Source organism: Lampris incognitus, chromosome 8 (assembly GCF_029633865.1).
Source record: "Lampris incognitus isolate fLamInc1 chromosome 8, fLamInc1.hap2, whole genome shotgun sequence".
NCBI classification, from domain to species: Eukaryota; Metazoa; Chordata; class Actinopteri; order Lampriformes; family Lampridae; genus Lampris; species Lampris incognitus.
Window position 1 is genome coordinate 42,810,691 of NC_079218.1, and position 142,940 is coordinate 42,953,630.

At 43.5% G+C, this 142,940-nt stretch overlaps 7 protein-coding genes, 1 non-coding gene and 1 pseudogene across 11 annotated transcripts in view; 3 read left to right on the forward strand and 6 right to left on the reverse strand.

Moving 5' to 3' along the window:
* Positions 1-7,449: 7,449 nt before the first annotated feature.
* On the reverse strand, positions 7,450-20,999 carry LOC130116401 (serine protease FAM111A-like). Its single transcript, XM_056284315.1, has 4 exons — positions 20,622-20,999; positions 16,651-16,757; positions 10,774-10,851; positions 7,450-10,470 (listed from the first exon to the last, which is right to left on the reverse strand). The coding sequence occupies exons 2-4, from the start codon at positions 16,696-16,698 to the stop codon at positions 8,605-8,607; spliced, it is 1,992 nt and encodes a 663-aa protein (XP_056140290.1). The 5' UTR covers positions 16,699-16,757; positions 20,622-20,999; the 3' UTR covers positions 7,450-8,604.
* Positions 21,000-23,576: 2,577 nt separating this feature from the next.
* On the reverse strand, positions 23,577-37,097 carry LOC130117013 (serine protease FAM111A-like). Of its 2 annotated transcripts, XM_056285148.1 has the most exons (5): positions 36,728-37,097; positions 36,349-36,407; positions 32,759-32,865; positions 26,900-26,977; positions 23,577-26,595 (listed from the first exon to the last, which is right to left on the reverse strand). In XM_056285148.1, the coding sequence occupies exons 3-5, from the start codon at positions 32,804-32,806 to the stop codon at positions 24,730-24,732; spliced, it is 1,992 nt and encodes a 663-aa protein (XP_056141123.1). In that variant the 5' UTR covers positions 32,807-32,865; positions 36,349-36,407; positions 36,728-37,097; the 3' UTR covers positions 23,577-24,729. The 2 variants fall into 2 exon arrangements, with proteins under 2 accessions (XP_056141123.1, XP_056141121.1); XM_056285146.1 differs by lacking the exon at positions 36,349-36,407.
* A 12,580-nt stretch (positions 37,098-49,677) lies between these two features.
* crcp (calcitonin gene-related peptide-receptor component protein) lies at positions 49,678-52,425 on the reverse strand. The gene is made up of 6 exons (XM_056285077.1): positions 52,389-52,425; positions 52,132-52,168; positions 51,620-51,718; positions 51,414-51,508; positions 51,255-51,312; positions 49,678-50,426 (listed from the first exon to the last, which is right to left on the reverse strand). Exons 1-6 carry the CDS (start codon positions 52,394-52,396, stop codon positions 50,280-50,282), a joined length of 444 nt encoding a protein of 147 aa, XP_056141052.1. The 5' UTR covers positions 52,397-52,425; the 3' UTR covers positions 49,678-50,279.
* Positions 52,426-52,485: 60 nt separating this feature from the next.
* Positions 52,486-69,391, forward strand: asl (argininosuccinate lyase). 2 transcript variants are annotated; one of them, XM_056284951.1, is made up of 16 exons: positions 52,486-52,632; positions 52,866-53,060; positions 53,789-53,872; positions 54,008-54,064; positions 54,198-54,295; positions 54,384-54,461; positions 57,418-57,495; positions 57,864-57,916; positions 58,107-58,169; positions 58,325-58,439; positions 58,742-58,826; positions 64,427-64,486; positions 64,621-64,704; positions 65,582-65,662; positions 68,751-68,857; positions 69,095-69,391. In XM_056284951.1, the coding sequence occupies exons 1-16, from the start codon at positions 52,618-52,620 to the stop codon at positions 69,234-69,236; spliced, it is 1,395 nt and encodes a 464-aa protein (XP_056140926.1). In that variant the 5' UTR covers positions 52,486-52,617; the 3' UTR covers positions 69,237-69,391. The 2 variants fall into 2 exon arrangements, with proteins under 2 accessions (XP_056140926.1, XP_056140927.1); XM_056284952.1 differs by lacking the exon at positions 64,427-64,486.
* A 1,121-nt stretch (positions 69,392-70,512) lies between these two features.
* Positions 70,513-76,153, reverse strand: ca4c (carbonic anhydrase IV c). Its single transcript, XM_056284316.1, has 8 exons — positions 76,099-76,153; positions 74,110-74,157; positions 72,886-73,050; positions 71,887-72,032; positions 71,580-71,672; positions 71,404-71,470; positions 71,041-71,204; positions 70,513-70,692 (listed from the first exon to the last, which is right to left on the reverse strand). Exons 1-8 carry the CDS (start codon positions 76,151-76,153, stop codon positions 70,513-70,515), a joined length of 918 nt encoding a protein of 305 aa, XP_056140291.1.
* A 3,075-nt stretch (positions 76,154-79,228) lies between these two features.
* Positions 79,229-81,074, forward strand: LOC130116403 (piggyBac transposable element-derived protein 4-like; annotated as a pseudogene).
* A 5,771-nt stretch (positions 81,075-86,845) lies between these two features.
* On the reverse strand, positions 86,846-110,073 carry aldh3a2b (aldehyde dehydrogenase 3 family, member A2b). Its single transcript, XM_056284688.1, has 11 exons — positions 109,956-110,073; positions 109,233-109,395; positions 108,872-109,103; positions 101,698-101,783; positions 94,004-94,212; positions 92,949-93,066; positions 90,772-90,913; positions 89,782-89,948; positions 89,593-89,692; positions 87,690-87,928; positions 86,846-87,468 (listed from the first exon to the last, which is right to left on the reverse strand). The coding sequence occupies exons 2-11, from the start codon at positions 109,392-109,394 to the stop codon at positions 87,454-87,456; spliced, it is 1,470 nt and encodes a 489-aa protein (XP_056140663.1). The 5' UTR covers position 109,395; positions 109,956-110,073; the 3' UTR covers positions 86,846-87,453.
* Positions 110,074-123,391: 13,318 nt separating this feature from the next.
* Positions 123,392-123,465, forward strand: trnat-agu (transfer RNA threonine (anticodon AGU)). Its single transcript has one exon. It is a non-coding gene; the product is annotated as a tRNA-Thr (tRNA).
* Positions 123,466-135,656: 12,191 nt separating this feature from the next.
* The window catches only part of vtnb (vitronectin b), a 7,944-nt gene continuing 660 nt past the window's right edge, over positions 135,657-142,940 (reverse strand). Inside the window, exons 2-8 of one of the 2 annotated variants that reach the window (XM_056284883.1) lie at positions 142,597-142,713; positions 142,066-142,314; positions 140,703-140,842; positions 138,818-138,974; positions 137,955-138,113; positions 137,476-137,808; positions 135,657-136,066 (exon numbers count right to left, since the gene is read on the reverse strand). In XM_056284883.1, the coding sequence (XP_056140858.1) occupies positions 135,930-136,066; positions 137,476-137,808; positions 137,955-138,113; positions 138,818-138,974; positions 140,703-140,842; positions 142,066-142,314; positions 142,597-142,713 (1,292 nt within the window). In that variant the 3' untranslated portion in view covers positions 135,657-135,929. The remainder of the gene's footprint in view (positions 136,067-137,475; positions 137,809-137,954; positions 138,114-138,817; positions 138,975-140,702; positions 140,843-142,065; positions 142,315-142,596; positions 142,714-142,940) is intronic. The other variant, XM_056284884.1, reaches the window with a different exon arrangement.

Genomic DNA, 142,940 nt, shown 5'->3' on the forward strand with positions numbered 1-142,940 from the left:
AATATCATATCCATACCAGCAAAATGTCTGCCCGTAAACCCAACTTCTTTATCTTCAAAGCCATTTTTGACCAATGTTTAGATACTCTCAAATTTAGTAAACACAATAAAGCCATCAAAACTAGAAACATCTGTGAAACTATTTTGTCTCCCTGAAAATACTGTAGCGAATTCGGGGGACAATGCAACCACAGGAACTGCCGCGGCCGGGACGCGAACCCGTATTACCCGCACCGATCGCTAACCGCTCGACTAAAGGGTCAGACCCGCGAGCCAGCGGCCAGCGTGTCTTCTTATCCATGCACGTTACAATACTGTACAGAGCCCCCCTGTTAATACTATTTCATTTTACACAACCTTTTGCTTTTTGTTTTCTTTTTCCTTTTGGAGTATGCTTTGTTTTCTTTGTATCCTGCTGTTCATTGTATTATTGTACATCTGTTCATCGTGCATTGTATTAATTGAATCGTACTTATTTTGATTGATAAAAAGTGGAAAAAAACCAAAACACTACAGATGCCTCACCTTGGCAGACTCTTCCCCCGCTTCACGTCTCACTTTAATGTCGTCCATCTTCAGGGTGACGCTCACGGCTGGTGTTCAGTTGTGCTAAAGCAGCCGACGTATCTTGTCTATGGTGAAAACAAGAGGGGAGAAAATGCTCGTGTTTTTTTTCCTAATTTATATCAAATACCAGGTTACACTGTGATTATGTATTTGTAAAGACTGCGAATAAAAAGTCATTGTCAAGGAGAGCACCGGAGTGCCTTATTCTTGGCGGACACATAATTAGTAAAACACATGAAGACCCTCGAACAAGGTTGAATCAGTTCATCCGGATACAACGTTTACTGACAGATACGAGTTTCATCACTCACAGACAGCCCACACATGTCAACAAACGCAGTATCCAGATGAAGCGATTCAACCTTTATGGATTTTCTTACCTGGATTATCGAGCACGCACCAGAATACACGAAGAAACTACTTCTGAATCTTAAATCTGAACATTTCGGGGCGCGTGCTCAAATTCCCGTCATTTCTCAGAGCAGCTGAACAGCTTTCCAGTAAAGGGGAAACCTTGACTATAAAGAAACAGGCACGTAGCCAGGTAGGTGGTTTTCGTGTCTGAACCCCCCCCCCCGAAACCCCACGGCCAGTCTGAAATGGTACCAATAATTATTTAGTTATCGTTTTGATTATTTGTCACCGCCCCTCTAGCCTACTCATACGCTGCATCTATCGTGACTGACAGGCGTTAAACCTGTCAGTTAATTTGTTTCCAAACATGATGTATCTTATTGGTCTGTTTCGTAAAACAAATAAAATCACAGGCTTTTGATTGGCTCAGGGGTCTGACGAGTCAGCTAAGCAACCTGCCACTGGTTATGCTAGCTAAATGGTCGATCTATAGTTTGCTTTTCAAAAGCAATGGAGCCGCCGAAAGCTACCTGTAAATCAGGCAAGAGCAGTAAAGTTAATATTCGTAAAATCAGTGATTTTTTTTGTTTCAATGTGTCCCGACTCAAAAAAGAAAAACAAGAACATTCCAGATGATCTGGTCACTAACGTTACCGATTTCCCGGAGCAAGTGTTAGCAGACCCACTGCCCTCCTCCTCGGAAACGGAGCCAGAGTTAGCAGACCCGGCCCGCCGTCCTCTTCCTCGGAAACGTTTTCACACGACTTTGTGGATTATATTGGTGGGAAAATATCAGACGAACAGAGAAGAGAAATATACTCACTGGACTGGACGGCCAATATCGGACAAACATTCCCTACAAAACTAGGAGGTAAACTACGTTTCCAACGTCATTGGATTGACCAGTTTAGCTGGCTAGGATACTCAACAAGGTCCGGCGGTTGTTTTTGTAAACACTGTGTTGCATTTGCAGTCGAGCATGTGGGCAAGGGAGGGCACAGAAAAGCTGGCAAGCTAATTAATGTCCACTTCTCAGACTGGAAACATGCTTTAGAGACGTTCAAAGACCACGCACAAAAGGCATATCACAAGGATGCATGTTTGAAAGCGGACAATTTCCAAATGGTTCTCAACAATAAAATGGATGCAATTTCACTGAGGCTCGATTCTGAGAGAAAAAAGCGAGTCCAAGAAAACAGAGAAAAACTCAAAAGCATCATTGCAACGTTGATTTTTTGCGGTCGCCAAGAACTCGCCCTGAGAGGTGATATTGATTCAGGACCAGTGACATGAGCCAACTCACAATGACGGAAATTTCAGGGCTTTACTCAGGTTTAGGGCTACATCTGGCGACACAGTACTGTTACAACACTTGAGTAAATGTGCAGCAAACGCTAGCTACTGCAGTCCTGATGTACAAAATGAAATAATCAGCATAATTGGAGATGTGATAACAAACAAACTGGTGCAGAAAGCAAACTCGGCGCAGTGTTTCGCTGTGTTGGCAGATGAAATGAAAGATGTTTCAGGGCGGGAGCAGCTTTCTGTCTGTGTCAGATACGTGAACCAGCATGACAGCCAATATAGCATCAGAGAGGATTTTTTGTCCTTTGTTGATATCGAGAAGTTAACCGGAGAGGCAATCGCCAATTCAATCGAAAGTCAGTTGACAAATGCAGGCGTTGATTTACAGTTTTTACGTGGCCAGGGATACGACGGCGCATCTGCCATGAGTGTCCGTTTAAATGGTGCCCAAGCTAAAATCAAAGAGAAGCACAAGCAAGCAGTTTATGTGCACTGTGCCAGCCACAGTTTGAATTTGGTCCTAAACAAGTGCTGCACTGTACAAATGGTGCGACATTGCTGTGGAATTGTCTCGGAAATCTGCACTTTTTTCCATGATTGGGCTTTGCGGTCTGCATGCAGTCTGCGACACGAGACGGAGCGTCTTTTACCCGACTGCAAGAAAACGCGACTGACGAAGTTGTGTGAAACGAGATGGGTCGAACGCCACGACGCAATATTTGCATTCAACGAGCTTTTAGACCCTGTGCGATCCTGCCTGCAGAAAATCAGTGAAACCTTCACAGGAGACACATCTGTCAAAGCCACTCAGCTCTTTAATTCAATTGACAGTGCAGAATTCATGCTGTCCATGAATGTGAGTGAGAAGATGCTTGCAAAAACCTACCACCTGTCCACCTTCCTTCAGAAGGAAAACTGTGACTTGGTGAGTTGCGTTTCAGCTGCTGATGCTGTTATTAAGCAGGTAGATGAGATGAGGGCTAACTCTGAGATGGAGTTCAGGCAGATTTTCCAAAAGACCTCTTCCCAAGCAGCCAAGTATGGGGTTGAATTTCGACCACGAAGAGGCATGGACTGCGATGAGGATCCATTGAAGGCCTGTGAAAATCACTACCGGCAAAAGCTTTTCATAGTCATGCTTGACTTTTATTCATCACAGATGAAGGAACGCTTCAGCAAACACAGAAATGTGATCTCCAACCTCTGCTCCTTACTGCCATCTAAGGTCAGCATGCTGAACGACAGCTCAGCTCAAGCGCTCTCCAACCTGTATCCTGATGAAGTGTCACCGCATCTGGAAGTTGTAAAGTCAGAAATTGACACCTGGCGGGATAAATGGAAAGATGCAACTTATGTTCCACAAAATGCCATTGAGGCATTAAATGCCTGTAACAGTGAGTTGTTTCCAAGCATCTTCAAGCTTCTCCGCGTTTTGACCACGCTTCCTGTCACCAGTGCCCATGTCGAGAGAAGTTTTTCCCGTCTGGGAAGATCAAGGACAAAATGCGCAGTACAATGACGGAAAGACGGCTTAATGGACTGACATTGCTCTCGGAGCAGAGACATTGTGGTGACGCCGGAAGAGGTACTGGACATCTTTTGCAGACAAAAAAGACGATTGGACCTGCTTTTATAAGGTAAGACCCACTTTTATTTATTAATGCATTGATGATTATCTATGGGCCATTAATACGTTGACATTTACCGTACGGTTGGATAGTATACAGTGTGGGAATTTTATTAACCGGTAGCTTTCGGCAGTGTTGCCCAACCCCCCCCCCCAAATATGTTTCTGGCTACGGGCCTGTAAAGAAACATTCAGTTATGAATGAATCCAACTATATCCAGGTACGTTACTTAATCAGTGGGATTTAAGGTACGCTTACCCTCAAAGGACTTCACGGTCGAAGGCGGAAAAGGGCGAAGACTCTGTCCACCTTAACCGCTGCGTTTCGTTTTCGGTCAAATAAGAAGAGACAGAAACGAAACTTAACATCACCGACACGTTGCGGGGGATTACAAACAGGTTTGTAAGTCGATACTGAATCCAGTTAAGCGTGATTTTAATTAAACGTGATGACTTGACGTGGATAAAATGTGCATTAAATTTAGAGATAAGTTGGTATCTGCAAATTATTATTATTAGAAATCAAGCTCAACAGATCTAACATGCTGCATAGTGAGGTATTATCGCCTTCCACGTTTCAAGAAGGACGAAGGCTGTCAACCAAAATAACTGAATTAATAAATAAAAAAGTCACTCACCTTCACCGGTGAAACTCAGGCGCCGATGTGCTGCACAGACTGAAGCCTGGTCGCCTTGGAGTCCTGGGCGCGAGTGAGCAAGCAGGAAATGACCCATCAGTTTGTATGCTTTACTTTGCCACATTGGTGTCACAAGTGGGATGGTGAGACCGAGATGTCATCGGAAGCGCGTTCAGCCAGAGGCGTGAAGGAGCTGATATGCTGAAGCGCGGGGACGCGCTTCCCGAAAGCGGGGGGGGGGGGGGGGTAGTGTAACATATGTACGTTACGTTGGCTAACGGGTCGGACCCTTTAGTTGGCTGGTTAACGTTGTCGCCCGCGGTGCGGGAGGTACGAGTTCCCGTCCCGGCTGTGGTAGTTCCCGGGCTTTCCCCCTAATTCGCTATGATAGTTTTCACGTGACGTCACATTCATATTCGAACGCCCACCTGGCGGGAAAAACACTTTCCAAAATTGTCCCATCCGGAACGAAAATACACATAACTGTCTGTACTTTTGTAAGCTTTCATCCAGGCGGCAGTGTAAGGAGAGGGATTCTCCACAAGATGTGTAAACATCGCCAAATTGGAGCTCTGGCAGGGACTTCTGTTGTGTAGTCGGTTCATGCATTTGCAATACCACCACGCCACCAGAGGGCGCAGTAAGCCTAATGATTGTTGCTGAGTGTAGTACGGTGCTGAGGGTGATGAAGAAGTGAGATAAAAAAGAAAGGAGTTGAAAACGTACGGTGCTCGTCTCTTGCCTCGTTGTTATTTTACAGCTATACTAATGTGATAAAGTCAAGTATAGGACAACTTCGCTGTTTTCAGAGACTGGAATACTGCTGCGGGAGCTGTATATGGCTTGCAAGTGCCCAAAACTTGTAGTTTGTTAATATATCTTTGTTTTTCTTCTTTCGCAAGGCGATCCATAGTCGTTGCTTGGAACAGCTGGAAAATTGACAGGTCTGTGCTGCTGCTCCACGGAGTCTCCACTGTTGGCCGCCATGCTGGAAGTTTGTTTTGCCGCCAGGGCTCCGCGTCAGTCACGTGACGGAAAACTAGAATTATCCTTTACTTACGCGCTCTCTATTCTCTATTGTAGTTCATTTCTGTCTTGATAGCACATGTGTTCTCCTTTGCTAATTGTCAAAAAGTGACCACAAAACAAAACATGGAAAAAAAAGATTGTATAAACTTTCCATGGCGTGAAAGCAGAACAAAGTAAACAAAGGCCGGAAATTGTAATAAAGAAGACGCCCCATTTGAGTGGAGCTGTACCCCAGTTCCATACTAAATATACAGTATCATATCTGCAGCTTAGAATTAGCAGAATGAGGGCTATTATCAGTACTAATTTCAGAAACATTACGTATTCTCTGTTTTATATCCGTTATCTTTTGCGGTTGTCTTGGTTTTGGCTTTGTTCTGCAGGAGTTAATTTGTGAAATATCATAGTAGTTGGCAGTGTGCTTTGTTCGCCTTATCATGTGGGCATGGGGCAGCCTCATTACAGTTAGACTCTTCTTTATTAAAGGGTTGGGGTGGGATGCACACAACTGAAGTTCTGCACCCTGGACGATTCAATGTCTTCATTGGCACCTGGCAAACCTGCCATCACTTTCTGGACCATCGTCCACTGAGATGACATCTGACAGCTTTTCACCTTCTGAGAGACTCACCATCTCCCCTGCCTCAACTCTCCACCCAGTCAACTGATCCAGGCCTGCTTTGTAAAACCATCTGCTCAGGGAACTGACATCGGTCTGAGGAGCGAGCGGTTGAAGTTGCCTCGGTGCACCAACGGGCCCCAACGGCAAGCGCTTGGTTTATAATATCGACAGTACTTTGTGGTTTTGCTGAAGGGAGTTGTTTGTTTTCTTTTGGTTTATTTTATATCACTTTAAGATAGAGAGAGCCACTTTGCCACCTGGGTTTGAACGTTGGTTTCACCCTCCGCCATGTGATATATGTCGGTGTATATGTATAAGCCCACACAGAGTAGACATAAATCTGGATGGAAACATGCAACTAAGCAAGAACACAAACACGCATATATGCTTTTTCTATCTACTGTAATCCTCCTTTTCTTTTACTGTTCACTGTGACTGCAGCATCAAACAGCAAAATGCCTTGAGAAAATAGTGAGGGGAGAATATGTCCAGAAGAGGGACATGTATGACCCTGTTTCATGCTCTTTCATTCTTTGGTATAAAGTGAATGGGAGCTGGGCTCAGACTGCTGTGATGCAGGAGAGCTTTACCCCTTTGATGATGTGCTGTTTTGCCACCTTGAGGCTATTTGTTGCAATAAAAGATTATTATTTTTGACTTTTCTTTTTGTTCATTTTCTTGTTTGTCTATTCCATCTTTTTCTTTCTCTTCTTTCTGTTTTAGTTCTTTTTTGTGTATGAAGGGTGTGATGTGAGTCTCCCTTATATGCACGTGCAGTCTGTCCTCCTCCCAGGTGTCCACGGTGATGGTGGTCGCCATCATGACACTGCTTGGCATCACCCTCATCACATTTTCTTTTTGTATATCTTATGAATCCATATTATTTTGTTATCCTGTTTTAATGGTATATCCTTCTCTCACTAAGATGTGTGATTTTTTTTTTTAGATGGTGATGGTGGTCGTGTGGCTCAGGTCCTGGGCTGTTCTGGTGGCATCTGGACACTGCTTGGCATCCTCCTCATCATATTCTTCATATATTTTATAATCCCATTATAATTCTGTTATCGCCTTTCAATGTCTAAGGACGGGATGTTGTGCTGCTGTAAAGCCCCTTGAGGCAAATTTGTAATTTGTGATACTGGGCTACACAAATAAAATTGACCTGACTTTTGTTTACCTAGACGTCCCTATTAAGCAGATTCCTTTTTATTCTCTGACGACATTTATTTTATTTATTTATATTCATTTCATCCATTCGTGTTATTGATGTTTGACTTAACCACTCCACAGAAAACCCAAAACAAGCACCCAGCAGGACTTTGGTGGCAAAACTAACTGAAAAAAAAATCAACAAAAGACAATTGAAAGTGATTCTTCAAATATACACGAGGGAGCTAAGGGATTTAGGGTGCTCGACTCGATTCATAATTACATTACCTGTTATTAGTGGCAATAAAACTCGATGCACCACTGGAGCAGGTTGTTATGTCAACACAGAAGACATACAGGTAAAGAGAGAAGTTCAATGCCCAGGCCAAAATGTGTTTGGTATTGACAGTTTATTACAGTAATCAAAATACAAAATACAAAATCTTGATTACCATCTCTCGCTGCTGATAAAAAAAAAAGCAAAAACAAAAAGAAGCTCATATTCCTTTGCTAGCTGGACATTGAATACAGTTGCACTCCTAAATTCCTGTTCCCCCAGTGTGAAAATAAGCAATAACAATTCAAAATGTAAAAGATGGAAAAAGAAAGGAAATTAATCAAGACACTCAAAGTACACAAACTGGCTTAGAGATGGCAGACTCCGATATACAGAAAGCTTTTATCACCATTCCAACTTTGCTATCAACCCATGCCAACCACCGTTCAACTTGTTGCTAATTCAAGAGCACAACTAAATAACACAAAGCTAAAATTACATAAGTAACCCACACATACCTGTATGTAAAACTGTTTCCTGCCTTTCTTGTCTCTCTCTGCTGTCACTGGTAAAACAAAAGCAGAAAATGCCACAAAAAAAATCCTGCCCCCTGCATCACTAGTGGTTTGGGCAGTTTCATACAGGGTGTAAAAATAGTCGACTTTCATAGTGAACTATTAAAACCTTTAAACATGTCAAGGTTACCACCACTACAAAACTGTTCATGCTAAAACATTATGAATAAAAATATATAGACATATATGTCTATATATATATAGAGAGAGAGAGAGAGAGAGAGAGAGAGTAGAGTGCACATTTTAATTCTCTGCATCATAATTTGGTCCACAGCCATTTGGGAGTTGCCTGGATATGAAAAACTGACTGTAATCAGTCACACAGTAATTAAAGCAACAATTTTTCCACCACAACTTTCTCTCTCTTTCTCCAACCCACTATGCGACAGCTCTTCATCAGCAACATATCTTTATCTGTTGCAGCTCACTGTCATGATAAACTGAGACTCTCAGTGGGCACATCTACTCGATATCCATGGGTGTAGCTTCCTCTGGTTGACAGATGAATTGAAAGAAACGCTGCAAAATCTCATCCTCTCTGATCATTGGATTATCAACAACTTTTAAGATTGTGAGATTCCGGCCCTGCAGCATTTTCCTCAAATTCTTTCCCATTCTCTCCAATTGTGGAGAATTTTGAGGAAAGCAACAGAGGAATTTCTTCAACACACCATCATTATCTCTTTCCAGTAATTGGAAAATAATTTCTTCAATGATCAGAGACAAAGGATGGGCAAATTGAACGAGCCTTGTGTTTTTGCTTTTGCCATTTAAGTGCCCACCTCCTGAATGCATTGCAACGACATTGCCGTCCTTGTCAAAAACAGGTGAGCCCGATGCCCCGTCATAAAAACATGTTTCATAAGTCAAAAACCTCTTGTCCTTTGACTGGCTAAGATCCTCAAAGAATTTGTCAGTTAAAATTGACCCGTATTCCTCCCGAGCATTGTTCTTTACAACATCATCTTGGAGACCACGTTGAACAACATAGCATGGGTCCATCTTTTTTACTCCTTCCCCGGGGTACCCAATGATACAGATACCCCCTGATGGAGGAACATAATCAAAGTTTTCTAACAATCCCAAATGCTCTGGCTGGTCACGGTAAAGCTCCAGCAAAGCCCAATCACAGCCTGAAACATCAGCATTTTTTTGAAAGGCAACAACCTTTCTCACTGGCTCTGCCTTGCAGTTCTTGGCCAGACTTTCAAAAGAGAAGGTGACGGTAATCTCTTTACGCAGCTCCAAGCTACTTTGGTCGCAATACTCGGCAATGACGTGGCCATTTGTTAGAATGTACCTGTCAAACAGGAGAAAACCACTCCCAATTGGACGGTCATTTACTCTCAACTGACAAACAGAGTCACCTCGCTTCGACAGTTTCTTGACTGTTTTCATGTAAAGGCAAGTCTCCACATTCTTTCCAAAGTCTTTACGGAGTGTTTGGATAACTGAAGACCCAGTGATCCCTCGGCTTTTCATGTGTTCAACCAAATCATTATACTGTGCACGCAGTAAATTTAGCAAGTTTTCAGAACCTGGTATTTCGAGATAAGACAGCCGAGCCTGAGAGGTACTAGCATCTGCTTTTGCTTTCTCCTCTGGCCTGTCTGTATTTCGCATCTCACTTGATGTGAACGCTTTTGGAGAATCTTTGTTACCATCAGAGGGAGATCCAGGAGGCTCACATGGTGTGGTCTCTTCCTCCAGACTAGACTGACTGTCTGCAACGGCAAATTTCCCACGTAATACGACCCTGAAATTCCTACCATCAAGGACATCAACAAGTGTGGACATTTCGATTTTCTCTGAAGTGTCTAGGTCTGACAGGATGCAGTCTTTTTTCAAAGTGCTACTTTTAAAACGGCCATCAATTTTCAGAACATTTTTAATCGTATGCCCTTTGTATCCATACATGCAAACTTCTTCAACTTTGTTTTTTAGATTCAAGTTATTCATGACCTCTTTTATTATACCTTTATCTCCTTTTGTTGTTACATTGAATGTTACTGTTTCATCAGGTGGTGTTTTCCTCCATTTCCGTTTGGCTTTACCAACTGGATCCTCTCCCTGCACTGCAGCATTGATGTACTCAAACTTCAGGAGATCTTCCTCCCCAATAAGATGGCATGGGAAGTGTGTGCTGATGGCTCTCCTGCCTCTTATAATAACGAGCTCTTTCTTTTGGTTCTTTTTAGCCATCTCTGCAAATATCTTGTTTGTCTCTAGTGCGCTCAGGACAGTCTGTGCTTTATTGCAGGTAACCAGGTAGTCAGCCGCACCATTTACTTTCAATGTAAAGGAATGTGTTTTATGTGGCTTCTGTTCCTGAGTATGGGAAAGAATAAAGTACAAATAATTAACTAACTGTATAGTACACCACATGTTATTACATCTCCTTAATAGAAAAACTGTACTAGAACCTATACCATTTCCATCCACTTGAGAAAAACCAAGGCAAAATTCAAATTAAAACAAACATTGGCAGACATTCGAAAGACAGTGAAAAGCAGTAACAATGATTGGGCTCTTCTAAAAGGAACAACTGATTAAATAACATTGACAAAAAATGACAAACAACAATCCAGTAGTTATAGAAAAAGTACTAAAATATCTGAAAGGACAACAAACCTTCATGCCAGATTTTGAATGCAGAGCTTGACTGGACTCGGCTTGTGGGTCGTCGGTCTTGTTGTTTTGAGAAGAAATCTGTAATAGAAAATAAATGATGTCTGACAAAGTATTTAATTTTCACCTCTCAATAGCTTTTTTAACCAGTAAGGTGCACACCTTACTGAATCAAACGTATGCGGCTTTATTTATTTTGAGTTTCCACTGTGGTGGATTAAATGGTCCAGTAGAGGGCTCATATATGTCTGATCAATGTTAAATTGGCAGACTGGATATTTACTGAAGGTAACTAAAATACTATACTGCAGTAACTATGTATCAGAACATTGTATGCTTTACAATATTAAAGACATTATTTACATTTTAACCATTTTGTAAACTAATAAAGTCAAAGTGATTGAAGAAATCTCTTTCAAAAGTATTGCCCTTTAATTTATCTAAAATTATATTTTTTCAATAATGTGCCAGTCAAACAAGCACAATTGTAGACCAAATTACTAGGCTGGTGTAGAAATAGTATTTTACAGGTAAACGTCTGAAAGGCATTAGCATATTCTGTTTGCCAAACATGTTGTCAACTTTAGATATGACTTGTTGACTGCTGTTTCACACATTTAAGCTTCGTCGTATCGCAGAATGCAGCAGTACAAGTCAAGTCAGTCCATTCAGTAGGCCTATGTAAGTTTTACTGTTTCACTATATTTTATTACTAGAAGAACCCCTCTGCAATGTAGCGGTTTGGTTATCCACCCATCTAAATCTCCTTCCTCTTCATCCTGCCAGCTAACCGCCTTCCCCCTGCCCCTAAATCCACTCCAACTCCCTCCCCCCAAATGCTCAGAATCATCTGAAATGCCGAGAAAAGTGGTTTTTAGCCATTTTTAGAAAAATGCATATTTTGCATAATTATGCATAATTATGCATAATTATTTAAATTTTCTGCTATTTTTCTGGTCCTCTCTGGAACAATACCTACCACCTCCCAAAAAAAAGGATAAGTGCATTTTTGCAAAAATGCATGTGTTTTGCATAATTCCAAAACATTTGTCCCAGAAAAAAAATCTTATATAGGTGAAAAAAACCAGATGCTCAGAATCATCTGAAATGCCGAGAAAAGTGGTTTTTAGCCATTTTTAGAAAAATGCATATTTTGCATATTTATGCATAATTATGCATACTTTTAATTTTCTGGGATTTTTCTCTTCCTCTCTGAGACAATACCTACCACCTCCAAAAAGAATTAGGATCATAAGTGCTTTAGTTTTCGGTCCTGCTATCTACACTAACTAACACACACACACTAACGCCACACACACACACACACATTACGAAAATATATGAGTAGACTAGAAGAACCCCGCTACAAGGTAGCGGTTTGGTTATCCACCCATCTAAATCTCCCTCCTCTTCATCCTGCCAGCTAACCGCCTTCCCCCTGCCCCGAAACCCCCCCCCCACTCCAACTCCCTCCCCCCAAATAATCAGAATCATCTGAAATGCCGAGAAAAGTGGTTTACCCCCCCACTCCAACTCCCTCCCCCCAAATGCTCAGAATCATCTGAAATGCCGAGAAAAGTGGTTTTTAGCCATTTTTAGAAAATGCATAATTATGCACAATTATTATAATTATTTTAATTTTCTGCTATTTTTCTGGTCCTCTCTGGAACAATACCTACCACCTCCAAAAAAAATTAGGATCATAAGTGCATTTTTGCAAAAATGCATGTATTTTGCATAATGCCAAAACATTTCTAAGTCCCAGAAATTTTTTTTTATATACAGTGCATCCGGAAAGTATTCACACCCCTTCACTTTCCCCACATGTTGTTATGTTACAGCCTAATCTACACACAATACCCCATAATGACAAAGCGAAAAAGGTTTCGTAGAAATTTTTGCAAATTTATTAAAAATAAAAAACTGAAATATTGCATGTACATAAGTATTCACACCCTTTACTCAGTACTTGGTTGAGGCACCCTTGGCAGTGATTACAGCCTCAAGTCTTCTTGGGTATGAAGCTACAAGCTTGGCACACCTATATTTGGGGTATTTCTCCCATTCTTCTCTGCAGATCCTCTCGAGCTCTGTAAGTTTAGATGGGGAGCGTCGCTGCACAGCTATTTTCAGCTCTTTCCAGAGATGTTCAACGGGGTTCAAGTCTGGGCTCTGGCTGGGCCACTCAAGGACATTCACAGACTTGTCCCGAAGTCACTCCTTCGTTGTCTTGGCTGTATGCTTAGGGTCATTGTCGTGTTGAAAGGTAAACCTTCACCCCAGTCTGAGGTCCTGAGCGCTCTGGAGCAGGTTTTCATCAAGGATCTCTCTGTACTTTGCTCCATTCATCTTTACCTCGATCTTGACTAGTCTCCCAGTTCCTGCCGCTGAAAAACATCCCCACAGCATGATGCTGCCACCACCATGCTTCACTGTAGGGATGGTATTAGCAAGGTGATGAGAGGTGCCTGGTTTCCTCCAGACGTGACGTTTGGCATTCAGGCCAAAGAGTTCAATCTTGGTTTCATCACACCAGAGAATTTTGTTTCTCATGGTTTGAGAGTCCTTTTGGTGCTTTCTGGCAAAATTCAAGCGGGCTGTCATGTGCCTTTTACTGAGCAGAGGCTTCCGTCTGGCCACTCTACCATAAAGGCCTGATTGGTGGAGTGCTGCAGAGATGGTTGTCCTTCTGGAAGGTTCTCCCATCTCCACAGAGGAATGCTGGAGCTCTGTCAGAGTGACCACCGGGTTCTTGGTCACCTCCCTGACCAAGGCCCTTCTCCCCCGATTGTTCAGTTTGGCTGGGCGGCCAGGTCTAGGAAGAGTCCTGGTAGATCCAAACTTCTTCCATTTACGAATGATGGAGACCACTGTGCTCTTCGGGACCTTCATAGCTGTAGAAAATGTTTTGTACCCTTCCCCAGATCTGTGCCTCGATACAATCCTGTCTCGGAGGTCCACAGACAATTCCTTTGACTTCATGGCTTGGTTTGTGCTCTGACATGCACTGTCAACAGTGGGACCTTATATAGACAGGTGTGTGCCTTTCCAAATCATGTCCAATCAATTGAATTTACTACAGGTGGACTCCAATCAAGATGTAGAAGCATCTCAAGGATGGTCAGTGGAAACAGGATGAACCTGAGCTCAATTTTGAGTGTCATAGCATAGGGTGTGAATACTTATGTACATGCAATATTTCAGTTTTTTATTTTTAATAAATTTGCAAAAATTTCTACAAAACCTTTTTCACTTTGTCATTATGGGGTATTGTGTTTAGATTGATGAGGAAAACAAGGAATTTAATCCATTTTGGAATAAGGCTGTAACATAACAAAATGTGGGGAAAGTGAAGGGGTGTGAATACTTTCTGGATGCACTGTAGGTGAAAAAATCAAAGATGCTCAGAATCAGCTGAAATGCCGAGAAAAGTGGTTTTTAGCCATTTTTAGAAAAATGCATATTTTGCATATTTATGCATAATTATGCATAATTTTAATTTTCTGGGATTTTCCCCTTACTCTCTGAGACAATACCTACCACCTACAAAAAGAATTAGGATCATAAATGCTTTAGTTTTCGGTCCCGCTATCTACACTAACACACACACACACACACACACTAACACCACACACACACACACATTACGAAAATATATGAGTAGATCATTCAGTATGCACCCCTTGAGGCCCAATTTATACTGAAGTGGAAAATGATTGGCTCAAACATGATTGGTTCATTCATTTTGCCCAGCACCAACAAATAGCATCTCACATGAAACAAAAATGGATTAGGCTAAACTTTGTGCAAAACTGTTCTTTCAATGTGATAACACCCCATCAGTCCACGTAACATGTTGGGAGACTGAAGGGACATAGAAGCAGAGCTCATGTTTAATGTTTAACATCGCAAACTGCAACAGATTAGTTAGTATATGGACAAAGGTGAGTGAGATAACAGCTGCAACAGTTAAGAAAACACACTACAGATGCTAGTATATTTTCAAATGTGATTAGAACCCTCTATAAGAATAGCAATTGTTCCATTTAATTATCACATGGCACTTCTAAAAGATTTAGCATTAATAGAGGTCTTCATCAGGGTTGTCCGGTTTCACCATATCTCTTTTTACTTGCTATGCAAATTCTCTCGATTCACATTAAAAACAGTGGTGTCACGGGTATAGCCATTGCTGATAAATCTATCCTCATTAGCCAATTAGCTGATGACACAACATTATTCTTAAAAAATAAGGTCCAAATTAAAAAATCTATTGATGCAATTAACGTCTTCTCCAAAGTTTATGGTCTCTTGTTAAACATAACAAAATGTGAACTACGACATGTGATGATGAAAGAATACAAAACATACCGGTGAAAAACACAGTCAAATATCTAGGTTTAATCATAAAGAGAGACCAGAACCTCAGAGCACTAGAAAATTTTAATCCTTTGATCAAAACAATAGAGCAGAGATTCAATTTCTGGCTTCAGAGGGATTTATCAATATCTGGAAGGTCTTTGCTAACAAAGGTAGAGGGTTTATCTAGACTTATTTATAATGCCCAAGCAATGGATGTACCCAAGGATTACTGTAGTAAAATAGACAAACTTTTATTTAATTTTATTTGGAAGAAGAAACCTCACCTAATAAAAAAAGAGTGTGTTGTTGAATAAACCATGCTCTGGTGGTATCAATGCATTAGCTTTCTCTACTTTAAATGTGACCTTTAACATAAACTGGATCAAAGCCCATCTCAAGAATCCAACCTCAATCTGGAATTTCCACCCTCAACCTGGAGCCAAAATGTTATTATCATCTGCGCCCAAAGGAGATGTTTGTGTGATTCCTTCCTTAGACCCTGTTAACATTTATATTGATGCTGAATGTCCTTTACTAGGTGTCAAAGCTACTAACCAGCGCACAAGGAATATTATTCTTAGGGGAAACAGTTACTACTCCCTCTGCTGTTTTCTTTTGGAATAACATATTTGACAACATTCAGTGGAAATGTCCATGGCTTCTCTAAAAAAAAAAAAAAACTTGTTAACTAACAAAGTTAAGGAAGTGTCATTCAAAATAATGCACCGTTGCTACCCTGTTAAGACCTACCTTTCTAGATATAGGAATGATATTGATGTTAGCTGTAGCTTTTGTAGAAATGAGGATGAATCCTTAACTCATCTTTTCTGGGAATGTACATATAGCGGTGTCTTCTGGACTGATGTTAATAACTTTATACATGGGAAAATCACTAACTTCAATGTGAAAATGGAGCATGTCTTATTCGGAGTAACTAAAAATGACCTTGATAATGTCCAATTTTTACATATGATTAATCTTCTTCTGTTTGGTAAATATCATATCCATACCAGCAAAATGTCTGCCCGTAAACCCAACTTCTTTATCTTCAAAGCCATTTTTGACCAATGTTTAGATACTCTCAAATTTAGTAAACACAATAAAGCCATCAAAACTAGAAACATCTGTGAAACTATTTTGTCTCCCTGAAAATACTGTAGCGAATTCGGGGGACAATGCAACCACAGGAACTGCCGCGGCCGGGACGCGAACCCGTATTACCCGCACCGATCGCTAACCGCTCGACTAAAGGGTCAGACCCGCGAGCCAGCGGCCAGCGTGTCTTCTTATCCATGCACGTTACAATACTGTACAGAGCCCCCCTGTTAATACTATTTCATTTTACACAACCTTTTGCTTTTTGTTTTCTTTTTCCTTTTGGAGTATGCTTTGTTTTCTTTGTATCCTGCTGTTCATTGTATTATTGTACATCTGTTCATCGTGCATTGTATTAATTGAATCGTACTTATTTTGATTGATAAAAAGTGGAAAAAAACCAAAACACTACAGATGCCTCACCTTGGCAGACTCTTCCCCCGCTTCACGTCTCACTTTAATGTCGTCCATCTTCAGGGTGACGCTCACGGCTGGTGTTCAGTTGTGCTAAAGCAGCCGACGTATCTCGTCTATGGTGAAAACAAGAGGGGAGAAAATGCTCGTGTTTTTTTTCCTAATTTATATCAAATACCAGGTTACACTGTGATTATGTATTTGTAAAGACTGCGAATAAAAAGTCATTGTCAAGGAGAGCACCGGAGTGCCTTATTCTTGGCGGACACATAATTAGTAAAACACATGAAGACCCTCGAACAAGGTTGAATCAGTTCATCCGGATACAACGTTTACTGACAGATACGAGTTTCATCACTCACAGACAGCCCACACATGTCAACAAACGCAGTATCCAGATGAAGCGATTCAACCTTTATGGATTTTCTTACCTGGATTATCGAGCACGCACCAGAATACACGAAGAAACTACTTCTGAATCTTAAATCTGAACATTTCGGGGCGCGTGCTCAAATTCCCGTCATTTCTCAGAGCAGCTGAACAGCTTTCCAGTAAAGGGGAAACCTTGACTATAAAGAAACAGGCACGTAGCCAGGTAGGTGGTTTTCGTGTCTGAACCCCCCCCCCCCGAAACCCCACGGCCAGTCTGAAATGGTACCAATAATTATTTAGTTATCGTTTTGATTATTTGTCACCGCCCCTCTAGCCTACTCATACGCTGCATCTATCGTGACTGACAGGCGTTAAACCTGTCAGTTAATTTTTTTCCAAACATGATGTATCTTATTGGTCTGTTTCGTAAAACAAATAAAATCACAGGCTTTTGATTGGCTCAGGGGTCTGACGAGTCAGCTAAGCAACCTGCCACTGGTTATGCTAGCTAAATGGTCGATCTATAGTTTGCTTTTCAAAAGCAATGGAGCCGCCGAAAGCTACCTGTAAATCAGGCAAGAGCAGTAAAGTTAATATTCGTAAAATCAGTGATTTTTTTTGTTTCAATGTGTCCCGACTCAAAAAAGAAAAACAAGAACATTCCAGATGATCTGGTCACTAACGTTACCGATTTCCCGGAGCAAGTGTTAGCAGACCCACTGCCCTCCTCCTCGGAAACGGAGCCAGAGTTAGCAGACCCGGCCCGCCGTCCTCTTCCTCGGAAACGTTTTCACACGACTTTGTGGATTATATTGGTGGGAAAATATCAGACGAACAGAGAAGAGAAATATACTCACTGGACTGGACGGCCAATATCGGACAAACATTCCCTACAAAACTAGGAGGTAAACTACGTTTCCAACGTCATTGGATAGACCAGTTTAGCTGGCTAGGATACTCAACAAGGTCCGGCGGTTGTTTTTGTAAACACTGTGTTGCATTTGCAGTCGAGCATGTGGGCAAGGGAGGGCACAGAAAAGCTGGCAAGCTAATTAATGTCCACTTCTCAGACTGGAAACATGCTTTAGAGACGTTCAAAGACCACGCACAAAAGGCATATCACAAGGATGCATGTTTGAAAGCGGACAATTTCCAAATGGTTCTCAACAATAAAATGGATGCAATTTCACTGAGGCTCGATTCTGAGAGAAAAAAGCGAGTCCAAGAAAACAGAGAAAAACTCAAAAGCATCATTGCAACGTTGATTTTTTGCGGTCGCCAAGAACTCGCCCTGAGAGGTGATATTGATTCAGGACCAGTGACATGAGCCAACTCACAATGACGGAAATTTCAGGGCTTTACTCAGGTTTAGGGCTACATCTGGCGACACAGTACTGTTACAACACTTGAGTAAATGTGCAGCAAACGCTAGCTACTGCAGTCCTGATGTACAAAATGAAATAATCAGCATAATTGGAGATGTGATAACAAACAAACTGGTGCAGAAAGCAAACTCGGCGCAGTGTTTCGCTGTGTTGGCAGATGAAATGAAAGATGTTTCAGGGCGGGAGCAGCTTTCTGTCTGTGTCAGATACGTGAACCAGCATGACAGCCAATATAGCATCAGAGAGGATTTTTTGTCCTTTGTTGATATCGAGAAGTTAACCGGAGAGGCAATCGCCAATTCAATCGAAAGTCAGTTGACAAATGCAGGCGTTGATTTACAGTTTTTACGTGGCCAGGGATACGACGGCGCATCTGCCATGAGTGTCCGTTTAAATGGTGCCCAAGCTAAAATCAAAGAGAAGCACAAGCAAGCAGTTTATGTGCACTGTGCCAGCCACAGTTTGAATTTGGTCCTAAACAAGTGCTGCACTGTACAAATGGTGCGACATTGCTGTGGAATTGTCTCGGAAATCTGCACTTTTTTCCATGATTGGGCTTTGCGGTCTGCATGCAATCTGCGACACGAGACGGAGCGTCTTTTACCCGACTGCAAGAAAACGCGACTGACGAAGTTGTGTGAAACGAGATGGGTCGAACGCCACGACGCAATATTTGCATTCAACGAGCTTTTAGACCCTGTGCGATCCTGCCTGCAGAAAATCAGTGAAACCTTCACAGGAGACACATCTGTCAAAGCCACTCAGCTCTTTAATTCAATTGACAGTGCAGAATTCATGCTGTCCATGAATGTGAGTGAGAAGATGCTTGCAAAAACCCACCACCTGTCCACCTTCCTTCAGAAGGAAAACTGTGACTTGGTGAGTTGCGTTTCAGCTGCTGATGCTGTTATTAAGCCGGTAGATGAGATGAGGGCTAACTCTGAGATGGAGTTCAGGCAGATTTTCCAAAAGACCTCTTCCCAAGCAGCCAAGTATGGGGTTGAATTTCGACCACGAAGAGGCATGGACTGCGATGAGGATCCATTGAAGGCCTGTGAAAATCACTACCGGCAAAAGCTTTTCATAGTCATGCTTGACTTTTATTCATCACAGATGAAGGAACGCTTCAGCAAACACAGAAATGTGATCTCCAACCTCTGCTCCTTACTGCCATCTAAGGTCAGCATGCTGAACGACAGCTCAGCTCAAGCGCTCTCCAACCTGTATCCTGATGAAGTGTCACCGCATCTGGAAGTTGTAAAGTCAGAAATTGACACCTGGCGGGATAAATGGAAAGATGCAACATATGTTCCACAAAATGCCATTGAGGCATTAAATGCCTGTAACAGTGAGTTGTTTCCAAGCATCTTCAAGCTTCTCCGCGTTTTGACCACGCTTCCTGTCACCAGTGCCCATGTCGAGAGAAGTTTTTCCCGTCTGGGAAGATCAAGGACAAAATGCGCAGTACAATGACGGAAAGACGGCTTAATGGACTGACATTGCTCTCGGAGCAGAGACATTGTGGTGACGCCGGAAGAGGTACTGGACATCTTTTGCAGACAAAAAAGACGATTGGACCTGCTTTTATAAGGTAAGACCCACTTTTATTTATTAATGCATTGATGATTATCTATGGGCCATTAATACGTTGACATTTACCGTACGGTTGGATAGTATACAGTGTGGGAATTTTATTAACCGGTAGCTTTCGGCAGTGTTGCCCAACCCCCCCCCCCCCCCAAATATGTTTCTGGCTACGGGCCTGTAAAGAAACATTCAGTTATGAATGAATCCAACTATATCCAGGTACGTTACTTAATCAGTGGGATTTAAGGTACGCTTACCCTCAAAGGACTTCACGGTCGAAGGCGGAAAAGGGCGAAGACTCTGTCCACCTTAACCGCTGCGTTTCGTTTTCGGTCAAATAAGAAGAGACAGAAACGAAACTTAACATCACCGACACGTTGCGGGGGATTACAAACAGGTTTGTAAGTCGATACTGAATCCAGTTAAGCGTGATTTTAATTAAACGTGATGACTTGACGTGGATAAAATGTGCATTAAATTTAGAGATAAGTTGGTATCTGCAAATTATTATTATTAGAAATCAAGCTCAACAGATCTAACATGCTGCATAGTGAGGTATTATCGCCTTCCACGTTTCAAGAAGGACGAAGGCTGTCAACCAAAATAACTGAATTAATAAATAAAAAAGTCACTCACCTTCACCGGTGAAACTCAGGCGCCGATGTGCTGCACAGACTGAAGCCTGGTCGCCTTGGAGTCCTGGGCGCGAGTGAGCAAGCAGGAAATGACCCATCAGTTTGTATGCTTTACTTTGCCACATTGGTGTCACAAGTGGGATGGTGAGACCGAGATGTCATCGGAAGCGCGTTCAGCCAGAGGCGTGAAGGAGCTGATATGCTGAAGCGCGGGGACGCGCTTCCCGAAAGCGGGGGGGGGGGGTAGTGTAACATATGTACGTTACGTTGGCTAACGGGTCGGACCCTTTAGTTGGCTGGTTAACGTTGTCGCCCGCGGTGCGGGAGGTACGAGTTCCCGTCCCGGCTGTGGTAGTTCCCGGGCTTTCCCCCTAATTCGCTATGATAGTTTTCACGTGACGTCACATTCATATTCGAACGCCCACCTGGCGGGAAAAACACTTTCCAAAATTGTCCCATCCGGAACGAAAATACACATAACTGTCTGTACTTTTGTAAGCTTTCATCCAGGCGGCAGTGTAAGGAGAGGGATTCTCCACAAGATGTGTAAACATCGCCAAATTGGAGCTCTGGCAGGGACTTCTGTTGTGTAGTCGGTTCATGCATTTGCAATACCACCACGCCACCAGAGGGCGCAGTAAGCCTAATGATTGTTGCTGAGTGTAGTACGGTGCTGAGGGTGATGAAGAAGTGAGATAAAAAAGAAAGGAGTTGAAAACGTACGGTGCTCGTCTCTTGCCTCGTTGTTATTTTACAGCTATACTAATGTGATAAAGTCAAGTATAGGACAACTTCGCTGTTTTCAGAGACTGGAATACTGCTGCGGGAGCTGTATATGGCTTGCAAGTGCCCAAAACTTGTAGTTTGTTAATATATCTTTGTTTTTCTTCTTTCGCAAGGCGATCCATAGTCGTTGCTTGGAACAGCTGGAAAATTGACAGGTCTGTGCTGCTGCTCCACGGAGTCTCCACTGTTGGCCGCCATGCTGGAAGTTTGTTTTGCCGCCAGGGCTCCGCGTCAGTCACGTGACGGAAAACTAGAATTATCCTTTACTTACGCGCTCTCTATTCTCTATTGTAGTTCATTTCTGTCTTGATAGCACATGTGTTCTCCTTTGCTAATTGTCAAAAAGTGACCACAAAACAAAACATGGAAAAAAAAGATTGTATAAACTTTCCATGGCGTGAAAGCAGAACAAAGTAAACAAAGGCCGGAAATTGTAATAAAGAAGACGCCCCATTTGAGTGGAGCTGTACCCCAGTTCCATACTAAATATACAGTATCATATCTGCAGCTTAGAATTAGCAGAATGAGGGCTATTATCAGTACTAATTTCAGAAACATTACGTATTCTCTGTTTTATATCCGTTATCTTTTGCGGTTGTCTTGGTTTTGGCTTTGTTCTGCAGGAGTTAATTTGTGAAATATCATAGTAGTTGGCAGTGTGCTTTGTTCGCCTTATCATGTGGGCATGGGGCAGCCTCATTACAGTTAGACTCTTCTTTATTAAAGGGTTGGGGTGGGATGCACACAACTGAAGTTCTGCACCCTGGACGATTCAATGTCTTCATTGGCACCTGGCAAACCTGCCATCACTTTCTGGACCATCGTCCACTGAGATGACATCTGACAGCTTTTCACCTTCTGAGAGACTCACCATCTCCCCTGCCTCAACTCTCCACCCAGTCAACTGATCCAGGCCTGCTTTGTAAAACCATCTGCTCAGGGAACTGACATCGGTCTGAGGAGCGAGCGGTTGAAGTTGCCTCGGTGCACCAACGGGCCCCAACGGCAAGCGCTTGGTTTATAATATCGACAGTACTTTGTGGTTTTGCTGAAGGGAGTTGTTTGTTTTCTTTTGGTTTATTTTATATCACTTTAAGATAGAGAGAGCCACTTTGCCACCTGGGTTTGAACGTTGGTTTCACCCTCCGCCATGTGATATATGTCGGTGTATATGTATAAGCCCACACAGAGTAGACATAAATCTGGATGGAAACATGCAACTAAGCAAGAACACAAACACGCATATATGCTTTTTCTATCTACTGTAATCCTCCTTTTCTTTTACTGTTCACTGTGACTGCAGCATCAAACAGCAAAATGCCTTGAGAAAATAGTGAGGGGAGAATATGTCCAGAAGAGGGACATGTATGACCCTGTTTCATGCTCTTTCATTCTTTGGTATAAAGTGAATGGGAGCTGGGCTCAGACTGCTGTGATGCAGGAGAGCTTTACCCCTTTGATGATGTGCTGTTTTGCCACCTTGAGGCTATTTGTTGCAATAAAAGATTATTATTTTTGACTTTTCTTTTTGTTCATTTTCTTGTTTGTCTATTCCATCTTTTTCTTTCTCTTCTTTCTGTTTTAGTTCTTTTTTGTGTATGAAGGGTGTGATGTGAGTCTCCCTTATATGCACGTGCAGTCTGTCCTCCTCCCAGGTGTCCACGGTGATGGTGGTCGCCATCATGACACTGCTTGGCATCACCCTCATCACATTTTCTTTTTGTATATCTTATGAATCCATATTATTTTGTTATCCTGTTTTAATGGTATATCCTTCTCTCACTAAGATGTGTGATTTTTTTTTTTAGATGGTGATGGTGGTCGTGTGGCTCAGGTCCTGGGCTGTTCTGGTGGCATCTGGACACTGCTTGGCATCCTCCTCATCATATTCTTCATATATTTTATAATCCCATTATAATTCTGTTATCGCCTTTCAATGTCTAAGGACGGGATGTTGTGCTGCTGTAAAGCCCCTTGAGGCAAATTTGTAATTTGTGATACTGGGCTACACAAATAAAATTGACCTGACTTTTGTTTACCTAGACGTCCCTATTAAGCAGATTCCTTTTTATTCTCTGACGACATTTATTTTATTTATTTATATTCATTTCATCCATTCGTGTTATTGATGTTTGACTTAACCACTCCACAGAAAACCCAAAACAAGCACCCAGCAGGACTTTGGTGGCAAAACTAACTGAAAAAAAAATCAACAAAAGACAATTGAAAGTGATTCTTCAAATATACACGAGGGAGCTAAGGGATTTAGGGTGCTCGACTCGATTCATAATTACATTACCTGTTATTAGTGGCAATAAAACTCGATGCACCACTGGAGCAGGTTGTTATGTCAACACAGAAGACATACAGGTAAAGAGAGAAGTTCAATGCCCAGGCCAAAATGTGTTTGGTATTGACAGTTTATTACAGTAATCAAAATACAAAATACAAAATCTTGATTACCATCTCTCGCTGCTGATAAAAAAAAAGCAAAAACAAAAAGAAGCTCATATTCCTTTGCTAGCTGGACATTGAATACAGTTGCACTCCTAAATTCCTGTTCCCCCAGTGTGAAAATAAGCAATAACAATTCAAAATGTAAAAGATGGAAAAAGAAAGGAAATTAATCAAGACACTCAAAGTACACAAACTGGCTTAGAGATGGCAGACTCCGATATACAGAAAGCTTTTATCACCATTCCAACTTTGCTATCAACCCATGCCAACCACCGTTCAACTTGTTGCTAATTCAAGAGCACAACTAAATAACACAAAGCTAAAATTACATAAGTAACCCACACATACCTGTATGTAAAACTGTTTTCCTGCCTTTCTTGTCTCTCTCTGCTGTCACTGGTAAAACAAAAGCAGAAAATGCCACAAAAAAAATCCTGCCCCCTGCATCACTAGTGGTTTGGGCAGTTTCATACAGGGTGTAAAAATAGTCGACTTTCATAGTGAACTATTAAAACCTTTAAACATGTCAAGGTTACCACCACTACAAAACTGTTCATGCTAAAACATTATGAATAAAAATATATAGACATATATGTCTATATATATATATATAGAGAGAGAGAGAGAGAGAGAGTAGAGTGCACATTTTAATTCTCTGCATCATAATTTGGTCCACAGCCATTTGGGAGTTGCCTGGATATGAAAAACTGACTGTAATCAGTCACACAGTAATTAAAGCAACAATTTTTCCACCACAACTTTCTCTCTCTTTCTCCAACCCACTATGCGACAGCTCTTCATCAGCAACATATCTTTATCTGTTGCAGCTCACTGTCATGATAAACTGAGACTCTCAGTGGGCACATCTACTCGATATCCATGGGTGTAGCTTCCTCTGGTTGACAGATGAATTGAAAGAAACGCTGCAAAATCTCATCCTCTCTGATCATTGGATTATCAACAACTTTTAAGATTGTGAGATTCCGGCCCTGCAGCATTTTCCTCAAATTCTTTCCCATTCTCTCCAATTGTGGAGAATTTTGAGGAAAGCAACAGAGGAATTTCTTCAACACACCATCATTATCTCTTTCCAGTAATTGGAAAATAATTTCTTCAATGATCAGAGACAAAGGATGGGCAAATTGAACGAGCCTTGTGTTTTTGCTTTTGCCATTTAAGTGCCCACCTCCTGAATGCATTGCAACGACATTGCCGTCCTTGTCAAAAACAGGTGAGCCCGATGCCCCGTCATAAAAACATGTTTCATAAGTCAAAAACCTCTTGTCCTTTGACTGGCTAAGATCCTCAAAGAATTTGTCAGTTAAAATTGACCCGTATTCCTCCCGAGCATTGTTCTTTACAACATCATCTTGGAGACCACGTTGAACAACATAGCATGGGTCCATCTTTTTTACTCCTTCCCCGGGGTACCCAATGATACAGATACCCCCTGATGGAGGAACATAATCAAAGTTTTCTAACAATCCCAAATGCTCTGGCTGGTCACGGTAAAGCTCCAGCAAAGCCCAATCACAGCCTGAAACATCAGCATTTTTTTGAAAGGCAACAACCTTTCTCACTGGCTCTGCCTTGCAGTTCTTGGCCAGACTTTCAAAAGAGAAGGTGACGGTAATCTCTTTACGCAGCTCCAAGCTACTTTGGTCGCAATACTCGGCAATGACGTGGCCATTTGTTAGAATGTACCTGTCAAACAGGAGAAAACCACTCCCAATTGGACGGTCATTTACTCTCAACTGACAAACAGAGTCACCTCGCTTCGACAGTTTCTTGACTGTTTTCATGTAAAGGCAAGTCTCCACATTCTTTCCAAAGTCTTTACGGAGTGTTTGGATAACTGAAGACCCAGTGATCCCTCGGCTTTTCATGTGTTCAACCAAATCATTATACTGTGCACGCAGTAAATTTAGCAAGTTTTCAGAACCTGGTATTTCGAGATAAGACAGCCGAGCCTGAGAGGTACTAGCATCTGCTTTTGCTTTCTCCTCTGGCCTGTCTGTATTTCGCATCTCACTTGATGTGAACGCTTTTGGAGAATCTTTGTTACCATCAGAGGGAGATCCAGGAGGCTCACATGGTGTGGTCTCTTCCTCCAGACTAGACTGACTGTCTGCAACGGCAAATTTCCCACGTAATACGACCCTGAAATTCCTACCATCAAGGACATCAACAAGTGTGGACATTTCGATGTTCTCTGAAGTGTCTAGGTCTGACAGGATGCAGTCTTTTTTCAAAGTGCTACTTTTAAAACGGCCATCAATTTTCAGAACATTTTTAATCGTATGGCCTTTGTATCCATACATGCAAACTTCTTCAACTTTGTTTTTTAGATTCAAGTTATTCATGACCTCTTTTATTATACCTTTATCTCCTTTTGTTGTTACACTGAATGTTACTGTTTCATCAGGTGGTGTTTTCCTCCATTTCCGTTTGGCTTTACCAACTGGATCCTCTCCCTGCACTGCAGCATTGATGTACTCAAACTTCAGGAGATCTTCCTCCCCAATAAGATGGCATGGGAAGTGTGTGCTGATGGCTCTCCTGCCTCTTATAATAACGAGCTCCTTCTTTTGGTTCTTTTTAGCCATCTCTGCAAATATCTTGTTTGTCTCTAGTGCGCTCAGGACAGTCTGTGCTTTATTGCAGGTAACCAGGTAGTCAGCCGCACCATTTACTTTCAATTTAAAGGAATGTGTTTTATGTGGCTTCTGTTCCTGAGTATGGGAAAGAATAAAGTACAAATAATTAACTAACTGTATAGTACACCACATGTTATTACATCTCCTTAATAGAAAAACTGTACTAGAACCTATACCATTTCCATCCACTTGAGAAAAACCAAGGCAAAATTCAAATGAAAACAAACATTGGCAGACATGTGAAAGACAGTGAAAAGCAGTAACAATGATTGGGCTCTTCTAAAAGGAACAACTGATTAAATAACATTGATTAAAAAATGACAAACAACAATCCAGTAGTTATAGAAAAAGTACTAAAATATCTGAAAGGACAACAAACCTTCATGCCAGATTTTGAATGCAGAGCTTGACTGGACTCGGCTTGTGGGTCGTCGGTCTTGTTGTTTTGAGAAGAAATCTGTAATAGAAAATAAATGATGTCTGACAAAGTATTTAATTTTCACCTCTCAATAGCTTTTTTAACCAGTAAGGTGCACACCTTACTGAATCAAACGTATGCGGCTTTATTTATTTTGAGTTTCCACTGTGGTGGATTAAATGGTCCAGTAGAGGGCTCATATATGTCTGATCAATGTTAAATTGGCAGACTGGATATTTACTGAAGGTAACTAAAATACTATACTGCAGTAACTATGTATCAGAACATTGTATGCTTTACAATATTAAAGACATTATTTACATTTTAACCATTTTGTAAACTAATAAAGTCAAAGTGATTGAAGAAATCTCTTTCAAAAGTATTGCCCTTTAATTTATCTAAAATTATATTTTTTCAATAATGTGCCAGTCAAACAAGCACAATTGTAGACCAAATTACTAGGCTGGTGTAGAAATAGTATTTTACAGGTAAACGTCTGAAAGGCATTAGCATATTCTGTTTGCCAAACATGTTGTCAACTTTAGATATGACTTGTTGACTGCTGTTTCACACATTTAAGCTTCGTCATATCGCAGAATGCAGCAGTACAAGTCAAGTCAGTCCATTCAGTAGGCCTATGTAAGTTTTACTGTTTCACTATATTTTATTACTAGAAGAACCCCTCTGCAATGTAGCGGTTTGGTTATCCACCCATCTAAATCTCCTTCCTCTTCATCCTGCCAGCTAACCGCCTTCCCCCTGCCCCTAAAACCACTCCAACTCCCTCCCCCCAAATGCTCAGAATCATCTGAAATGCCGAGAAAAGTGGTTTTTAGCCATTTTTAGAAAAATGCATATTTTGCATAATTATGCATAATTATTTAAATTTTCTGCTATTTTTCTGGTCCTCTCTGGAACAATACCTACCACCTCCCAAAAAAAAGGATAAGTGCATTTTTGCAAAAATGCATGTGTTTTGCATAATTCCAAAACATTTGTCCCAGAAAAAAAATCTTATATAGGTGAAAAAAACCAGATGCTCAGAATCATCTGAAATGCCGAGAAAAGTGGTTTTTAGCCATTTTTAGAAAAATGCATATTTTGCATATTTATGCATAATTATGCATACTTTTAATTTTCTGGGATTTTTCTCTTCCTCTCTGAGACAATACCTACCACCTCCAAAAAGAATTAGGATCATAAGTGCTTTAGTTTTCGGTCCTGCTATCTACACTAACTAACACACACACACTAACGCCACACACACACACACACATTACGAAAATATATGAGTAGACTAGAAGAACCCCGCTACAAGGTAGCGGTTTGGTTATCCACCCATCTAAATCTCCCTCCTCTTCATCCTGCCAGCTAACCGCCTTCCCCCTGCCCCGAAACCCCCCCCCCCACTCCAACTCCCTCCCCCCAAATAATCAGAATCATCTGAAATGCCGAGAAAAGTGGTTTACCCCCCCACTCCAACTCCCTCCCCCCAAATGCTCAGAATCATCTGAAATGCCGAGAAAAGTGGTTTTTAGCCATTTTTAGAAAATGCATAATTATGCACAATTATTATAATTATTTTAATTTTCTGCTATTTTTCTGGTCCTCTCTGGAACAATACCTACCACCTCCAAAAAAAATTAGGATCATAAGTGCATTTTTGCAAAAATGCATGTATTTTGCATAATGCCAAAACATTTCTAAGTCCCAGAAATTTTTTTTTATATACAGTGCATCCGGAAAGTATTCACACCCCTTCACTTTCCCCACATGTTGTTATGTTACAGCCTAATCTACACACAATACCCCATAATGACAAAGCGAAAAAGGTTTCGTAGAAATTTTTGCAAATTTATTAAAAATAAAAAACTGAAATATTGCATGTACATAGGTATTCACACCCTTTACTCAGTACTTGGTTGAGGCACCCTTGGCAGTGATTACAGCCTCAAGTCTTCTTGGGTATGAAGCTACAAGCTTGGCACACCTATATTTGGGGTATTTCTCCCATTCTTCTCTGCAGATCCTTTCGAGCTCTGTAAGGTTAGATGGGGAGCGTCGCTGCACAGCTATTTTCAGCTCTTTCCAGAGATGTTCAACGGGGTTCAAGTCTGGGCTCTGGCTGGGCCACTCAAGGACATTCACAGACTTGTCCCGAAGTCACTCCTTCGTTGTCTTGGCTGTATGCTTAGGGTCATTGTCGTGTTGAAAGGTAAACCTTGGCCCCAGTCTGAGGTCCTGAGCGCTCTGGAGCAGGTTTTCATCAAGGATCTCTCTGTACTTTGCTCCATTCATCTTTACCTCGATCTTGACTAGTCTCCCAGTTCCTGCCGCTGAAAAACATCCCCACAGCATGATGCTGCCACCACCATGCTTCACTGTAGGGATGGTATTAGCAAGGTGATGAGAGGTGCCTGGTTTCCTCCAGACGTGACGTTTGGCATTCAGGCCAAAGAGTTCAATCTTGGTTTCATCACACCAGAGAATTTTGTTTCTCATGGTTTGAGAGTCCTTTTGGTGCTTTCTGGCAAAATTCAAGCGGGCTGTCATGTGCCTTTTACTGAGCAGAGGCTTCCGTCTGGCCACTCTACCATAAAGGCCTGATTGGTGGAGTGCTGCAGAGATGGTTGTCCTTCTGGAAGGTTCTCCCATCTCCACAGAGGAATGCTGGAGCTCTGTCAGAGTGACCACCGGGTTCTTGGTCACCTCCCTGACCAAGGCCCTTCTCCCCCGATTGTTCAGTTTGGCTGGGCGGCCAGGTCTAGGAAGAGTCCTGGTAGATCCAAACTTCTTCCATTTACGAATGATGGACACCACTGTGCTCTTCGGGACCTTCATAGCTGTAGAAAATGTTTTGTACCCTTCCCCAGATCTGTGCCTCGATACAATCCTGTCTCGGAGGTCCACAGACAATTCCTTTGACTTCATGGCTTGGTTTGTGCTCTGACATGCACTGTCAACAGTGGGACCTTATATAGACAGGTGTGTGCCTTTCCAAATCATGTCCAATCAATTGAATTTACTACAGGTGGACTCCAATCAAGATGTAGAAGCATCTCAAGGATGGTCAGTGGAAACAGGATGAACCTGAGCTCAATTTTGAGTGTCATAGCATAGGGTGTGAATACTTATGTACATGCAATATTTCAGTTTTTTATTTTTAATAAATTTGCAAAAATTTCTACAAAACCTTTTTCACTTTGTCATTATGGGGTATTGTGTTTAGATTGATGAGGAAAACAAGGAATTTAATCCATTTTGGAATAAGGCTGTAACATAACAAAATGTGGGGAAAGTGAAGGGGTGTGAATACTTTCTGGATGCACTGTAGGTGAAAAAATCAAAGATGCTCAGAATCAGCTGAAATGCCGAGAAAAGTGGTTTTTAGCCATTTTTAGAAAAATGCATATTTTGCATATTTATGCATAATTATGCATAATTTTAATTTTCTGGGATTTTCCCCTTACTCTCTGAGACAATACCTACCACCTACAAAAAGAATTAGGATCATAAATGCTTTAGTTTTCGGTCCCGCTATCTACACTAACACACACACACACACACACACTAACACCACACACACACACATTACGAAAATATATGAGTAGATCATTCAGTATGCACCCCTTGAGGCCCAATTTATACTGAAGTGGAAAATGATTGGCTCAAACATGATTGGTTCATTCATTTTGCCCAGCACCAACAAATAGCATCTCACATGAAACAAAAATGGATTAGGCTAAACTTTGTGCAAAACTGCTCTTTCAATGTGATAACACCCCATCAGTCCACGTAACATGTTGGGAGACTGAAGGGACATAGAAGCAGAGCTCATGTTTAATGTTTAACATCGCAAACTGCAACAGATTAGTTAGTATATGGACAAAGGTGAGTGAGATAACAGCTGCAACAGTTAAGAAAACACACTACAGATGCTAGTATATTTTCAAATGTGATTAGAACCCTCTATAAGAATAGCAATTGTTCCATTTAATTATCACATGGCACTTCTAAAAGATTTAGCATTAATAGAGGTCTTCATCAGGGTTGTCCGGTTTCACCATATCTCTTTTTACTTGCTATGCAAATTCTCTCGATTCACATTAAAAACAGTGGTGTCACGGGTATAGCCATTGCTGATAAATCTATCCTCATTAGCCAATTAGCTGATGACACAACATTATTCTTAAAAAATAAGGTCCAAATTAAAAAATCTATATATGCAATTAACGTCTTCTCCAAAGTTTATGGTCTCTTTTTAAACATAACAAAATGTGAACTACGACATGTGATGATGAAAGAATACAAAACATACCGGTGAAAAACACAGTCAAATATCTAGGTTTAATCATAAAGAGAGACCAGAACCTCAGAGCACTAGAAAATTTTAATCCTTTGATCAAAACAATAGAGCAGAGATTCAATTTCTGGCTTCAGAGGGATTTATCAATATCTGGAAGGTCTTTGCTAACAAAGGTAGAGGGTTTATCTAGACTTATTTATAATGCCCAAGCAATGGATGTACCCAAGGATTACTGTAGTAAAATAGACAAACTTTTATTTAATTTTATTTGGAAGAAGAAACCTCACCTAATAAAAAAAAGAGTGTGTTGTTGAATAAACCATGCTCTGGTGGTATCAATGCATTAGCTTTCTCTACTTTAAATGTGACCTTTAACATAAACTGGATCAAAGCCCATCTCAAGAATCCAACCTCAATCTGGAATTTCCACCCTCAATCTGGACCCAAAATGTTATTATCATCTGCGCCCAAAGGAGATGTTTGTGTGATTCCTTCCTTAGACCCTGTTAACATTTATATTGATGCTGAATGTCCTTTACTAGGTGTCAAAGCTACTAACCAGCGCATAAGGAATATTATTCTTAGGGGAAACAGTTACTACTCCCTCTGCTGTTTTCTTTTGGAATAACATATTTGACAACATTCAGTGGAAATGTCCATGGCTTCTCTAAAAAAAAAAAAAAAAAACTTGTTAACTAACAAAGTTAAGGAAGTGTCATTCAAAATAATGCACCGTTGCTACCCTGTTAAGACCTACTTTTCTAGATATAGGAATGATATTGATGTTAGCTGTAGCTTTTGTAGAAATGAGGATGAATCCTTAACTCATCTTTTCTGGGAATGTACATATAGCGGTGTCTTCTGGACTGATGTTAATAACTTTATACATGGGAAAATCACTAACTTCAATGTGAAAATGGAGCATGTCTTATTCGGAGTAACTAAAGATGACCTTGATAATGTCCAATTTTTACATATGATTAATCTTCTTCTGTTTGGTAAATATCATATCCATACCAGCAAAATGTCTGCCCGTAAACCCAACTTCTTTATCTTCAAAGCCATTTTTGACCAATGTTTAGATACTCTCAAATTTAGTAAACACAATAAAGCCATCAAAACTAGAAACATCTGTGAAACTATTTTGTCTCCCTGAAAATACTGTAGCGAATTCGGGGGACAATGCAACCACAGGAACTGCCGCGGCCGGGACGCGAACCCGTATTACCCGCACCGATCGACTAAAGGGTCAGACCCGCGAGCCAGCGGCCAGCGTGTCTTCTTATCCATGCACGTTACAATACTGTACAGAGCCCCCCTGTTAATACTATTTCATTTTACACAACCTTTTGCTTTTTGTTTTCTTTTTCCTTTTGGAGTATGCTTTGTTTTCTTTGTATCCTGCTGTTCATTGTATTATTGTACATCTGTTCATCGTGCATTGTATTAATTGAATCGTACTTATTTTGATTGATAAAAAGTGGAAAAAAACCAAAACACTACAGATGCCTCACCTTGGCAGACTCTTCCCCCGCTTCACGTCTCACTTTAATGTCGTCCATCTTCAGGGTGACGCTCACGGCGGGTGTTCAGTTGTGCTAAAGCAGCCGACGTATCTCGTCTATGGTGAAAACAAGAGGGGAGAAAATGCTCGTGTTTTTTTTCCTAATTTATATCAAATACCAGGTTACACTGTGATTATGTATTTGTAAAGACTGCGAATAAAAAGTCATTGTCAAGGAGAGCACCGGAGTGCCTTATTCTTGGCGGACACATAATTAGTAAAACACATGAAGACCCTCGAACAAGGTTGAATCAGTTCATCCGGATACAACGTTTACTGACAGATACGAGTTTCATCACTCACAGACAGCCCACACATGTCAACAAACGCAGTATCCAGATGAAGCGATTCAACCTTTATGGATTTTCTTACCTGGATTATCGAGCACGCACCAGAATACACGAAGAAACTACTTCTGAATCTTAAATCTGAACATTTCGGGGCGCGTGCTCAAATTCCCGTCATTTCTCAGGGCAGCTGAACAGCTTTCCAGTAAAGGGGAAACCTTGACTATAAAGAAACAGGCACGTAGCCAGGTAGGTGGTTTTCGTGTCTGAACCCCCCCCCCCCCCCCGAAACCCCACGGCCAGTCTGAAATGGTACCAATAATTATTTAGTTATCGTTTTGATTATTTGTCACCGCCCCTCTAGCCTACTCATACGCTGCATCTATCGTGACTGACAGGCGTTAAACCTGTCAGTTAATTTGTTTCCAAACATGATGTATCTTATTGGTCTGTTTCGTAAAACAAATAAAATCACAGGCTTTTGATTGGCTCAGGGGTCTGACGAGTCAGCTAAGCAACCTGCCACTGGTTATGCTAGCTAAATGGTCGATCTATAGTTTGCTTTTCAAAAGCAATGGAGCCGCCGAAAGCTACCTGTAAATCAGGCAAGAGCAGTAAAGTTAATATTCGTAAAATCAGTGATTTTTTTTGTTTCAATGTGTCCCGACTCAAAAAAGAAAAACAAGAACATTCCAGATGATCTGGTCACTAACGTTACCGATTTCCCGGAGCAAGTGTTAGCAGACCCACTGCCCTCCTCCTCGGAAACGGAGCCAGAGTTAGCAGACCCGGCCCGCCGTCCTCTTCCTCGGAAACGTTTTCACACGACTTTGTGGATTATATTGGTGGGAAAATATCAGACGAACAGAGAAGAGAAATATACTCACTGGACTGGACGGCCAATATCGGACAAACATTCCCTACAAAACTAGGAGGTAAACTACGTTTCCAACGTCATTGGATAGACCAGTTTAGCTGGCTAGGATACTCAACAAGGTCCGGCGGTTGTTTTTGTAAACACTGTGTTGCATTTGCAGTCGAGCATGTGGGCAAGGGAGGGCACAGAAAAGCTGGCAAGCTAATTAATGTCCACTTCTCAGACTGGAAACATGCTTTAGAGACGTTCAAAGACCATGCACAAAAGGCATATCACAAGGATGCATGTTTGAAAGCGGACAATTTCCAAATGGTTCTCAACAATAAAATGGATGCAATTTCACTGAGGCTCGATTCTGAGAGAAAAAAGCGAGTCCAAGAAAACAGAGAAAAACTCAAAAGCATAATTGCAACGTTGATTTTTTGCGGTCGCCAAGAACTCGCCCTGAGAGGTGATATTGATTCAGGACCAGTGACATGAGCCAACTCACAATGACGGAAATTTCAGGGCTTTACTCAGGTTTAGGGCTACATCTGGCGACACAGTACTGTTACAACACTTGAGTAAATGTGCAGCAAACGCTAGCTACTGCAGTCCTGATGTACAAAATGAAATAATCAGCATAATTGGAGATGTGATAACAAACAAACTGGTGCAGAAAGCAAACTCGGCGCAGTGTTTCGCTGTGTTGGCAGATGAAATGAAAGATGTTTCAGGGCGGGAGCAGCTTTCTGTCTGTGTCAGATACGTGAACCAGCATGACAGCCAATATAGCATCAGAGAGGATTTTTTGTCCTTTGTTGATATCGAGAAGTTAACCGGGGAGGCAATCGCCAATTCAATCGAAAGTCAGTTGACAAATGCAGGCGTTGATTTACAGTTTTTACGTGGCCAGGGATACGACGGCGCATCTGCCATGAGTGTCCGTTTAAATGGTGCCCAAGCTAAAATCAAAGAGAAGCACAAGCAAGCAGTTTATGTGCACTGTGCCAGCCACAGTTTGAATTTGGTCCTAAACAAGTGCTGCACTGTACAAATGGTGCGACATTGCTGTGGAATTGTCTCGGAAATCTGCACTTTTTTCCATGATTGGGCTTTGCGGTCTGCCAGTCTGCGACACGAGACGGAGCGTCTTTTACCCGACTGCAAGAAAACGCGACTGACGAAGTTGTGTGAAACGAGATGGGTCGAACGCCACGACGCAATATTTACATTCAACGAGCTTTTAGACCCTGTGCGATCCAGCCTGCAGAAAATCATTGAAACCTTCACAGGAGACACATCTGTCAAAGCCACTCAGCTCTTTAATTCAATTGACAATGCAGAATTCATGCTGTCCATGAATGTGAGTGAGAAGATGCTTGCAAAAACCCACCACCTGTCCACCTTCCTTCAGAAGGAAAACTGTGACTTGGTGAGTTGCGTTTCAGCTGCTGATGCTGTTATTAAGCAGGTAGATGAGATGAGGGCTAACTCTGAGATGGAGTTCAGGCAGATTTTCCAAAAGACCTCTTCCCAAGCAGCCAAGTATGGGGTTGAATTTCGACCACGAAGAGGCATGGACTGCGATGAGGATCCATTGAAGGCCTGTGAAAATCACTACCGGCAAAAGCTTTTCATAGTCATGCTTGACTTTTATTCATCACAGATGAAGGAACGCTTCAGCAAACACAGAAATGTGATCTCCAACCTCTGCTCCTTACTGCCATCTAAGGTCAGCATGCTGAACGACAGCTCAGCTCAAGCGCTCTCCAACCTGTATCCTGATGAAGTGTCACCGCATCTGGAAGTTGTAAAGTCAGAAATTGACACCTGGCGGGATAAATGGAAAGATGCAACTTATGTTCCACAAAATGCCATTGAGGCATTAAATGCCTGTAACAGTGAGTTGTTTCCAAGCATCTTCAAGCTTCTCCGCGTTTTGACCACGCTTCCTGTCACCAGTGCCCATGTCGAGAGAAGTTTTTCCCGTCTGGGAAGGATCAAGGACAAAATGCGCAGTACAATGACGGAAAGACGGCTTAATGGACTGACATTGCTCTCGGAGCAGAGACATTGTGGTGACGCCGGAAGAGGTACTGGACATCTTTTGCAGACAAAAAAGACGATTGGACCTGCTTTTATAAGGTAAGACCCACTTTTATTTATTAATGCATTGATGATTATCTATGGGCCATTAATACGTTGACATTTACCGTACGGTTGGATAGTATACAGTGTGGGAATTTTATTAACCGGTAGCTTTCGGCAGTGTTGCCCAACCCCCCCCCCCAAATATGTTTCTGGCTACGGGCCTGTAAAGAAACATTCAGTTATGAATGAATCCAACTATATCCAGGTACGTTACTTAATCAGTGGGATTTAAGGTACGCTTACCCTCAAAGGACTTCACGGTCGAAGGCGGAAAAGGGCGAAGACTCTGTCCACCTTAACCGCTGCGTTTCGTTTTCGGTCAAATAAGAAGAGACAGAAACGAAACTTAACATCACCGACACGTTGCGGGGGATTACAAACAGGTTTGTAAGTCGATACTGAATTCAGTTAAGCGTGATGTTAATTAAACGTGATGACTTGACGTGGATAAAATGTGCATTAAATTTAGAGATAAGTTGGTATCTGCAAATTATTATTATTAGAAATCAAGCTCAACAGATCTAACATGCTGCATAGTGAGGTATTATCGCCTTCCACGTTTCAAGAAGGACGAAGGCTGTCAACCAAAATAACTGAATTAATAAATAAAAAAGTCACTCACCGTCACCGGTGAAACTCAGGCGCCGATGTGCTGCACAGACTGAAGCCTGGTCGCCTTGGAGTCCTGGGCGCGAGTGAGCAAGCAGGAAATGACCCATCAGTTTGTATGCTTTACTTTGCCACATTGGTGTCACAAGTGGGATGGTGAGACCGAGATGTCATCGGAAGCGCGTTCAGCCAGAGGCGTGAAGGAGCTGATATGCTGAAGCGCGGGGACGCGCTTCCCGAAAGCGGGGGGGGGGGGTAGTGTAACATATGTACGTTACGTTGGCTAACGGGTCGGACCCTTTAGTTGGCTGGTTAACGTTGTCGCCCGCGGTGCGGGAGGTACGAGTTCCCGTCCCGGCTGTGGTAGTTCCCGGGCTTTCCCCCTAATTCGCTATGATAGTTTTCACGTGACGTCACATTCATATTCGAACGCCCACCTGGCGGGAAAAACACTTTCCAAAATTGTCCCATCCGGAACGAAAATACACATAACTGTCTGTACTTTTGTAAGCTTTCATCCAGGCGGCAGTGTAAGGAGAGGGATTCTCCACAAGATGTGTAAACATCGCCAAATTGGAGCTCTGGCAGGGACTTCTGTTGTGTAGTCGGTTCATGCATTTGCAATACCACCACGCCACCAGAGGGCGCAGTAAGCCTAATGATTGTTGCTGAGTGTAGTACGGTGCTGAGGGTGATGAAGAAGTGAGATAAAAAAGAAAGGAGTTGAAAACGTACGGTGCTCTTCTCTTGCCTCGTTGTTATTTTACAGCTATACTAATGTGATAAAGTCAAGTATAGGACAACTTCGCTGTTTTCAGAGACTGGAATACTGCTGCGGGAGCTGTATATGGCTCGCAAGTGCCCAAAACTTGTAGTTTGTTAATATATCTTTGTTTTTCTTCTTTCGCAAGGCGATCCATAGTCGTTGCTTGGAACAGCTGGAAAATTGACAGGTCTGTGCTGCTGCTCCACGGAGTCTCCACTGTTGGCCGCCATGCTGGAAGTTTGTTTTGCCGCCAGTTCTCCGCGTCAGTCACGTGACGGAAAACTAGAATTATCCTTTACTTACGCGCTCTCTATTCTCTATTGTAGTTCATTTCTGTCTTGGTAGCACATGTGTTCTCCTTTGCTTATTGTCAAAAAGTGACCACACAACAAAACATGGAAAAAAAAGATTGTATAAACTTTCCATGGCGTGAAAGCAGAACAAAGTAAACAAAGGCCGGAAATTGTAATAAAGAAGACGCCCCATTTGAGTGGAGCTGTACCCCAGTTCCATACTAAATATACAGTATCATATCTGCTGCTTAGAATTAGCAGAATGAGGGCTATTATCAGTACTAATTTCAGAAACATTACGTATTCTCTGTTTTATATCCGTTATCTTTTGCGGTTGTCTTGGTTTTGGCTTTGTTCTGCAGGAGTTAATTTGTGAAATATCATAGTAGTTGGCAGTGTGCTTTGTTCGCCTTATCATGTGGGCATGGGGCAGCCTCATTGCAGTTAGACTCTTCTTTATTAAAGGGTTGGGGTGGGATGCACACAACTGACACCACTGAAGTTCTGCACCCTGGACGATTCAATGTCTTCATTGGCACCTGGCAAACCTGCCATCACTTTCTGGACCATCGTCCACTGAGATGACATCTGACAGCTTTTCACCTTCTGAGAGACTCACCATCTCCCCTGCCTCAACTCTCCACCCAGTCAACTGATCCAGGCCTGCTTTGTAAAACCATCTACTCAGGGAACTGACATCGGTCTGAGGAGCGAGCGGTTGAAGTTGCCTCGGTGCACCAACGGGCCCCAACGGCAAGCGCTTGGTTTATAATATCGACAGTACTTTGTGGTTTTGCTGAAGGGAGTTGTTTGTTTTCTTTTGGTTTATTTTATATCACTTTAAGATAGAGAGAGCCACTTTGCAACCTGGGTTTGAACGTTGGTTTCACCCTCCGCCATGTGATATATGTCGGTGTATATGTATAAGCCCACACAGAGTAGACATAAATCTAGATGGAAACATGCAACTAAGCAAGAACACAAACACGCATATATGCTTTTTCTATCTACTGTAATCCTCCTTTTCTTTTACTGTTCACTGTGACTGCAGCATCAAACAGCAAAATGCCTTGAGAAAATAGTGAGGGGAGAATATGTCCAGAAGAGGGACATGTATGACCCTGTTTCATGCTCTTTCATTCTTTGGTATAAAGTGAATGGGAGCTGGGCTACGACTGCTGTGATGCAGGAGAGCTTTACCCCTCTGATGATGTGCTGTTTCGCCACCTTGAGGCTATTTGTTGCAATAAAAGATTATTATTTTTGACTTTTCTTTTTGTTCATTTTCTTGTTTGTCTATTCCCTCTTTTTCTTTCTCTTCTTTCTGTTTTAGTTCTTTTTTGTGTATGAAGGGTGTGATGTGAGTCTCCCTTATGTGCACGTGCAGTCTGTCCTCCTCCCAGGTGTCCACGGTGATGGTGGTCGCTATCATGACACTGCTTGGCATCACCCTCATCACATTTTCTTTTTGTATATCTTATGAATCCATATTATTTTGTTATCCTGTTTTAATGGTATATCCTTCTCTCACTAAGATGTGTGATTTTTTTTTTTTAGATGGTGATGGTGGTCGTGTGGCTCAGGTCCTGGGCTGTTCTGGTGGCATCTGGACACTGCTTGGCATCCTCCTCATCATATTCTTCATATATTTTATAATCCCATTATAATTCTGTTATCGCCTTTCAATGTCTAAGGACGGGATGTTGTGCTGCTGTAAAGCCCCTTGAGGCAAATTTGTAATTTGTGATACTGGGCTACACAAATAAAATTGACCTGACTTTTGTTTGCCTAGATGTCCCTATTAAGCAGATTCCTTTTTATTCTCTCACGACATTTATTTTATTTATTTATATTCATTTCATCCATTCGTGTTATTGATGTTTGAGTTAACCACTCCACAGAAAACCCAAAACAAGCACCCAGCAGGACTTTGGTGGCAAAACTAACTGAAAAAAAAATCAACAAAAGACAATTGAAAGCGATTCTTCAAATATACACGAGGGAGCTAAGGGATTTAGGGTGCTCGACTCGATTCATAAATGAGTTTTACATTATCTGTTATTAGTGGCAATAAAACTCGATGCACCACTGGAGCAGGTTGTTATGTCAACGCAGAAGATATACAGGCAAAGAGAGAAGTTCAATGCCCAGGCCAAAATGTGTTTGGTATTGACAGTTTATTACAGTAATCAAAATACAAAATACAAAATCTTGATTACCATCTCTCGCTGCTGATAAAAAAAGCAAAAACAAAAAGAAGCTCATATTCCTTTGCTAGCTGGACATTGAATACAGTTGCACTCCTAAATTCCTGTTCCCCCAGTGTGAAAATAAGCAATAACAATTCAAAATGTAAAAGATGGAAAAAGAAAGGAAATTAATCAAGACACTCAAAGTACACAAATTGGCTTAGAGATGGCAGACTCCGATATACAGAAAGCTTTTATCACCATTCCAACTTTGCTATCAACCCATGTCAACCACCGTTCAACTTGTTGCTAATTCAAGAGCACAACTAAATAACACAAAGCTAAAATTATATAAGTAACCCACACATACCTGTCTGTAAAACTGTTTTCCTGCCTTTCTTGTCTCTCTCTGCTGTCACTGGTAAAACAAAAGCAGAAAATGCCAAAAAAAGAAAAATCCTGCCCCCTGCATCCCTAGTGGTTTGGGTAGTTTCATAGGGGGTGTAAAAATAGTCGACTTTCATAGTGAATTATTAAAACCTTTAAACATGTCAAGATCACCAGCACTACAAAACCGTTCATGCTAAAACATTATGAATAAAAATATATAGACATATACACTACCGTTCAAAAGTTTGGGATCACCCAAACAATTTCGTGTTTTCCATGAAAAGTCACACTTATTCACCACCATATGTTGTGAAATGAATAGAAAATAGAGTCAAGACATTGACAAGGTTAGAAATAATGATTTGTATTTGAAATAAGATTTTTTTTACATCAAACTTTGCTTTCGTCAAAGAATCCTCCATTTGCAGCAATTACAGCATTGCAGACCTTTGGCATTCTAGCTGTTAATTTGTTGAGGTAATCTGGAGAAATTGCACCCCACGCTTCCAGAAGCAGCTCCCACAAGTTGGATTGGTTGGATGGGCACTTCTTTGAGCAGATTGAGTTTCTGGAGCATCACATTTGTGGGGTCAATTAAACGCTCAAAATGGCCAGAAAAAGAGAACTTTCATCTGAAACTCGACAGTCTATTCTTGTTCTTAGAAATGAAGGCTATTCCATGCGAGAAATTGCTAAGAAATTGAAGATTTCCTACACCGGTGTGTACTACTCCCTTCAGAGGACAGCACAAACAGGCTCTAACAGGTACTATTTAATGAAGATGCCAGTTGGGGACCTGTGAGGCGTCTGTTTCTCAAACTAGAGACTCTAATGTACTTATCTTCTTGCTCAGTTGTGCAACGCGGCCTCCCACTTCTTTTTCTACTCTGGTTAGAGCCTGTTTGTGCTGTCCTCTGAAGGGAGTAGTACACACCGGTGTAAGAAATCTTCAATTTCTTAGCAATTTCTCGCATGGAATAGCCTTCATTTCTAAGAACAAGAATAGACTGTCGAGTTTCAGATGAAAGTTCTCTTTTTCTGGCCATTTTGAGCGTTTAATTGACCCCACAAATGTGATGCTCCAGAAACTCAATCTGCTCAAAGAAGTGCCCATCCAACCAATCCAACTTGTGGGAGCTGCTTCTGGAAGCGTGGGGTGCAATTTCTCCAGATTACCTCAACAAATTAACAGCTAGAATGCCAAAGGTCTGCAATGCTGTAATTGCTGCAAATGGAGGATTCTTTGACGAAAGCAAAGTTTGATGTAAAAAAAATCTTATTTCAAATACAAATCATTATTTCTAACCTTGTCAATGTCTTGACTCTATTTTCTATTCATTTCACAACATATGGTGGTGAATAAGTGTGACTTTTCATGGAAAACACAAAATTGTTTGGGTGATCCCAAACTTTTGAACGGTAGTGTATGTCTACATATATAGAGAGAGTAGAGTGCACATTTTAATTCTCTGCATCATAATTTGGTCCACAGTCGTTTGGGAGTTGTCTGGATATGATAACTGATGTAATCAGTCACACAGTAATTAAAGCGGTAATTTTTCCATCACATCTTTCTCTCTCTTTCTCCAACCCACTATGCGACAGCTCTTCATCAGCAACATATCTTTATCTGTTGCAGCTCACTGTCATGGTAAACTGAGACTCTCAGTGGGCACATCTACTCGATATCCATGGATGTAGCTTCCTCTGGTTGACAGATGAATTGAACGAACTGCTGCAAAATCTTATCCTCTCTGATCATTGGATTATCAACATCCTTTAAATTTGTGAGATTCCTGCCCTGCACCATGTGCCTCAAATTATTTCCCATTCTCTCCGATTGTGGAGAATCTTGAGGAAAGCAACAGAGGAATTTCTTCAGCACATCATAATTACGTCTTTCCAGTAATTGGAAAATGATTTGTTCAATGATCAGAGACAAAGGATGGGCATATTCAAGGATCTTATTTTGTGTTTTGCTTTTGCCATGTCTTAAATAACCTCCTGAATGCATTGCAACGACATTGCCGTCCTTGTCAAAAACAGGTGAGCCCGATGCCCCCTCATAAAAACATGTGTCATAAGTCAAAACCTGCTTGTTGTCCTTCAGTTTTCTAAGTACCTCGTTGCTTTCAAAGAATCTTTCAGTTAAAATTGCCTCGTATTCCTCCTGACACTTATTCTTTATAACATCAGCTCGGAGATCACATGGAACAACATAGCATGGGTCCATCTTTTTTACTCCTTCCCCGGGGTACCCAATGATACAGATACCCCCTGATGGAGGAACATAATCAAAGTGTTCTAACAATCCCAAACGCTCTTTCTGTTCATGGTCAAGCTCCAACAAAGCCCAATCACAGCGGTAGCCTGAAACATCAGTAAGTTCTTGAAAGGCAACAACCTTTCCCACTGGCTCTGCCTCGTAGTTCTCGGCCAGACTTTCAAAAGAGAAGGTGACGGTAATCTCTTTACGCAGCTCCAAGCTACTTTGGTCGCAATACTCGGCAATGACGTGGCCATTTGTTAGAATGTACCTGTCAAACAGGAGAAAACCACTCCCAATTGGACGGTCATTTACTCTCAACTGACAAACAGAGTCACCTCGCTTCGACAGTTTCTTGACTGTTTTCATGTAAAGGCAAGTCTCCACATTCTTTCCAAAGTCTTTACGGAGTGTTTGGATAACTGAAGACTCAGTGATCCCTCGACTTTTCATGTGTTCAACCAAATCATTATACTGTGCACGCAGTAAATTTAGCAAGTTTTCAGAACCTGGTACTTTGAGATAAGACAGCCGAGCCTGAGAGGTACTAGCATCTGCTTTTGCTTTCTCCTCTGGCCTGTCTGTATTTCGCATCTCACTTGAGGTGGATGCTTTTGGAGAATCTTTGTTACCATCAGAGGGAGATCCAGGAGGCTCACATGGTGTGGTCTCTTCCTCCAGACTAGACTGACTGTCTGCAACGGCAAATTCCCCACGTAATACGACCTTGAAATTCCTACCATCAAGGACATCAACAAGTGTGGACATTTCGATGTTCTCTGAAGTGTCTAGGTCTGACAGGATGCAGTCTTTTTTCAAAGTGCTACTTTTAAAACGGCCATCAATTTTCAGAACATTTTTAATCGTATGGCCTTTGTATCCATACACGCAAACTTCGTCAACTTTGTTTTTTAGATTCAAGTTATTCATGACCTTGTGTATTATACCTTTATCTCCTTTTGTTGTTACATTGAATGTTACTGTTTCATCAGGTGGTGTTTTCCTCCATTTCCGTTTGGCTTTACCAACTGGATCCTCTCCCTGCACCTCAGCATTGATGTACTCAAACTTCAGGAGATCTTCCTCCCCAATAAGATGGCATGGGAAGTGTGTGCTGATGGCTCTCCTGCCTCTTATAATAACGAGCTCCTTCTTTTGGTTCCTTTTAGCCATCTTTGCAAATATCTGGTTTGTCTCTAGTGCGCTCAGGACATTCTGTGCTTTATTGCAGGTAACCAGGTAGTCAGCCGCACCATTTACTTTCAATTTAAAGGAATGTGTTTTATGTGGCTTCTGTTCCTGAGTATGGGAAAGAATAAAGTACAAATAATTAACTAACTGTATAGTACACCACATGTTATTACATCTCCTTAATAGAAAAACTGTACTAGAACCTATACCATTTCCATCCACTTGAGAAAAACCAAGGCAAAATTCAAATGAAAACAAACATTGGCAGACATGTGAAAGACAGTGAAAAGCAGTAACAATGATTGGGCTCTTCTAAAAGGAACAACTGATTAAATAACATTGACAAAAAATGACAAACAACAATCCAGTAGTTATAGAAAAAGTACTAAAATATCTGAAAGGACAACAAACCTTCATGCCAGATTTTGAATGCAGAGCTTGACTGGACTCGGCTTGTGGGTCGTCGGTCTTGTTGTTTTGAGAAGAAATCTGTAATAGAAAATAAATGATGCCTGACAAAGTATTTAATTTTCACCTCTCAATAGCTTTTTTAACCAGTAAGGTGCACACCTTACTGAATCAAACGTATGCGGCTTTATTTATTTTGAGTTTCCACTGTGGTGGATTAAATGGTCCAGTAGAGGGCTCATATATGTCTGATCAATGTTAAATTGGCAGACTGGATATTTACTGAAGGTTACTAAAATACTATACTGCAGTAACTATGTATCAGAACACTGTATGCTTTACAATATTAAAGACATTTACATTTTAACCATTTTGTAAACTAATAAAGTCAAAGTGATTGAAGAAATCGCTTTCAAAAGTATTGCCGTTTAATTTATCAAAGATTATATTTTTTCAATAATGTGCCAGTCAAACAAGCACAATTGTAGACCAAATTACTAGGCTGGTGTAGAAATAGTATTTTACAGGTAAAAGTCTGAAAGGCATTAGCATATTCTGTTTGCCAAACATGTTGTCAACTTTAGATATGACTTGTTGACTGCTGTTTCATACGGTCAAGCTTTGTCGTATCGCAGAATGCGGCAGTACAAGTCAAGTCAGTCCATTCAGTAGGCCTATGTAAGTTTTACTGTTTCACTATATTTTACTATCATTCAGTATGCACCCCTTGAGGCCCAATTTATACTGAAGTGGAAAATGATTGGCTCAAACATGATTGGTTCATTCATTTTGCCCAGCACCAACAAATAGCATCTCACATGAAACAAACAATGGATTAGGCTAAACTTTGTGCAAAACTGCTCTTTCAATGTGATAACACCCCATCAGTCCACGTAACATGTTGGGAGACTGAAGGGACATAGAAGCAGAGCTCATGATTAATGTTTAACATCGCAAACTGCAACAGATTAGTTATTATATGGACAAAGGTGAGTGAGGTAACAGCTGCAACAGTTAAGAAAACACACTACAGATGCTAGTATATTTTCAAATGTGATTAGAACCCTCTATAAGAATAGCAATTGTTCCATTTAATTATCACATGGCACTTCTAAAAGATTTAGCATTAATAGAGGTCTTCATCAGGGTTGTCCGGTTTCACCATATCTCTTTTTACTTGCTATGCAAATTCTCTCGATTCACATTAAAAACAGTGGTGTCACGGGTATAGCCATTGCTGATAAATCTATCCTCATTAGCCAATTAGCTGATGACACAACATTATTCTTAAAAAATAAGGTCCAAATTAAAAAATCTATTGATGCAATTAATGTCTTCTCCAAAGTTTATGGTCTCTTTTTAAACATAACAAAATGTGAACTACTTCCCATTGAGACATGTGATGATGAAAGAATACAAAACATACCGGTGAAAAACACAGTCAAATATCTAGGTGTAATCATAAAGAGAGACCAGAACCTCAGAGCACTAGAAAATTTTAATCCTTTGATCAAAACAATAGAGCAGAGATTCAATCTCTGGCTTCAGAGGGATTTATCAATTTCTGGAAGATCTTTGCTAACAAAGGTAGAGGTTTTATCTAGACTTATTTATAATGCCCAAGCAATGGATGTACCCAAGGATTACTGTAGTAAAATAGACAAACTTTTATTTAATTTTATTTGGAAGAAGAAACCTCACCTAATAAAAAAAGAGTGTGTTGTTCAATAAACCATGCTCTGGTGGTATCAATGCATTAGATTTCTCTACTTTAAATGTGACCTTTAAGATAAACTGGATCAAAGCCCATCTCAAGAATCCACCCTCAATCTGGAATTTCCACCCTCATTCTGGAGCCAAAATGTTATTATCATCTGCGCCCAAAGGAGATGTTTGTGTGATTCCTTCCTTAGACCCTGTTAACATTTATATTGATGCTGAATGTCCTTTACTAGGTGTCAAAGGTACTAACCAGCGCATAAGGAATATTATTCTTAGGGGAAACAGTTACTACTCCCTCATTGCATTGTTGCTACCCTGTTAAGACCTACTTTTCTAGATATAGGAATGATATTGATGTTAGCTGTAGCTTTTGTAGAAATGAGGATGAATCCTTAACTCATCTTTTCTGGGAATGTACATATAGCGGTGTCTTCTGGACTGATGTTAATAACTTTATACATGGGAAAATCACTAACTTCAATGTGAAAATGGAGCATGTCTTATTCGGAGTAACTAAAAATGATCTTGATAATGTCCAATTTTTACATATGATTAATCTTCTTCTGTTTGGTAAATATCATATCCATACCAGCAAAATTTCTGCCCGTAAACCCAACTTCTTTATCTTCAAAGCCATTTTGACCAATGTTTAGATACTCTCAAATTTAGTAAACACAATAAAGCCATCAAAACTGGAAACATCTGTGAAACTATTTTGTTTCCCCGAAAATACTGTAGTGAATTCGGAGGACAACGCCATCACAGGAACTGCCGCGGCCGGGAAGCGAACCAGTGTCGCCCGCACCGCAGGAGTCATCGCTAACCGCTCGACTAAGGGTCAGATCCGCGAGCCAGCGGCCAGCGTGTCTTCTTATCCATGCACGTTACAATACTGTACAGAGCCCCCCTGTTAATACTATTTCATTTTACACAACCTTTGCTTTTTGTTTTCTTTTTCCTTTTGGAGTATGCTTTGTTTTCTTTGTATCCTGTTGTTAATTGTATTATTGTACATCTGTTCATCGTGCATTGTATTAATTGAATCGTACTTATTTTGATTGATAAAAAGTGGAAAAAAACCCAAAACACTACAGATGCCTCACCTTGGCACACTCTTCCCCCGCTTCACGTTTCACTTTAATGTCGTCCATCTTCAGGGTGACGCTCACGGCGGGTGTTCAGTTGTGCTAAAGCAGCCGACGTATCTCGTCTATGGTGAAAACAAGAGGAGAGAAAATGCTCGTGTTTTTTTCCTAATTTATATTGTAGCGAATTCGGGGGACAACGCAACCACAGGAACTGCCGCGGCCGGGAAGCGCACCCGTCTCGCCCGCATCGCAGGAGGCGTCGCTAACCGCTCGACTAAAGGGTCAGACCCGTCAACCAGCGGCCAGCGTGTCTACTTATCCATGCACGATACAAAATCAAACACCAGGTTACACTGCGATTATTTGTAAAGACTGCGAATAAAAAGTCATTGTCAAGGAGAGCACCGGAGTGCCTTATTCTTGGCGGACACATAATTAGTAAAACACATGAAGACCCTCAAATAAGGTTGAATCAGTTCATCCGGATACAACGTTTACTGACAGATACGAGTTTCATCACTCATAGACAGACCACATAGTATGTCAATAAACGCAGTATCCAGATGAAGCGATTCAACCTTTTTGGATTTTCTTACCTGGATTATTGAGCACGCACCAGAATACACGAAGAAACTACTTCTGAATCTTAAATCTGAACATTTCGGGGCGCGTGCTCAAATTCCCGTCATTTCTCAGAGCAGCTGAACTGCTTTCCAATAAAGGGGAAACCTTGACTATAAAGAAACATTCAGTTATGAATGAATCCAACTATATCCAGGTACGTTACTTAAGCAGTGGGATTTAAGGTACACTTACCCTCAAAGGACTTCACGGTCGAAGGCGGAAAAGGGCGAAGACCCTGTCCACCTTAACCACTGCGTTTCGTTTTCGGTCAAATAAGAAGAGACAGAAACGAAACTTAACATCACCGACACGTCGCGGGGGATTACAAACAGGTTTGCAAGTCGATACTGAATTCAGTTAAGCGTGTTGTTAATTAAACGTGATGACTTGACGTGGATAAAATGTGCATTAAATTTAGAGATAAGTTGGTATCTGCAAATTATTATTATTAGAAATCAAGCTCAACAGATCGAACATGCTGCATAGTGAGGTATTATCGCCTTCCACGTTTCAAGAAGGACGAAGGCTGTCAACCAAAATAACTGAATTAATAAATAAAAAAGTCACTCACCGTCACCGGTGAGACTCAGGCGCCGATGTGCTGCACAGACTGAAGCCTGGTCGCCTTGGAGTCCTGGGCGCGAGTGAGTAAGCAGGAAATGACCCATCAGTTTGTATGCTTTACTTTGCCACATTGACGTCACAAGTGGGATGGTGAGACCGTGATGTCATCGGAAGCGCGTTCAGCCAGAGGCGTGAAGGAGCTGATATGCTGAAGCGCGGGGACGCGCTTCCCGAAAACGGGGGGGGGGGGTAGTGTAACATATGTACGTTACGTTGGCTAACGGGTCGGACCCTTTAGTCGGCTGGTTAACGTTGTCGCCCGCGGTGCGGAAGGTACGAGTTGCCGTCCCGGCTGTGGTAGTTCCCGGGCTTCCCCCCTAATTCGCTATGATAGTTTTCACGTGACGTCACATTCATATTCGAACGCCCACCTGGCGGGAAAAACAATTTCCAAAATTGTCCCATCCGGAACGAAAATACACATAACTGTCTGTACTTTTGTAAGCTTTCATCCCGGCGGCAGTGTAAGGAGAGGGATTCTCCACAAGATGTGTAAACATCGCCAAATTGGAGCTCTGGCAGGGACTTCTGTTGTGTAGTCGGTTCATGCATTTGAAATACCACCAAGCCACCAGAGGGCGCAGTAAGCCTAATGATTGTTGCTGAGTGTAGTACGGTGCTGAGGGTGATGAAGAAGTGAGATAAAAAGAAAGGAGTTGAAAACGTACGGTGCTCGTCTCTTGCCTCGTTATTTTACAGCTATACTAATGTGATAAAGTCTAGTATAGGACAACTTCGCTGTTTTCAGAGACTAGAATACTGCTGCGGGAGCTGTATATGGATCGCAAGTGCCCAAAACTTGTAGTTTGTTAATATATCTTTGTTTTTCTTCTTTCGCAAGGCGATCCATAGTCGTTGCTTGGAACAGCTGGAAAATTGACAGGTCTGTGCTGCTGCTCCATGGAGTCTCCACTGTTGGCCGCCATGGCAAACGGAACACTTTTAAGTGAATAATGAAACGGCGCCAAAAAAAATTAAAAAAATCACATGACTTATGGTGCATTTCCATTAAATCCGTTTAAAAACCCGGGCTTAGGCCTATGTGTACTACATCATACATCAGGACTTTTGACACCCACAACGATTGACCAGTAAAGATCAAGAAACAGCTAATCACGTGATTTAATTCTATTTGTATTTGCGATTAATTTTTTTATTTGGCAAATGTGATTCATTGCAATTCATCAAATTTAGTTTTAGTGAATAAAAAGTTTATCCACCTCACCATTTATCCGAATTTTGAGGATTTTATTCGACATTTGCCATGCTCATCAAGCCTTTCTTATTGGAAATGACAAAATTCAGATAAAAACACTTGGATGGAAATGCAGTTGGTCTATTAATATGTTTGCAATTAGATCTATTCATATTTGTCTAAAATTTCTGCTTGTGTATGGACATGTCAGATACTCTCCTTTTAATAAAGACGATAACAAAATCGATCAGGGTAACAAGTGTGGAAAAATAGAAAACCAAACATTACAATAAGGACTGTCAATCAGTCAAATTCTTAACTGAATCATCCTTTTTTCCCCCACAAGACATAATCCTTTGGGTTAACAACTACTACTGATGCTACTACTACTACTTTTGGCTGCTCCCGTTACGGGTCGCCACAGCGGGTCATCCGTTTCCCTCTTCCTGTCCTCTGCATCTTCCCCTGTCACACCAGCTACCTGCATGTCCTCCCACACCACATCCATAAACCTCATCTTTGGCCTTCCTCCCTTTGGTTAACAACTACTATAAATACTAAATATTACATAAACGAAAAAGGAGTGATAGGTCAAGAAATGCCTGAGTTAACAATTCAAGGAGATCCTCCGTTTATCACAATGTCGTAGCTCTCATCTGCTGTTATTAACAGGTATCCTTTGTGCATCCCACCTCAGAAGAATTTTGCTTTATTTTAAATGGGCTTTTGTGAAAGAGGAAACCCATCGTCTCCCAAATCATCTATAAGTTTTTGGGTCAAGACACTGCTGGTCTTGGTCCATTGTTGAGTCATGATTGGTCATTGCCCTCATCCATCTCTGCATCTCCTGGGGCTGCATTGTCTTGTTCTGGGTCACCAGGAAGGATGTCCGTAACTGTCTGGATGAGCTCCTCAATTTGTTCCTCAGATAACCGTTCCTCGCTCTCTTCTACCATCTGGGCAATAGATAGAGACGGTTAGTGTTTTATGTGCTGGACCACCAGTGCCTGATAATCGAAAATGTTTAACCCAAAACCTCTAGTTAACTTTGTTGACAGAAATTTGCACATTGTTTAACAATCAAAATCAAACAATTCCTTTAGAGAATTAATTTGAAGCACATAGCTAAAATTTAAGATACAGCTTGTTGATCAAATACTTGTTTTACAGATGTAACGTTGAAGCCAAAATTTCAGCACATATCCAAATGAGCCTACACCAATGTGGTGACGCTTCACATTTTCCAGGTGTACAAACACTGCTCTGCAGTCTGTTTGAGATCTCATTGATGCCTATAACATCTTTGTTCCTTTGGTGCTGTATTACTGATGCACTAGAAACAACTTCATGTGGCATGTTCTTCATTATCTTAAGAACACTGGCCACATAAATTCAGAAGCTTGAAGACATTAAATATGTTAGTATCTTATGACCAGCGTTTATCATTATTACCAACTTCACTACTACCACTCTTGAGTGTTAGGATGTTTAACCAGTATCTGGTATCATGGAATCAATAGAATATTGAACTGTCTTCATTGTGATATGCTACAAGGAAAAAAAAAAAACGCAAACAAAACTCCACAGCCACAGGCTGTACAGATTTCTCTGAGGTGTTGCTCTACAAGTTTTAGAGGTGAAATGGTTGATTACATTAATTTGGTCAAAATACAACTTACAGGAAAGCAGCATGCAACAACATATACACACAAAAAGACAAGCACAATAAAGAGAAGAGGAATAAGACATGAGTGTAGGTATGGATGGGAGAAATATGCACTCACCAACTGGATCTCCACTGCAGTTTGTGGCCTGTAATTCAGCAGCTGCAGCTTCTCTGCCCTGTGCATTAATTTGAGAAGGAAATGTAGGTGTGTGATTGCTGTATTCCATATAAATTGAATGAAATTTAAAAATATCTCTTTTAGAGCCACCTAATTTACTTTGTTAGTTTGTGGGGCATCATGGTGGACAGGAATTCTTTGACAATTTCAGGACTCTGTCTGCTGCAAGGAGTCTTCGACAAATACTTCAACGTCTGTAAGAAAGTCAACAAGGTAGAGGATGTACGAGGGTACCTATTTTAAGTGTTAATCTAACACAACAGGTTTTCACAAGTTTGTTACCAACGAGCAGAGCGAGTCCTGACCTCATACATGATGGTGTTTAAGTTCTGCTGTCCAGTGTTGTGTTTGTTCTTCCCACTGTCTTTTCTCTGTTCCTTCAGATCTGTGAGGAGTTTAAACACCTGACAGACACAAGCAGAATGAACAATAGCAAGTGAGGCAATATTATTTCATCCATCCATGATTCAAAGCGCTTATCCTGCTCTCAGGGTTGTTGGAGCCTATCCCAACAGCCATTGGGCGGCAGCCGGGGGACATCCTGGCCAGGCCGTCACAGGGCTCTCTCTCTCTCTCTCACACACACACACACACACACACACACACACCTAGGGATAATTTAGTACGGCTGATTCACCTGACCTATACATGTCTTTGAGCTGTGGGAGGAAACCCACGCAGACACGGAGAGACGATATGCAAACTCCACACAGTGGACGACGAAAAATTTTTTCACCATTTGATTAAACAAAACAAAAAGCGCAATCCAAAATAATCAGATAAAAATGTCAGAATATATAAAACTTTGGGATTTTACCTCGTAGTTACTCAGCATGGCAGCATTGCCATCCTTCCTGCAAAGTACAAAACGACACGTTTTCTTACGTTGATAGTGATTAGTGCCAACAGCATAAAACAGTTTTAACACCGAGGTTTGGGTTTAAGATAGCAAATAACTGTTAGCCAGCTAATACACCGACTGACCAAGAAATACAACGTCAGCAGGTTTAATAAATACCACAACACCAATAAAAGCTTGATGAACTATAACGCAAACTAGATGAAGACGCTTACACTTCCATTTTTTTCCGGTCCTGAATTTGGTCCTTGACGAAACGCGTCCGTGTAGAAACTCGTACCGGAGCCTTTTTATTCCGCCTCCTGCTGAGCGCCAGTTGCGTTTGACGAGCTCCCTGTTGGAGTCCAAAAACGGACCGCCTATGACAACACCAGTCAAAAAGAACAAGTGTTGTCTAATTTTCTTCTTCTTCTCTAACAGACTTCACCACGACAACAAGGACATATGTCGAATTCAGAGGTATGAGTTTTGTTATAAGGTTTGCTTAGAAATGTGTACGCCGCGGTTTGTTGTTCTTGCAGCCAGCTGGCTGCTGGCTGACAAGGCAAGCTGTCAAAGGATAGCGATGTAATCCTCTAAATACCATATCTAGCAAAATCCGTTTTAGCTAGTCGACTGAAAGTAGCACGTTTTCGCTAATGATCTGAAGTATCTGCTTACTTTGTATTCCGTCTGTTTCCGTTGCATATCAGGGAAACAAACTTTGGGGTGGTCGGTTTGTTGGGGACACCGACGTTATCATGGAGAAGTTCAATGCATCTATCGCCTATGACCAGAGGATATGGGACGCTGACATCAGAGGGAGTAAGGCTTATGTAAAAGCTCTAGAAAAGGCCCAGCTGGTCACCACTGAGGAGATGAACGGGATTTTGCAAGGAATGGATCAGGTGATCTCACACAAACCAGGGCTTACAAGCAAGTGGTGCGAAAAGTACTCTGGCCAAGTCAAGTCAGTTTTATTATTTTAGAAATCTCCAGACTTAAAACTTACTTCAAGTTCAGACGACCCTGGTGTTAGGCATTCATATTCACGCTTTAATCTAACAAACAGCACTGGAAAAAACCCACCCTTTACCATTAAACCCGATCAGTACTGATCACACCAGACAACTTCAGGTTATAATTACATAAACGTGAGCTCTTCCCACATGTTATGGTGCAGGTGAAGCTGCCACCATATACATACTCCCTATAGCTCTAGATTAATGGATGACAGCTGAAATGTGCCCCGATGCAGAATTCCTCTCTGTGCTCTGCTGAGTACGTGGTTGAACAATTGTACCATCATGAGAAATATGCCAACTGGCAAATAGCTTACCCTTTCACTCACACACTGAGGTCAGGTTTCAGGGTGCCTTGATGTTTTGCCTCATGAAACACCACAAAGCCTGACAATAGGCTGCGCACACACACACACACACACACACACACACACACACACACACACACAAAAACAAAACACACAAAAACAAAACACATGACTGTTTTCAGCCACATCATTAAGCAACAAGCATGACTCTTGCCGTCTGTGTAAGAGATGGCTCTGAAATGAAACTATTCAGAGTTGCTCATGTGTTAATGTGTTTTCTTAGGTACTGTGATGCATTTTTTCCAGATCTCTGAAGAGTGGTCCAAAGGGATGTTTGTGATCAAACCTGGGGATGAGGACATTCACACAGCCAATGAACGCAGGTTAAAGGTAAGTTGCTGTTTGGTCGTATCAACTCTGCAGAAGTCAGTGTGTCAAGCACTGATTCGTGACTTTGACTGGCGGTGTTTGGGCATTTCCATGTATGTGGATGGACATTGTAATGTCATTGTCTTGGTTTTTCAGGAGCTGATTGGTGAGCCTGCGGGGAAGTTACATACTGGCAGGAGTAGAAATGACCAGGTTTGTCTTTACAAGAATATGTACAGAGATTGTTTACGGTGGCCAGTTATTATTTGTTGTTACATATTATATTCTGTTTGATTAAGGGTTAGCACTACTTCCTAGCAATGTTCTGCTTGTTTGACCTGACTAGGTTGTAACAGATATGAGGTTGTGGTTGCGGGATGCCATCTCAACGGTGAAGGATGATGCATTACAGCTGATATCCACCATGGTTGAACGGGCAGCAGCGTAAGAAAATAAGCGCACACACTTAGCTTGATTCTCAGTATATTAAAGTATCCCACTATATCTTATGTTACGTGCTTTTGAATTTTAGAGAAATTGATGTCCTGTTTCCTGGTTACACACACATGCAAAGAGCACAACCGATCAGGTGGAGCCACTGGATTCTGAGGTAACCTTCCTGCACCATTAGCCCACTCACTTAAAGCTACAGTACTGAAGATAGCTGATTCTGTTTAATTTTCTGAAACCTGTGGTGATACCGGTAACTGCAGTGATGGTATGACCGCACTAAATCCATTTGAAATGAAACGGAGTCACCAGTGCTTTTGTGTGAGCACCTTCTCCAGTGCCATCAAAAAATATCGCTAAACCTGATTTTTAGCTGCTGATGTTGTAGTATGTGATCGTAAAGATCTTCTACATTTGACTGCCTGCTGTGGGGCCATAAAAGGCTAATCAATAGCATAATTTCTCCCGATAAGAGGCCTACACACTGCGGTTATGATTTAAATGAGCAGCTGCAAAACTAAAGATGGGTACTGAAACCTGGTATGAAACAGGCACTGGTGCTAAATTATTAAAGACTGTAGTATTGATAAGCCCCGACTTTAACAGTTCTGCTATTGGTATTGGAGAAATTAAGAAAATAAATTTCCTATTTATTTAGGCTACAAAAACATTATCTTGCACCTTTTATCTCACCAATTCTCTTTCTTTTTCTTTTCTTTTTTTGACTCCCCCCAGTTTTTCTCCCAATTGTACTTGGCCAATTACCCCACTCTTCCAAGCCGTCCCGGTCGCTGCTCCACCCCCTCTGCCAATCCAGGGAGGGCTGCAGACTACCACATGTCTCCTCCGATACATGTGGAGTCGCCAGCCGCTTCTTTTCACCTGACAGTGAGGAGTTTCACCGGGGGGACGTAGTGTGTGGGAGGATCACGCTATTACCCCCAGTTCCCCCTACCCCCCGAACAGGTGCTCTGACCGACCAGAGGAGTCGCTAGTGCAGCGACCAGGACACATACCCACATCCGGCTTCCCACCCGCAGAAATGACCAATTGGGTCTGTAGGGACGTCCGACCAAGCCGGAGGGAACACGGGGATTCGAACTGGAGATCCCCGTGTTGGTCGGCAACGAAATATACCTCTACGCTACCCAGACGCCCACCAACTCCATTTTTAATTTGCAATAAGATTAAGACATTTGTCTATGATTCCTTTTTACTATTCCCAATCCAGAAGAGAGCTCTTTGTCTCGGAGCCTGTCATATGTGCGAGCTGAGAGGCCCGGCCAACTCTCTCTGCCGGTGTCTAAAACACATACATGCACACACGCACCCACACACACACTCACACACACACAGCCTGCTCCTAGTAACAATGGCGGAGAGAGAACTAAATGGTCAAAAGTCTGGTTATACGTCACGAGAGTCGATGCTGACAATGCTTGTTGTCACAAGTGCAACAAGTATTTTGCATGTATGGGTGGAAACGTAAGTAATCTTTCGAAACGTGGCAAAAGTGCATCTAATACAGGTGGAAAAATGCAGTTTTCGACTGCCTAGTTTTCATCTCTCATTGGTCCATCCAACTCAGGTATGTTGTGTTTGTTTGCATGCAGAGCTTGTCGTTGGTTTCGGTCATTATGCAGCTGTATTGTTTGTAAGGGGTGGGGATGCCCGCAGTCAGTCGAGACCGAAGACTGAGTCAGCTTTCTGGGATTTCCTTGCCTGGATTTTTGAGCATGCATAAAAGCCACCGTTAAATGCCTTTTCTCTCTTTAGGGAATGAATTTTAGAGCAATATTGGATATATCTAATGTAATAATACAAGTGGAAATAAAAGCTATCGAGGAGCAGATACTGACTGACAGCTGTGTGTGTGATACCTGGCAGTATTTATGCCACAGCCTTCAGTCCCATGTCATAGTGTGTATGTGTGTTTACATCTGAGCCGTCAGAGCTGGCAACTCTGGAGATAGATGTGGAATCATATTTATACCCTTTTAAATATATATCTTTATTTCTATGATGTCTGCAGTGTGTATTTACCACCAGTTGATAGTCTTTCTCTTACTTACCGTCTTCCTGTCCGTCGTGTCTGGCCACCTCCTGGTTTGTCTCTCGCTCACCTATTTTATTCGTTTGCGTTTGTTTTTGTTTGTTCTTTGACACGGTGGCCCGGTGGTGTGCACTGTTGCCTCACAGCAAGAAGGTCCTGGGTTCGAACCCCAGGCCGTCCCAGGTCCTTTCTGTGTGGAGGTTGCCTGTTCTCCCCGTGTCTGCGTGGGTTTCCTCCGGGTGCTCCGGTTTCCTCCCACCACCAAAAAAAACATGCATGTTTTTTCTTAATACTCCTCCTGCCTGTGCCCCTGAGCAAGGCAATGGAAAGAAGAACTGGAGATGGTCTCTGGGCGCTGCAGCTGCCCACCGCTCCTATACAATACGATGGGTTAAAAGCAGAGAACTAATGTCATCGTAAGAATACAGTTCGTTGCAAGAATACAATGACAAATAAAGTGGCTTTCTTCTTTTATGTACGCTAGCAGCCTGCTAGCGCTAACATGGCGCTAACTAAATCATGCAGACATGGGTCAATGATTAAACGTAACGTTCTGTCCAGACAGGGGAAAACAACATAATGTTAATTCTGTTCTTCATTGTTTTATTTTCTTAAAAAAACAAAAACAAGAAGAACCAATAAGAATACCGTTAAAGTACCGGGTGGGGAAGCAGTATCAGTAGGAGTAGTAGTACCATTAAATTGTAACGATACCCATCCCTATGCAAAATCTGCCATGATTTGGGTATCTGTAGATGAGCTATTTTTCTTTCATATATCGGCGACATAAAATGGCCTGTGATGGCCTGGTGGCCTGTCCAGGGTGTCTCCCTGCCTGCCGCCCAATGACTGCTGGGATAGGCTCCGGCATCCCCGCGACCCTGACCGCAGGATAAGCGGTTAAGATAATGGATATCGGCGACATAAAAAACTGAAAAATGTACTTGTTTATTTGCGTGCATGTCTCGCTTGAGGGGTATGTCAGATACTGAGACCGTGTGGGATTTAATGCGAGTCCTCCTCTTCCTCTGATCCCTAATACGCCGTCTGAACTGCTCCCCAGTCATGCGGTGGCTCTCAGCAGAGATGTGGACCAGCTTCAGGAGGTCAGGAGACGAGTCAACGTATTGCCGCTTGGCAGGTACGCAGTGCAGACAACTTCACTGTCTCTTATAGTACTGACACCTCCTCATCATATTCTTCATATATTTTTCAATTCCATTATAATTTTGTTATTCTCTTTCAATATTGTGTACACACAACATCCGCTGCACGTTGTCCGTCTTGGGAGAGAGATTCCCTCCTCTGTTGCTAGGGAGTTGTTCCTTATCCGATGCGAGGGTCTAAGGACAGGATGTTGTGTTGCTGTAAAGCCCCCTGAGGCAAATTTGTAATTTGTGATGGGCTGTGCAAATAAAATTGACTTGACTCGACACACCCACCTCTCTCCCAAATCATTCACTCACACACTTTTACAAAGTCATGCTGAAAGAATCTTGTCTTTTTCAGTGGTGCCATTGCTGGAACGCCATTTAATATAGACAGGGAACTGCTGCGTAAAGGTGCGGCCATTTCTCTACCCCCCCCCCCCCCGTTGTTGAAATCACAAGTTATCTTTGCCTTGTTTGGAAAAAAAATTGCCTTGGTATCATTCTCTTTGCCATTTTTTTTAAACTTGCTTCATGTTTGTTTATTGAATCCTTTTTTTACCCTCTCTGTCCACATTGGTTTTGAATTCTGCATGGGCTGTAGAGCTGGCGTTTGATGACATCAGCATAAACAGCATGGATGCCACAGGCCAAAGAGACTTTGTTGGTATAGTAACCTCACCGTTCAGTCTCACTGATACAGAACATGTCTACCACATGTACAAAATCACATTTAAAAAGAACCTGTTTTTTTCCACATTTCTGCAAATGAGGTATTATGACTTTTGACTTTGTGTGTGTATATGTGTGTACTTCCTATAGTCGAGTTCATGTTCTGGACTTCTTTGTGCGTGACTCACCTCAGTAAAATGGCAGAGGACCTGATGCTCTACAGCACCAAGGAGTTCTCCTTCCTCACACTCTCTGATGCCTACAGGTCTGTGTGTCTGTGTGAGAGCTTATATTTTTTCTGTGTGTGTGTGTGTGTGTGTGTGTGTGTGTGTGTGTGTGTGTGTGTGTGTGTGTGTGTTGTTTGTCTGCAGTTGTGGAAGTGTGTAGCTATTTGTTTTCATGCAAACTTAACATACAGTTTGAAAACAAAACTGGCAAATGATGCTACTTCTCTGTTGATGTATGTCTATATTGTGCTTCCTCTTGTGTGTGTGTGTGTGTGTGTGTGTGTGTGTGTGTGTGTGTGTGTGTGTGTGTGTGTGTGTGTGTGTGTGTGTGTGTGTGTAGCACTGGCAGCAGTCTGATGCCTCAGAAAAAGAATGCTGACAGTCTGGAGCTGATCAGGAGTAAAGCGGGGCGTGTGTTCGGCAGAGTAAGTTCCCCATTCTTGTCACTTGGTAGACATTTTAAGAGACGGCTTTCTGTCCACAGCAGAAACGTTCTGTCAGCAGTGGCACACACGCACATGCCATCTCAGTATACGTACTTGTTTTCACCCGTGTGTCTTTCTTGTGCTACTGGTCAACCAGTCTGAGCTTCATTATTGCAATTTGTAGTCTGTTCTATCCTTCTACTGTGTAAAGGCAGACTTGCACCATCAAGTTTACACTACGTAGTGTGGGTTATAACACTTGCTCTCAGATCAGCCGCTGTAAGGTGTGGCAGAATGACGTTTTCCGAAATGCCCCTCCTCACCTTTTCTCCCCAGTTGTAGCCGTCCAATTACCCCACTCTTCCGAGCCGTCCCGGTCACTGCTCCACCCCCTCTGCTGATCCGGGGCGGGCTGCAGACTACCACATGCCTCCTCTGATACATGTGGAGTCGCCAGCCGCTTCTTTTGAACCTGACCGTGAGGAGTTTCACCAGGGGGACATAGCGCGTGGGAGGATCATGCTATTCTTCCCAGTCCCCCCCCCCCCCAAACAGGCGCCCTGACCGATCAGAGGAGGCACTAGTGCAGCGACCAGGACACATACCCACATCCGGTTTCCCACCGACAGACACGGCCAATTGTGTCTGTCGGGACGCCCGACCATGCCGGAGGTAATACTGGGATTTGAACTGGCGTTCCCTGTGCTGGCAGGCAACAGAATAGACCGCTACGTTACCTGGACACCCCCAAAATGCCTCTTTATGGCCCTTTAATACCAGTTGATATAGGCATATGAGGAGGAGTCGGCTGGGAAAATGAGTGAGAAAGAGAGAGACGTGAAAGAAGTGAGAGTGGGTTTTTTTTTTTCAAATAAGGAAATCACGAGTCAGAAATATTCACGCATCATAAGTTCTGTTAAAGTTTTAGTAATTCCTACATTCAACTTCACATGGTCTTGCAAATCCGTCAGTTCTATGGACCTGCCAATTCAGGATTCTGGAATTTGGAGAAAGGAACAAGGTGAAGGAAGCATCCAAGGAAGACGCTGAATATTGGAGTGGGTTTGAAACTCCATTATTTCACACTTATGTCACTCTTTTAAACTTTATATTCCGTCAAGATAAATACCCAATTGAAATATTAATGCATTGCACATGTTAGTATGTCTGTTTGGAAAATGGCTGACACCAAAATTAACATTTTCACAACTCTAATACTATTTTTAAACAATTTAAACTTCAGAGAGACATGGTCAAACTTGAATAGCAAAATTGAAAAAGTGAAAATATTACTTGAAAAACAAAACGGAAAACACATATTGCTAATCTAACAAACATAACCGGGCCATTAAAACGTGAAATGTTAAAAAAAGAACTGAAAATAAACACTGAACAGTCCCAAACAACGACCGGAACCAAAAACTACTAGAACGAACGTGGGCGGTCATTTTGACCGCCACGGTTTTTAAACTCTATATTCTGTCAAGATAAATACCCAATTGAGATATTAATGCATTACATATATTAGTATGTCTGTTAAGAAACTAACTGACACTAAAATCAAAATTTTTAACAAGTTTTAATACTATTTTTCAAACAATTTAAAATGGCTGCCGTCTAACGTCTGTAAATACTGTAACGTGTCGGTAGTAGTCATGGTGCGTCTCAAATGGCGTCTGTAACCAGACATGTTGGCAATAATCAAAAATGAAATTTAGACTATTACTCTCCACTGGAGGATGCTAGTGTGTTTCTAGGACAGAGCAGTGAACTTCGCGAAGGAAATGATGCGACCAACACACGTCACGAATAGTGACATGACGCACACGATAACGCGCGAATTATGAGCGGTCATTTTGACCAGTCATGGTCGTTTTAGGTAGATCTTATCATAGCTTTTTTTTTTTGTGTGCAATTGGTCTAAAACTCGTTTTAATGAAAATATATGCAATTTTATGAGAATTCAGGGAGCGGCAGGTCCTATCTTTTTTTCCCCCCACAAAGTTATTAAACTTTGAAAATCCAAAACAGTCATCGATGCCCATACTAAATACTCAAAGTTTCCTACCGGTTTTTCCATCCTCTCCCAGCTTCTGTTGGTCCCCTAAGCTCTCAGCTTCTGAACCCAGTCAATCGCTCCATTCACAAACACCTTCAAATACACACATGCATTCTCCAGACACCTGAACAGTTTCTTTTGTTTGTTTGTTTCTTTGATATTTAAAACAAAGTAGGACTACTATATTTACGCAGTTGTGTTGAGTTTTGTATATTATTGATTCTCGGTTAAAAATTGTCTGGATAAGGAACATTCAAGTGAACTGTTTTCCATTGGATAAAAAAAGATAATTGGATTGATTATATTCACAGGCTATTGTTTGCCAAAAAGGACTGATTTATAAGGACTAAATTGAATTATATTTTATGTTGGTGATTCGTTGTTTTAAGTTATCATTGTCCTTTTATACGCATGCAGAGAATTGTTATCTCATCTCATCTCATCATCAGCTGCTTCTCTGGGTTCAGGTCGCAGTGGCAGCAAGCTAAGTAGGGCACTCCAGACTTCTCTCCCCCCAGCAACACCCTCCAGTTCCTCCTGGGAGGTCCCAAGATGTTCCCAGGCAGATTGGACATGTAGTCCCTCCAGTGAGTCCTGGGTCTCCTCCCAGTTGGATATGCCTGGAAAACCTCCAAAGGAAGGTGCCTAGGGGGCACCCTGATCAGATTCCCGAACCACCTCAACTGGCTCCTTTTGACGCAAAGGAGCAGCGGCTCTACCCCAAGCTTCCTCCGGATGTCCGAGCCCCTCATCCTATCTCTAAAGCTGAGCCCAGACACCCTACGGAGGAAACTCATTTCAGCTGCTTGTATCTGTGATCTCACCCTTTCAGGCACTACCCAAAGCTCATGCCCACATCATTCTCAATTTCCCCTTGGGGATAAATAAAGTATTCTGATTCTGATTCTGATTCAATAGGTGAGGGTCGGAATGAAGATTGACTGGTAAATTGAGAGCTTTGCCTTCCGGCTCAGCTCCCTCTTCACCACAACGGTCCACTACAACGTCCACATTACTGCTGATGCTGCATCAATCTGCCTGTCAATCTCCCGCTCCATCCTACCCTCACTCTTGAAAAAGACCTCGAGATAATTGAACTCCTCCACTTGAGGCAACAACTCATCCCCAACCCGGAGCGAGCAATCCACCATTTTTCAGTAGAGAACCACGCACGCCCTCAGACTTGGAGGTGCTGACTGTCATCCCAGCCATTTCACACTCAGCTGCAGTCTGCCCCAGTACGCGCTGCAGGTTGCATTCTGATGAAGCCAACAAAAGCACACCATCTGCAAAGAGCAGCAATGCAATTCTGAGGTTCCCAAAACGGACACACTCCTCACTTTGGCTGCGCCTTGAGATCCTGTTCATGAATATCACAAACAGAATCAGAGACAAGGAACAACTTTGGCAGAGTCCAACATCCACCAAAAATGTGTTTGACTTTGTGCTGAGAATGCGGACACAGCTCTCACTTTGGTTATACAAGGACCTGATGTCTTGTAGCAACTGCCCCGGTACCCTATACTCCTGCAGTACCCCCCAGACAGTGCCCCGGGGTACACGGTCGTAAGCCTTCTCCAAGTCCACAAAACACATGTAGACTGGCTGGTCAAACACCCATACCTCCCTCAGCACTTCCACAAGGGTAAAGAGTTGGTCTGGTGTTCCATGGCCAGGACGGAATCCGCATTGTTCCTCCTGTATCCGAGTTTCGACAATTGGTTGGAGCCTCCTTTCCAGCACCCTAGAGTAGACTTTCCCAGGGAGGCTGAGCAGTGAGATGCCCTGGTAATTGGAGCACACTCTCCGTCCGGTCCCCTTTTTTAAATAAAGGAACCACCATCCCAGTCTGCCACTCCACAGGTACTGTCCCCGACCTCCACGTGACACTGAAGAGGCATGTCAGCCAAGACAGCTCAAAAATGTCCAGAGCCTTCAGCATCTCAGGGTGAATCTCATCCACACCTGGCGCCTTGCCACCGAGCAGCTTCTTAACTACCTCAGAGACCTCTGCCAGGGATATAGATAGGGCTTCCCCCGAGTCTTCAGACTCTACCTCCTCCACTTAGGACCTGTTAGCCGGGTTCAGGAGCTCCTCAAAGTGTTCTTTCCACCGCCCGACAACATCCCCAGTCCAGGTCAGTAGTTCCCTTCTCCGGCTGAACACAGCCTAAGTGAAGCCCTGCTTCCCCTTCCTGAGTTGCCGGATGGATTGCCAGAACTTCCTTGAGGCCAACCGCAAGTCCTCCTCCATAGCCTCGCCAAACTCCTCCCACACCCGAGTTTTTGCTTCTGCTACCACTGAACCCACAGCCCTTCTGGCCCCCTGGTACCTGTCTTCTGCTTCAGGAGACCCCTGGGCCAACAAAGCCTGAAAGACCTCCTTCTTCAGCATGACGGCTTCCCTCACCACCGGTGTCCACCAACGGGTTCTTAGATTGCCACCTCGACAGGCACCGATGACCTTATGACCACAGAGAATTGTTATTTGGATGCCTTTTCGTGTCATTCTGTGTTTATTGTTTAACCGAATGAACTTTTTATTTAGGTGCATTATTAGGTTGATCCTTAAATTGTCTTGTTCCTTTTTGTAGTGGCTTGGTTAATTATATGCTATTCAGTCACAATTATAATGATCTCTGACACATATACACTACCGTTCAAAAGTTTGGGATCACCCAAACAATTTCGTGTTTTCCGGTGTGTACTACTCCCTTCAGAGGACAGCACAAACAGGCTCTAACAGGTACTATTTAATGAAGATGCCAGTTGGGGACCTGTGAGGCGTCTGTTTCTCAAACTAGAGACTCTAATGTACTTATCTTCTTGCTCAGTTGTGCAACGCGGCCTCCCACTTCTTTTTCTACTCTGGTTAGAGCCTGTTTGTGCTGTCCTCTGAAGGGAGTAGTACACACCGGTGTAGGAAATCTTCAATTTCTTAGCAATTTCTCGCATGGAATAGCCTTCATTTCTAAGAACAAGAATAGACTGTCGAGTTTCAGATGAAAGTTCTCTTTTTCTGGCCATTTTGAGCATTTAATTGACCCCACAAATGTGATGCTCCAGAAACTCAATCTGCTCAAAGAAGTGCCCATCCAACCAATCCAACTTGTGGGAGCTGCTTCTGGAAGCGTGGGGTGCAATTTCTCCAGATTACCTCAACAAATTAACAGCTAGAATGCCAAAGGTCTGCAATGCTGTAATTGCTGCAAATGGAGGATTCTTTGACGAAAGCAAAGTTTGATGTAAAAAAAATCTTATTTCAAATACAAATCATTATTTCTAACCTTGTCAATGTCTTGACTCTATTTTCTATTCATTTCACAACATATGGTGGTGAATAAGTGTGACTTTTCATGGAAAACACAAAATTGTTTGGGTGATCCCAAACTTTTGAACGGTAGTGTACATGTATTGGATGAGCTATTGACAGATTTAACCTGGCAATTTAACCTTCACTTTATTGGACAAACCACCGCTACAAAGCCTTCACCATTCTATTTCCTATTCAACTCTGTTCTTTTTTCTTGCCGCTTTACAGTGTGCAGGGTTTATGATGACACTGAAGGGTTTGCCAAGCACCTACAACAAAGACCTGCAGGTGACCTTATGTGTGATATCAGTGCATGTGCTGTATTTCTTTGAATCTCTCTCTTTCTGTCTCTGTTAGACACACAAAAGACTATCTAATTTTGCCCCCATTTTGTCCCCCATTCTTTCTTCTTCCTTCTTCAGGAGGATAAAGAGGCCATGTTTGACTGCTTTGACACCATTCATGCAGTGCTGCAGGTGACAACAGGAGTGATGTCCACTCTAAAGGTTAGAGGTTTATTTGATAAAATACCCCCGTGCTTTGTGGCAAATATCAGTTATGGATGGTTTCTGCTGCTTTTGCCCCCCCCCCCCAAAAAAAAATGTAACGTTATTTTGTCTATTATTTTCACCTGCTGCCCTTCATGTAAAATGACCTCTTTCATTCTGCTTGGCAACTGCGGTAATTAATTCTGCCTGGTTTATCAATATGCAGGATTTTATATTTTCTCTTTTGCTTGTGAGGAAGAGCTCCCAGTTCATATTATCACGTTCAATAATATTTAAACTTGCCTTTAAATGATGTCTTTATTAATCCTATGCGCAGCGTATTTTGTTAGTTGTCTGTATTCTGTTTGTGTTTCTGGAAATAGCTTCCCATGTAGTCACTGCACCTACCACACCCAATACCAAGCACAAGTGATCATAGCCCTTTACAAGTCTGAAATAATTGTGCCCATTTGATTATATAATTTATCTGTTCCTGTAAAACCAGTTCTGTAATCTTGGTGTGTGCATGTTCCTCCTTATCTGAAGGGTATAAAAAATCCTGCACTGCCAGTTTCCTGATGCAGTGGACCGCAGGCTCTGCGAGTATGCAGCCAGCAAGGCTGACATATTAAACAAACACTATCTAATGTTGCTTTGGTAGCGGGGCATATCTGAACTGCACCGATGTCTGGCTCACAAGGGCGCTGCATTACCATGTTGTCTTAAGTGCTCCTCTCAGAATAGCAACAAAACATACAGTAAATGAAACTTTGTGCAAGTGTAAAAAAGATAAAATACGGGAATACTAGATCCTAACAGTCCCTTAAAGTAACAGATACAAGGTCTGTCACTTCTCTTTTCCTCTTGCTATCGCCTCTGTTGTCCTATGTTCCAGATCAACCAGAGCGTGATGGAGGCTGCCCTCAGTCCTGACATGTTGGCTACTGACCTGGCATACTACCTCGTTAGAAAGGGGGTCAGTATACTGTGTGTGTGTATATGTGTGTGTGTGTGTGTGTGTGTGTGTGTTTATTAGGGCTGTGTATTGACAAGATTTTGGCGATATGCTTCATGTCACAGTACAAGTGACATGATTCAATATATTGTGCAGGGTATGATAGACTAAGCACAATGATATATTGCAATATTTTGTAAAAATCAGAGACAAATGTGATAAAGAACCCCCCAATTTGCATAAAATCAGAGTAATCAGAGCCATACCTAGGAAAGCACTGGCAATACCTGTTGTAGGTCTGTGCAACCCTCTTACAATACTGCCACCTAATGGCCGAACATGTCAACAACACAATGAAGTAATTCTACTGCCGGGTCTCTTTGTTAGTTTTATAAATTGATACAGTATTGAAATATATATATAAAAATTAAAACCTCCCTCTCACCCTTTTTCTGGTGGTGTTTGTCTTCCTCAAGCCTGGGTCCTCTGCCAGGGGCCTGGGAGTTTGACGGTTCTGTGCGGTATCTTAGCTGTTCCAAGGATTGCATTCTTGTGGACAGAGACCTCAGATGTTGTTCCTGGAATCTGTTGGAGCCACTCTCCCAGTTTGGGGGTCACAGCCCCTAGTGTTCCTGTTACCATTGGGACTACTGTGAATTTCACCTTCCACATCCAATCTAGTTCTTTCTTCAGCCCTTGGTATTTCTCCAGCTTCTCATGCTCTTTTTTCCTGATGTTGCCATCACTCGGGATTGCTACATCGATCACTACTGCTGTCTTCTGTTCCTTATTGACCACCACAATGTCTGGTTGGTTAGTCAGCATCTGCTTGTCAGTCTTGAACTTGAAGTCCCACAGGATCTTAGCTCTGCCATTCTCAACCACCTTTGGCGGTGTCTCCCATTTGGACTTGGGGACTACCAGTCTGCATTCAGTACAGATGTTCCTGTACACTATCCCAGCCACTTGGTTATGCCTTTCAGTGTACACTTTCCCAGCTAGCATTTTACACCCTGCTACCAAGTGCTGGACTGTCTTAGGGGCGTCTTTGCACAGCCTGCATCTTAGTCCTGTCTGGTATGGTAGACCCCTGCCTCAACTGATCTGGTGCTGAGTGCCTGTTCTTGTGCTGCTGTGATCAGAACCTTTGTGCTGTCCTTCAGTCCAGCCTTTTCTAGCCCTTGTCACTGGATGTTGGCCACTGTGATAACTGGTTTATGCTCTGGGATACTGCTGCTGTGGTCTGCTTTTTGGTCCACCGGCCACTGGGCATTGGTGTTGTGTGATGCCTCCTTTTCCCATATATCCTTCCAGTATCACTCGGTCTCTGCTCTGGGTGGGTCTGATGTTTTTCCCTTGCTACTCTGCAGCTAGGAGTACACTTTGGATGGTTCTTTGAGGAACAGGCCATTTACTCTTTTGGCTTCTGCTTCTCTAGTGTATCTCTTCAGCCTGGCTCTGTGAGGCTTTGTTTGGCAGTTCCCAGAGCCTAACTTATTGACATCTTGCTGTACGTGTGTCTATATATATATACACTACCGTTCAAAAGTTTGGGATCACCCAAACAATTTTGTGTTTTCCATGAAAAGTCTCACTTATTCACCACCATATGTTGTGAAATGAATAGAAAATAGAGTCAAGACATTGACAAGGTTAGAAATAATGATTTGTATTTGAAATAAGATTTTTTTTACATCAAACTTTGCTTTCGTCAAAGAATCCTCCATTTGCAGCAATTACAGCATTGCAGACCTTTGGCATTCTAGCTGTTAATTTGTTGAGGTAATCTGAAGAAATTGCACCCCACGCTTCCAGAAGCAGCTCCCACAAGTTGGATTGGTTGGATGGGCACTTCTTTCAGCAGATTGAGTTTCTGGAGCATCACATTTGTGGGGTCAATTAAATGCTCAAAATGGCCAGAAAAAGAGAACTTTCATCTGAAACTCGACAGTCTATTCTTGTTCTTAGAAATGAAGGCTATTCCATGCGAGAAATTGCTCCCTTCAGAGGACAGCACAAACAGGCTCTAACAGGTACTATTTAATGAAGATGCCAGTTGGGGACCTGTGAGGCGTCTGTTTCTCAAACTAGAGACTCTAATGTACTTATCTTCTTGCTCAGTTGTGCAACGCGGCCTCCCACTTCTTTTTCTACTCTGGTTAGAGCCTGTTTGTGCTGTCCTCTGAAGGGAGTAGTACACACCGGTGTAGGAAATCTTCAATTTCTTAGCAATTTCTCGCATGGAATAGCCTTCATTTCTAAGAACAAGAATAGACTGTCGAGTTTCAGATGAAAGTTCTCTTTTTCTGGCCATTTTGAGCGTTTAATTGACCCCACAAATGTGATGCTCCAGAAACTCAATCTGCTCAAAGAAGTGCCCATCCAACCAATCCAACTTGTGGGAGCTGCTTCTGGAAGCGTGGGGTGCAATTTCTCCAGATTACCTCAACAAATTAACAGCTAGAATGCCAAAGGTCTGCAATGCTGTAATTGCTGCAAATGGAGGATTCTTTGACGAAAGCAAAGTTTGATGTAAAAAAAATCTTATTTCAAATACAAATCATTATTTCTAACCTTGTCAATGTCTTGACTCTATTTTCTATTCATTTCACAACATATGGTGGTGAATAAGTGTGACTTTTCATGGAAAACACAAAATTGTTTGGGTGATCCCAAACTTTTGAACGGTAGTATATATATATATATATATATATATATATCAGGATAAGCGGTTAAGATAATATATATATATATTATATATATATAATAAGAATTTACTTGAATCACTGGATTATTTTGCTCATTTGTTGAGCACTTTCCCTACCACTGAGTGTTTCATTTAACAAAGTTTTGTATATACATATATATATAAAATGTCATGATACTCAAGTGTATTGATATTGGCTTATAACCTTGGTATGTTTGTCTGTGTGCTTGTGTATTTATGTTTGTGTATACACAAACGTGTTAAAGTGTGTATATGCAGCTGCATTCTTATGAGTCATTTTGTAGGGTATTGTTAAAAAAAAAGCATTTGTTTGCATGAAAATGTCTTAACATTCTTTTGTGCATCAGTGCCTTTGTGATTTTGTGTGTCCTGGTGTTTAAGATGCCATTCAGAGAGGCCCATGGAGTCTCTGGCAAAGCTGTGTTTTTGGCTGAATCAAGGAACATTGCCCTGAATCAACTTAGTGTGGAGGACCTTGCAACACTGAGGTGAACACACACACACACACACACACACACACACACACACACACACACACACACACACACACACACACACACACACACACACACACACACACACACACACACACACACACACACACACAAACACTGTTTGAGCAGGAATTTTTCTATCCCTCCCATCCCTTCACCATTCTAACTATAACAATTTTACCTTTCATCTAATTCCATCTCTCCTTTTTCCCCTCCATTTGCTTCTTCCAGCCCTTTGTTTGAAAGTGACGTATCTTCAGTGTGGGACTACCTGAGCAGCGTGGAACAGTACAGCGCCCCCGGAGGCACAGCCAAGAGCAGTGTCGCTGCACAGGTGGAGCATTTGAGGAACTGGCTCAAGAAACAGAAATAAATATTTATTCCCTTCTCTCCCTCTGACCTCGGCCAACTGTTACGACACACAATAGCTTAAGTACATTTCTGACACAAGTTGTTGGTCAACATGTAAACTGTACAAACATGTCATTGGTGACCCACGTGAATAAATGAATTAAAAATTTTCCACCAGCCATATATTGAAACTGATTTATTTTGCACTGATGTGTCTTAAGTGTATGCCAAAAAGTGCATGAAGTACATATAGAATCCAGAACAGTTAGCAGGAATAGAGAGGCTCTCCAACAGACTCATTCATTTAGAAAATGATAGTCAACTCCATGTTGAACTTTCCTTCATCTTATCAAATGTGAAAAGAAAAACAACATGGGAGGTTCCAGCATAAAACTTAACATCCATTGAAATTCATGATCACCTACCAGCCAAATTCGCTCCAAGTGAACTCTTTTCCTCTATCTGTAACATAACCTGTTAAAAGAAGCTAGGCAGAAGAGGGAAGACGTCACAGGTTGCACAAAAATCCAACTCTGAAAAATGTGCTTCCCCCCCTCAAGATAGCGGCACAAATGAGGGGGTTGTGGCTCTTAAAAGTAAGCCTTCATGCTCTCAAACCTAAGAGGTTATTCATAAAGCTGCTAGCCAGTTAGCTAAGCTACCCATCTTACCACCTGGCTTGCTGTCATTTGACAAAACCTTCCTATTATGTCGCCACCATGGCTGATTAACACCATTAAAGGGTAGAATATAACAGACAAATAACGACGAGGCAATGAGGTGCATGCATTTGTCAGGCAGACTTGAAATGGTAGATAGGCAATTAAAAACTGTCCCCCTGTAACTAACCCAAATCAACCAGTCAGTCAGTCTGTCCGGCAGTATTCTGCAGAAGGCATTTTTGAACGCATGCTGAAATCATAGCAGGAAATAAACCATGCTCCTCTGGTGTATCATCTGAACAATCGCTTGCTCTTCTGAAAATTAAACGTAGGCCTTGAAAATACGACAGTACAAGGTATTACAGGGCAGGAGGACATCCTCCATCACAGGTACATATTTCCACCACAACCTCTCTTTTGTCTTTCTTCCCGTGTGAGTAAGCAAGAAATAGCTTGTTAAATGTGTAGCCCCTCACTGTGTTGTTACTTACAGTATTTGGGTGCTGGGAAAATGTATGGTAGGCCTCTGGTTTGGTACGGTAAAATACACATGCCATGCTGTTTTAGTAATAACCGCAGTTCTGTGGCGCTGCTAAGACATAGGTAGTTGTAAGTGGCCTGTTCGTTACACTGCCTTTAAGTGAAGGTCATGGCGAGCAGTGAGAGAGCACAGGGCAGCACGGCGATGAAATCGGGCAAAACCGCACCCGCCTTGGACCGGTACACGACTCTACCATCTAGAGGCTGCACGGGTCGAAAGATGTCAGTCATCGGCTGTCCGGTCCAGAATCGACACTGCTGAGCTACTGCCACCAGCTGGAGAAGAGAAGGACGGAGGTGGGGGAGATGGGTGTGAATAGAGGAGCAGAGCACAGAGAGCAGTGAGGACATGGCCTTCAAAAGACCCACGCTCCAATGTCATCCTAAACAGAGATGCAAGCTTCAGGAAAACCAGTTTGTTAGCAACCTCCTGACCCCCTTGTTGCAACCCCACTGCCTTTCACCATCAATAGGTAAGATATTTCATTGTCCTGCTTGAGGTCATGTGTTGGCATAGTCTATACATTAAAGGACAAAAGTACACCTCCATACCAATCCTCATTCACACATGCTTACACAGATACTATTACATACAACTCACCAGGTGACCTAATACTTCCCTACCTGCCGGTTGCTAACGGGCAAAGTCTTGTGGAACACCGTCCAAGCAACCACCTGTTCACAGCCCGGCGTCGTCATGGAGCCCACATAGCGATAGTAACTACGGAGCTCCCGGGCCGGAGGAAGGATGTCACAGAGTTGGAAGTCCTGGATCACGGTGGTGCTGCCTGAGACAGGAGGAACAGCAGGCAGGATGAGGAGGCACACGACAAGAGGTAGCCTCACAAAGACGTGAAGGGAAGGCTAGTTTGGCAATGTGGGGCTTCCTAGAGCAGATTCTAAAGGGAAGCGGTTCATTTAAAGTCTAAGGGGACCAAAGGGACCAAACATCACAACAGTGTCTAGTCTGAATGACCTCGCTCATACCGTTGTTTTGTACTCGACCAAGGGCAGCTATCAGATCGTTTAAATGAGGGTGGTCCTCGGTTGTTTCCTGTGAAATGATCAGAGATAACAGCATTTTTGGTAGGGCGAGTGTCACACGTCTTATGATGGCAGCTCAGAGTGCAAACAAGTCGGTGATTTGGAGAGACGGATGATACCTCAAACAGGAAGGCGAGCACAGCTAAGCCAGCCATATCACGTTCTGCCTCTGCCAGAGAGCCATACGGCTCCTTAATGTGGACTATGTGCAACTGGAAGCAGGGAGACAGGGAGAACCACCACCAGACAGATTAAATCAATTAAAAAAACGTGTTATGTTTCATTTTGTAACGTCATCACTTCACCGTAAAACCTTCCTTTGCCCTCTTGTCACGCTACATAACAACATACCGTATAGCAACACACGTCTTCTGCTTTCTTTATTTTTTCCCTTTTATTTTATTTGTTTATTCATTTATTTCTTACCTCCATCGGAAATCTCTCTCCATCTACAGTGTGTTCTGATCCTGGCCGTCCGTTCACGCCCCAGTGGAGGTGGAACTGGAGAGCTCTGTATTGCCCGGGCAGAGCCCCTCCGCCCAGACGCACTGACTGGGGCAGGACAAAGCGGGCTGCAAGGAGGAGACACTCCGGGTTAAGCACAGACGCTCCAAAGAGGCAAGCGGAGTTTTAACCGAGGGAAGGAAATGTTGGGGCTGCTACCACAGTCTAATGTGATCCAACGACAGCAGGTCCTCCAAGTGGATGAAACGAAGTGAGCAGGAGGAGCACTGAGGCAGAGGTAGATGCTGTGTTGACTCGTAATTTGCCCCCCCCCCCTAATTGTATCCGGCCAATTACCCCACTCTTCCGAGCCGTCCCGGTCGCTGCTCCACCCCCTCTGCCGATCCGGGGAGGCCTGCAGACTACCACATGCCTCCTCCCATACACGTGGAGTCGCCAGTCGCTTCTTTTCACCTGACAGTGAGGAGTTTCGCCAGGGGGACGTAGCGCGCGGGAGGATCACGCTACCTCCTCTCCTCCCCCGACAGGCGCCCCGACCGACCAGAGGAGGCGCTAGTGCAACGACCAGGACACATACCCGCATCCGGCTTCCCACCCGCAGACAACACCAGTTGTGTCTGTAGGAACGCCCGACCAAGCCGGAGGTAACACGGGGATTCGAACTAGCGAATCCCGTGTTGGTATGCAACGGAACAGACCGCTACGCTGCGCTACCCAGACCTTGAAGTGTGTGTGTGTGTGTGTGTGTGTTTTTACTCTTTCCTGTCTCGTGCTCCTTTGCACCGCATATATGATAAAAATATGGTTTATTACATGCACGTGCAGCTGCACTAACAAACATTCAAGTTCACGAGTGAAAAACGTCCTCCTGCTTCCTGCGCTTCCACCACTCACACAAACAAACAAACAAACAAACAAACAAACAAACAAACAAACAAACAAACAAACGGCGCGTGTTACCCGAGTGGCCCAGGTTCTCCGCCGTGACGTTGATCCTGCTGTTGTGGCCCATGAAGTCGAGCGGCGGCAGGGCGCTGTCGACGCGCACTTTGCTGGTGACGATGTTGATGGGCGACTGCCGTAGTCCTCCGCAGCTCGGGAACTGGGCCACCCAGCGGCTAGGATCTGGACCAACGACACCATCAACTGAACCGCCGGAAATGTTTGCAGCAACAGGGGCAACAACAACAAGACCTTTCACGAGGTGACGGCGTTAGGCAAAAGGTGAAGAAGGAAAAGGTGAAATGTTCTATATGACTTTTATAAGACCAAGGATCAAATTAGTTGTTGCAAATTGTACTTGGGGTTTGTTTTATGTGCCAGTTGGACGGCCTTCATTGCATGAGAACATCTGAGGTAGTGTGAGATATTGTGTTACTGCTGGCTGGTGTGCGAAGTGACATACGAATGGTGATCCTAAGGGCTAAGAGATTTTTGTAAGGTGGCTTCTTTTTTGCCCCACTTTTAGAAGACGAGAGAGGAGATAGGGGACAAAGATTTGTTAAAAAAATAATAATTGTGGAAACATCTCAGCCCACTAGGGGGCGCAATTTCCATCCATCCATCCATTATCTGAACCGCTTATCCTGCTCTCAGGGTCGCGGGGATGCTGGAGCCTATCCCAGCAGTCATTGGGCAGCAGGCGAGGAGACACCCTGGACAGGCTGGCAGGCCATCACACAGCCCCCCCCCATACCTAAGGACAATTTAGTACAGCCGAGTCACCTGACCTACATGTCTCTGGACTGTGGGAGGAAACCGGAGCACCCGGAGGAAACCCACGCAGACACGGGGATAACATGCAAACTCCACAGAGAGGATGACCCAGGACGACCCACCAAGGTTGGACTACCCCGGGGCTCGAACCCAAGACCTTCTTGGTGTGAGGCGACCGCGCTAACCACCGTGCCGCCGTGCCCCAATTTATGGACCATTATGCAGAGAGGAAGGGGCACTGGGTTGCAACCACACACACGGTATGTTGAAAATGTAACAAGCTCATGATTTTGGTGGACTTCAGTTGTCGACCTTATCCAGGATGACTTACAGTGGGTGAGCGGGTGGGAATTTAGGATCCCAAGCAAGGCCGCTGGGATAGGCAGCATTCGTCATTGAAGGGAGTGGACCTTTGACCTTTCAGTTATGGGTTAGTCTCTCCGGCCTTTAGCCACCACCTGGTCTTACCTTTGCATGCGTCGTCGCAGGAGTACTGGCTCTGGTAACACCACTGAGCTGTAAGGCAACACGGCAGTCAGTTTATCTTCAGAGGGCAACACACACACAGACACACACACACACACACACACACACACACACACAGACACACACACTTCACAGCACAGCTCCACCCCGAGCCAAACAACTTGTTTTTCTTTGCCATTACCCCATCATTCATTTTCTCTCACGTTCATGCTCTAATGGCCCGAGAGTTTTCTCCCCATCAGCACTCTGATCACAAGACCAGCCAACTGGTCAGAGACCAGTGAGCAAGGGTCCATCCTAGACTCATAAACACACACACACACACACACTCTCTCTCTCCCTTCTCTCAAACACACACTCTTGACGTGCTTGGTGGTGCCCCTCTACTGTAACTGCTGCTACTCACGTGAGCGGAGAGTGCCGAGCTGGGCACATTTCTCCACACATCTTAGAAGTCCACATCATTTCCTTATCCCGTTCCAGTGTTGCAGCCTTCCCTCTCTCCGATGTGTGACAAGTGTTTTTTCTAGTCTCTTCTCCCGCATATGTGAGTGGTGTGATGCGAGTCTCCCCCGTGTGCACGTGTAGTCTGTCCTCCTGTCAGGTCTCCATGGCGACCAGGTGGCCATGTGGCTCGGGTCCTGGGCTGTTCTGGTGGCGTCCGGACACTGCTTGGCATCCTCCTCCTCCTCCTCCTCCTCCTCCTCCTCCTCCTCCTCCTCCTCCTCCTCCTCCTCCTCCTCCTCCTCCTCATCTTCTTCAGATATTTTATAATTCCATTATAATTCTGTTATCCTCTTCCAGTGTTGTGTTAAATTGTGTAAACCCGACATCCCCACCGCACGTCTGTCCGTCTTGGGGGAGAGACCCCTCCTCTGTTGCTCTCCCCCGAGGTTTCTTCCTATTTTTTTTTCCTCCCTGTTGAAGTTAGGGAGTTGTTCCTTATCCGATGCGAGGGGTCCAAGTTCGGCGCTCTCTGCTCCCACTAGTCAACCGGCTTTGCTGAGGAACTTGACTAGGAGACGCAGGTGTGTAACTGCTTGGTTGGAACAAAAACCCGCACCCACACCGGCCCTTTCCGGATAAGGTTGCCCGCCCCGTACCTGCTGCTCCTCACGTGAGCAGAGGGTGCTGAGCAGGGCTCGTTGAAACGGAGGACCAATGGGGGGGGGGGGGTGACATTAACACTGAAAAGCATAATTGGACTGTAATAATCGGAAGTGCCGGTGGTTAATACAACCTCGGGGTAATGGGTTATGAAGTTGCCTTCCTGATGTCTGGGGAGTGGGTCTAATGTCTTGGGACACAGGTAGTACATTAACCTCCCTTTTTTTCAGAGGTAGGTTAATTCCATAACCATCAACCAGCCAAACTGCCCTTGAGTTTGAGCTGAGAATGGGGGGTGACCTTCTAAACCACCACTTTATCATGGCGTCACACATCTCGGTTGAGCAGGTGCTGATGAAGTCCTCTGCGGCCTCTTCGTGTGGTTGCGCTGTATCGGTATGGGACACTGTGCCCGGAGTAGAAGGTGCCGCAAAAACCCGTGTAACCAACGCAGACACGCAGATTACCATGAGCGCCTCCCACAGTGCTCCTCTTTCAGAGCGGACCGTTCCTCTCACCGGGTGGGGAGCAATGCACGGATGAAGGCTGGCTTTACCCCACCCGGCCCACACGCCTGTCAACAGTTACCTGAGCAATGCATGAAGTCCAACCTCGTAACCCACCACCCCTCCTGTCCTATTCCCACCAGCAACTGCGCTACCAAGCCCTTGGCGGCACAGTGTTTACAGGAAAGACAAAAACATATATGCCGAAGCTGAAGGTACGTGGAGGTAGAAATACACCCGTGCAATATCTCAGTATGTACTGTTGAAGTAGCATGCCGATCGTGTTTCAAGCAAAGTTGAATATTGCCAACCACAGCATAACATTTACAGTCCGTGAAAGTTATGGATCGCCTCTTACCTGAGCACCGGGACAGGAAAGAGAGCAGAGCCAGGTAGACGAGAAAGACGGCCATAGTGAGCATGAACAAACACACAGACACACAGACACACAGGAGACCACACAGACTACCTCCAGACACCTTCACATACTGGCCTTATATGAATCCTGGGCTCCGGTGAGTGAGGAGGGAGGACAGAAATGAGAGTGAGACAACGATTGTGGGTGTGTGTGGGTGTGTGTGTGTGAGTGAGTGAGTGAGTGAGTGAGTGAGTGAGTGGAAGAGAGAGAGGGGGAGAGAGAGAGAGAGGGAGAGAAAGAAGGAGAAAGTGAGAGAGGGGGAGAGAGAAAGGACAGAGAGAGGGGGAGAGAGGAGATTTTTGATTTTTAAAAGTAACTTTTATTGTAAAAAAAATACAACCATATTCAAAACACAAGCAAATAAATGGATGCTTAAAAATAAATAAATCACATCAATTCTCCAGAAAAAAAACCAAGTTGGTTGTCTTTAACCGAGCACAACACATCCCCATGGGCCCAGATAACACCGCATTGCTGGATATCTCTCATTTCTCTGTAATAATTAAAATCAATCATCATCCTGGCTTTCACCATCCTAGTAAACAGCAGCTTCACATCAATGTCTACCGAGTTGCCCATCTTCCTCTTTCTGCCTACATACACGGCCATTTTTGCTCGTCCCAAGATAAAGTTCATCAGTTGACATTTTCTTTTACAGCTTGTTTATATTTAAACCCCAGAATGAACATGTGCTTGGAGAAAGCCTCCCCTACCTTACTGAATAAACCCTCCAACAACATGAACAGAGGTACTGGGCGCACACACTCCAGGTAACAGTGGAGAACAGTTTCTTTGTAAGGACAAAAAAGACATTTATCACTCACACCTGGACTAATAACGGAAAGAAAAACATGAACTACTATCCCAGGTACAATTCTCCACTGTATGTCAGCAGCCTTCTTTGTTAATAGTGGTCTGCATAAACCCCTCCAAGCAGGTTTGATATCATCTCCCAAGCCCAGATGACTTCCCCAAGGTGTGTCAACATGATTGTTTGGTTTACCCTTGTTTAGACATTTAACCATCATTCCATACAGTAATTTGCCTTTTACCTCTTCCAAATTTAGAAAAGCACTTCTTTTCTCATCTAAAAAAGAAGCTGCACAGTCATCAAAACTGGGGCGAATACCTAAACAAGGAGAAGGATCATCTACACGATCAAACCATTGCTGTATTCATTTAACAGGAGGGATTCATGTCCCGGCAGACAGCGCTTCCAGTGTTCAAGCAGCTTGTTGATGAGCCTCACAGAACGCACCCCCAGACCAGCCGCAAGACCAGCTGCATTGTCCAAATCGGGTCCAGCAGTGTTCACCACCGACCCAAGGGTTAGAATCCCTGCTCTGCAAAACACTCCTGTGACTGCTGATCCTGCCCAGCGGGGGGGGGGGGGGGGGGTGTCCAGACCTCCTCCATGCACCACAGGCTCCCTCAATAACCAGTATAAGGAGTCACTTTGTTTTGTATTTTCCGCTCTTTCACCATCATTTTCCACACTGTGAAAACTCCGCGGTAGAAAGGTGGCAAGGTTTGGATCCCCAGAGTCTTTAGATCCATGAGGAACAGTGAGTCATGCAGTCCCAGACCACCAAACTTCTGCAAAACTGTGTGTGCCAGTGGTCTCCACACCAAGTCTTTTGGGCCATAAAGCAGTCTCTGGATAAATTGAAGGCAGAAAGCAGCACATCTACTGGCCAAATGTACAAGCCCCTGTCCTCCTTCCTCCTTTGGGAGAAAAAGAACAGCCTGGGGAATCCAATGCAATTTATCCCAAAATAATTCAACTAAAACAGCTTGAATTTGTGAAAGTAAGTTTGAAGGGGGGTCAACAAAAGCTAATCTGTGCCATAATGAAGAGGACATTAGATTGTTGATTGCAAGTGTCCTCCCTCTGTAAGACATGCTTGGCAAGAGCCATTTCCATTTTTTAAGCCGGCCTTCTATTTTTTCTAAAACATTCTCCCAGTTCTTTTCTAGCACAGATTCTTCACCTAAAATACTCCCAAGTACTTTATCCCTCCCTTTTCCCCCAAGTTAGCCCTCCTGGTAGAACTAAATTGTCTAGTGGCCTTTTCCCAACCATCACAGCTTCACTTTTTCCCCAGTTCACCTTAGCAGACGAAATGTTATTAAAAAGATCTACAGTCCCCTCCAAGATATTGATATCTCTCTGTTTGTTTATCAATACCATAACATCATCTTCATATGCTGAAAATTTTACAGCTGAAGTACAACCTGGAAAAAAAAGAACACCCAAGAGTTATTTTCTGAGTTTGTAAAGAAAAGGCTCGATGGAAGGGAGAATACAGCATCCCAGAAAGAGAGCATCCTTGACGTACTCCCCTCTGTACATGAAAAGGTGCAGCCAAACCACCATTAAGTTTTACTATACTCACAATATCACGGTACATTACCTGGATCTTGGCTATGAAACCCGGGCTGAACCGAAAAGCATTTAGCGTCTGCCACAGATACTTGTGTTCAACCCGGTCAAAAGCCTTTTCCTGGTCTATGGAAATGAGACCAGTATCTATATCCAATGAGCCAGAGAGTTCCAAAACATGCCCAATTAGAACGATATTATCACTTATTAAAACCCGTAATGTTGTGTTCAGGTCTGCCGTGACCCATTTCAAGTTAAAATTATATAATAACCACCATCTAGTTTTTTTTTTATTGGAACAAGGCTTCATGATATTCTCCACAACAGCTACATAAACACTACCAAACTGATTTTGACCATTTTAGCCAATTCTGAAGGTCTCTCTAAAAAAAAAGTGTATCATTTGGTGTTCGAGTCTGAGAAGACCCAGCAGTGCATTGAAATTTTGTGGGTAACTCTGGGTCAAATTTGGCTCAATCAAGATTCACCTTTGACTTTAGACACCCCACCCCCTTCCTCTACAGGAGCAATTATTTTCTCGCAGTATGCACTTGTACTCCAAATCCCTCTGGCACCCCTGGGGGGCGTGGCATGAACAACAATGCACAGATTGTCTCGCATAAACATTTATAAATATCTCTGCCAAGTTTATTTGAGTTTCATTCAGCAGTATCTGCCGATTTCACAATGAGCAAAAGATTTTTCACTGCCTGTGAGGCTCTTGATCACATCTTTGAGGAGGGAGATCAGGCTTTGGGGGAGAGAGCTCAGGCTGAAATTGATGAAGATGTGTCTGAGGATGAAGATGATGTGGAGTATGTGCCTGAACATGATGAAGACACATCTGATGAGGAAGTAGGCCTGGATGAGGGAGAACAACAGGAGGTCTTCGTGTCAAGGAATGGCAAGATGGCATGGTCCAAGATCCCTTATGAAAGCAAAGGCCGAGCACAAGCTCAGAGCATCATCAGAGTGACCCCTGGGCCCACTAGATTTGCAGTGTCACATGTCCAAGATATAAAGACAGCATTTCAGCTCTTCATATCACAGTCTATCCAGACTATCTTGATTGAGATGATGAACCTGGAAGGGAGAAGGGTGTTTGGCAACAGTTGGAAGGAAATAGACAAAAACCTATCTGGATGCTTACTTCGGGCTGTTGCTTCTTGCTGGCATGTACAGGTGTGTATTCTGCATTGTAATTTTATTCTCTTATGAATTCAAATGCCCTTTTATAATGTGTTTCTTTTGCCCTTGTTGTTGAAATGTGGCATACAAATAAACCTGCCTGGGTATTGCCTTGCCTTACAGATCCAATAATGAGGCTACTGCCAGCCTATGGGATGCTGAGACAGGCCGGAGTATTTTTCGTGTGACCATGTCACTCCAGGCCTTCCATGTCTTGTCAAGAGTCGTTCGCTTTGACAATCGGGAAACCAGAGTTGCTTGCCGTGCTCATGACAAACGTGCTCCCATTAGGGAGGTTTGGGACAAGTGGGTGGAATGCTTGCCATGCGTCTACAATCCAGGGCCAGAGGTCACTGTAGATGAGCGACTAGTCCTGTTCAGAGGCCGCTGTCCCTTCAGGCAGTATATCCCAAGCAAACCTGGGAGATACGGGATTACAATCTGGGCAGCGTGTGATGCCAGGACCAGCTATGCATGGAACATGCAAGTATACACCGAAAAATCTGCAAGTGGAGTGGCAGAGAAAAATCAAGGCATGCGGGTGGTGCTGGACATGACACAGGGGCTTCGAGGGTACAACATCGCCTGTGATAACTTCTTCACATCTTATGCCCTGGGCCAAGAACTGCTGAAGAAAAAACTGACCATGGTAGGAACAGTCAGGAAGAATAAACCTGAACTTCCTTCTGCACTGCTAGACACAAAGGACAGAGCCCCTCTCTCCTCGAAGTTTGCATTTACGAAGACCACCACAACGGTGTCATACTGTCCAAAGAAAAGGAAAAATGTCGACATGATGTCCACTCTCCACAAGAATGCTGCTGTGAGCAGTAGGGAGGACAAAAAGCCAAACATTATCCTGGACTACAACAGGAACAAAGGCGGAGTCGACAACCTCGACAAGGTCTCTGGCACGCACACTTGCCAAAGGAAGACGGCCCGGTGGCCATTGGCTGTCTTTTAAAACATTCTTGATGTCTCAGCCTCCAATGCGTTGGTGGTGTGGACTGAAATAAATCCTGGGTGGAACAACGGCAAGTTCAACAAGAGGAGGCTCTTTCTCCTGGAGCTGGGGAGAGCTCTGGTGAATCCCCACACTGAACAACGTCAGTCGGTTTCCCGAACTCCTGGCTCTGCCAACTTGGTGAGAGAGCTGCAGGCTGCAACCACATCAGCAACCTCCACTAGGACTGAGTCAGAAGACGCCAGTGGCAGCAAGAGAAAGAGGTGCCAGTCCTGCCCTTCCAACAAGGACAGAAAAACCAGCACGACTTGCCACACTTGTAAAAAATACATCTGCAGGGAGCACACTCAAACAGTTGCATACTGTGATTCGTGCATGTGAACACACACACACACACACACACACACACACACACACTGGATACACAGAAACACCCTTGTTCCTGTTTGTGTTTAATTTTAATCTGCTATTTTGAATCAAGTGAAGTTGTGTTTTATGAAAAAAAAAGTTTTTTGTTTTAGTTTTTACCTTTTTCTAACATAAATCTATATGGGTCAATTTTGACCCGTAACACCACAGGGATTACTATAGTTAATAATATAAAGTTCTAAAAACTTTTTTTTTTTAGAAATTGTATTCTAATATTAGTCTATTAAAGTCAGATAACATAATTATCCACTGTCATCACCATAGGGAATATAATGAGTGAATTTAATCCCATTTTTAATTTAATAATATGTGGTGTAATATGTCTTGGGGCCATAAAATAAAATTACAACAGGATTGTATGGTTATGAATGCATAATAAGTTAGTTATGATGTAGTAACAATATTGGATGATAGTCATTGTTTTTGAGTGCTTTGGTCTGAGGGTTCAAAATTGACACACGGGACAGAAACAGCTTTCGGACACAGCCTGCTGGGCACACAGTAAGTCTGGTCAACATGAATGGCCTTACCCATCACCTCTCTAAGTCCAGAGGCTAAAACTTTAGAGAGGATCTTATAGTCCCCACACAGCAGAGATCCGGGTCTCCAGTCCCTCAGATCTTGTAGATCTCCCCTTTTCTTTACCGATCACAGACCAAAAAAGACTTATAAAACTCAACGGGCAGTCAGTCCATCAATGCCAGGTGCTTTTCCATTTCCCGGACTCACGAGAGCAGTATACAGTTCATTCAGAGACCGTTCTGCACCCAACACCGCACTGGTATCAGCGTCCACCTGAGGTAGCCAGCATAAAAAGATCTACCCACCTGATTCTTCCTGGTCCTCCAGATCGCTAGCTTAGCAGTTTCAAACAGAAAATTCACTAGGTGCAGAAGCAGCTCTTTTCTCGCCGTGTATTTAGGTCAAAAAAACAAACAAGGGGGCAGAGAAATCCTCTCTCAAAGCTCCCACCCATTCCTGCACTACTCTAAATAAGCCCACTAATCGAGGACAAGAGACCACTAAATGCTCTGTTTCCCTCTGTGTGCAGAAAGGTCATTCCTCCCCAGTGCTTGGGTCCAGGTGAGCTCTGTGTCTGTTGTAGCTACTGCTCCATGTGCAATGGAGAGATGTACAATGAGAGAGAGAGAGAGAGACAGAGAGAGAGAGAGAGAGAGAGAGAGAGAGAGAGAGAGAGAGAGAGAGAGAGAGAGAGAGAGAGAGAGAGAGAGAGAGAGAGAGAGAGAGAGAGAGAGAGAGAGAGAGAGCTGGAGAGAGGCGGGTGGGGGGAAGCAAAATCTGTCAACTATGCAAACACACACACACTCGTTTCACTATCCTTATGAGGACCCCTCATTGACTACATTCATTTCCTTGCCCTTAACCCTAACCTTAACCACGCAAACTACATGCCTAACCCTAACCCTAACCCTAAGCTTAACCTAACCCTAATTCTAACCTTAACCCTAAAACCAAGTCCTAACCCTACAATAGACCCTTGTACTTGGGAGGACCTCTAAAATGTCCACACAAGGTAGGTGGTTTCTGGTTTTTCTATCCTAATGGGGACATTTTGGTCCCCATTAGGATAGTTAAACATGCACACACACACACACACACACACACACACACACACACAGATTAAAAAACCCCGATCTGACAGGATCACTGGCCAGAGGACCAGCAGCCGGTAGGTGACATTTCCCTATCGGCCTGCAATCAGCCGGTACGCGTTGCACCTGCGTCCTGACTGGTTGGCCTGTGATTGTGTGCACCTGTGCTGGGGATTATTTAATGGGTTGTTTTGCAGACATCGCGGTCGAGTCTTGGAGAGGCTTCGTGTCGGTCCGCGGAAGCGCTTGTGTCCTGAGCTCTCAGCTGTCTCCGCTGTGTGTGAGAGAGTGTGTTGTGCTTACTTTAGTATTTTTGTGTATCCGAGTTTGCTTTATTGCTTGCCCTGTTTGGCAGTATTTTGGGTTTTTTTTGCCATTGTGTGTTTTGCTGAGGTCCAGTAAAGAGATTTCGTACTTGACCAGCTGCCTCTGCCTCTCCTACAATTGGGTCCAACACGTTCTGGTCCAAACACTGGACATGTCTTTTTGCCAGGTCACACGAGATGACGTTCAGCCTAACAGGAAAAAAAACACGAAATTAACTCGTAGGTGCAAAACAAGTGCCAATTTAATCGCAAAACCGGTTTCAGTCTGAATGTTGTTGTAGTTGCAGGACATCATTACCTCATTTACAAGCCTCGGTGCATGTGTGGTGGGGAACGCTTCACCGGTAGGTTGAGTGGTTGTGAATGCAGCTCCAGGCCTGACTCCTCCCCCAGCCAATCTTCTCATCAGGGCCAGGTGATCTAAGCCACCTGTGCAGTCCTTTTTTTTTTTTTGCCTTCTCTCTTCCTCGGCCTCCGTGTCTGGTAGTTGATGCTTCAGTTCCTGAACTTCCAGCGTGGAACCCCCTGGTGTTTGCTGCCACCGTGGTGCTGCTTATCAAGAGTATTTCCTGGTTTCGAGGTCCCCTGCTGGAGGTGGCTCACCTGCTGCTGTTTTGCTTTAGTTTCTTTTGATTACTAACTGGGTTGGCCCTTCTTTGGTTTTTTGTTGTTGACCTATTTGATTTATGTTATTTCCCTCGGCGGCCTGAGTGTCATCTTGTGGCGAGGTCCCTTCACGTTGTGTGTGCATGAGTAGGAGCACCGGGACACGTGCGGAGAGTTTGCTGTGCTGCACGGAAGGTGAGTTTTGGTAGCACTCCTCAGTTAGTCTGCCTTCCACAGTTGGCCTCAGCCTAGCTTTCTGGTTTAGTTACCATTATTTGTGTAGGCTGGGCTTTTTTTTTTTTTTTTTTGGTATTGTAGCGAATTCGGGGGGCAACCACAGGAACTGCTGCGGCCGAGACGCGAACCCGTATCGCCCGCACCGCAGGAGACATCGCTGACCGCTCGACTAAAGGGTCAGACCCGGCGACCAACGTGTCTACTTATCCATGCACGTTACAGTATTTTTAAGTGGCTTTTTTATTTTCTCAATTGCATTAAAAGATCCTTTTTGCAAATTATTTGTAATAGATTCAATGGCTTAATGGTTTTTTTCCCCTCGATTTCCTTAGCAGCTCCAGTTCCGGTCCTTTCTCGTTTTGATTAATTAAACGAAGTGTTTGTTTTTTGAACCACGTCTCTGTCCTCCTTCAGTAGCGAACCCCTTCGCCCGGCGAAGCTCCAAAGCCATAATTCTGGTTTTAAAGAGAAATGGTATTTCCTGGGGTTTAGTTCCCCAGGGGGCGTCGCTGGCCCTTTCCGTCGTCTTGGCCCTCCGCCACGCAGGCATGCAACAAAAGGAAGAAGAGGGACTGTTGGTAAACATGTGAAAATGTGGTTGCGACAGAACACAACCAGTCGGTCCTCTGAGTGGACACACTGACCCACGCTGCTGACAAATGGACAGGGTTGTGTTTCAGTTTGAGTGCTGTGAAACGGATTGAAGCAACTGGCGAAACTTGTCCTGTTTTTGCCGTCAGTTTGATTTTTTTCTGGTTGTTTCCCCAACTTCGCTTGTCTGCTGGCAAGCTCGGTTGAAACGGAGCAGAAGTGGTTTTGTTTTGAGTTGGGACTGCGTGCCGTTTCCGGTGGGACACGTGTTTGGTGTTTATGGGTTTTGACAACTCGAGCGCCGTCACAGCAAGTGTTAAGCGGCTGTGAAAATCTCCAACTGATAAAATCACGCAGTCAAACGATGCAGGAGGCTGGTATAGAAACACATTTATTGAAATATAAATTACAAATTCATTAAGTTCGTATATAGTAAAATTCTCATAAACGTAGATATCCGGAAGCGCTGTAGCTGAGAGTGGAACTCGGGGGAGGGGGGGGACAACTCAGAGGGGGGCTTTGATTCGCTGCAGGCTCATGATGACGTCAGATAACGGGAGACGAATCGGGGGGGGGGCCTGTTTGACGTCATCCCCGGTGGCTCTGACGATCAGATGACGCCGTTGTCTCACTGAAGTGACGGTGAGAGTCCACGCTGTTCTTTCCTCTGAACCTTTCAGGCAGGCACATTTTGAGACACGACAAATTCTTGCTTGGCAAGAACTTTGACGCAGAATAAGGCGTCATTTCTGAAAGAGTCCCGTGAAATGCTTCGCACACAAACTGTGGCGAAAAAAAACAAACAAAACAACCCTGCATCCTCCACTTGGATCATGGCAAGCCTAATGACAAGGAGGGGGGGGGTTGTAGATAGTCAATACCCATCTTGAATTTTGATGCACCCCTGCTGATACACGATGACACAAGCAAATTAAAACAAAAAAGAAAAAAAAAAGTGGGCTAATTTGAGAATACAAGACTGCTGGGACTACAGCTGCAACAGGGCGTGGATAATTGGCTAAATGGTTGAAAAATTTATATTTTTTTAAGTTCAGTGTGTCTTAAAACGTCTTAAGGTAATTAATCTACTGGTCAAAAGCAGAATCATCTCAAAATAGACAGCAGTGTTCTAATTGCGATTGGTGACGCAATTTGTTTAGGATAACCTTGCAAAGTATGATAAACAATGACATGTTAACAAACGACTTCAGCTAAAAAAAGAAAAAAAGAACCTTCATTGTGTACATTTTGTTACCTGCAAAATGTAAAGTTGGTCACTGATATGACAACAGCTGGTGATAAAAAGCTTTGATAATCACAGCACAGTTAAATTTTTGTTAATACTCTCACTTTGTTATCGCTTAATTATCAGCTATTGTTTAGAAATCACTTGCAGCAATATAGCAGCAATATTCATACAATAAAATATTGCTTGAATTTGATTTTTATACACAAACCTGAGCTATGAGGTTAACACTATCACAGAGTACAAATAAAAGGAACATACGTATGAGAAAATGTCACATTCAGTTATAATTCTGGTGCTACATGAGCCAGATGTTCCTTTAGAAACATGAAATTATTGAAATGCTGAACTTACTGAAATGCTTAATAACATAAAACTGCCTGTGCCAAAGCTTAAAAAACTTTCTAATATATCCTACGTCCAAGAGCTTTTTTGCATATACCGTATTTCCCGGACTATAAATCGCTGCTTTTGTTTTTGTTTTTTGAACTCGTCTGGCTGGTCCTGCGATTTATATTCCAAAGCGATTTATACGACTTAATGTTGTGGAACGAATACGCTGCATTTCATCTACGGCCACTAGATGGCACTGTTTGATCCTGTGGCTCAATACTGAAAATACTGTACCAAAGTGTTGCGCGGGTCGGGCGAGTTCGGGTAAGCTTAGGAGAACATATCACAGGTTCGGGCGGGCGGGTCAAACAGCGACAAAGCAGTGCTCTGAGTAAGTTATCGATAACTTACAGAAACACTGTGTGCAATAGGCTAGGCTGTGCATTACTAGCCCACCTTCTCCTCCCCTCTATCTGTCTCTCTTGCTCACACACACACACGCGCGCACACACACACACACACACACACACACACACACACACACACACACACACACACACACACACACACACACACACACAAGCAGCGTTATCATCAATTTACGGTTGTGGTTTCGGGCAATGTATGTGTTTTAGACTGTTGAGGCTTCCCCTGTGGTATCTGTAGCTTTTGGTTACACCACCAAAACTCCTTTTTAATGTTTTGTGTGTGTGTGTGTGTGTGTGTGTGTGTGTGTGTGTGTGTGTGTGTGTGTGTGTGTGTGTGTGTGTGTGTGTGTGTGTGTGTGTGTGTGAGCAAGAGAGAAAGCGAGAGAGTTCACATCTTTAATGATGGTTTACTTGTTTTGCAGCTATTCGACCATAAAGAACACCGTTTGGAACAGTTCGTCTGTTTATTTGGTAGCCTGGACCCAGGTGATACCAGGCTAAGACACGATAGGCGATGCCCTGCATTAGTGTGTTGTGCTGGGCAAACAGCCCAAAAACGAAATAGCGCAACGCCGCTCACTTTGCTGTCGCCCGGACTAAATCTGGAGGTTTGCGGGTCTGGTCGGGTTCGGGTGGTTAATCAACGCATCTTTTAGCGGGTCAGGCAGTGCGGATTGGCTCTAATAACGGGTCGGGTGGGTGCGGGTATTAAAAAAAACCCTGACCCGTATCACTACAGTTACAGTATCACCATATGAATGCGACTTATACGCTGAAGCGACTTATTTGCGATATTTTTTTCTCCTTGCAACAACACATTTTTTGCCGAGTGCGACTTATACTCCGGTGCGACTTGTAGTCCGGGAAATAAAGACCTATCCATGTTATTGGAGCTGGCACTGGTCTTTTGTCTTCACTTCTTCTTTTGGGTGCCAATAACTGGAATGCCCTTCACAGGAAGTATTTCTGAAAAAAAAGAAAAACAAATCAAATATCCAGCAATCCAACTCCCTTTTAATTATCCAGAACTAGTTAACCTTTTATTTCCTTCCTCAGGGTATTTGTACATCACATTATCCATCAAATCAGATCCTTCCTTATGAGGAATTGTTGTCGTTCTGTGTCGATCAGAGTTGGCTGTGAGCCTGATATTCAAAACAATTGTTGGTAAATGAGTTATAGCTCACCTGTAGTGCGACGGCTGCCACCACAGCGAGGATGGCCAGGAGCACCATGCGTCCCATCCAGCCCAAATTGGGGTTTTTCAGGATGAACATGCGCGCCCAGCTTAGTTTCTTTTCCGTGTGAGGAGGGTAACGCATACTGTTCACTCCCTCCATCTTCAGCTGCTTGATGAGGCAGCCTCGCAGGTGACTCAACTGGTCGAAGCTGAACTTGCCAAGGTAGCAACCCATGCCGCTGTTTCCTGCAGACCAGAGCAAGAGTGTTAAAACATCTGTGCTCTGTATTTATGTCTTTGGGGTTTGTGTTTTGGTTGTGTGTTGATGTTCAGCGACGATGCTGATGTTCTACTGGTGGCACAGTGGCCAAGTGGTTAGCACTGTTGCCTCACAGCAAGAAGGTCCTGGGTTCGAACCCCAGGCTGTCTCAGGTCCTTTCTGTGTGGAGTTTGCATGTTCTCCCCCTGTCTGCGTGTGTTTCCTCTGGGTGCTCTGGTTTCCTCCCACCATCAAAAAGACATGCGTGTTAGGGTTAATACTCCTGTCTGTGCCCCTGAGCAAGGCAGTGGAAAGAAGAACTGGAGTTGACCCACCGCTCCTATACGATAGGATGGGTTAAATGCAGAGAACACATTTCACTGTAACCTGTACAATGACAAAATTAAAGCGGCTTTCCTCATGGGTGTGCGTGAAAGTGAGAGAAAATGAGAGACACAGAGAAGACAGAGAGACTTAAAGAAAAATGTGAGAGAGAAAAAGAAGGTGAGTGAATGAGTGAGCTCAAGTGAGACTAAAGCCCATTCTGACTCTCCAACAAACTTGCTTACAGAACATAATGATGTGTTTGAGGACAGAATTGTTTTGTTGAAGCATTGACCAGTATATTTCAAGTCCTACTTAAAGTAGATTACTAGCAAGGGGAGATGTGTGTATGCTAATAGATCTAAATCCTGCCCCCTTCCCCTTAATAAATCCCAAACCAAATTGAAACTGTGCACACGTGTATAAGCCTCTCGTTCCACCCCGTCACCGGCCAGAAAAATCCATAAATGTATGTTGAAACCCCCCTTTTCAAGTGCAGATTAATATAGCCCACGTTTCTCAGTCAACTCAATGGCAATGTTTGAACAGAAACCCAAAAAATAATTTCACAAACCGTGAAGTAGTGTGTGATTTACCAAAAGTGCTAAATATAGCCAGATCTGAGCCATGCACCGTTAATGAGTTCAAGAAAAAGGGGGGTGTCTGGGTAGCGTAGCAGTCTATTCCGTTGCCTACCAACACAGGGGTCGCCGGTTCGAATCCCTGCGTTACCTCCGGCTTGGTTGGGCGTCTGTACAGACACCACTGGCTGTGTCTGCGGGTGGGAAGCCGGATGTGGGTATGAGTCCTGGTTGCTGCGCTAGCACCTCCTCTGGTCGGTTGGGGCGCCTGTTCAGGGGGAAGGGAAAACCGGGGGGAATAGCGTGATCCTCCCACGTGCTACGTGCCCCTGGCGAAACTCCTCACTGTCGGGTGAAAAGAAGAGGCTGGTGACTCCACATGTATCGGAGGAGGCATGTGGTAGTCTGCAGCCCTCCCCGGATCAGCAGAGGGGGTGGAGCAGCGACCGGGACGGCGCGGAAGAGCAGGGTTATTGGCTGGATACAATTGAGGGGAAAAAGGGCGAAAGAAAAAAAAAATCACATGTTTGGTTGCATCTCGGTTGTTCAGCGGGGCACAGAGGTGCCTCTTAATCATTCCGCGCCCCCCAAAGGGCATGGAGTGACATAACAAGCAACAAAGAGTTTGCACTGAGTATACGGACGATGGCGTTCGGAGACAAGCTTGCCAGTGTTTCTTTCTCGAGAAGTTCTTTGGATGTTTTATGAATACTGCCTGCCTTCGACAGAAGCTTGTCTACACTTACCTACTCCACCAAAGGGCAGAGTGCTGACAGAGTAGTGAACGAGACAGTCGTTGGCCACCACCCCTCCGCTGGAGGTCTCGTCTATCATTCTCTTAATTACCTACAGAGAGAGGAGGAAAAAAGTCATCTTATTTGTGTGTGTGTGTGTGTGTGTGTGTTTGACGGTGCACTGTGTATGTGATGAGATACCTTGTCATTGGGTGTGAAGACATAGAGTGCGAGGGGTTTCTCTCCCTGGTTGATGAACTTAATGGCCTCATCTAATCCGCTGACGGGTAAGATGGGCAGCAGTGGACCAAATATCTCCTCCTGCATCACCTTCGCCTCTGGTTTCACGTCCCGCAAAACTGTTGGGGCTAAACAGAGTCGTACACAACACAATCACGATCACTATCACGAATAATTACTGTTGCGCCATCATGAGTAATCCCTGTTTCAGCAGTTATTTTAAAGGACCGATAATACGATCCAAAGGCCATCCTCTGGGACTTGTATGGGATGGCAGATGCCTGTGACTTTGTGCAGTGACTAACTGTGGAAGGTCCTGAGTACACATCAAATGCCTGACTAAGATATTTGGGGCAGTTGAGATTGAATTAGTAACGTTCTGTGAGAACCACTGCGCCCCCTGTGTAAGGTCAGTGACAGTGAACAACTGCATTGAACCCATCCTAGCTGTGTAGCTAGGAGCAGTGGGCAGCCGCCGTGCAGCGCCCGGGGACCAACTCCAGTTTGTCTTGCCATGCCTCGGTCAGGGGCACAGACAGGAATATTAACCCTAACATGCATGTCTTTTTGATGGTGGGGGAAACCGGAGCACCCGAAGAAACCCACTGCAGACACGGGGAAAAGATGCCAACTCAACACAGAAAGGACCTGGGATTACCCCCAAGGTTGGACAACCCCGGGGTTCAAACCCAGGACCTTTTTGATATGAGGCGATAGCGCTAACCACTGCGCCACCGTGCCGCAAAACACATGGTGCCATGTCCTGTATTACTACAACATATGAATTTAAGGCAAGGTTTTGCCTAGTCAGCAAGCCTCATTTGGATATATAAAGATTAGAAAAGCTAAAACAAGACACCTGTTTGCCATGAATGGTAGGATCTTTCTGCCAGAGTTTGGGATCGATATTCATGTGATCAATGCAGCCTTCACGGCTGTCAAAAAGTATACCAATGAAACAGTCTGACTCGTCATTCTCTCCTCCCAGAGCGATGGTGCTGTCCTCTGTCATGGCCATTACCCTCTTGAAGTGGCGTTGGTTGATGATGCGGCCGTAATCAGGGCAGGTCTTTGGGTCATCTGTATAGAACTCCTAAGAGAAGACACAATATCAGTCCTGCATGACACAATGAAAATCTCTACTACTACTACCACCACTTTCGGCTGCTCCCGTCAGGGGTCACCATAGCAGATCATTCGGTTTCCATTTCGTCCTGTCCTCTGCAACTTCCTCTGTCACACCAGCCACGTGCATGTCCTCTCTCACCACATCCATAAACCTCCTCTTTGGCCTTCCTCTTTTCCTCTTCCTTGGCAGCTCCATATTCAGCATCCTTCTCCCAATATACCCAGCATCTCTCTTCCACACATGTCCAAGCCATCTCAATCTTGGCTCTCTTGCTTTGTCTCAAAACTGTCCAACCTGCACTGTCCCTCTAATATAATCGTTCCTAATCCTGTCCTTCTTCGTCACTCCCAATGAAAATCTTTGCATCCTCAACTCTGCCACCTCCAGCTCCACCTCCAGTCTTTTCGTCAGCGCCACTGTCTCCAAACCATATAACATAGCTGGTCTCACAACCCTCTTGTAAACCTTCCCTTTAACTCTTGCTGGTACCCTTCTGTCACAAGTCACTCCTGACACACTTCTCCACCCACTCCACCCTGCCTGTACGCTCTTCTGCACTCCCCGTTACTTTGAACAGGTGACCCCAAGAATTGAAACTATGACACAATGAAAATCGAAGGATGGAAAACTGAGTGGGAGAAGAGGCAGGAATGCTGAAAGGACCTATATGGTTTTCAGGAATGCTGAAAACCATATAGGTCCTTTCTACCTATATGGTTTTCAAACTGATTCACCCTTGTTTGACCTCTTTCTGTGTAATGTTAAAAATGATTTTAAAAGTTGAGCACAGTACATTGTGCTTTAACTGTTTTTTTTCTCGTGTTTGCATCACTTTCTCTAGAATAATGCGAGGAATAAGGAAGTGTGTACGTGCCTCAATTTCTTTTTTTCTTTTTTTGGATTTCCCCCCCTTTTTTCTCCCCAATTGTACCAGCCAATTACCCCACTCTTCTGAGCTGTCCCGATCTCTGCTCCACCCCCTCTGCCAATCCGGGGAGGGCTGCAGACTACCACATGCCACCTCCGATAGATGTGGAGTCACCAGCCGCTTCTTTTCACCTGACAGTGAGGAGTTTCACCAGGGGGACGTAGCACATGGGAGGATCACACTATTCCCCCCAATTTTCCCTTCCCTTCTGAAGAGGCGCCCCAACCAACCAGAGGGGGCGCTAGTGCAGCGACAAGAACACACACCCACATCTGGCTTCCCACCCGCAGACACTGCCAATTGTGTGTGTGTAGTGACGACTGACCAAGCTGGAGGTAACACGGGGATTCAAACTGGTGATCCCCGTATTGGTAGGCAACGGAATAGTCCACCATGCAACCCGGACACCCCTATGCCTCACATTTCTTACCTGTGTAATACTGCAATGTTTGAATACTGAAGAGACACACTATTTGCAATTTCTTCAACTTTGTAAACTTGTTAGATTTCTTTTTGCATACTATGTAGAAGAGAGACCTATTATTCCCTAAAAATCCTTCACTTCCCTTTTCTCCTTAACTTACACGTTCTACTTTTATGATGCCATCTGTATTTTTTTTTTGGAACCCCCCCCCTTTTCTCCCCAATTGTGTCCGGCCAATTACCCCACTCTTCCGAGCTGTCCCGGTCGCTGCTCCACCCCCTCTGCCAATCCGGGGAGGGCTGCAGACTACCACATGCCTCCTCTGATACATGTGGAGTTGCCAGCTGCCTCTTTTCACCTGACAGTGAGGCTCCTCGCCAGGGGGACATAGCGCATGGGAGGATCACGCCATTCCCCCCAGTTCCCCCTCTCCTCCAAACAGCTGTCCCAACTGACCATGAGAGGCGCTAGTGCAGCGAGCAGGAAACATACCCACATCCGGCTCCCCACCTGCAGACATGGCCAATTGTGTATGTAGGGACGCCCGACCAAGCTGGAGGTAACACGGGGATAGAAGAACAGACGTGTTTCTGATTCTCATTCATTCAGAGCTCTAATCTGGTTCTGATTATACGGGTCCTTTCTACCTTTATGGACTGCTTGACCGCTTCTATGACCTGGTCCTGGATGCTTGGCTCACACAGGATATAGTCTGGGGCGATGCAGGTCTGACCGCAGTTGGTGTACTTCCCCCACGTGACACGCCTGCAGCATATAGGAGAAACAAGGGACACAAGAAAAGAGAAGTACAGGTTATGATAAAAAAATTAAGGATATGTATAAATGAAGAGATCATGAGATAAACAGGAGGAGGAGAATTAGAGAAGTGAGAAAATAAACAAGAAATGTTAGAATGAATAGGCCCAACAAGTGACACATGTGCCTTTATCTTTTCAGATCATAAGACCACATGTTTCCCACCATTCCTTCCACTGAACTGTGTGTAAACATGCAGTGTTTTCACAAGACTTGTCACAAAGAAGACGATACCTCTGTAAAATTATCAGAATCCCAGACCTGGAACCCCTGGATTACCCCCTGTGCACCTCATTGGGTCAACTAAATGATGCCTTATACTTATGCAGAGAGAGACAGAGACAGAGACAGAGACAGACGGTGACAGACAGAGAGCAAGAGAGAGAGAGAGAGACAAACAGACAGAAAGACAGAGACACAGAGGGTGAAAGAGAGACAGACAGAGAGAGAGAGAGAGAGGGAGAGAGAGGTGTTTTACTAGTAACTTTGAGCAAAATGTCAGGAATAGGGGGACAGGCCCTATGTAATGAGAAAACGAGAGCCGACTGTCGATCATCCTGTTCTTTGCAGATCTGAAGGGCATGACTGCTGCTTCACTGAGCCTAACTGATGCATCCCTGGGGATAGATAGAGGATTTGGTAGGGACATACAGCAGTTAAGTTTTGTGAAAGTGGAACTGGAGGTGCAACTCCCTCATCCAAGCAGATATGTTCAATCATGTTTTATATATCCGGTGGTGGAGGAGCTGACGTAACAACATTGGATACGGCGTTGCCAAAGGGCACTGCAATAGCATCGTAATAGGTGTCCGAAAGTCAAACAAAAACAGGAATTTCAAGGGCGGCAACTTTAACTAACTGGGTTAGGATGTGGCAGTGTTCTGACCTGCAGGCTAGGTCTATGTCACAGTTCTTGTCAATGTAGCAGGGGCTCTTGCCGCCAAGCTCCAGCGTGACTGGGGTCAGGTGTTTGGCAGCGGCCCCCATGACCAGTTTGCCCACCATGCTGTTTCCAGTGTAGAAGATGTGGTCAAACCGCTGGCGCAGCAACTCCTGGGTCTCTGGTACACCTCCGGTGACAACTGGATAAAGTTCCTAACAACACAGATTAATTCCATACATTAGGTTTATATGTGACATGCAGACGCTAAGGAAACATGGTGGATATCAAGGCTATCCTAATGGCAGTATTGTAATCAATACACATATATACACACACAAACACATGCACATATGTTAGGAAGGAACACTGAATGGATGGGTGTGAGATGGGCCAAGCGAGGATTCAATATCTGTGGGAACAAACGAATCAAGTCAAGTTTATCCGTATAGTCCTAAAAAACAGGAAGACATAGTAGTATCTGCATGTTTTTTACAGTAGTATCTACCCTCTATCCTTATACCCCTCATATTTGGTCAGTGCAACCATGTGCTGGGGGTTATAAAGAAACCTCAAGCAATTCCAACTGTAAAAGGTCCACACAACACTAAAAAAAACCTAATTTTCACAGGGCATCTGGGTGGCGTGGCGGTCTGTTCTGTTGCCTAACAACACAGGGATTGCTGGTTCAAATCCCTGCGTTATCTCCGGCTTGATCAGGCATCCCTACAGACACAATTGGCTGTGTCTGCGGATTGGAAGCCGGATGTGGGTATGTGTCCTGGTCGCTGCACTAGCGCCTCCTCTGATCGGTTGGGGCGCCTGTTTGGGGGGGAGGGGGAACTAGACGGAATAGCGTGATCCTCCCTTGCGCTACGTTCCCCTGGCAAAACTGCTCACTGTCAGGTGAAAAGAAACGGCTGGCGACTCCACAAGTATCGGAGGAGGTATGTGGTAGTCTACCGCCCTCCCCTGATCGGTGGAGCAGAAATTGGGACTGCTCAAAAAGAGTGGGGTAGTTGGCCCCAATTACCCCACAATTACAATTACAATTGGGGAGAAAAGGGGGGGGGGTCCAAAAAATAAAAAAAGCTTATTTTCACTGATGTACTTCGACACATCCCAGTCAGAGACCCTGGTGCTTATCTTGACATTTTAGTGCAATCTATACAATCTATACACAAAGCAGTGAATTTCAGCAAAGTGCTGCTTCTGTGGTTATAACTGCATTATTCAACCATGGATTGTCACAGGCAATGTGATGAAATATGAGTCACAACCCTGTGGCTATGCCCTTCAACCTCCTGCTATTAAAAAAAAAAAAATCAAATTCCTCCGTTGAGGTGAGGAGTATTTGAGCGAGAGATGTATTGAAAGTGAGAGCGAGAGAGAGAGTGGACAGTCATCGAGAGAGATAGACCAAAGACACAAACAGGGTTCATACACACTTTCACCAATGAGTTTCAATTACTTTTCCATGACTTCTCCATAACCCTTAACTGAGTTTCCATGATCAAAAAAAAAAAGACTTCATTGTTCACTGAAAATTATTTATTGTAAAACCAAGTAAAATTAGGTCTGCGTTTCAAACATGTGGCGCCTCTCTAAAACAAATCTTTGCAGTCTATTTCCTTGTATTCACTGTTAACAAAATAAATACATAAATACTACATTTAAAATGAAATAAAATAATTCTCCCAAAAACTAGAGAAGGAATATGTGTCACTCAATAGTGTGAAATAAATTGTAAACAGTTTCAAACATAAGTAATTAAACTCACACTAAACAATTAAACATAAAATAGCTGAGACTACTAACGTAAAAGATGTCTCGCTCTGACGTATGTAAAGTCTGGAACTCAGTGTGGAACAAGTTTTTGTAGTGTGTGTCCTTGTATTAACACTTATGGCAACAGTCACATGGCAGCTTAGTGCTTCATCTCAGCAAGCTTCTCATCAATTTGCTTTTCAAGGTCTTGAAGACATGCCTTCTCTTCTTTGTCAGTGCAGTGCAAACTGTTAGATTTTTGTGATGAAAGTCAGGTACCAGTGGATTCAGCTTTGTCAGCATACTCATCAGCCGACTTCTCCAGTGCACCAATGTCGTTCTGTACTCTGGTCCTCTTCTTAAATTCATCAAGCTCATCTGCAAGAGCCTTTCTTTTTTGCACTCTTTTCCTTGTCATTGGCCCTCTTCTGGTCATCCAGGTAGCTGTGGTACCTTTGTCTAGCTCCATAAACTGAGATTAAAAGCTCCTTGGCGAGTTGCACATTAGTTACACTGCCAACCGATCTGATATGGCCAATGATGAGCCTCTGAGCAACCAAAGAGGCTTCCTTCTGATTCTCCACAATCAGCTCCTTGTTGATTGAGAACCCTCTCTCAACACTGGCCCGTCCATGAGAGAGAACTGGCAGCATCTTCACCACATGCCATACCTTGGAGAATGCTTTGTTGGTTGCCATTGTCTCATGTAGTTGAGTGTCCACTCTGTCTGCCTTGGGGTCAAACTCTCTGAAGCTGGCTTGAAGGGCTGCAAAATCGCAAAACTCTCCAAATTCTCAAAGGATGTCATCACACGCCGACTCTTTAACATGGTTAGCTCCAACAAGATGGTGTAGCATCCTTTTCATTTGAGCCAGGCACAGTTCTTTGGATCCAGCCATGCATCTTGGGTCAAGGCACTGCATACTTCTCACTAGCTGGTGGTTCACAGGAGCCTTGTTCTGTAGCTTCTCCAGTATTGTGATTAATGTCTTGCATTCTATCTTAATTTCCAGTGCCTGCCTCTCTGATACCTTGTTGGTGGATATCAGTTGGTTAAGACAAGTTTCAGCTGAGAATCCCAGGTTGATTTTGGTGACATTCTTTGTGTAGGTTGCTGTCCTGGAGAGGGGACTTGCAGGAGTTTCAGGATTGAGGTGGCCTCCTTCAGAGGTTTCTCTTTGCAAAATCACCCATGAGCCCTGTGAATGACATAAAAATGAAAATAGTGTGGAAAAATTCATTCACTACATATTTTAACTCACTAGGCTGAAACAATTAATAAAATAGATATATCGATCAACAGAAAATTTAAATTTTTGTTTAATTTTAATAGTTTTCATGTGTTTTTTTAAATGAAAATAAATAAATAAATAAATAAATAAATATGATATGCGCCATCTACAACTTCATCAAAACTGTGTATTTCTTTGTTCAGTATAATAAAATGAAACGTTTCTGACTGCTGGATAAAATCAAGTAATGTCAAGATGAATCATGGTTCAGATAACGTGTGATGAATATTTACCCTAATTTTGTACTTTATTACCTTATTTTTCCAACATTTTATGTTATGCTATATATGTTGTCAGCAACAGTACAATGACAATAAAGAAAAAACTGCATCTCGTTAATTCAGAAAATCAGAGCAGATTTTTTTTTCAAGTGAATGCAATATGCTTCCGTACAGGTGAGACTAAAAGGCCTACAGCTACATATCTTTAGATAAACAGAGGGAGCGACAGAAACATAGCACACACATATGATATGAGACTCCTTACCTTTCATCAGCTGAAACATATCTTTGCTGAGGAAGGGTAACATCAGCTTATCTGTCCGATAGAGGGTGAGGAAGGGGGCGATCTCTCTTGCGATGCAGTTGAAGAGCCTCACTTTTGGGATGAACGGAGGATCCTTGGAACTGTTCTTCGCGGCCTCAAAAGACTTAACCTTCGGATCCAGTAGATCACCCTTCCACACCATCTCCATGTCGATGGTCAAGTGGGGCCAAAGCTTCAAAGCTCGGTCAGGCACACCAACATTTTCAAGCCAACGGCGTCTGCAGAACTTGAGCATCACGGTGCTGCATCCAGTGGCGGTGACAAAGTCCTTGTGACGAGCGGGACAATCACAGAAAAGCCAGTCAAGAGTGTATGCTCAATGTCCCAGCTGGTAGCTTTGCATCCCTCTCTGAAAGCGTTGTGCATGATATGCAAACCGCAAGATCCAATACCAAGAAGCAAGTTGTCCACCTGCTTCCGCATCTCTTTCTGGATTAGTTCAGATGCTTTCCAGTTCACGTTTGGCCCGTCCATGGACAGCTGGATGAGGTTATGAACTCCTGTCTCAGACAGTGCTTTACTTATCCTTTCGACGATACCAACTGCAGTGGAATGTCCCGAAAATTCTGAGCCAATGTATTTAGTCTTAACCTGTGCTCCTTCCCACAGCCTCACATGTAAATCCATTTGTTTAGGCTACAAATGGTGGTTTAGGCTCTCGTCAAATAGCACTACATATGCCGTTTGTTAGGACACTTCTGCCAGTAACAGCCTCTTAAAATACAGAGCAAGCCCAAATGTGCAGACATATGCACACTTTTTCTCATCGCAGGCAAATCTTGCAATCTGGCTGTCCAGGAATATGGTTGCAAAAAGACAGCTCGTGTCCTCGGATGACTTGAATGAGTAGTGCGAATTCACGATTGCTGAAGCTGCAGTAGCATCACTGGATGTATTTGATACACCAGAATTCATAAACTCACTGATGGGAATTGCGGTGCTAGCAGTAGCAACTGCTGTCTCATGCTTTTCCCCCTTCATGTGGCTAACAAGCGCAACCTCGCCCGTATTCGAAATATCGAATGTTTTACAGCACACCTTACATCTAGCATGTTTTAGGTCAGTGTCTTGCCAGCCACAACTGGTGCTTATCCTTATAAAGCCACGTATTACTGAAGCTGCACTTCCCTGGCATGTTGGCACAGCAGGTTTGCCACCTGCTACCTTAGCGTGCCGGAGGGCTAGTGGCAGGGCCTGTAATCACAGACTGAAATAACTTCTCACACGCCACTGAAATACCGCAACGGTTATGTGCCAATTTAGTTTTTTTTAATGCTTGGATTAATTAGTAATTACAATTGATGCAAATTTAGATATATTTCCATGACTTTTCCAAAACTTTAAAGAGAAATATATATTCCACAACTTTTCCAGGGCCTGGAAATTGCATTTTAGATTTTCATGACTTTTCCAGGTTTTTCATGACCATATGAACCTTGTACATATTTTGGTATTTTTGCACTGCTGCGGGAATTAGCGCTCTCCCTTCTTCTACGGGCGGTATGGCTCAGGAGGTAGAGCGTGTTGTCTAGTAATTGGAAGGTTGCTGGTTCAATCCCCGGCTCCTGCGGAGAGCGTGTCAAAGTGTCCTTGAGCAAGACACTGAACCCTTAACTGCTCCTCATAAGCAGGTTGGCACCTTGCATGGCAGCCTCCACCATCAGTGTATGAATGTATGGGTGAATAAACCTCTTATCCTGCTCAGGGTCACGGGGATGCTCAAGCCTATCCCAGCAGTCATTGGGCGGTAGCCGGGGAGACACCCTAGACAGGCTACCAGTCCATCACAGGGCTGACACATTCAAACACCTAGGGACAATTTAGTATGGCTGATTCACCTGAACTACACATCTTTGGACTGTGGGAGGAAACCGGAGCACCCGGAGGAAACCCATGCAGACACGGGGAGAACATGCAAACTCTACACAGAGGATGACCCGGGATGACCCCCAAGGTTGGACTACCCAGGGGTTTGAACCCAGGACCTTCTTGCTGTGAGGCAGCCGCACTAACCACTGTACCACCATGTCGCCTTCGGTAGACTAGAAAAGTGCGATATAAATGCACACCATTTACCATTTTCCCTCCATGGTTGCTGTTTACTTGAGCGTTGTACAGAACAGACTCAGCTTTTCCCAAAGGTAAAAAAAAAATGTGGGGCACGGTTTGATACCTGTAGCCCATCCCAATATTTTCCCCAGATTCTGACAATTTTTTTTTAAAATCTCAGATGGGGCCGCAGTCTAACTAAACTGGGGTGTTTTGTTGACCTTTAAGTTTACTGACTGTGTATCATGTAGCCTATCCCAGCAGTGGTCGGGCATCAGTTTCCCCGCCTTCCATCCGATAACTGCTGGGATAGGCTTCAGCATCCCGGGACCCTAATTAGGATAAGCGGCTTGGAAAATGGATGGCTGTATCATGTAATTGATTGACTGATATCTTGCTGAGCTCTCGCATTATTTGTTGTTAAACTAGACACAAGCATGAAATGAAAAACAATCAGTGACCTGACAAATAAAGGATAATCTTACCTGGTCTAACCTCAGCCTTTATTCTAGAGCTACACTCCCTGTGGGAGCTGGCAGACACAGCTGAACTAACAGTGTGGAGATCAATAATAATAAAACTTCTGCTTAATTACTTTAGCTTCAAGGCATGCCCGTGCACAAGTCATTTTGGCAAATGATATGAAACATTCAAAAAGTACTAGTAGAGTACAAGGCCGACGTGCCACTGTGAATATTTACAAAGGTGTCTGGATTCAGGATGGGGGTGGCAAGTGTTAATTAGTAAGTAAGCTTGTGGGTAAGTTAGTTAGTTGGCTGGGGTTTTATGATCTCAACAATTCATTAACCATGGAATATAGGTACTATGATGTGTCTGACTTTATAAACTCTATATACTCACTATACCAGGGGTCAGGAACCTTTTTGACTGGGAGAGCCATAAAAGCCAAATATTTCTAAATATATTTCATTGAGAGCCATATAGTATTTTTAACGTATAATAAATTAAATATGTCTTACTTTTAATGCGACTTCTGGTGCTGCATGGCGTATCAAAGTGCCACTTTATATTTGACCGTTTCATCGATGCAATTTTATCATTGCATATTAGACATACCGCAGATCCTGCTCTCTCCACAAATGCAAATTCCTCTGTCCACGCAGCCTGGAATGCACGGTAATCATAGTCTTTTTTTCTTTTCGCCATCTTTTCCGTTACAAGGGTTGAAGCGGATAAACTAGTTGGCTATCTGATAAAATTGATTTCTTCACCTTTACAATGACCCGGACATGCTCGCGAGCCATTGGTTCCCGACCCGACCCACGGGTGACCCGTGACCCGTGAAATTTATCTTCAAAACTAATTTCTGTTTACTTTAAAATGACAGTATTATTAAGAAATATCACAAGTATTTTAAAATCAGTTCCAAACTGATTTTTTTTTTCAACTCAAAATTGTCTGGGAGCCATATGCCGTCACCGGAAGAGCCATATATGGCTCGCGAGCCATAGGTTCCCGACCGCTGCACTATACTATCACATTACAATGTTCTATGTACAGGAAAATCAATAATTTCACAAGATACTTTCTTGTTCTCCCAGGAAAATTATTATTTTTTTCACTTTCCCATATTTATATTTATAGAGGTCAGAACAAGGTATCATCTACAGAACATCATTCCTAGAGCTGAAAGATAAGATAAGATAAGATGTACTTTATTAATCCCCGTGGGGAAATTCATTTTCTGCATTTAACCCATCCTATTGTATAGGAACAGTGGGCAGCTGCAGCGCTGGGGGACCAACTCCAGTTTTTCTTTCCAGTGCCTTGCTCAGTGGCGCAGACAGGAGTGTTAACCCTAACATGCATGTCTTTTTGATGGTGGGAGGAAACTGGAGCACCCAGAGGAAACCCACGCCGACATGGGGAGAACATACAAACGCCACACAGAAAGGACCTGGGACGGGCCTGGGGTTCGAACCCAGGACTTTCTTGCTATGAGGCAACAGTACTAACCACTGGGCCGGGACTGTTCAACAACACTAGTGGGTCCACTAGTGAGTGCATTGTCCATTCAATCCTTACCTTGTCTATGTAAAGGGGCAGGAGCTCCTCCATGAGTTTGGACGTATGAACACAGACCTCAGAAGGCTTGACTACAGCAGCATTACCTGAAAGGGAAAAGAACAAAGTGACCAGAAGTTCAATAATAAATTCCAATATATTTTATTTACATGCATGCATTTTATACTTACTGATAATTACATCATCAATATATTTTGAGTGTTAGTGTGTACTGTGACGATTACTTTTGGCCTATTATTTTTTTCTTTAAAACAGTTTAATAAATTTAAGCCTGGTCTCACATTATAATGGTGAATAAAAATATTCATCTGATAACTTCTCTGAAGAAATCAAATAAGCGTATTCTCACTTGCTCCTAGCAGGAGACCAAAAGAGGACACAGCAAATGGCAATTTTGCCTTCTAAGACTGTATTTCCCATTTAAAGCACCTGTCTGACTACATTCACAACTTTTGGGATTTTATTCAAAATCTATGTTTTGAAAATTCAAATTCACTTAAATATCAAAATGTGCATCCCTTTATTAAAATAGATATCTGTAAAGCTAAAGAACCGACCTCTAACCTACTAGGCACATATAACTCTCCTTGTATCTGGATCTGATAGTGCTGGGTTAAAGGATAAAGTCCAGCCTGACGCAAACACTCACAGAATCCTTCTATTAGCCGTGACCTGGCAAACCTTGTTACGAAACAGCCACTGGCACCTCCCTGCTTTGGACAAATAGAGGCCCAAATCCATCTCGTCTTATATTCTGAGCTATGCAAATGTTTAACGTATACAAGTGTTTACCTTCAGCAACTCTTTGTCTAAACTGAGCTTGCAAAACTGAGCGGAGGATACGTTGCTGTGTTTGTTTTATTTCACATTTTCCCAACATGTGGTTGCTTTTTGCCTTTGCTATTACACGAGCTCTTGCAGCGCAGCGATGGTACAGTGGAACAAAAACAAACAGAAGCCTACAGTCTCTGCACATGCATGGCGAAAAAGCAAATTCTGGGATTCTGTGAGAGACCCTTTCATACCCTACATCAACGTTTCCCAACCCAGTCCTCAAGGAGCCCCTATCCTGCAGATTTTCATTGTAACCCTGCATGGGTAGCCCTGCTTGTACTTACTCAACCAATCATCTCACAGCACTTAATGATGCAAGGTGTGCAACATCTGACATAATTCATTGCTGATTGGTTGAATAACTACGAACAGGTTTGCAGGGTTGCAAAGAAAATCTGCAGGATAGGGGTTCCTTGAGGACTGGGTTGGGAAACACTGGCCTACATGATACCAGGAAAATGCTGTGTCAATGTGCAGGAGGACTGTGTAGTACCCAGGATTTATGTACTAGGATTTTGAACCACGGGCCCTGTCAGACCTAGGGTTTTAATCCGGTGTGAGGGGCCTATGTTACACAAATGCATAGCCAGGGGAGAGTAAATACATCAAAATTTCAGCAAATGCAGAATTCTACAAAAAACGCCTACGACTTACAATCAAGCACTTCACAGGATATTAGACCTACAAAGCCATCACAGGCCAGTTCAGTACTTGGCTTGGAGCCTTCGTACAAACAAGCACAGAGCAGCGACTAATGGTAGCTTTTTAAGTCAACGTGAATTATGCAAGACTGAATTCAACGGCTACAATTGAGGGCGTTGGAGTTCCTGTCCTGGGTGTAGCAGCACAGGAGTAAAGGTCCATTCTATCCAATGTGAGGATGGCACTTTACCCTGGCCTTTGAGCACAACACTGTTGATAGCAATAATCAGAGCTAAAGACATAAATACGCTCACACATACAGTGCATAAATATGTGCGCATACACAAAGACACACATGTATGTGTGTTTGCACCCCAGTGACAGTTACCTGCACACACACACACACACACACACACACCTCACAGCACACAACCACTCAAACCCCCATGGCTCACTGCTGCCTCACAGCAGACAGACCCTGGGTTCACCCTAGTGTCACTGAACTGCGCTTATCTTAAATTAGTCGGATATTCATAACACTTCCAATAGTTAATTTTTTACATTTTTTAATTTATCCCCCTTTTTCTCCCAATTGTACTTGGTCGATTAGCCCACTCTCCTGAGCCGCCCCGGTCGCTGCTCCACCCTGTCTTGCAAATCCGGGGAGAGCTGCAGACTACCACATGTCTCCTCCGATACATGTGGAGTCGCCAGCCACTTCTTTTCACCTGACAGTGAGGTGTTTCTCCAGGGGGACGTAGTGCGTGGGAGGATCACGCCATTGCCCCCAGTTCCCCCTCCCCCCTGAACAGGCGCCCTGCCCGACCAGAGGAGATGCTAGTGCAGCGACCAGGACACACCCACATCCGGCTTCCCACCCGCAGACACAGCCACTTGTGTCTGTAAGGACGCCCGACCAAGCCAGAGGTAACACGAGGATTCGAACTGGCGATTCCCATGTTGGTAGTCAACGGAAGAGACTGCTACGCTACCCGGATGCCCTTCAATAGTTAATTGAATAATGACTGAATAATATATTTTTACACGTGGTTTTTAATTTGCCGGAGGTGGGTTGTGTGTAAACATACCTTAGTTTTTAATCAATGAAACTTAGAGGCTAGTGACTTGACAACGAAGGCAACAGCTAACCAGTTTTCAAACAGTTATTTACTACAGTTAGTCAGTCCCTAAAATTGCCGTTACTCCCATCTCTGGTTTGTATGCATTATTTAGAGACTCAAAATTATCCATAGTTGTGAAATGAGAATAATGTCTGCATGTCCTGTGAAGGACTGGAGTCCTGTCTCAAATGTCCTCCATGCTTGTGCCCAAAACCTGCTGGGATAAGCCTCCCACTTCCACCAGACACTCAGCTGCATTATGGAGATACAGACAATGAATGAATGGATGATTGCTCTGTGCCTCATTCACTAACTCGCTGCCAACGCAGTCAAATCTAGCCTTGAAATGATAGCAACGCCGAGCATAGTCCACTGAGCCTTTGACCCACCAATGACAGGCTGACAGGGTGAAAGCAAAGCTATGCAATGGCCAGAAGACATGAGGAAACTGTTAAAATAGAATGGAGATAGACTGTATGGCCAAGATATCTTTAAGAGCACAAAAAACAAATGTTAAAATGGAAATTTATGTAAAACACAGTCAATAAACCAGGTTGGGGGGGGGGCTGCTAGCTAGCTATACTATATCAGCTTTCCATGTTCTGAGTCCGCAGACAGTGGACACACAGTTCCCAGTTGCCCGTGGTGCGGGGAACTCAGGTTCGATCCCGTCTGCTCCCTGGATTCGCGCTACATTCGGTGGCAGTGACGGGATGCTTATGGGCTCAGAGGTGCGAGGGGGAGCTGGTATGCAGAAGTGCGAGGACACACCTCCCAAAGGAGGGGAGTAGTGTAACAGTGTATGACCATGGATGTGAGGACTCGCTAGCTCGTTGGCTACCATGTCTGACCCTTTAGTTGACTGGTTAATGCAGTCACCCATGGTGCAGGGAACTCAGGTTCGATCCTGCCTGCTCCCTGAATCTGCACTACATTTGGCATTCATAGTACAGTTGAGGGTCCGCGTTGGTCTGGTGTTCCACGCATGCGTATGCTTGATGAAGCCAGAGAGCCGATCTAACATGGAAATAACGGGAGGTTTAAAGGCACTCATGCCTGCATCACTGCTCCTGCTTTTCAGCTGTCTCTTGGCCTTCACAAATCTGTCTCGCAGATATTTCCAATTTTGACGGCGGGCCTTTTCATCCCTCCCAAGCATTTCTCACCAGGAGTTCAACACCATTTGTCTGCCTTCAGCTGTTTCCTATGCTGCACCCAAACTCTGGAACGCCATTTCCCGTCACACTGGACTCCATTACAGAATTCAAAACTGCTCTTAAAACCCACCTTTTTACACTAGCTTTCTCACTTTAACAGTATGAACTTCATCATCTTCATCTTTTTTTCTTAAACTCCTGCTGATGTATGCTCTATTGCTTATTGTGTGTTTTATTGTTGCTTGCACTAATCTTTTTTTTTACTGCTTTGATTTACTGGATTTGATGTAAGGTGACCTTGAGTATCATGAAAGGCACATTTAAATAAAATGCATTATTATTTATCATTCATTGTTATTCTTTCAAAGACAAACTGTATAAATGTGGGTGACGGCGGACAACCTCTCTTGAAAACAAGCATCCATTTATATGGAGCATGCGCAGTCGGCGGGCTTACGATGCATACAATCCACGCGGTCCCGGGTTCTGTGCTGCACACGAACCCTCGCGGACATGGGCGGATGACGACATTTACGTCACGCAAACCAAAGCAGACCCTCACAGACACGGTAAGTATGAATTGGCCTTAAATTGATATCCTGCTATTTCGACTATATTTGTAAAAGCTAACAAATAGTTAATTACGTAGTTACTTTCAGGCGCGGATCTATGGGGTGGCAAGGGGTGGCAGCTGCCACCTCTGGGACACAGTCTTGCCACCCCTGCTGCCACCCCATTTATAAATCAGATAATATGTTTTTAAAGTATATTTTATGTACATGCATGGTGAAGGTCAATGAGACCCGCACCAAACTCATCTCAAACAGTAGAGAACAAAATGCATTCGATGAAATCCGAGTTTTGAATAATAATACTACGTTTAGAATAATGACCATTTCCCCCCTCCTTGAACCTCATGCTACCCCTTTGCCACCCCAGGAAAAAATCTCTAGATCCGCCACTGGTTACTTTATTCCAATGGTTTCCAATAAATGATACAAACCCCATCTAGCCCCATGTGACACTGACTGGCAAACCTTTTCTCGTTCGTGATCTGACAGCCTCAGGGCTGGTTGGCCCTAGCTTGTCCTTCCTTGGTACCTATGCCAGGCGGTAGCCCGGAGGGGACTGTGTGTGTGTGTGTGTGTGTGTGTGTGTGTGTGTGTGTGTGTGTGTGTGTGTGTGTGTGTGTGTGTGTGTGTGTGTGTGTGTGTGTCTGTCCGCAGCTAATCTCACAAACTACTGGGCCTATTCGCCTACATTTTTTTGTGCAGAGTTATGAGTGTATGATGAAGAACCTCTCATGGTTACGGTGATTCAAAACCTTCGACAAACGTTTGTTCTCGCTATCGCTACTCCCTCTGTCCATTCACTCTCTAGCTCACTCGACCAACACTGCTCTCCGTCGTTGCCCGATCTAAGATAACTGTGCGCGTGTGCGACTCACATCTACGGTTGAGTCAGATCAGGGAGCAACAGGGTCAAAATCAAAACATTATGTATTCGGGTAAGATTCTTGAAAGTAAACGAGAAGTCAATCGTATTTCGCAAAGTAATGGAGTACAGTTAGTTTCTTTTCCAAGAAATTCAATTCCTTCCAGCTGAATTACTGTGGTGGAAAGAGAAGCGCTGGCATTAATCTTGGCTTTGCAGCACTTCCATGTCTACCTTGACTCCAGAATGCCAATCGTAGTATTTACTGACCATAACCCACTCGACTTTTTCAGAGGCTCATGCGATGGGCTCTGTTTTTTCATCCTTGCAACTTGGACATTCGGCATATTAAGGGCAAAGATAATATTATGGTGGACGCCTTGTCTCATGCACCCTTGTACCACTTCACAGCTTAACTAATAACATGTCTTCTACACTGTCCTCTGCAGCCTCTATTTTCCTTCCTCTTAAATTGCTCCTAGGCACCAAGGCTGCTAAGGCTGAAGATGCTGAGTCTGGAGAGAGGGGAGGAGTTTTCAAGTTGTGTAAAGCTGTGTTTTGACAGGGGGGTTTGTTTAGGCCAAGCACATCTCATCTTAAACACTGTTAAGTTAAAGCTGTCAGGTTTTGTTTTGTTTTTTTTGTAATGTAATTATGTTAATTCATTTTGTTTATGGTGCAGGGTAGGAACCCTGTCTTATGGGGGAGGAGTGTGATGGCCTCAGGGTTGGCCCTATCTTGTCCTTCCTTCCTAGCTGTGTTTTAGCAACATTTGGCCTCAGGGTTGGCCCTATCTTTTCCTTCTTTGTTGGCAGTGTTTTTCCTGCACACATGAGAAGTTTCCTTTCAGGGTTTTTTGCCACAAAGCTTCAGGTCTTTCCACCAAATTCAATGAACTTGCTTAAATTTAACCTAAATTAAACCTAACCCTAGCCCAATGCTTCTGTTAGAAAGGCTTTCTGGCAGCTTTCAGTCAGAAAGCCCTGAAGGCAAACTTCTCCCGGGTGCGTTTTTCCCCTTTGTTCCAGGAAGTTGTTGGGTGGAGCTGAGTCCTTGTCAGAGATGCAACACATCTACTTAGCAGGCTAGGTTCAGGAGGCTATAGATCAGATCTGGAAGATCCTCTCTCTCACACACACCCACTCATACACACTCTTCACCACTCACACGGACATTGCATACATACCAACCTGCTGACAGACACACCCTATTATATTGCTTATTTAATTTACTTCATTAAAATATTTAGCATTATTTTAAAGACTATGTGTGGTCTCCCTCTTTTGCCAAATACTTCTGAGCCAGGTTGTGGCAGTGGGCACAGAGAGTGAGAAACCTGATGACCACCAGAAATGTTAACAAGATGTAACAATGTATCCCTGTGTCTCTAGCTAGTTCACTGTTGTGGGACTGTATACAAACTAAGCATGAGGGATTGCTGCTGTGCTGTAGCACATTTACATGCAAAAAAGGTAATAACATGAGAAAAGGAGAGGAGTGGTCTCGACTCCCATTAGCATAAGAGGGAAGGTGAAGGGCAAGGCATTCACTTTGTCGCTGAATGTATTGTCAACACATTCTCCCAAAGATCAGAAAAAGTTACTAGTTTTGTAGCAAGTCCCATTTAAAGTATTAAGTTGCCAAGTGGGGCTGAAAAGTCAATAAATATGGAGACAAAGTTGCCAACTTGGCAAATGCAGTTGTGAGAAGCTCACAGAGGAAGGAAAAATGGCATGATCCATGTGAGGGGAAATCAAAGGGGGCTGTAAATTAAGACACTCATTTTTACATGGTACTTTAGATGTTTTTCCCTATTTCTTCACTTTCAAGCATCTCAAGCCTTGCTGGACACATTTCAACTTTAGACCCCAGCTATCAGTTTCTTGGCCTAGTTATCTGAGGGCATGTTGGTGAGTATGTGAGCTAGTTACTCTGGATACACAGTTATACACACACATGCACACAAACATCAGCATCCTACAATACCGGCAGCAATGGCTCCTATGAGAGGCTTTATGGTGATTGCCCATGGGTAGTTCCAGGCCCCAATGATCAGCACCACACCCAGGGGCTCCGGTTGGATATAGACAGTGTCAGAGAGGGTGAGCAGGGTCTTCTCCACCGAACGGGGGGCAGTCCACTCCTTTAAACTCTTTATGGCTAGGTTGATCTCCCCTTCCAGACCCAAGGTCTCATACATCTGGGTGCTTACCTCACTCTATGGGGAAGGAAGGGGGGGCGGGGGAGATGTGCAGCATTGTATTTTATTGTGAAGAAAATATTTACAGGGTGAATAGTTAGTAAAGACCCAGAAAGTAAGGCTGGTAACCAGACATTTGGTGCTCACTTTATTAAGGTCTTTTTTGAGGGCCTCTGAAATCTCCTTCTGCCTCGCAATGAAGAGTTGCTGCAGGTTTCTCAGCTGGCGGATCCGGTGCTCCAACGGCTTGGACCTGCCGGTGAAGAAAGCCCTCCGTGCGCGCTCCACCGCTTGCTGTTCACGGGACATTCTGGAAAAGACGCGCATATACGCTGTTTATACACTGTTTATACACTGTTTATACACTGTTTATGCCGTTTATACACCGTTTATACCATTTACACACCGATTATATACCGTTTATATACAGTCGCTGAACGAACATCTTCTGGCTTCTGTTTTTCTATCTGTCTTTATAAGTGTGCAAGTCCCGAGTATTTCAACAGAAGCGCATAGACAGGCGTGGCCAGTGCAGTGAGCTTGAGCGCTCCCGTGCAAGTTAAGGCTGAATGACACAAGACAGGCATAATGTTTTACAATTTGACCACAACTTGACAGGATCGCAAATAAAACAGTTGCACAATTCGACTGAATAGCAATTACTGCACAACTAAAAATGAACTCCAAAAAAAAATATTGGCTGCAGATGTCACCTCGCTACTATAGCAGTATACTGATACGCTGCAGTAGCACCAAAAAGCGTTGTAAGCGACCTTTGACACAGTTGCGCAGCTCGCTTCCCCTAGACGAGAGTCCTTCAAAAGGACGCTTGACTACGCTTGACTAACAAAAACGTTATTATAAACTTACCTGAAGGATAATTATCTGGATCTTTTGTTTGCGATCTTTAGGGAGAGATAGCCTCCAGTCCTGACGGAACAGAAAGATATCGAGTGATGGAAGCTTTACGGTTCTCCTTACCCGTTAGATCACGCCCAAAGAGGGGAGGAGCCATGACCCGTTGGTGCTGAAAGAAGCTGATTGGTCTGGGCTCTTGTCACTCAAGTATCCACTGTGCGTGGACTCCATGAGAGGTTCGCTCCGCCTGGAAGGAATCCAGAGGACTTCAAAAAATTGCGATAATCAAACACATACATTAGTTTTATTTTATTCATTTTCGGTGACAATTATTTATGGCAAAAAAAATCTATTACATGAGTATAATCGTTGTGTCGAAACATCTTTAAAAAAAGAGAGAAAATAATCTGAGAAGTCATACTAATTGATTATTTTAATCGTTCTCAACTTAGATGCAATTGCGAGGTTAAATCGCTGTCGCTGCGTCTCGATTTAAAAAAACTTCTCTGAAGACACGGGGTATTATTATCTATGGGATCATTTACAATTATTCTCAGAGTGAAGTGAATGACGTAGAATGAACAAAATAAACCATAGTGTCCATATGTCAGAAAATAAAAAGCTGTAAGGAGTTTGAAAAAATTTTTTTATTAGGAGTGAAAACCCTGAAGGGGTAAACCCCTGTTATAATTGTTGGTTTTACCATATTATCACTATCAGTATTGTAACCGGTTATTTTCTTGCCCGGTGCGGGATCCGATACGAGGTGTACTGCACCATAAGCCGACATCACTAACCGCTCGGCTAAAGGATCAGACCCGTTAGCTAGGGGCTAACGTGTCTTATTAGTAGTTTGCAGTATTATTGTTATTATTATAATTCAGACTTCTGCCCCTAACTTGGTCATACACGCTCACTTTTTGTGCGTTTTGGTATGACGATAGAGCACACCTATTGACTAATAAAACCTCAAGGGGACGCTATTTTAAGTGCTAAATTTTGAAAATTCAGACGGCACTGGATCGTGAACGGTGTACACTACAGATCTGAAACATGGGACAAACAAGTTTCCTCATGCCGAATAATTTTTCCTGTAGGACTCATAAAGTCTGCCATATTTGATTTTCAGAAATTATGAAAAAGTTTTTTTTTTAAAAAAACGTTTTTTTTTTCACCAGGCGTGTGTGTGTGCGCGCGCGCAGTGATGTGAACCGAGTTTGCGTCATATCTTCATGGGACCTAGCCCCCCGTAACCAGCTATGAGATCGCCGAGGTCTGCACCTCGGTCATTTTCCTCTCAGGATGACGTGTGAATGAACATGATTTTATTTTGTGAACTTACGTGTTTTGACATCGTTGTAAATCCCCCTGCAGATGCATCTATTAGACTAATGTTAAGAGCACAGTCTAGGCAGAACAGTCAACAAATCTGAGTGGATTCTCTGTACGCCATATGGTCATATCGATCCGCCAAATAAGACTCATTTCAGCCAATCAGAACTTATTCTTCAGTGATAAGCGACACGTTTCTTGTCACATCTGATAGGCGGAGGGATAAGAACAACGAGAGCCTACCAGCAGTGGCTGTGAATGTTCTCATTCATCCAGGTCATGGTAACATTTTGTCGACAAGCTAGTGTCCTCTTATCAGCTGTTCACACATCTGTTGAACCAGTCTGTTCACACTACCTGTGGGACAGCGGCGCTCCCGGATGACATTTAGTATCATTTTAGTTTGGGTTATGTTGTGACTTTCTGTTTAATAAAGAATAATGCCAGGTACACTCAGTTGTCCGTGAGTTTGGTTCTTCTGCTCGTTTAATTTCGTCCTGGTAGTTACACTCTCGTGGTAGACTGCACGGTCCCGTTAGAATAACCACTTCCGCTACATCCGGTTTGTGCATTATGGGTAATGCAGTAGTCGCTCCTTCATCCGGCAGTACTAAACATTACGTGGGAACCGCCACAGCCGGGACGCGAACCCGTATCGCTCGCACCGCGGGAGACATCGCTGACCGCTTGTAGTGAATTCGGGGGGCAACCACAGAAACTGCCGCAGCCGGGACGCGGACCCGTATCGCCCACACCGCGGGAGACATCGCTGACCGCTCGACTAAAGGGTCAGACCCGTTAGCCAAGGGCCAACGTGTCTACTTATCCATGCACGTTACATTATAAAAGGCACATAACCCAACAGGTGTAACATCATCTGCATCCTGAACTTAAGTAAACAGTAACTGATATAACAAATAAACTGTTTTCACATCAGGATACAGTAATAAACTGAGTAAACCTCACATAACAGGTAAGTTGTTTTTCACATAACAGTTTTCACACAACATTTATCTTTTTCTTTTTTTGTAGGCCGGCGATCCGCCTACACCCTTTTCAATCAATTATAAGTCAAGGACTTGCTTTGGCATAATGACACGGCCATACGAGGCTCAGAGTAATTTGGTTCGCACACAGAACCATGGTGAGGTTCCTGTTCCCTTTGTCCAGTGACATGAACATCTTCGTTGATCACAGGCTGGTGTGTGTTGCCTGTCTTCTAAAGTGTCGAGAAGGTGCCGTCGGTTGCGTCTGAAGGTCTGTCCATCGCTGGTTTCCATGTGGTATGGCGTTTCTGCAGCTTGGATGACTGTTGCTGGTTTCCACCTACCATCTTCTTGCTGGAAGGGGATTGGCGTTCTGGTATGCAATGTCGACAGAGGTCTAGCAGACCTGTTGTAGTGCTGTTGCCGCTGGCATTTCTCTCTCCTTGCTCGCACTGTGTTCTGAGGGGTTACCTAAGGTCGTAGCTGCATTGCTGTTGTGGGTAAGATAGAGCGCAGCCTGCGGCTCATCAGGGTCTGTGCTGGAGATTTGAGGCCGTCAACCAGTGTATTCCTATACTCCTGCAGGCTACGGCATGGGTCTTTCTTGTCATCTTTGACATTTGTGACTATCCGCTTTGCAGTCTGGGCAGTCTTTTCAGCTAGACCCGTTGCTCTGGGAGTAACGATGGCTCGAAGTCACATGCTGAAAACCCCATGAATGTGCAAACTGTTGGAATTCGCGTGACTGTAACATGGCCCGTTGTCACTAATGACTGTTTTTGGTATGCCATGTCTAGCAAACATAGCTTTCATTTGATGGATGGCAGCAGCCGTGGTGATGTTGTGCAGGTGGTCAATTTCAAAGTACCTGCTGAGGTAGTCACATATGACAATGTAGTTTTTAGAATTCCAGGAGAATAGATCTGTGGGCTACAGTCTGCCATGGGTTCTCTGGAATAGGCTGTGAGAGCATGGGCTCTTTTGTGTTAGTATTGCAGTGTGTTTGGCATATGTCACACTTTACCACTGTTTCCTATATCTGTTGACTCATGCCTGGCCAAAACATTATGTCCCTTGCTCTGTGTTTATTTTCCTCCACCACAAAGTGTCCTGTATGTATGCGCTGTAGCATGTCTGCTCTGAGTTTGTGTGGAATGATTATTATCTCACCTTTCAGGAGGATTCCATCAGCTTCTGTGATCTCATCCCGGTGGTTCCAGTATTCACTGATGAGTGGGTGACATTTTTTTTCTTGTCTCTGGACAGCCTGACTGAATGACTTGCTTGTGGGTGGACAGCTGCTCATCCTCAGCTGTAGCTGTCTTGATGTCATCTAACCTGTCAGCACTCACTGGAGCTGTGCTGATGATGGTGTGTACCTGGGTCTCCATAGCCTCAGATAGTGAACTTTCCTCATCATCCATGGATTTTCTTGACAGTGTGTCAGCAACTGGAATCTCTTTGCCAGGTCTGTGGATGAGGGTTATGCTGTATTTTTGCAGCGCAAGAATCATGCGCTGTAGACGAGGTGGTGCAAGGGCTAGGCGCTTACGGAGTATTGCCTCTAGTGGTTTGTGGTCTGAATCCATTGTTACACATCGCCCATAGATGTATTCATGGAATCTCTTATACCTATACAGGACTGCATAAAGCTCTTTCTCAATTTGGGCGTAATTTTGCTCTGTCTTATTGAGCAGTTTTGAGGCACATGTAACCGGTCTGCCTTCCTGCATGATCATTGCACCAAGGCCATTTTTCGACCCGTCCACTTGCAGTGTCACTTTCTTTTCAGGATTGAAATAGGATAGCACTGGCCCCGGCCCAGCTGTGAGAGTCTCTTTCACTTGCTGAAATGCCTTTTCATGTGTTGTGTCCCATTTGAACCGTGTGTAACACCTGTCCCATATTTATCTAAATAAAATCTGCAGTCTGTTACTAATATGGGCGGGCCCTTGGTTATGATCTAAATAAATGGCGCTCTTACCTTATCAACTGGTTACCAAAATGTCCTAATGCTGTAAATAAACTGTAAATATTGGCGGTGCCTCCATGACTAAAAGGAAGTAACATGAATTAAGACTTCCTGTTTACCTTATGAATTATCTATTTTTTAAATATGTGACACAACACCTCTAACTTAAAATGTACCAAAATATAGATATTTATTTAACAAGCAATATGAAATGAAATGAGGAATTGTAGACAATGATAATATAGATATGAAATCACAATAGTAGGATTTGTATGTAAAAACAATGTATGGCTTTAAGCCATGTAGGTTCAAAACCTAGAAAAATAATAAAGCGGAGTCTCCAATTAGACTCTGTTACCAACTTTCAACAACACAAAATAATAAAGTGGGCCCACACACTCGCACACACTCACACGATGCAACGACGACACAGTCCAACTTTTACCCAGACTGTCACAGGTAGCTTGCAGGCCTGAAATGTAGCTTGGGAGCGGTGGGGCCTACAAACTGTTATGGCCACTTCGCTTGGTCACTGCCAAGTATAAACAAAATGCACGTGCATGAATCTGAGGGTTGTACTCACGAGTCCCCGCGCCAGGGGAGAGGGGGAGAGGGGCAACGATGGTGGGAATCAGGGTAACCACTGGCGCAACGAGCACCAGAGGATGAGAGAGAACGAATGCCACGTCGAGGAAACAGCAGGGCAGTCCAAGGTAGCACGGCCGCCGGGAGAACGTTTCAATGTTGTCCACGGAGGTCTTTCCTGCTCACCGTTCACCTTGTCCGACTCATTTTGAATAAAATAGATAGCTAAGCTACCAAGTCCCGATACTATCCCGGTTTGAGCTAGTAACAACTGGTCTCAGGCAGCCAACATACAAAAGCAACACACACTGCTAACGTTGCTATGCTATGCTTATCGCGGCTAGCGATTAGCTAAAACATACATTTCTTAACTATAACGAGTAGTCATAGCAAATAATACAGGATATAAACTGCATAGCTACCTTTAGTATAAACAATATACACAAACACACGATGAAATTAACTGGTCGTCAATCCCCAGACGGTCTGCATACAAAGTTCACGATCAATGTCAAAAATGACAGGTTCACTCTATCGTGTCCAGCTGCTGTCTGCCACTATCACCCATGAAACCAAGTATTGGGGCGGCAAGCCCCACCCCTTTTCCGCTGAATACACTGTCAGATTGGTTAATAATTTAGGATACACGAATTACATTAAAGAAAAAGAATGAATGACATTTGGATTAAATCAGGTTAGGTTGTTAAACTTTGTATGCAGACCAACTGATTCAACCTTCTTTGAGTTTCTTACCTGGATTAGTGGGCATGCATCAAGATATATTCATAGTTGATGTAGTATTTGGGACCCTTGGTCCGATTCAGTAGTTCATTGAGGATGTCTTCACTCAGACCATAACCCAATGTCCATAAATCAAAATGAATCCATCCAAAATTGTAAGATGTTCTGCATTCCTTTCTTTGGTATGAATGTGTCTTCTTCTTATCAGATGCCAGGAGTCACGGGCAGCTGTCAGATCTCAGGACCATGTGATAGGATCCGGCATAACGATGGACACTTCCCTGGGAATACCTTTACTAAGCGAAGGGTCAAGCTCCAATTACGAGTTGTGTCCTCTCGACAGCCAGGTACTCTTTTCTTTCCACTATGTTACGGATCATTCAAGAGTCACTTACTGCGTGTAGAAATGCAGAGAAATTACCAGTCGTGATTTTACATGTTAGCTCTTCAGCCCTTTCATTCAGACACTGGCCAACACATCGACTTTGTGGACCATTCCTACTGCTTCTTCTCCTCAGACAACTATCAATGGTTATAGTATAGCAAAAGGCTGACTAGTTTGTATTAGTCTAATAGTCTAAATCATATATATTTGTGCTGCTGTGATTTTTTTTAACGGTGCAGTAATCAGCGCATGAATACCACATTGTAAGGCCCTAGCTTACTTGCAGTTTTTTTTTTAGGATGCAAAAAACTGTTGGCTTTGTGCACACTGTATAGAAGCCACCCTGTTGTTCTCCAGCCAAATAAACATGCATATTCTTAAAAATATGAGATTTTCTACTTCTACTATTGCTGTGCTTCGTTCTGTTTGTTTTCATGTGGGTATCTCAATGGCACAGCCTCCCAGCATGTGCAGACTTACATGACTATTAATACAAATTTTATTATGTTTTACCACGCGGTGTAGTGCCGTTGCTTTGTTGCCACGAGCATCATCCATCTATATAATACACAACAGCCTCTAAAATCAATGTTATTTTCTTTTTCAGCTGTGACTGTGCTAGGGTCTCTTCTCTGTCCTCTTGTTATGCAGCTCCCTCATCTTTTTCCCAAGCCAAGCTTGAGTCACACTGACCTGCTACATCCCAACGCTGTAGCGGGGGATGACATAATAGTTCACTTTCTTTCCCCAAAGCACTCCTATTGAGCCACACTATCTGTGTATTGACATGGCACTAAATCATATTTTGAGCCCTCCTTACCATGCAGACTGCTTCATCTTTCATCCGACGCCAAGCCGGAGTCACACTAGCCTCTCATTCGCAGACCCGGAGGGCCCCCTCTGAAGCCCGGGGAATGGGTGAAGGAGCCCCCCGCCGACCCCCACTCCCGCCCTCCGCCACCACATGCAATGATGGACTGGGCCCAAAAAACTCTCCGGATGACAGGAAATGTGGATGGGGTTTCCAGATCAAACAGCGGGCCGTGGAGGGGCGTTTGTGTACCGTGAAGCGAGCAGCGAGGATGCAGGTGCGGGAGAGGAGGGCAAAGCGTCATTCACGCCCCAGCGTCAATCTCGACTCACGGCAGAGGAGTGTGGACACAGAAGTCAGTCAAAGTCGGACGTTCAGATACACACAGGTGACTACGCTCACCCGTCTTTTAGAGGCTCGTCGTGCATGCACACACACACACACACACAGTGAAGGATGCAGACTGCGACGCAGGGTAGGCCAGGGATGCAACGTGAGATGGATCATGTAACTTATTATTAAAACGCACAAACTGAGTTTATCGGAAGCAAAGGCCACAGTACACTGAAAGCACGGTAGACCCGTGAATCGAGAGGATGCAGGCTGAAGCCAAGTTCAGAAAAGTCACCATGAGGCGACAAGTAATCCCGGTGAGGCCTGTTTGTCGTTTGAAAACAAACACCAGGGGGCAGTGTCTGCAGGAAACGTTAGCCCATGTAACCGTGAACCCTTTAACAGGTTTGAATAAAAATGCAAGACGGTACAAGTCGATGTTTATTTACTGTAGCCATTTATTTTTACTCAAATAACGTGAGTTTGGGGGAGGCTTCCGAGTAGCGTAGCGGTCTATTCCGTTGCCTACCAACACGGGGACCCCCGGTTCGAATCCCCGTGTTACCTCCGGCTTGGTCGGGCGTCCCTACAGACACAATTGGCCGTGTCTGCGGGTGGGGAGCCGGATGTGGGTGGGTGTCCTGGTCGCTGCACTAGCGCCTCCCCCGGTCGGTTGGGGCGCCTGTTCGTGGGCGGAGGTAGCGTGATCTTCCCACGCGCTACGTCCCCCTGATGAAACTCCTCACTGTCAGGTGAAAAGAAGCGGCTGGCGACTCCACATGTATCAGAGGAGGCATGTGGTCGCCTGCAGCCCTCCCCGGATCAGCAGAGGGGGGTGGAGCAGCGACCGGGATGGCTCGGAAGAATTGGCCGGGTACAATTGGGGAGGGGAGGGGAAAAAAGAGGGGGGGGTCACAGTGTATACCTTCTAATAGTGGTGGTTAACCTAGCTTGTGATGCCCTGGGGTTTTATTACTAATACAGCCCAGTCCCCCACGTGCTGCTGCCGGGACCGCCAAGCTTTGCCAACAGATACCGACAGGGAGCCTCTCCTGGCTCTGGAAACAAAAGCCAGAAGGTTCATTTGAAATGTTATGAAGCAATTCTGTAGGGAGCTGTTACACTTTTATTTACGTCAGCATTCTGATAAGTTATTCTTACGCAAATGTGAATTTGTATTTTGTCGTATGTGTAAATATCTATATTTCCCAAATGGTAGTTTGCACGTGAAAAAAGTTCAGAGTATAAAAATGGGCGAAAAAACACAGCCTGCGTGACAGTATTTTCTTCAGGCCTTCGTCTCATAAACGACATGGCAGGACAACGGACCACTTGGTTTGCACATGATTGGCTGTAAAAAAACTATGAGGAATGTGCAAACTTTAGTGCAAACTATGGACCCCCAATAGTACGTGAGGTGTATTTTGGTGGGTGGTTATAACCAGCTCGGGGTCATCAACCTTAGTGGATATTGGGGAAGAAAACACGGTCTTATTATTACAAGGTCCACTAACGCCTCCTAGCGACTCACATGAACCGGTGACCCCTCTTAGGAGGTTCTGATTTGTTTTTCTTCCTTTTTTTGGGGCTTCAACGTAACACAAAGAAAACGTGTCACATAAAATGTAATATCAGGAACACACACAAAAAAATAAAATAAAACGCAAGTGCTAGTCGACAACACAGGCAAACCCACATGGGATGACCATCTCACAATATGCAAGTTCAAAATATTTCTAGTACTGAGCTCTAACGTGAAGTGGTCATAGAGGGGCTAGTGGGGGGTGTTTTGGGGTGGGGGGGCATATCCGTCTCGGTAACATGTGACAGCGACAGGTTTCGGTGCTCTGCGATATAGGATCGATGCATTGTTTCCTTCATTAAAGCCATGCGATGGCCAGGCCGGGCCACAAACTCCTGATCTGGATCACCTCGGTTGTCTGCACGGTGCATCACTTTGCTGCTCATTTGAACCCCCTTGAGGAGATCACCTTGTCCTTTTGCAGCCTAGCCTCTGTTTAATCACCTCACGCGGTCTTCGTGTAAATATGCAGCAGAGACAAACATCAGAATCGTGTTTATTGGCCATGTAGGTTTGCACTAATATGGGATTTGACTCCGGTTTCGTGGCTCTCAGAGTGTACTTATCGTAGAACAACAACACAACAATCTTCAGATATATACACAGGGCAAGGATTGACTATATACAGGTGAAATAAGAGGTGGTAAAGTGCAGTGGTGCAGAGAATATATAAGATATGCTGAAATACATGTTAGCAGGTTACTGACATACATGCCTGAGGTAGATGGGATATATATTGTCATATACTGGATATCGTCATAGAATTGGTGTTTCCAAATAGTGCTGTTGTTTGTTTTGTTGTTGCTCACATCTTGTCCCCAGTGTAAACTACTAATAAGACACGTTAGCCCCTAGCTAACGGGTCTGACCCTTTAGCCGAGCGGTTAGTGATGTCGCCTTGTGGTGCAGTACACCTCGTATCGAATCCCGCACCGGGCAAGAAAATAACCGGTTACACCAGTGATGTTGAGTAGAGTGACAAGTGTGAACACGTCCTCTCTCTGCTGAAGCAGGCTTGTTGGCTGCAAAACTGGTCAGGTTGGAGTAACACACCACTTCAGCCGAACGGCGTGCAGGGCAGTCTAACAGGTGCCATGCCACATTTCTGTTTTTATCTCCGCGTATCATCATTTATGTTGTTTACTGTAACGATAGTAGTTTACTTGCTTTATGATTAGAAAAGAAAAAAAAAGATTTGTAATGGCCGTCGGAGCTGTGGTTGTCTGGCATCCGCCTGGGTGGGTGTGTGTGTGTGTGTGGGGGGGGTCACACATTTGCGTTTTCCGGCGATAAAATGTCTTGAGCGGCGGAAACGCAGCCAACCAGGAAAAAGCGGAAATGACGCGCGGAGAGCAGGAAGAGAGAGAGCCCAAATGCAGACCCCTGGGACAGGCCGGGCTAGAAACAAGGACGGCTTGGTCCGTGGTGGTGTAGCGGTCTAAGCGTCAGCTTTGTGTCGATGCAGTTGCCCGCTGGGGTCAGATCCGACTATGGCCGGACTCCATGAAGCAGCAATAAGGAGGGGCCGGAGTCGGCTTGTGTTCGTCACATGAATGCGTCTCTGGGTGTGTCGGAAAAAGCAGTGGTTCGGCCTGGATTTGCCTTGTCACGGAAGTGGCGAGGCAGTCTCGGAGGCCCGAGAGACGCAGTTGGCGAAGGCATGCAGTACGAGGGTGGGTGTTTGAACTAAAATAGGGATCGATTGGCCACAAAATTGGGAGAAAAAAAAGGGAAAATCGGAAATAAATAATAATTTAAAAAAAAGAACAAGGACGGCTCGAGACAACACGTGACGCATCCGGCTACCAAAACTAACATAATGTAACGTGCATGGATAATTAGACACGTTGGTCCATGACTAACGGGTCGGATCCTTCAGTCGACTGGTTATCGTTGCGTTTGCGGAGTGGGAGACACGGGTTCGCGTCCCGGTTGTGGATGTTCTCGGACTGCCCCCCGAATTCGCTACAATAGGTTACCGTTTACGTGACGTTAGGGAGCCAGTCAGGGAAACTGGGGGCAGATGAGCAGGAAAAGGCACGCCAGTCAGGGGATGGAGAACAGGTGCGCAAAGCAGGGGCAGCAACAGAAATGGCAGGCCACTCACGGGGTACAGATGAGCGTGGATGACCCAGACCACACAGCCATGACGCGAAAGTAGTCTGATTTGTCACCTCCACACTCATCCTACCTGGGTGAAAAAAATCCTCACACTTCCAGAAGTCCCCCAATACACTTCCATTCCACACAAAAGCCCGTTGCTTTTCATTCACCCCCTGCGGGCTGCGCCACAAGCTCTGGTAGCATGTTCATCAGCAGCGCCCCCTGATGCCCCTCACAGGGGGCGCGCAGACACGCAGCGCCGCCCGAAGCGCACGTGGCTAAGCGAAGCCCAGTTGGAGCAGCTGGAGAGCGCCTTCTCCATCACACAGTACCCAGACGTCCCAACGCAGGAGGCGCTGGCCTCTCTCACGGGACTCCCAGTATCCAGGATGCAGGTACGCTAACGCGAAGCCAGATATGCAGGGGCGTAGCCAGGACTTTTTATGGGGGGGGCAGCTGGGGCCAGCCATTTAATTAGGGTGGCACTTGTCAAAACTACTATTTTAAAACTACTTTCAAAGATTATGATAGGCCTTTTAACAATGCCCTGGATTTGTGTAAAGCCAAAGGGTATGGGATGGTATCATTCATCTAATCTACATGTCCCATGCATGGGTGTTGATGCAAGGGGTATGGTTTAAGTGTTGTAAAGACCGAAGACAGAAATGTCATTTAGTATTTCAATTGCAATTTCAATTGCATGAAGGGAAAATGTACACAATGAAACTAACATGTCCATATCCTGAACACACACAACTAAATAAACTGCATCACTTGGGCTTGCCATGCTGCACTTACACACTCTTGCTTTTACACTTGGATTTACACAAATATGAGCCCATTGGGCTCATAACTTTAGTGGCAAAGGACAAGACTTAATAATAATAGGCTAATAATAATAATAATAATGCATTATTTCAGCTTCCATTTGACTGTTTCTGTGCAGGCGTTTTTTTTTTTTTTTACCCACTCGGGACAGGGGAAGGTGGGCGGGGGCGCCAGTGGTGGGGCCCTGCTCTGACCAATGGGGGCCGTGCCCCCCCCGGGCCCCACGTGGCCACGCCCCTGCATATATGCGTTAACAAATTCTAAGAGACATGAACACATCCCTTCCATTCTCGCAGTGCCTCACTGGCAACCTGTTAGGTATAGGATTGATTTTTTAAAGTTTTATTACTGATGACTTCTTTTAAAGCCCTACATGGCCTGGCTCCTAAAGACAGCATCACTGATTTCCTCACACCCCATGGGCCCTTTTTAACTGTTCCCTCAGCCAGCCTCGTTGCTACAGGCGACCGGGCGTTTTCCGTAAGAGCCCCACAGCCGAGGAACCCCCTAACAGAGGAAATAATCACCTCTTAAAACTTAATTTTACAGGAAGCCTTTTTTTCCCATAGTAAACCCATTGTTGCCCAATTTTTATTGCTTATATCTTATACTTTTATAATTTCACATTTTGATTTTTTTATTCTAGTTGTTTCATCATCATCCTTAATTAGCATTAATTATGCTCTTGTGACTTTATCCTGATCGTGTTTTACTTTTTTTCTATGGAGCTGATTATGTCCTATATTGTATTTTGTTGTTCTATCTTGACTGTGCATTATTTCACCCTGTTGTGTAAGGTTTATCCCAGCCTAACTTCGGGTGAATTCAAGCCCCGTCATAACTTGCCCTGCGGTTTAAGAGAACCTAGCCACCCCCCACCTCTCAGGTTTGGTTTACAAATCGACGTGTGCGCTATTTCAAGAGCAAGAAACGAACGATGGCTACCCCGCAGTTGTCGCAAGGCCGCCTTCGTCCATAGCCTCCATCCATTTCAACGCCCACGTTGGCCCCTCCGTTCCTTCCACCTCCCAGCCAACCATATGCACCAAGCCATCCTCCTCCAGCAGCTTCACCGCTGTCCACCGGTAAGCACTCCACTGGGCCGATGGGTCAGTCCTTCTCCGTGTCCATATTCGCACCTGCGTCCCCCATCCCTGCAGACCAGGCCACCATTTACCCCCCCCCCCCCCCCCAGGACTCTCTGGAGGAAACCAGGACTATTACCAGAGTTTGGCCGATATTATAGGGATACTCTGATTGGATCCCCGGCATTGAGCGAGTTGAGTTTCTCTGGAGACTTGGCAACTGCAGATGACAAACGGGCTACCTCATCCGTGGGGAAGCCGCTGCGGGGCCACCGAGCTGTACGCACCGCAGAAGGGGGTTGGTGTGCCCGTTGTTAGTGACCGCCTGGCGCAGCAGGACTACGCTGATGTCTGCAATCAACAATCCGACGCTTTAGACGACGTGCTGGAGTTGTGTTTTCAGGACCTGTGCAACAGCAGTCCTGCGAATACTTGATTTTCTGCAGGGATGATTGATTATCTTTAGTGCTAATTGATGTAAAATGATGTGGGGGGGGGGCGAGAAAAGCTGTTTTGGGGTAATAGAATATGCCCAATAAAGAAATGTCTAACGATGGGTTGTGACTGAGGTATTTTAGAGCTATTGTCATTTTACACAGCAGATCTAAAACATGTATAGACGATTCCTAAATAAAACCTAAAAGCGATACATGACGTAAGAGCCGTGTTTCCTTCATATTATGACGTTACCGGTGGGCGGCACGTGGCGCCGTGGCTTAGTTGGTTAAAGCGCCTGTCTAGTAAACAGGAGATCCTGGGTTCGAATCCCAGCGGTGCCTTTTTGACACTGTTCTCTCCAATGCTCGTTTGCATGGGGCTGTTCTCCTCTAGTTGTGAGAAATTATTGCGAGGGGAAAATGAACATGTGACAGGGTGAATCTAAGTAATGTGGGATACTGGAAGAAAATCCCATGTATTGGTTGTTTCCTAACATAGAGGATAAAGGGAATTGAGAATTAAAAAATGGCTTGATATCAATAAGTTATCACTAAATGAAAATAAAAAAAATGTATGGTGTTTGGTGGTTTTAGGGTTAATTGTGAAATAAAACTGAAGTTAAATGGAGTTGAAATTGAAAGAGTATTTGAAACAAAATTATTGGGATTGATTATAGATCATAAACTCTGTTGGAAGACACACAGAATATATCTAAATCTATTGCTGTTCTTTACAAAACAAGGGATCTGCTGAATAGGAAATGCTTGCGTATATTGTAGTGTTCATTGATAATGCCATCTCTGTCATACTGTGAGGTTTGGGGAAATGTATTTAAAACAAATATAGACCCTATAATTGAACATCAGAACTATTAGAATAACAAATAAAGCTTGTTATTTATACGATCCTGCATCTTAAAATTCTTAGATATTGTGTATTTAAAAACATTGGAAATACTTTTTCGAGCTAGAAGTAAAAGCCTTCCTGTTTGTATCCAACAACTTTTTAAATTAAAAGAAGGAAACTTGTCATTTAAGAGTGTTTTGCATTTTGAAACATGTAAAGTGAGAACCAGTGTAAAATACAGGTGTGTTTCAGTTTTGGGAGTCAAGCTATGGAATGGTCTTAATGACGAGTTGAAATTGTGTAGCTCGCTGTTGCGTTTCAGAAAATCTTTAAAATGCAAAATAATTAAGGATTACAATTTACTATAAATTCTTCTTTTTTTCTCTCTTCCTTTTGTAACTCTGATATTCTAGGTTAACTTAAGAACTGCATAGGGTAGGCAACAATAAACCTTGGGCGTCAGCCTATTCCTTTTTCGGTCGTTGATTGATCGAGTTTTGTTGTGTGAAATGGACTGATGTAAATATGTACGATGATGTTTTTCTTTTTTTTCTGTCTGTTGCATGTGAACACAAATGTATGACTGAAATAAATCATTCATTCACTCATTCAATATGGCCATCATCATGGTGATGGCGTCATTTACTTATTTCAACAGCAAAACGAAGGTGTGCAGCCAGGGACAAGTAATGAGGCAGGTGAGATCATAGTGGTTGTGAAAATTTGGACGTCTTTGGACATGTAGACATGTTTTTAATGTGTGCAAATTAAAAACTGTTGCTTTTTCAGACTTCTGGATGAAATTTATGATCAACTGAATTTAGTGGCGTGCATTATTATTTCAACACAATGAAGGTGTGCAGCCAGGGACACAGAAGCAGATGCAACATCAGAGCCCCAGGTGAGATCATGGTGTTTCTGTGTTACTGAGGATCTTGTAAAGCACCGGTGAACTATTAATGTGTCATTGTGAGCAATGTGGACTTAATGTCAGCAAGTTTCTAGGAGTGAAAGTGACTTTAAATGTGAATGCAATTCCAGTAGTGTAAACAACCCAGAAACTATTTATTATACGTTTTGAGTTTTGGAAGCAGGCAGGGAGTGACAAAGATGGTTGCGGTGGTAGCAGCGGTGACGGTGATGAGGAGGGTCCCAACAAAGATTGTGGTGCTATGGAATTTCCAGACAAGCCTTGCCAATCTGAATCAAAAATATGTAGAAGTTCAGAAAATAGCAAACAGAGTCCTATGTTGCCAAGAGAGCCGGTACAAACTGTACCCCTGGCTTCATTATCATCCTGCCTTAAAAGGTATATATTTTCAATGCTGGAAACTTTACAATATAGAGAAAGCAACCCTGGTAAAAAAAAAGATCAGACCCCACTTTTTATTCTAAATGATTCAGAAATTAGACGAATACTCTGGAGCACTTGAAGAAACATCAGCATAGTAAATACCACCACCATGAAGTCACGGTTAATGCCCAAGAGAGTCCAATAGATGTTTTGTGAGATGGACAATTCTGAGTTGTGTTGTCTAAAAAAAAAAGAAAAAAAAGAGAGAGAAGGCAACCTCTGTGTAATGACTGTACAATGCTGATCAATGATTATACCAGATTGGAATTGTGTGATGTGTTGGTTTATATAACCGACTGTTCTTGAGTATTTTGATACTGAAAAAATTGAAAACTAAACAGGGCAGATGTAGTGATATATAATATAATATCCACTGGAACTACACTAGGTGTTATGTACTACCCGGACTGTTATTATGGTTACACCACTACCATGTATGGTTATTACGTCTGCCTACTGAGCCACGATTAAACCTGAGTTCTATAACCCGGTGTGGTCACTGGTCCTCTACCAATACTACCCCAAGTATTACTTCATGTTTGTGTGTGTGTGTGTGTGTGTGTGTGTGTGTGTGTGTGTGTGTGTGTGTGTGTGTGTGTGTGTGTAAAATGCTTACACACTCACTACACCAGTGTTTCTCAACCGGGGGTCCGCGGACCCCTAGTGGTCCGTGGTGTAATTGCAAGGGGTCCGTGAAAATAAAATATCTTTAAAAAAAGATCCTATGACATTTATAGAAATAGCATTATTTTACTCAAATGTGACTGACACCTTTATCTACCTAAACTATTAAGGGTAACAGGACTTTTTTCTCTAATTACATCTGTTTCACAAGTGTAATTTATTGTATTTTAATAAGAGATCTCGCTCCCGTTTGCATTGTTAAAAGTTACTGCATAAAAATTCTATTGTTACATATATCTGAAAGTTACTGAATACATATTCTGTTTTGTTACATATATCTGAAAGTTACTGAATACATATTCTGTTTTGTTACATATATCTGAAAGTTACTGCATAAGAATTCTGTTTTGTTAACTATATCTAAGTTACAACTGAAAGCTCTTATTTTTGCCCCAAAAAGTGAATAAATGCTATAATGCAATTTAAAATGCAGTTTCTACTGTTTCTATCAAATTGCAACCCCCCTCCCCCAAGATCAGGTGGAGGGGTCCTCAGGGTAGATCAAAAATACGCAGGGGGTCCAGGACCCCAAAAAGGTTGAGAACCACTGCACTACACCATCGCCCCGCTTGACTACCATGGGGTCCAGAGCCTTCGGCCATTCTGCCCCCCGCCTATGGAAGTCTCTCTCACGAGACATTCACAACATTGGCTTTTTCAACCTTCAGATGCCATCTCAAAACCAACCTTTTTGAACTGGCATATTCAGTCTGGTCCACGCTTCACCGAGTTTTGTGCTGATGATAATTTTATATTTATCTGCTGTGTTAACTTTTTATTGTCTACCCTGCTTTGTTTTGATTTTATGCTGTCTGATACAGTGCTGCTTGTTGTTGTTTTTTTTTAACTGTTTTCTGTAAGGTGTCCTTGAGTGCTCTGAAAGGCATCCACAAATAAAATGCATGATTATTATTCAGTTCATCCATCTATTATCCAAACCGCTTATCCTGCTCTCAGGGTTGCGGGAATGCTGGAGTCTATCCCAGCAGCAGGCGAGGGGACACCCTGGAAAGGCCACCACCATGTGTCCTGGTCGCTGCACTAGCACCTCGTCTGGTTGGTCAGGGTGCCTATTTAGTGGGGGCAGGGGGGAATAGGGTGATCCTCCACGTGCTACGCCCCCCTGGTGAAACTCCTCACTGTCAGGTGAAAAGAAGCGGCTGGCAACTCCACATGTATCAGAAGAGGCATGTGGTAGTCTGCAGGGGTAATTGGCCAAGTACAATTGGGTAGAAAAAGTCCCCCCCAAAAAAGAAAGAAAATAAGTAATCAACAAATGTTAACGACAAGAAATCTTTATTGAAATGGAGATATCGACTGAAATATTCATATTTTGGCATCAGACCAAGGAGGGTAAGAGAAAAGGTCAGCCTCAGGTGTTTGAAGAACAATGGGATTGCTTTTACACAGAGTTTAATTGAATCAATTCTATGTACTTTCTGAGAACTGAAAACTTTGCCAAATCTACCTTGTTTGTCCTGATGCATTTAACCTGACCCATCTGACAGTCCAGCCATGAATGTTCAAACAAATCACTTCATCCGTCCATTTATTACCCAAACCGCTAATCCTGCTCTCAAGGTCGCGGGGGTGCTGGAGCCTATCCAAGCAGTCATTGGGCGGCAGGTGGGGAGACACCCTGGACAGGCCGCCGCCCACCACACACACACACGCACACACACACACACACACACACACACACACACACACACACACACACACACACACACACACACACACACACCTAGGGACAATTTAGCACAGCTGATTCACCTGACCTACATGTCTTTGGACTGTGGGGGGAAACTGGAGCACCCAGAGGAAACCCATGCAGACAAATAGAGAACATGCAAACTCCACACAGAGGTTGGACTACCCCAGGGCTCGAACCCAGGACCATCTTGCTGTGAGGCGACCGCGCAAACAAGTGTGCCACCATACCACCCTGCGCCACTGTGCCACCACAAATAACTTTGCAGGTTTTATTTTCTCACTCATCAGATTTACTCATAGCCAGGTTTAATCCACCTGTTTAAACTCTCCAAGCTACAACATCAATATAACTTACACAACAAACCACCTCTGGATGTGTGAAATTACATCAGTGACAACAACAATAACACAAATATCAGTCAAGACTTTTTTTCAGTTATCTATAGTAGAAAAATGCCAACAGTGGGGAATTTGGTAAGAGTGAATAAAGTCATGAATGCTGTTACAATTTTTATAGACTGGTAATGATCGCGTTGTATTGCAGATAGAGTAAGGTCTACATAGTACGACTAGGCATTAATTGAGATCACATTTATCTTACTGAAATTTGGAGGAAGCTCAGGTTGTTCACTGCAGGACTTATCTACGTACACAAGCACATCCAGGTAAACCAACAGTGTGCCATATCCAAGGTCTAATGTACTGCTTTAATAACTTGTAGGGATGGTTTCCAAATTTGAGCCAAGTCTAAGTCTTGTGAATGATAGTCACAAATATCTTAAGTGACTAGGAATTATTCTACAGAATGGAGTTGGGAAACATTTTTCACCTTTGTGATCATTTTCTCATCAACAGCCTCAAACCAATCGTGCAAGGTTGGTGAACAAACATGGCAATGTACATAAGGGAGATTTTTTTTCCCTGCACAGTATCATTTAAACGTTTGTACACCATCTGTTCTTGTTTGTTGTAGTGTGACAGATGGAATAATGTTCATTACCAGCATTTTCATGTTACACTTCATCTTATGTTCAAAATGTTTGTTTTCAGCTGCAGCAGTGAGAACAGTGATTTCTGTTTCCATATATTTTGTTACCCTAACCTGGGGCGCCATAAAGGGGGGGGGTAGGACAATTCCAAGAACCCAGCACTGACAGGGGCTCTTCAGAGAACACTATAATTATCTTTATTTTTATTATTATCATAAGTAATTGAATGTACTTAAAATTACAATTGAATGGATTATAAAGTTACAAATGAAACAAACGTGTGCTTTGTTTCTCCATTTTTGGCAAAATTATCAGGATGGATTGGCCTTTTTCACCCCTCTCTCTGTGCATTGCATGGTTCAGTCTCACATAGCGCGCTCTCCTAGAACAGTTGATTCCACTAGGATAACGCTAGGTGAAGGGAAGAAGAGATGTCGTCCAAACCCGAATTAGGTTGTCAGAAAAGAAAAGAGAGAGAGAGAGAGAGAGAGAGAGAGAGAGAGAGAGAGAGAGAGAGAGAGAGAGAGAGAGAGAGAGAGAGAGAGAGAGAGAGAGAGAGAGAGAGAGAGAGAGAGAGAGAGAGAGAGAGAGAGAGAGAGAGAGAGAGAGACATTAAAGGGCGACAGCTAGTCACAAAGTTTTTTCAAAAGAAAGGTATTTATTCACGGCCCCTTCCTTTGGTGCCCGTAACATGTAGCTAGCTAACTTAGCCAACGTAGCTATTCTGTGTGGCTTAATCACGGCGTGGATGATCTAGCTAACTTCAAGTAAAGTTAACTTACAGTGCAGTGTCAGGGTAATTTCAGTTAAATATTAATTGTCACCGAAAATGAGATGAGTGCAAATTTGCTCCCAAATATAACTAGAGTGCAGTGAATTTGTAGCCTATATCCAGCAGCTAGTAAGCTAGGCTAGCTAACTTTCGTCACGTCACATGCTGGCAAGCTTGTTCACTCCTCAATCACGTTTGCCCTCGTCATGCACAGATGCAGCTTCAGGATCAGAAGCCCTTCCCTCAACCCACCTCCCAGTTGAAGGAGAAGGAGGTGAGCAGTAGGGGTTTGGGGTTAAGGCTTATACAAACTGATTTTGAATATTTTAATGTATGATGTATTACCATGTGAGCAGGTCGCTAGCTTGCAAGCAAGCATTGAATACAACTTTAGCTAATAGTCACATTTAGTTCATCTAGTTCTTTCAGTAATTGCAATAACATTGACCACTGGCACATTAAAATAAGGTTGTTAGCTAGCTAGATAACATTTAAGATAGCTCATCTCGTGTAATATATTTATGTATTATTATGTTAATACTATTATAGGACAGATTATGAATGATGTACATTATGGGTACTCTAGAGCCAGAGCCCTCTTCAAGCAAGGCAGCCAGAGAAGAGAGCAAAGGTAAAAAGGCAGAGGCAGAAGAAGAGGCAAAGGACAGTGACAGCAGCACAGATGAGGAGGAGGAAGAGGTTTCATGATGAGACCCCCTGAAAAAACAGGTCAGGAGGACAGGCCAGAAACAACATTTCGTAACACTGTGTTTTTCACTGCCATTGTAAACTAGAGATAAACTAGGCCAGGAATAGACGATTTCGGAGAACGTAAAGTAGGCTAAAGCTTTATGAGTCAAACATATTTCCTCACCTTTGACACTGTGGATTAGTATTTTCAAGACCATGCAGCCAAGAGCTGTATGGTAAACCAACAGCCATGGACTCCACATAGTGCTTCTGTTATTTAGATAAAACTACCACCCTATGGAATTTATATTTTTACTTTTTGTATGATTGTAGTTTTTGTCCTTGTGTTTAAATCTTGATTTAATTTAATAAGTTGATGAATGTTGAGGTTTTTTTTCTACTGGATTGTTGATTACTGTAAGGGGGGGGTAGTGAAACGTACACAAAAAAGTAGACACGCTAATGGGTCGGACCCTTTAGTCGACTGGTTAACGTTGTCGCCCGTGGTGCAGGAGAGCGGGGTTCGTGTCCCGGCTGCGGCGTTTCCCGGACTGCCCCCCGAATTTGCTACAATATCAATACAAATCTATTGATGCAAGATACTACAATACAAATATAAATACAGACCTCCGCCTGAGTAGATTGTTGTTGTTAGACATCTAAATGTCAATATATTTTACTATTTAGTTGTATATTTTCCAGTATAATGTGATGGTCAATTTGAGAATTATCAACAGTCAGGGAAAAGCTGCAGGGAACTCTAGTTAGTCGCAGGGAACTTTAGTTAGTCGCGGTTGCAGCTGTGCCAGCAGTACAAGGAGCAAAAATCTAAGTGCATCTTTGTAAAATGATGATCGCAAAAAAATATATAAATAAAAAAAAAATCATCTTTGTATGAAGTTACAATTTGGCCTGAGGTCTCCTGTAGGTTTAATCTTGGGGTTAAGCCAAAGATTAGGTTATTAAACTACTTTTTAGGTTACCATTTTTGCTAGCTAGCTAGCTTATCCAAAAAGTGACTGACGAGACGAAGTAATGCGCATACATCAGGCACACGACACTGTGACGCAGGATGTAAGGCACCGCCCCTGGGTGAAACACCCAAGTTTTTAGGGAGTCCCCTCACGGCCCCTCGTAGCAGGAAGCGAGGTATCCCTTAACGTAGTTCAACAGCGCTACACTCCTCCTGCTGGTAACTACTCATTACTACTGGTGTAAGGGTCAGGGGCAATGCCGGAGATTACAGGCCCCATGAAAAGATGTCACATTCACTTATAAAAAGTTGTTAACTTTGTGTTTCAGTATTTTCTGAGGGCCATTGTTGGTCAGGGACCATTGAAATTGTCCTATGTGGTGCCACTGTGATAAGATTTCTATCAGTGCTCTAGATGCCTTTAGGTTTGCAAATCTGCTAATTGCTGTCTCTGTTATAAGTTGATTTGGATAAAATGTCTGCTAAATTAGTAATATGAAAGTATAGTTAAAATTAAAACAGTGTGCTATTCTTTTTCAGTTGGATTAGAAAACAGCACTCATGAGGCAACACAGTGTATTGTGATGAAACAGCAAATATTAAAACGCATATCTAACTTCTGGAGTATTTCCTCACTTGTCTAACTTCCTCAGGCATGGGTTTTGTTCTCGTGTGTGTATGTGTGTGTGTTGGCCCTGTGATGGCCTGGCGGCCTATCCAGGGTGTCTCCCCGCCTGCTGCCCAATGACTGCTGGAATAGGCTCCAGCATTCCCGCGACCCTGAGAGCAGGATAAGCGGTTAAGATAATGGATGGATGGATGTACATCTACAAGTTAAATGGGTGACCCCACTGTGGGCTGACAGGAGATTTCTTTCTTCATAGTAAAGAGAAGCTGGCCCTGTCAGCTTCTAAGCCAGGGATTTTTTTTCAACCAGCAGAGGGCGCAGCGCTACCAGCAGAGGAACCGTGTGCAACACAAACTGGACTTGGATAGGTTTTGTTTGCCTAATACTTGAATCTGAATGCACATTCCTCCGGCACGTTGTAAGATTTATGAATATTTCACAGCCATTATTTTTAATTTTGATTCTCTATTGTCATTATTGTCTGCAGTTTTTGTGTTGATCATATCCCTGTATACACTTCCTGTTATCGTGTTACTCTCCTCTGTTGCCCTCAGCTTTCTTGGGGAATAGATTCAACAGGTTGTAGAAACCTTCCCACTGCTCACCAAAATCATGTTGACTTTGCTGGTCTTGGATATAGACTCCAAGTAGCACCTGCTTTCTAATTCCACATGTTTTAAAATGGATTGAGATGTGATGGCTGGGTGGGCATCTGCATTAAATTGAATTCATGTTCACAGAACTGGACAAACTTCACCTTGTGACATGAGGTAGTTTCCTGCCAGAAAAAAAAAATCTATTTGCAGATTAGTACAGAGCTGATTTGCAGGCATGCACCTAACTGGTAATGATCAGAATTCCCTTCGTTTGTTCAAGCTTTAAAAACTTCGACCAAAGAGGGCCAATCCATGAGTGTAGCCAAGGATGGGAAAAAATCAAAGGTCCAACAAGTATAGTTAAACTTTAATCAGTTAAACCAAGCAGCAGCTACATTAAGAACAAAACAACTTTATAGTCGCTATCATACGATGTTTTTAATTAATTATACCAAATAAATCAATTCATTTGGTGATCCTTTCCTGAATTACAAGTTTTAGTATACTATAAAATATAGTGTATTTGTAGCTATAGGAGGTCAAATGATTTCTTGCAGTATGTATGCTGTGCTTAGAATAAAAAGGTCTACTTTTGGGGAGAAAAGACCCCCCACCCCACCCCCCGGTAGGCTGACTAGCCTTGCAGCGTGTGTATTAAACACAGTCCACACTATCAAACCACAAGCATCAGTGTCAGTCTTTGGCCTGAATGATGACATGTTGTTTTCCTCTTACCGTAGGTCCTCCATCCGCAGTGAGACAGCTTGTACCTGGGATCCATTAGGTACGTTGTTTCATTATGCAGCTCACTGCAAATGAAATTATAAAAATTCTTATTTTTTTCTTTTCTTTTCTTTTGCTGACCAAAGTGGAAATCTGTAAAATTGTCTGCTGCCACACACCATTCATGTCAAGGAGGGGCAAGTTAGACATTTAATTCTTGGGGCGTTCAGTACCGATGCTGTGCTGGACTGTCAGTTCACTGTTTCATTTTGCCCCCCTATAAATTCTTTGGTCAATGTTGGGTTTTCAACCAACTGTCCTGCTTTTATCTAGAGGTCCTTTGTGTCTTGGACCATTCCACGTACACATGGGACGCTGTTGAGTGGGAAATGCTCATTAACATTGACATTACTATTACTCATTTGCTCCCGACACACTCCAACCACTGATGTCTGTCAGTCATCAGACCTGGAGTCAAAACCTGGTGGTCTGGCTTTGGCAATGACGTTTGAGATGCTCCCTGCCTCTGTTGGGTCGCCAACTGGGTACTGGACTTTTGCTAGGTCGGAATTGGAATAGATTCTGTGTAGATGTTCCTCTTGTTGAACCATGGAGGGCTTGGTGATTTGGGTGACTGAGTGGCTGTCTTGGTTGACCGCAGTTTTGCTGATGATACCCCAAATCCTGTTGAAATCTTTTATTGCCTTTGGGTAGAAAGTCGTACTTTTAACTTGCTAGTTACAGCTAATCTGGAAAAAAATAAGTGTATCGCAATAATGAAAGGATTTCACTGTTAAAATGGAGGCTATAATGTATTTGCAGTTTTTAGTGGTTTCAGTTGTGGTGCCTGGCTGGGAGAGCTGGTGTTGGATCGGCTGGGAGAGCCTGCTCTGCTGTGTCCTGTGGGCCCAGGGACCACGGCCCTGCCGGAGTTGCGCCCAAAGAGGCAACACTGAGGGCAGTCTGACAGGACGCAGAAGCGGGGCAGGCTAAGCTAACTGCTAGCCCATGCAGACCGGCAGTTCCAACAGTCATCCTGGCATTTGTTCTCTTGGACCGTAGTTTTTTTGTAGTTTGAGTTATATGTGTTCTTGTAATTTTTGGATATGTGTTTTTGTCTTTGTGTTGCACTGCTGTGGGCTGGGGGAAACAATATTTCATTTCATTTCATGTACTTGAGTACATGAAATGAAATGGCAAATAAATAGTTCCTGATTCCTGACCAGCATACCTGACACCCAGTATCATCCTGTACAGAATTAATATCTGCTTCTCTGCCATTTCCCATTAAATGCTTTTGCAGTGGTTGATGATATCCATTTAGGACCACAGCTTGCATCTGAATACATGTGATAGTCTATTTCAAGGAACAAGCAAGGTGTTCCTATGGCTTTATACATTTACTGTATATCTCTGGCAGCACAGTGGTGCAATGGTTAGCGCGGTCGCCTTACAGCAAGAAGGTCCTGGGTTCAAATACTTTTAATCATCACTGGCGATCCCAGTGTTGGCCAACCTTGGGGGTCATTTGAGGTCGTCCTCTGTGTGGAGTTTGCATGTTCTCCCCGTGTCTGTGTGAGTTTCCTCCGGGGGCTCCGGTTTCCTCCCACAGTCCAAAGATACGTAGGTCAGGTGAATCGGCTGTTCTAAATTGTCCCTAGGTGTGAATGTGTCAGCCCTGTGATGGACTGGCGGCCTGTCAAGGGTATCTCCCCACCCGCTGCCCAGTGACTGCTGGGATAGGCTCCAGCATCCCATGACCCTAAGCAGGATATGTGGCTTGGATAATGGATGGATGTATGTATATCTCTGGCCAGATATATGGCAGAGATTTCCCGAGCATAATCCCATTGAACTTCAACCAAGCCAGAAGAGTGAAGCATTTCCATTTCTCCCATTTCCTGACCACCTTCTACCTCTTTATTCTTTAATAATCTCCAGTTCCCCCCAGACTAAAAATGGTGACCAGACTCAGACTATGTCCAGTGCCTGGGGTAGGGTCTGCCACCTCTTTGTCCTGCTCCTGTAGGCACTTCATAACTGTGAGTCAACCTATTTCAATCTGCTGTGTGCAATGCCAGTTCTTATGAAATCATGCATGTAGATGCAAATATACACATTACTACTTCTTTACATGTGCTGTCAATCTTGGCGTTACAAATTTTTTTTGAAGCATCGCCTTTTGCAATCTTATTTGAATTCACCAAAGTAAAAGAAGGCTTGAATGTCTGTATTGAAATCCGTCAGTGGTACAAACTTCATACCAAGATGTGTTTGGGTCTTAGCTGTCGCAGTCTGACTGAATAGATGTTTCTGTCACGAGGGAACTTGCCGAGTGTAAATTCAATATGAGCAATCTGTTAAAACAGAATTTTACTGCCTGTTTGCCTCTGCGATATTTCACCCTATGTCCACCTTCTCCAAGCATTTACATCTGGATATCACCAATGCAAGTGAAATTTTTATATAATAACAGCATTATTATGCAGATATTTGCATGTGCACGTGTGTGCAGATATTTGCATGTGCACATGTGTGGGAAAATGTAAGAATGCCTTTTGAAATGACATCCTTTGACTTTATTTTTCACGAGAATAGCAATTTATTTTTCTGAATAAACAGTGGAGAGTATTGTATTTGGCTTATCTTAAAGAATGGTGGGACAACAACAATAACTGAGGTAAATGCATTTCTAATTAAGTTATGTGCTGCCTACTGGAAGACAAACGCTCCTCAGGACTACTCGTGGGATGTTCAGCTTTAGAATAATCAACTCGTCCAGAAAATCCTTCTTTTCTTGTCCTTTCTTGAGCCACAAACTCGGTCCGTATGCATGCCTATCTTTTTTCTGCACGAGACTCATCAGGTGACTCTTCGCGTCTGCAGCCCAGCCAGTATTTTGCAATAGATCGTGGGTAAGGAGGGCTGGCAAAGTCCACACGTTTGGTCTGCAGATCTACCCGGTAGTATTTATCTGGAAGGAGGTGTAAGCAAGCACAGAAGCAAGTTGTCAAATAAAGTGAAAAATTGAATTGATCTATTTGCAAGTATAGTTAGGGATGGGTATCGTTAAGATTTTTTTTGTTTTTTTTGCAATTTTCCCCCTTTTTCTCCCCAATTGTATCCTGGCCCTCTGCCGATCCGAGGAGGTCTGCAGGCTACCACATGCCTCCTTTGATACATGTGGAGTCGCCAGCCGCTTCTTTTCACCTGACAGTGAGGAGTTTCACCAGGGGGATGTAGTGCGTGGTAGGATCACGCTATTCCCCCTAGTTCCCCCTCCCCCCCGGACAGGCGCCCCGACAGACCAGAAGAGGCGCTAGTGCAGCGACCAGGACACATACCCACACCTGGCTTCTCACCTGCAGACACGGCCAACTGTGTCTGTTGGGACACCCGACCAAGCTGGAGGCAACATGGGGATTCGAACCGGCGATCCCCGTGTTGGTAGGCAACGGAATAGACTGCCACGCTACCCAGACGCCCCTGTATCGTTAAGATTTTAACGGTACTTATACTCTTACTGATACTGCTTATCGATCCGGTACTTTAACGGTACTCTTATCGGTTCTTTTTGTTATTTTTTTTTAAGAGAAAAAAAATGAAACAAATTAAGAACAGAATTAACATTGCTGTATTTTCTCATGTCTGGACAAAGCGTTACTTTTAATCATTAAGCCATGTTTGTATGATTTAGTTTACTCCACTTGGGCTCTTGGCTGCTAGCATACCTGACATACCTGAGGTGGATCGGCCAACGAGAGACGAACTACGAGCTAGGCAGTCGAAAGCTGTGCATTTCTCCGCCTGTATTTGATGCACCTTCGATAGATTTTTCGAAAGATTGCTTGTGTTTCCACCCTTACATGCAAAAGAGTTGTTGCACTTGTGGCAACGAGCATTGTCAGCATCGACTCTAGTGACGTATAACCAGACTTTTTGACCGTTTAGTTCTCCGCCATTGTCACTAAGAGCTGTGTGTGTGTGTGTGTGTGTGTGTGTGTGTGTGTGTGTGTGTGTGTGTGTGTGTGTGTGTGTGTGTGTGTGTGTGTGTGTGTGTGTGTGTGTGTGTGTGTGTGTGTGTGTGTGTCTGGATTGGGAATAGCGAAAATGCGTCTTGGACGAATGTCTAACTCTTATTGCAAATAAGAAACAGAGTTGGTGAGATAAAAGGTGCAAGATAACGTTTATGTAGCCTCCAATGCTGATAACAGAACCGTTAACGTCGGAGCTTATCAATACTACAGGCTTTAATAATTTAGCGCCGGTACCCGTTTAATACCGGGTTTCGGTACCCATCACTAATTATACTGCATTTATGACTAACAGCATGCAGTAGTGTTTTGTTTTGTTTTTTTTGGTAGTGTAGCATGGCATATGTACCTTTCTTGAAGAAAAAGACATTCTGGACAGGCAAGCCCTTGAGTTGTTGCGTGGTGGTGTCATCGAGGATGTCGTCGCTGTAGTCGCCATAGTCTGTGTACATGTCATCGAAACTCCATAAGTCGCTTAAGAAGAAAGAGTCCCTCGACCTTTGCCTCCTGTTGGGCCTCCTCTTCCGATTCACCCGTCTCCTCCTCGGCGGTGGTGCTATGGGCAGAGAGGTCGGAGCCTGGGGGTTGAGGTAGATGCGGCCCACCATAGCTGCGTCTATAGGAGGCCTGATGCCGATCCAGTCCCTACGGATGAAATGTGGGCCCTTGTGGTGGCCTTGGACTTAGTAAGGAGAGAGAGGAGTGGAGAACAAGGGAGAGATGGAGACACAGAGGAAAGGGTTGAGAAAGTGAGAAAAAGAGAGGTAATGCAGGCCATGATGTGCAATGTTGCCGCACGTACACACTGTACCCAAAACTGAGTCTTACAGGAGCCACCAAAGAGCGCTGTGAAGAGGCCCTCCCATGTTGAGTCACAGTAGAGGTCTGTATACTGGGTGAACAGCACAGAAGGAGAAGACTTGGTCATGTGCACACACTCGTCATGGGAAGGCTGGTGCTTGAATTCATAATGGTAATACTGGTCCCCTGAATTTGGAAAAAAAAGGTTGTCTAGCTGAAAACATTTGCCCTCCAACACACACACACACACACACACATATATATATATATGTATTTTATCCAGTGGAAATGAATTTAATCTCATTGACACGTATCTATGTATTTAGGGGAGTTTGCTCATTACAACCCATGGTAATCACATATTACTGCAGATAAAATGCAGAAAGGGTGGGGGTTAGGGTTTTTGCTTGATAAATCAGTGAAGAGGAGCTTGTGAATGCAGGCTTTTATTGCAGGCTGACATTAAAGCATCTGATTTGACTGTTCAGTCTTCTGTCTAGTTGAAGATGAGTTAAACTGTGAAATCAGCTGGTGTGGTCTTAGTCGAAAAAAAAACCTGCACACACATAGCTCTCCACAACACATGGTATGAGTACCATTGCTCTAAAACATGTGACATAGCATCTTTTTTGAAATGAAATGCAAAGCCTGCATTAAATTCTGGCTTGAATACGATGCATGCCTAAAATTTCAGGTATCATACTTTTATTGCATTACTAACCTATACTAAACAACCGAGTTTTGCACAAGACATTTGAAGTTCAACACAAGCTAACCTATCATTAGTGTTATGACTAGTCGGTGTATATACCACTTGTCTGACTTGATGGGTATGAGGAAAGTATGCCAAAATGTGGAAAAGGGGAACCTGTACAGGCACACCACAGTACCTTTGAAAAAATACACCTTCTCTTTCTGGTTATGACTTGGTGCTGGTATGGCAAACGCCGCATCAACATTGTCTGGAATCTTCTCAAAGCCCACTGAAATGTCCCGAGGGTAATCATCATCCAGGTCGTCGCCGTCAAACCTCCAGTACTGATTCCCCTGAGAGGACATCAACCAAAACCCAAAGAAGGGGAAATTATGGCAACGGTGGGGCTCAACTTTACAGTATAGTCACTATATCAGACAGATCTTTCTATCTATCTATCTATCTATCTATCTATCTATCTATCTATCTATCTATCTATCTATCTATCTATCTATCTATCTATCTATCTATCTATCTATCTATCTATCTATCTATCTATCTATCTATCTATCTATCTATCTATCTATCTATCTATCTGGCTGGCTGGCTGGCTGGCTGGCTATCTTACTGTCTGTCCTTCTGTCTAACTTACTATCTGTCTTATTATGTTTGTCTGTGTGTCTATTGATAAAATGAAAAAATGATTTTCAGTTTGCTGAAGTACTACAATTAGTGCTATTCAAGTACTAACAATATTGATATAGCAATAAAAATAATAATAATCAAACAGTGTTTACAAAGGGCCCCACAAAAGGATGTAATAATAAAATACTTAAAAAGGAGATTGAGAAGAGAAATGACCAGGAATGACGTTCAAGTCAAATTTTGATTATCTCTCATCTCATTTCATCATCGGCCGCTTCTCCGGGGTTGGGTCGCGATGGCAGCAAGCTAAGTAGGCACTCCAGATGATGTCCCTCTCTCCAGCAACACCCTCCAGCTCCTGGGGGATCCCAAGACAGTCCCAGGCCAGATTGGACATGTAGTCCCTTCAGCAAGTTCTGGGTCTACCCTGGGGTCTCAGTTGGGCATGCCCGGAAAACCTCCAAAGGAAGGCGCCCAGGAGGCATCCTAATCAGATTCCCGAACCACCTAACCTGACTCCTTTCGACGTGAAGGAGCAGTGGCTCTATTCCGAGCTCCCTCCGGATGTCCGAGCTCCTCACCCTATCTCTAAGGCTAAGCCCAGACACCCTACAGAGGAAACTCATTTCAGCCGCTTGTATCTGCAATCTCACCCTTTTGGTCACTACCCAAAGCTCATGACCATAGGTGAGGGTTGGAACGAAGATTGACTGGTAAATTGAGAGCTTTGCCTTCTGGCTCAGCTCCTTCTTCACCACAATGGTCCGCTACAACGTCTACATTACTGCTGATGCTGCACCAATCTGCCTGTCAATCTCCTGCTCCACCTTACCCTCACTCGTGAACAAGACCCCAAGATGCTTGAACTCCTTCACTTGAGGCACCACACTAGGGAAATTCTGATTAAACAATTCAAAAATCCATAAACACACAACATTCTCCATCTCAATGTAAATGACCACAGTTCCTAACCATAAAATGTACCTCCAACCAAAAGAAACCAGGATGCTGTCTCAGTCACTTTTTTTCTATTTGCCACTACATTCTGTAAAGGGTAGCTCCCAGTTGTGTGTGTGTGTGTGTGTGTGCGTGTGTATGTGTGTGTGTTTTATTTTTTATATCAGACACCTTCTCAAGGTTGAGCCTGAGTTGTCTGGTGGTTTCCAAATCTGCAAAAGACTTTTACTTATTCAAAAATATCAGGGTTTTTTTTCTACATGTTAATTCATGTTTCCTGTATAACAGGTCTAAATAGTTTGAAGAACTCCACCTGTAGACTCTTAGAGATACTTTGGAAATTGTTCCCCCACTATTCAAAGCACTTTCCATATAAATACTGCAGCCTGGATGGATGTCCACCATTCATTTTCAACAACGAGGCCCCAAACATCAGCCTGTACAGAGGCAGAGATTCCAGAAATTAGACAGATGGTTACCTTGAAGATGTAGGTTTTGCCCTGGCAGTTGATACGCGTGAAAGCGGCGTCAATGGGGCCGGAGATTCCCCATACATCCTCTATGCGTTTGGGATAACCAGGGAGGACAGCCTTCTCATCCAGCTCAAAGAAATAGTGACCTTGGAAGATAGTTTAAGGACAATAAGTAGTAGAGACCCATGCTAATTCCTGTTGTCAAACACATAGAGATTGAGTGAAGACTAAGCTAAGGCTAAGATTGAGGGGCAGGCTAAGCTAACTGCTAGCCCATGCAGACCGGCAGTTCTGACAGTCATCCTGGCTAGCGTTCGTTACCTTGGACAGTGATTTTTTTTGTTTAGTTTGGATGTATGTGTTAATCTGGATATATGTATTAGTTTGGATATATGTGTTAGTTTGGATATGTGTGTTCTTGTAGTTCTTGTAGTTTTGGGATATGTGTTTTTGTCTTTTTGTTGCACTGCTGTGTGCTGGGGAAAATTATATTTCATGTACGTAAGCAAGGCTGGATTACGGACCGGGCATGCTGGGTGAGAGCCCCAGGGGCCCGGACCATGAGGGACCCCAAAAGGTCAGGGGTATTGTGTTCGCGTATAGTAGGAGTCCCCAATCATACCCTACAAGGGACGTTTGTTCCAACCCTGCGTCGCGATGCAGGGCCCAAGTTAGTCTCTATTGATGCGGGAGCCCCAAGCTACAGTCTCTACTGAGGCAGGGCCCCAAGCTACTTTGTAGTTGCCATCCGAATCCCATGCAGATTGGCATAGCGTCGACTACCATGTTGGCTATTTGCATTAGATTTACATTTAACAATGTTTAGTATTGTTTGCGTAGCTTATCTGGTGGGGCGGGGGGGTGGGGTGGACGTGCTTGCCCCAAGGCCCCTGGTGGGTTAATCCGACCATGCATGTAAGTACGTGAAATGAAATGACAAAGTGTTTCCAATTTCCTGAAGTCAGAATAAATCACAGGGAGAAAGTGATACCTAGCAGAGTGGAAAGTGAGTGAGGTGAATAGGCCAAAATAAGATAAATGTGAGAAACTTAGGATGTAAATTAGTTTTACTAACAGAAATCAGCTGATCTCCAGACTGGAAAAAGTGATGCACCTCTATTTATTATTTAGTCATGTTGTTGATTTCTGCTGACTGTGCTGTCTCACTTTTGGGGATGTTACACCAGTACAAACCATCCAGTCTGTAGGTGTACATACAATGGCGAGAATGTCACCAATCAGACATGGGAGTCCAAGTATGAGGAACCAGTCCGTTGAAACTTGGGCAATGTAAAAATATTAAAAACCAGACACAGGAGAGAATCACAGGAGGCTGAGGGGAAAAACTTCTCCTCCCAAACAGGCCTACCTCTGAATGCATAGATAGAGCCATTCTTCAGCTGCAGGAAAGCATCGAAAGGCCGTCCACTGCAGGGGGCAGCGGCGGGGTCTGGGGGCAGAGTGGGGGCACGGGTGGTAGTGGGTGGGGGAGTTGTGGCCGTGACGGTTGGGACAGAGATTGTGTTGGAAACTGGTGCAAAAGTCGTAGCGGCGTCCACTAGGCTGACGAGAGTCGTTGCTGGATCGTTAAGGTCCTCAAAGGTATCACCGCGTGAATCTAGAAGCAAGGGACAGAACATGGTCCTCATGACTGCACACTTCAACAAAACTACAGAGCAGAAACTCCCCATGACACTGGAGTCGAGTACTTTTTTTTTTATTACAGATTTAGAGTGTTTTCTGCCCAAACAAGGGTATTGTTGGGGCAAAGGTGGAGTAGCACGTGTGGTCATAAACTTTGCTGATGTTGTTTCTAGGCCCTCAGAGCTTCCAACAGAGTTATGTCTTATCCTTTCAAGGGCAGTTGAGGCAGTTTTTTTGTCGTTTTTTTTTTACTGACTTTTCTTTGGGCAGACATTGTTGAAGTCTCCACAGCAGCTGCCGTAGTACACACACATAGAGTCACACTGACATTTCTTCTGAGGGTTGAAGGAGCCACAGTGACCCACACAGGACTCTGTGGAAATACACAATGCAGCAGTGAAACAGTTGAAGAGGAGTGGACACTGTGACTAAGAAGGGGGTGTACTGTTGACTTGGCCATTCAGTTTACATCAATGGTGATTTGGCAGAAAAGGGGGTGTAAAGTCTTCAGAGCCACAAAGAGGTTGATATAACCTGCCAAACTACACAGCCCTAAGCGCAGAAGACAGGACTGTTACACATTTGCCGTACTACAAGCAC

Excerpts from the sequence above, each read along its gene's own strand:
- LOC130116401 (XM_056284315.1), bottom strand. The coding sequence starts at position 16,698 with ATGGACGACATTAAAGTGAGACGTGAAGCGGGGGAAGAGTCTGCCAAG. Across the intron at positions 10,852-16,650 it reads CGGGGGAAGAGTCTGCCAAG|ATTTCTTCTCAAAACAACAA; the intron begins GTGAGGCATCTG and ends TTTCTATTACAG. Across the intron at positions 10,471-10,773 it reads ATTCAAAATCTGGCATGAAG|GAACAGAAGCCACATAAAAC; the intron begins GTTTGTTGTCCT and ends TCCCATACTCAG.
- LOC130117013 (XM_056285146.1), bottom strand. The coding sequence starts at position 32,806 with ATGGACGACATTAAAGTGAGACGTGAAGCGGGGGAAGAGTCTGCCAAG. Across the intron at positions 26,978-32,758 it reads CGGGGGAAGAGTCTGCCAAG|ATTTCTTCTCAAAACAACAA; the intron begins GTGAGGCATCTG and ends TTTCTATTACAG. Across the intron at positions 26,596-26,899 it reads ATTCAAAATCTGGCATGAAG|GAACAGAAGCCACATAAAAC; the intron begins GTTTGTTGTCCT and ends TCCCATACTCAG.
- crcp (XM_056285077.1), bottom strand. Across the intron at positions 51,719-52,131 it reads CCATGCTGAGTAACTACGAG|GTGTTTAAACTCCTCACAGA; the intron begins GTAAAATCCCAA and ends TGTGTCTGTCAG. Across the intron at positions 51,313-51,413 it reads ATGCCCCACAAACTAACAAA|GGCAGAGAAGCTGCAGCTGC; the intron begins GTAAATTAGGTG and ends ATTAATGCACAG.
- asl (XM_056284951.1), top strand. Across the intron at positions 57,917-58,106 it reads CAGGGAACTGCTGCGTAAAG|AGCTGGCGTTTGATGACATC; the intron begins GTGCGGCCATTT and ends CATGGGCTGTAG. Across the intron at positions 58,440-58,741 it reads ACACTCTCTGATGCCTACAG|CACTGGCAGCAGTCTGATGC; the intron begins GTCTGTGTGTCT and ends GTGTGTGTGTAG.
- ca4c (XM_056284316.1), bottom strand. The coding sequence starts at position 76,153 with ATGGCCGTCTTTCTCGTCTACCTGGCTCTGCTCTCTTTCCTGTCCCGG. Across the intron at positions 74,158-76,098 it reads TTTCCTGTCCCGGTGCTCAG|CTCAGTGGTGTTACCAGAGC; the intron begins GTAAGAGGCGAT and ends GTTGCCTTACAG. Across the intron at positions 71,205-71,403 it reads TGGTCGAGTACAAAACAACG|GCAGCACCACCGTGATCCAG; the intron begins GTATGAGCGAGG and ends CTCCTGTCTCAG.
- aldh3a2b (XM_056284688.1), bottom strand. The coding sequence starts at position 109,394 with ATGTCCCGTGAACAGCAAGCGGTGGAGCGCGCACGGAGGGCTTTCTTC. Across the intron at positions 90,914-92,948 it reads CGGTCAAGCAGTCCATAAAG|GAGTTCTATACAGATGACCC; the intron begins GTAGAAAGGACC and ends GTCTTCTCTTAG. Across the intron at positions 87,929-89,592 it reads TCTGCCCTTTGGTGGAGTAG|GAAACAGCGGCATGGGTTGC; the intron begins GTAAGTGTAGAC and ends TCTGGTCTGCAG.